Here is a 144,179-nt window from a genome sequence, read left to right on the forward strand (position 1 = left end):
TTACTAAAAGTTTTATTTACATTACTAATCTGACCTTAAATTGTCATTTTATGTATTGCACATTAAAATATTTTTTAGGGGCACCTGGGTGGCTCAGTCAGTTGAGCATCTGACTTCAGCTCAGGTCATGATCTCGTGGTCCATGAGTTCAACCCCCGCTTCAGGCTCTGTGCTGACACTCAGAGCCTGGAGCCTGCTTCAAATTCTGTGTCTCCTTCTATCTCTGCCTCTCCCCCACTCATACTCTGTCTCTCTGTCTCTCTCTCAAACATAAATAAACATCAAAAAAAATTTTTTTTAAATTTATATTGAAATACTTTAAAAAGTTTTAAGTGGAATTATTAAAAACATAGATCGCAACAGTTTACTAAGCCCATTGTAAAAGTAATGTCACTATTTGCTATCTTTCTTAAAAAGTCTATCAAGAGTATGTTAATACTGGGGCAACCTGGTTGGCTCAGTAGGTTAAGTTCTTGATTTTGGCTCGGGTCATGATCTCAGGGTTGTTGAGATTGAGCCCCATGTTGGGCTCACTGACAGCACAGAGCCTGCTTGGGATTCTCTCTCTCCTCACTCTCTGCCTCTCTGCTTGGTCTCTTTCTCTTAAATAAATAAACTTATAAAAAAAAAGAGTAAGTTAATAATAAATAAATGATATGTTTGTGATGCTACTTTCAAAATTAACCACATTTTTTTTGAAATATGTCATGGAAGGCAGTTTTTAGGGAATTTAAGGCTTACTTTTTTTCTAGGTATAGTTATCTTAGCCATTTTTGGAAAGCTAAAAAGTCCCCATAAAAATATGTCTATTGATTATAATTCCTACATCTTAATCTTTCTTATTCACAGGGTCTTTGTGGACTCAAAAGCACTCCATCACAATGTCTGGCAACTTTTAATTTGGTATGTCTCCCAGAGGCATAGAAACAACTAAAGAAATTCCCAAGGAGCCAAGGCAGGGTTATTTGAACTTGTCCACTAAATTTTCCATTCCATAACATATTTATTGAGCCCAATTCATGCTGTAAAATTTTTGATCTAGCCAATCAAAATTAAGTAAAATAGGTTAGACTTCTACCTTTCAGAAAGGCAAGGCAAACATTCTATTTGGTAATAGCCATACTACTCAATAAAATATGTCCCTCTTTGTTCATTTTTATACATTTATGTTTTTATATAGCTTTCAAATCTGAGATTTAAATGGATTTTAAGATACTATAAAGGCAAATAACAATGTTTTAAATTTGTCTCTCTAGGACTTTTGAAAAGCACATAGCATGAACTAACTTCAGATCAAATACTTAATGATAAAAAAAATCTAATTATCTTGATAAAGAAGAAAAATTGTTTCCTTACAAAACAACATGGCTACCATACTATACTTCAATCATGTTCAATTAAATTAATTTGAAAGCTGTAGGTATCTATCTATCTATCATCTATATCTATCTATCTATCTATCTATCTATCTATCTATCTATCTATCATCTATCAATCTATCAATCATCTATGTATCATGTATCTAATTTTGTTTACACAGTTTAGAATTATTTGCTCAAGAAAATGCTAAAGAGAAAAGATAAACTCTACTTTAAAATACATATATTTTGAGAAATTTAAATTTTGCTCAAAATGCATTAAATTAGAAAATGTTTGGGGTGCGTGGGTGCCTTAGTTGGTTAAGCAGCTGACTTCAGCTCAGGTCATGATCTCACGGTTTGTGAGTTCGAGCCCTGTGTCGGGCTCTGTGCTGACATCTCAGAGCCTGGAGCCTGTTTTGGATTCTGTGTCTCCCCCTTTATCTGCCCCTTGCATGCTCATGCTCTTTCTCTCAATAATAAATAAATGTTAAAAAAATTTTTTTTAAAGTTTTCCCAGATAGCTAACAATGATGGAAAAGTAAAGGCAAACAGTGTAAACATTTTTCCTCTAAACTGGCATGATGATGTTACAGAAAAATCTCATTATTTCCAGAAAGTACTCTTAATTTAAAAAAAAATCTCTTTATTTGAAGTCATAGAACATGCTGTAGAGTTTAAATTATTTTAAAATTCAGCAAGATATTTTAAATCTAACATTTGTTTTTAAAAATATGTGTTGCTAAGGAATTCTTGTTTTAAATCCACTTGCACCATAAAATCTTATTTCTGAGATACACAGTAGAGAATGTTTACTACCTAAGCACTAAAAATAAGACTAAAAAAAAAGTGAACACAAATTACCTAGTCTGGGTTCAAATCCTAGAAGAATGGTGTAAACACACACACACACACACACACACACACACACACACACACACACAGGCATGCACAGAACAGGAGGAGGGAGAGAGGGTGGGACAGAGAGGGAGCAGGAGATCTGTTTCTTGCCATATAATAGGCAGCTGTTATGATTTCTAAAATATTTCAAAAATCATACAGTATGAAGAGAACTTAATCCTCCTGGTCCTTCAACTGTTTTTGAGATTTTTAACATTAATGAAAATTAGTACCAAGATATCCTAAGCAGTTCAGTCTTTGTCCAGGATTCTTTCCACACCAAGTGTGAAATATTTAGGAAGTTAAGTCAGTAAACTTGGACCATATCTAGAAGCTGAAAACGAATGCAGCATCCTTGGTTAAGCCAGGTTGCTCATCCTAATGGGAGCTGGCAACACCTCAAAGGGGACTGGCCAGTGTTACCAACAATAACTAGTTGGCTGCAAAAATAACTATAATGGCCAAAGGTCTAGTTAGGCTTTGCTTCTTCCTTCTCTTTCATCTCCTTCTTTTTCCTCTTCTTTCTCTTCCTTCATTTCTTTGTAAGGTACAGATTCACGTGGTAAGAGCAATCCAAAGATTTCACAAGAGAAAAGATCTTGTTGCTGACTCCCATTTCCTCCCAGAGACGACAGCTCTTACCAGTTCCTCTCTACCCTCTACCGCTATCTTGGACCCTCATGGATACCTCTACGTGCATGCACTTCCCACTGTCTTTACTCCCTCATTCTATCATATTCTGCATATTGTTATATACCTGATCTTGTTTTATTAATCATCTATTTTGGGGGAAAAACTCATCTTTCCAATGTTTTACAAGAATTGCATCATACATGTTTACCATGACTGATTTAACTGGTTGTATCATGATGGATGTTTAGGCTGCTTCCAATATCATATTATAACAAATAAAGCTACCTACATGTTGGAGGGAGGATTAAGACATTTTCATATACATGTATAAATACATCAGCAAATGCATTTCAAAATGTGGCATTTCTGTGCCAAATTCACCCACATTCTAACTTTTACAGTAGCTGCCACATTGCCCTCTATAGAGTTCTTACTAATTTATTACTCTTGCCAACAAGGTGTGAAAGTGCTTTACCTCACATTCCTCATAGTATTAAGAAAAATTGTGGTATTTGCTAATCTGACAAGTGAACAATTCTCTCTCATTACACTTTTACTTTCATGTTTTAACAATGAAATTGAATAACTTTCCATATCGTCTCATTTCATTTGTATTTTACTTTCTGCCTAACCTTGTCATATAATTCCAAATCTTGCTAATGGTTTGGCAACATGACACTATAGCTCACCTGAATTTTGTCTTCACGTGGATCATTGGATTTCCCCACCCAAGTTTCCTAGTAGTGTTCCATGAATACAGTAAAACTCATGGACTACATCATTTGGATTGTTTAAAAAACAATGTAAGGCCCATTACCATTCTCTTCAACAATGATTTATACAAGACCAAATAATGCAAATAATTTCTAAACATCATCTCACTTAAATAGTTCCATACAGTTTTACTCTTGGAGGTATTTGAAAAACTTGGTTATATCATGATTTGCTTGCAATTAATGAGTTATTCTAATCTTAACCCTTGGGGAGTGGTGAACTACTATAACGATGTGTAAGGTACCCTATGTGTCACTCTGTATTTTTTCAGTGGTTTGAGCCAGAAAGCTGATCAGCATTTTAATTCCTCCCCATCATCCACTCCAACATCTTGTCCACGTTTCTTGGTTTCAGTGACAACATGGTATATATCAAATCCATTTGAACTGACTTTATCTTCATACTACACCACAGGTCAAGGCAATATTCTCTCTCACCAGGATTATGAATCTATTCCTAACTGGCTTCTCCAGAGCCATTCATAGCCCCCAATTCATCTTCCACTGAATAGCCAGGGTGATTGTTTCATAACTTAGTTCATGCCCAAATGCTTTCTATTGTCCTTTAGCAAAAATTAATATTTAGCATAACCTGTAAGTGTCCTAGCTTTCTAACTGTAAAGTATCCCTTTCTTCCCTCTTGCTCACTTGTGCATTCTTATCACTGGCATTTTTCTTTCTTATGTATATAAAACTCTTCCTCTTGAGACATTTTAACTGATTCTACTTTCAGCCTGGAATACTCAGCATCTCACTGTTTACTTTTGGCCCCAGTATATATGTTATTTCCTCCCAGAGGTAAACCCTGTTCTCTTGTCCCCATCTGGTATTTGGAGTCCTATCTTTTGGAGAATTGGTGTTTGACTTGAAAAAAAAATGCACATGGACTCGAGGGAAATGAAATTTTTTGAACAAAACTTCAAACTTTAAATCTCATTTATTGGAATTACCTTACGTTCTTTTTACCTTTCATATTTTAAATTCCTACGTCTTTAGGTCTATTTGTTTCTTTTGGTACTAATGGAATTTTTGCGATTAGCTTTGAAAAGTACTGCTGATGAAAAGAATCTCAGAGAGATGAGAAGCGGAACACTTTCCTTTTCCTCAACAGCATCCCCCCAACCCCTCGCCACCAAAACAAAAACAAAAACACCTTTCTTTGAAATAAAACTTGTTCCAGCGAACTGGTGAACTGAGAACATTGATAAAATCATCAGTCTTGCTCTTATCTGATACAGAGATTTCTGTGAAATGGAAGGTTCAATTGTTGTTGTCTGTATCGCTGTTAAAAACTTGTTTTGGGGGGAGTTACTCATACAAAGCAGATTTTGCAGACCCTCATATTTCAGAAATGTAGCAACATTTTCTTATTAACTGTACATAAATAATATGTAAGTTGACATTTCAGTTGTGGACACTCACTCTTAAATGTTTCTTCTTTGTGATACGCACTAAGATCAATGAATCCTTAAACACACTGTTCCAGAGTCTTATTTTTATCCATTTTCACAGAATTAGAATTGATATTTACCTCTTTGTGAATTATTCTCACTTGATATCTTACAAAAGCAGAAACTTCAGTACCACTTATATATATTAGCATACTTCTTAGAGTCTTACCACTAAATCTTTTCTCTGTAAATGCTCATAAGTGTGGTCATCCAACAACTGCTACTAACTTTTTCCATATTCTTTTCAAAAGCTTATTTCAGAACATAGAGCATTACTTTGGTGCTAGATTTTACTGAAGTGAATATTTTAATGAAATGGGCATCAGTTGGCAAAAAGTTATTTATATGTGAAATGAAAACATAAGTATTGATTTAGAAAAGCAAACATTAAGAAAAAATATTAAAATTCATATGCAATTTTGAAAACTATTCTTTTACTGTTCAAATTATCAATATGGCATTCTTTATCACTAAACACTGTGTTGATTTTTTCTGTATAAAGTAATAATTTCTATGATAAAAATAATCTCCTTAGAGTCAAAGAGAAAAAAAACCTGTTACCTCTAAATATATTAATTTAAAATGCTGTAATCATAAAGAAAAGCACTATGGAGTTTCCTGTGTTGTTTGAGAATTTTCCCTTTTAGTTCTGAGGGATGATGGTGTCATAAATGGTCCCTTATTAATATTAACATAAATAAGTATGAGCTTTTAAAACAAATTATTTTTCCATACTTAGAGTTTGGATGAACTCTAATCTTCATTGTTTACATAGTATTTTAGTTTGTAGAATCATATTGAAAATTAGTTCAGGTAGTGCAGCAGTTTTCAACACCCCAAGGCACATTTACATGCTAACAAAAACATAAATTAGTTTCAAATAAACCTTTTCATTTGAAATGTTTAACTTTACCTACCTAAAGCTATTAACCTGAACATACGTAGAAAAAAACTAGTTCAGTAGTAGAATTAATGTATAAAAAGTAACACATCACAGGGGTATGAAACAGACACATTATTTTCAATCATATCAGAAGTTAGTTGTGTTTAAAACAATAAATTTCATACTTAAAAAATAAAAAAAATAAAAAATAAAAATATCTGTCTTATCTGAGTCTATATTTCTATGTCTCTACATCATTTATCTACATCTGTGACTATCCAATTTACAAACTTTATTATTTTTAGCTAAATGTTACTTCACCTCTCTGTGTCACTAATGCCTCACTTCTAAAATGGTGACAGTAATAGTCATTCATACTTTTGTGTGACAATTAATTCAGTTAGTGAATCTAAAGCATTTAGAGCAGTATCCTGCATACAGAAAGGACTCAGTAAAGATTTGCTGTTATAATAATTGTTTTTTAGATAGTCAAAGAGTTTTCAAATCAACAGTGAGAACAGAATTTTTCAAATCAACATTATGATTCATTATTTGTCAATACTTCCCTCTTCTTCAAACTGTGCTTTACATGTGGGAAAGAAATAGGATTTTCTTCATCACATTCAGTGACTTTCAATAGTAAAAGAAACAGCCATGGGTTATCACACAGGAAAATTCAGCACAACCTGATGATCTTAGCATGCCTTGTTGCATTTTCTCAAGTGTACCTAATGAAGGAGAATATGATAATGTGAGAGACATTTCACGCCTTGTAAACATCTGAGAGTGGATTTTACAGGGAAGCCTGTATGTTAAATCAAAGATAGTCATTTGAATCAGTAACTACTCAGTGAGCCATTCTATGTTGAAAAATGATTTTGAGGGAAGGCTCTACTACGACTAATATAGAGCACTAATGTGAGAATGAAGTATTTTTTTTGGTACATGTTTTTAAAAAGGTGTTAACAGCATATTATGAGAAGGAATGGCTCTTTATGTAATTGTCAAAGCTGATAGCAATTTGGTGGCCATATTCAGGCTAGATAGGCCACATTATGGAAATAAGTTATGAGCAATGGAATACGAGCTTAGTCTTTTTTTCCTGAAACTTGAAAGTGTTATTGATATGCAATCTGCAGACATAAAATTTACCTATTTAAAATATATAATTCAGTAGATTTTAGAGAGTTGTGCAACTACCGCCATAGTCTGATTTTACAACATTTCATTATCCCAGATTGAAATCCCATAGCCATTATCACTCACTTTGTAAACGCTTCTCTGCACCTATTGAGATTATTGTCATTTCTGTCCCATATTCTATTAGTATGGGACATGTAGACCTTAGCCGATGTTGCATTACTGGGATAATATGTGTGGTCATTATATGTAATCCTTTTTAATGTGTTGATCAGTTTGGTAGTATTTAGTTGAGTTTTTTGTGTTTATACTTAAAAGGGATATTTTTCTGTAGTTTTATTTTCTTGCAATATTTTTATCTGGTTTTGATATTAGGGTGGCTTCATAGAATAAGTTGGAAGTGTTCTCTTTTATATTCTGGTAGAGTTTGTGAAGGATTGGTATTAATTATTTTTTAAATGTTTGGTAGAATTCACCACCAGAGCCATCTGGTCCTATATTTATTTTTGTAGGAAATTCTCAAATTATAAAGTCCATCACCTTGCTGTTCAGACTACTTATTTCTTCTTGACTCAGTTTCAGTAGCTTGCATCTTCCTTGGAATTTGTCCTTTTCATGTAGGTTGTTTATTTTGTTGGTACACGGTTGTTTATTATGTCCTTTTTAGGACCCTTTTTATTTCTGTAAATTCAGTAGTATTGTGTCCTCGTTCACTCCTGAATTTAGTAACTTGATCCTTCTCTCTTATTTTCTTAATCAGATCTACTCCAAATTTTGTCAACTTTGTTGATCTTTTCAAAGAACCAACTTTTGGTTTTATTGATTTTTCTCTATTGTACTTCTCTATTTCATTTATTTCCACTCACATATTTATTAGTTCCTTTCTTCTGTTTGCTTTGTGGCTATCATGCCCTTCTTAAAAACTCTACCTTCTTAAGGTGGAAGCTTATAGACTTGAGATCTTTCTTCTTCTTAGCATAGATCACAACAACCATTACCTTCTTTCTAAGTATTGAATTTGCTGCATTCTGTAACTTTTGGATCATATGTTTTCACTTTTAGGCATCTCAAAATATTTTATAACTTCCCTGTGATTTCTTCTTTGATCCATTAATTAGGAGAACTTATTTAATTTCCACATATTTGTGAATTTACTAAATTTCTTCTGGTTAGATTTTTAAAATAAATTACAGTAAGAAAAAAAATCCTTTGTGTGATTTCAGTTTTTTAGATGTATTGAGGCTTGTTTTATGGTCTGACATATGACCTATTCTGGAGAATGTTTCTTGTACATTTAAAAAAAAATGTATGTTCTGCTGTTCTTAGGTGGAGTCTTCAATAAATATCTGATAGGTCTACTTGGTTTATGCCATTTTTTTAAAGTTTATTTATTTTTGACAGAGAGAGAGAGACAAAGCATGAGTGGGGCAGGGGCAGAGAGAGGGAGACACAGAATCCAAAGCAGGCTCCAGGCTCTGAGCTGTCAGCACAGAGCCCGATGTGGGGCTCGAACTAAGGGACCACGAGAACATGACCTCACCCAAAGTCGGACGCTCAACTGACTGAGCCACTCAGTCGCCCCTAGGTTTATGCTATTTTTAAGACTACTGTTTCCCACTCAAAGTCCTGTCTAGGTGCTCTATCCACTGTTGAAAACGCAGTATTGAAGACTTTGACTATTTTTGTCGAATTATCCACTTCTCCCTTCAATTCTGTTAGTTTTTGATTCATATATTGTGGGGCTCCATTTCTAGGTTTATATATGTTTGTAATTATATCATCCTAATGGATTGACTCTTATTATTCAAAATGTTCTTTTTTGCCTCCAGCAATAATTTTTGTTTTAAAGTTTATTTTGTCTTGTATTAGTATAGCCACTTCCAAGCTCTCCAAGCTCTCCTTGGATACTGTTGCATGGTATTTATTTTTCCATCCGTTTACTTTGAGTCTCTGCCATTGAACTTGAAGTGTGCTTCTTGAAGGCAACTTCCTGTCAGATCATTCTGTCAGTCTCTGCTTTAGTCCTTTACTTTTAATGCAAATCCTGATAACTTAGGACTTACGCTGGACATTTTGCTATTCATTTTCTTTGTGTCTTATGTCTCCTTTGTTTTCTTCTAAACCAATTAATACCTTCTGTTGTGTTAAATAGATATTTTCTAGTATATCATTTTAGTTCCCTTGTTTCTTTAAATGTCTTTGAGTTGTTTTCTTGGTGGCTGCCCTGGGACTTATAATAATCATCTTAACATAATATAATTTGGATTGATATCAACGTAATTTCAATAGCATGAAAACCCCCAGCTACAGTAGAGCTTTGTCAATTTCCTGTCTATACTATTATTGTCATAAAAAACATAGCTTTACACATTACAAGCTCATCAACACAGTTTTATATAATTACTTTATACAACTGTTTCTTAAATGGGATAGAAGAAGAAAGTGTTTTAAACAAAAATACACGTATACTAATTTTTATATGTAGCTACATAGTTTTACTGGTGCTCTTTATCTCTTTCTGTGGACTCAAGTTACTGTCTAGTGTCCTTTTATTTCATTCTCAATGACTCCCTTTGTATTTTTGGTAGGGTAATCTACCAGCAATGAACTTTCTAAGTTTTTGTTTAGCTTGGAACATCTTAATTTCTCCTTTATTTTGAAGGATCATTTGGTAAACACAGAAATCTTAGTTGGCAGTCTTTCCCTCTTTAGCATTTTGAATATGCTTTTCTTCTATGATTTGAAGTGGAAACCAAGTTCATAATTTTGCATCTTTATATACTATTGTCTTAGCATTATTTGTTGAAAAAACAACTCCTTTCCCATTGATATGTCTTGGCTCTTTGTTAATGACCAGTTAACCACAAATATTATGAGTTTTTTCTAGAATCTCAATTCTACTCCACTGATCTATCTTTATGCCAGCATAACACTGTCTTGAGTACTGTAGCTTGTGAGTTGTGAAATCACAAACTGTGAGTTTGCCCATTGTTTTGTTTTGTTTTTCCTGAGATTGTTTGGCTGTGCTTTAAATTTTGCAATTTAGGTTTTAGTTCTAGCAAACTGATGCATATTCATGGTTTAAAAAGTTAATTAAACATAATTATGTGTATATTTCTTGATTTATCACCTTTAGATCATATTTATTAGCATCCTAAAGAAATTGAACATTTAAATTACATGTATCTAAACATGCACACATACACACAAACACACACACACACCCTTTTTGTCTGTCATATAACATATAGCATGTGTATGTATGTGTGTGTATGAAGATATATATTTATATATCCTTATTCATTTTTGGTCAAATCTGTACTCTGTACCTTCTTATGGCCACTTAAAACATATGCAATCAAACCATTTTTGTGCAATACACACAATTTTGTTCTTGTGTAAATTTTGTTCTTGGAGGCAAACATTTTGTTTCTGTGCTTAAATTTTCTGTGCACATAACAGGAATCTACATTAATATCTCTATTTTCCTGGGAGGCGTCCTCTCTTCCCCACACTATAGATACTAATATATTTTCCTTCCACCTCTCCTGTTGGTGAGGTGCATTCTTTAGTAGCTCCTTCAGTCAGAGCACATTCAAGTCTAATATTTGCCATTGTTATCTTTTGAGAAATGTTTTTATTTACCCCTCACATTTGATTTATGGTTGATTTCATATTGAATTGTAGGTTTAAAATCATTCTCTGTTGGAAACATGACGTCTGTGCTCTCTATTCTAGATTCTGGGCATCATATTCTAGACATCAAGTGTTAGCTGTCATTTTGACTCTTGATTTTGCTATATGTTACTTGTTTTTCTCCTTAAAGATTTTCATTCCTAGTCATAGTGATTTATGATTTAATAGTGAGTCATTTGTCATTCATTGTAATGGGTACTCCTTTGCATCTGAGAAACCATGTCTGTGAATATTTTGAAGATCTTCCTTTGATAATTCTTAGATAATTTCTTCCTCCTGGCTCCTCTTTCTTTGGTAATTCCCACTTTAGGATATTGATGATTTAGATGGCTCTTCTAGAGTACCTATGTTTTCAATCCATTTTTTAAAAATTTTTATTTATTTTTGAAGAGAGAGAGACATAGTGTAAGTGGAGGAGGGGCAGAGAGAGAGGGAGACACAGAATTCAAAGCAGGCTCCAGGCTCTGAGCTGTCAGCACAGAGCTGGATGCGGGGCTCGAACTCAGGGACCGCGAGATCATGACCTGAGCCGAAGTCTGACGCTCAACCGACTGAGCCACCCAGGTACCCCTGGTTGATCCTATGTTTTAAAAAATCCTAGAATTCAGGTTAAAAATCCTAGAATTCAGGGTGCCTGGTGGCTCGGTTAGTTAAGTGTCCGACTTTGCCCTAGATCATGATTTTGCAGTTCTGGAGTTTGAGCTCTGCATCCAGCTCTGTGCTGACAGCTCAGAGCCTGGAGCCTGTTTCAGATTCTGTGTCTCCTTCTCTCTCTCTCCGCCCCTCCCCAGTCACACTCTCTCTCTCTCTCTCTCTCTCTCTCTCTCAAAAATAAATAAACATTAAAAACAGTTAAAAAAATTAAACTCCTAGAATTCAACTTTTCCTTGTTCATTCCATTTATTGGGTGCTTACCTCCAACTTTACTTAATTATATTCATTTTTTTCCATATATATATATATGCATATAGATAGATATATAGATGAGTAAGTATTATTTTCATTTTACCAATAAGAAACCAAAACCCAGAGAAGTTATGTTAGTGGTTCAATATTACAAATAGCACAAAGAGTATGTGCTGTTGATACTGAGTGAATCAAAGATGCTCTCATAGTAAAACCTGCATTCACTCTCATAAAGACATTTTATTAGTTTGAAGAAATGATATTTATCATTTAGGCACTTAATGGTAAAGATAACACCAACCAAAAATCATCAACATTTGGGGAAAGAGTAACATTGTGAAAAAAGGCATCAACCTCAATAAAAAATAAGAATCTAAGATAAAAGATGTTAGAAAAAATATATGAAGCTACTAATATAAGTATAATAAGAATCCTTGCTGAGATTTCAGGATATCTATTTTTAAATAGTAGATTCATACTGTTATGAAAGAGAATAAAGATTTCTTAGATAATAAAATCATTATTTATAAAATTAAAACCAAAATTAACAGTGTGGAAGAGGATTCAATGTAGTTGAACTGAATTTAATAAACAATGAAATTGAGCTGAAGCATTCTCCCAGAATGTACATAATAAAAATGACATGAATATTATGAGAGAAAGATTAAAATACATAGAGGAATTGTATTTAACTTGACAAAGGCGATGTATAAGAAACCCACAGACTATCTCACATAATGGTGCAATATTTTACATTTTTTCATTAATGTTAGCAATAGATAAAGATGCTACGGATAGTGTATCACTGAACTACACAAGTGAAACAATGCAAAAAGACAAAAATTAAAAATGAAATAAGGGAGGAGGCAAAACCATATTTGTTAAAATTGTCTGCCTAGAAATTTTAAGATAATTAACTGAAAACTTGTAGGACTTTAGGAAAGCGATCAGATGTTAGATCAACATGCACAAATTCATAATTTCCTCTGGTACAGAAAAACTAATTGGATAATGTGATGAAATAACCCCATTTACCTCAGCAATCAAGATTCTAACAAAATGAAGGGGGGTACTAAACCTCACATAAAGTAAGCTATACAATGCTAGGGAAATTATAAGTGCCATAAAAACTATAAAAATTATAAAAACCTACTAAAGTACATGCGCAAATGCTTGGATAAATAGAGAAATGGAACATTTTCTGGTTGAGAAAAAGCTGTCAAATCTCTACAAATTAAAATATAAATTCAGTGCAAAATCCAATTGCATTCCCAGCAGAATTTTTTATGGAACTTGACAAGTTGATTCTCGCATTTATTCAGAAAAGAAAATGTTCAACAAGAACCAATAATTTTTAAAGCAGTCCAGTGACTGAGTAATGACCCTACACATCATTAGATCATACTCCAGTAATTGAAAGCATTAGTTTAGATGCAGAAATATATAAATAGATTCAGACAATAGATTTTTTTAAAGCTTACTTACTTAGTTTGACAGAGAGACAGAGAGAGGGGAAGAAAGAGAGAATCCCAGGTAGCCTCTGTGCTGTCAATGCAAAGCCCAACAAGCGGGGCTCAGTCCCACGAACTGTGAGATCATCACCTGAGCCAAACTCGAGTCAGTCGCTTAACTGAGCCACCCAGGCACCCCAAACAATAGAATTTTTTAAAGTAGAGAAAGAGATATACCATACACGAGAATTTTGTATTTAAAGGTTTATGAATATTTTGTGAAACCCCTGAAATTCCTATGCATTGGCAATTCAAAAGTCAAAAAGATGAAAGTATTTATTATTTTTTAAAAAAGCATAGAAATAGAATTAAAAGAAAATGGGCTTTAGTCTTTCCATTGACAAAATACTAGTGACCCTGAAGAAGTCATGTAACTTAGTCCACTACTGTTATTGAAAAAAAGAATCTAAAAGTATTTTTTCCAATCTTTAGTACTTTAGAAAGGATCAAATAAAATAATCTATGCATACGTCTTCCACAGTTTACAAAATATATGGATGCAATATTTTTTGACTACAATTTTGTTCTCTCTTGCATATAGACGGAGGAAAACTAGGGGTTAGATATACACAAAATGGTTACTGTTGGTAGAGTATCATTGACATTTGCAAGGTAAAATTCATTCAATCTTTGCAAGTTTCCAAATCCATGAATAGCACTCTGAGATAAATTTTCCTCAGTATGATGCAAGTTACTGATGTATACAAATTGGAGAAAAGAAAGGGAAGAGAGTCATGAGTTAAGCTGTACACTTGTTAAGATAAAGACTTCTTTGGGACATCCATCTTAAATGTTGAATAAGCAACTGGATATACAAGTATGGAGTTCCTAAGAGAGATCCCAGCTGAAGGTATAAACTTTGGGATTTATCAATACCAAAATCATATTAGAAGACGCTTAGGAAGTGAGTGCCAAAAGAGAAGGGAAGATGCTAGAGGAAAGAGATATAACAGTTAGAAATTAAACCAGCAAAGGAGACAGCAAATAACTAGTCAAAGAAGTGGGAGAAAAACAAAAGGTTGTAGATTCTAGAAAGGCAATTAAAAAAAAAAAAAAAGAAAGAAACCAATAGGAAAATCAATCAGCTGCATCAATCGCTGCTCACAGGAAGAGCAAGATGAAGACTGAAAAGTGATCACTGACTTTGCAATGTGAAGGTCAGTGGCAATCATGAGGACAGTTTCAGGGGCCTGGACCCCAAATCAGTTGATTGCACGGTCTTCGAAGAGAACAAGAGAGGAGTTTGAGACAGAGATCGTTGCTTTTTTTTTGCTTGTTTGTTTCTTTTTGAGAGACAGAGAGAGAGAGAGTGCGCACGAGCAGAGGAGGGGTAGAGAAAGAGGGAGACACAGAATCTGACGCAGGTTCCAAGCTCTGAGTTGTCAGCACAGAGCCCAACGTGGGGCTGGAACTCACGGACCGCGAGATCATGACCTGAGCCGAAGTCAGACACTTAACCGACTGAGCCACCTAGGCACCCAGAGATCATTGCTTGAAAGAGGAGAAGAATGAAGGAAAGTAGCCAAGTGAAGATGTGGCATAAATGCAGAGTGTCTTTGGTTTTTATTTTTACAGTGGAAGATTTTTTTTCCCCTTGTACTGTATGTTGATTAGACTGATACAGGAGAGAAGGAAAATATTACATTTCAGGAGAAGAAACAACTGCTGGGCCAACTCTTTTGGGAAGCTGAAAATTAATAAATCTAATAGTGAATTTAAAAAATTAGGTTGGATAGGGTCATACCAAACATTCTAAGTTCCAAATTCTGATATGTAGAGCTATCTGGTTTCTTTCTGGTAGTAACTGAGCTGTGGGGGAGGAAACTATTGGCTTTTTGCAAATTACAAATTACCATTTATCTAAGTGCATTTGCTTTATTTTTTTTTAACAGGATAATTTTTTTACATTTCTTTAAAAAAATTTTTTTTAACATTTACTTATTTTTGAGAGACAGAGAGTGGCAGAGCATGAGCAGGGGAGGGGGAGAGAGAGAGAGAGATACAGATCTGAAGCAGGCTCCAGGCTCTGATCTGTTTGTTAGCACAGAGCCGGACGCGGGGCTTGAACTCACAAACTGCGATACCATGACCTGAGCTGAAGTCGGTCGCTCAACTGACTGAGCTACCCAGGTGCCCCATAAATATATTTGCTTTAAACTAAACTCTTAGCTGGTACACATACTGCTCTGATATCACCACGGTCTATAAAGTTTATCAATAGGCATAATAAGAGTATCAAGCTGTCAGACTGCATTTACTTGTTAAAGTATCTCAGTGGTCAGGCAATAGCTCTCAGTATTTGATTTGGTGACTCAATTAGACATTTCAAGATGACTAATCTAGGAATACAGCCAATTCTAATTTCTTGGCAGAAAAATCTCTGAAATCTCAGAGAATTTGATGAATGCTATAAGACTGATAAATATTCCCAATTAAAATATTTATACCTATAACATTACAGTTCATACTGATTCATTTAACACAGGATATCCATACTAGGAAGTATGTATTTGATTCATGAAATTTACAAAATTGACCACTATTATGTTTCTTGGGATAATGCTTTGTAATGTAAATGCCCAAAATTTCAAAATTCAGTTTGATTATGTTTTCCAATTCTTAAAACATATACCAAAATAACAATAAAGAATTGCTACAGAAACATCACACAAAAAGACAAGAATGTAGATGGAAGAAAAGCATTTATCAATTAACTGTACTTGTATTCTCCCTTCAAGTTGTCCAGTGCTATGTTCATTACTAAAAAAAAAGAAAAGACCTAATAGCTTAAAATAGTAAGTAATTTATAATATGACATGGATTGTGTAGATTAGGGATTGGGGTGATTCTTTTGCTATGGCCTCAACTGAGGCCACTCAATGATACTTAGCTGGTAGATGGGATGGTCTAAAGGGTCCAAGATGGTGTCACTCAAATGTTTCGCATTTTGGTAGGGATGGCTAGAATACTGGGACCTGAGGAATATTTTCAACCAGACTATCTACGTGTGTTGTCTTTAGCCTATTGACATCAGGGAATTTGGACTTCTAACATAGCAACTGATTTCTCTCACAGTGGGCATGTTTTTTGTTTGTTTGTTTGTTTGTTTTTAGTAAAAAAATGAAACCATTTATTAAAAATGCTTACAATAATATCTGACACCCAACAGGTATACAATAAATGTAAACTACATCTCTATAATGTCTTAATTCTTTAATTGCTTTAAATTTGAGTAGAACTGACATACAATGTTACATTAGTTTCAGGTATACAACATAGTGATTTTTAAAGCACCCTCAAAAGGGAACTAACATGACTTCTGCTATATTCTTTTGGTTGAATCTGTCACCGGCCCACTCAGATGCAAAGGCAGGGGACATAGACTCCCCAGCTCTCAACAGGAAGAGTGTCAGTGAGTATGTGGCCTTTTAAAAAACAAACAAACAAACAAACAAACAAACAAAAGAACCATGTCATCCTCAGAGATCATCAAATAAATTAAATTATGAAAAATTAAGTTAAAAATGACCTAAAACTTCCAGGAATTTTCAGAAAAGATGGGATGTTAGCAAATTCAATGAATACAAAATCCAAAATTACCTCCAACCTCTTGGAATAATTCTGATAATAATTTTAGCAAACTAGTGATATTTATTTAACAGGAATACTAGAATGGTATGCAGGACTTACATAAGACTTCTGATAGAGTCTCCAATGATAACTCTGTCAAAAAGACTTTAGATTCTAGTACAATCAGGTAAGCTACTAATAAATTCCTCTTGAATTGCTGTCAACTCAGAAGGAGTCTTAGAGATACAGAATGCTTTTGTGTCATTGGTACAACTTCGGAGGAGACTGTAAAAGTGCTGAAATATATAATCCAAGTTCAAAGTATACTTGATAGGATAGAGCAGAATTTCTCATAATGTTGTCCTGAAAATACGTGCCCAACTGGATGATCTGTTAATATAAGTTTTCATGCTCAATACATTGGGAAATACCACTCTTAGCTTTTAGAGATTAACAGCTAAAGACTCTTTTAAATTTGAAATACAAAAATATTTTCCACTCTATGTTATTCTGACCATGAACTCATACTTTTCCCCTCTTTTTTAAAATTATTCACTCACTAGGGAATGAGCATGCAAAATATAAAGAAGAGAAACAACAGAAGTGATAGAACTAGGTTATGTACATAAATACTAGGTTGTGAAGTCACTGCCCAAATACCTGACATCAGTTGTGATTGATTAAAAGTACAAATCCATTAGGACAGGAGTTGAGACACAATCTACAATGTTTTGGGTAGAAAATTCCTAGAACAGCTTAATTCCGGATTCTTCCTTAGAAAAAGAATATTGAGTAAAAGGCTCAAAGTTAGGGAAGAACAAATTTGCTAATGAAGGTATTTATCCCACATCATTTGAAAACATGTATAAAGATGAAGGACAGCGCCTCAAAGGGAAATGATTCTCTGTAACAGGAATATGCCAATTCTAAGTCATATTGCCTCACGAACAGAGAACAATTAGGGTTGCTGAAAAGAATTATGTTGCAATGATCCCACCAACAGAATATCTGATGCCACACATATGTTTAAGTGTAGATTGGATTAGGTGATTTCTCATTCAAATAAGAAGCACTGGCCATTCATGGTGGTGAATACAGATATGCAATATGACCATTTCCAGGTGGAGGTCAAAGTAGACAACTAAAGCATCTCTTCAGAGATCACTTCTATGGTTTTGGCAAAGATGAAGAAAACCTCAGTCTCCTATCATCATCATCACAGAATCACTTCAGTGATTCTCAGTATTGTGAAGATACTTGAAGGGCTGTTGGTTTCAATGTGACTGAAATCATCAGTGAGCCAACTGTCATGGCTGTTGTGTGTGGTTTAGACAAGATATTGAGGTCAAACAAAACATGATGATCTTTGACCTGGAAAACAGCATCTTTACGTGTTCATCCTTATTCATAAGATTGAAATGTTTAAAATCAAATCTACAACCATGTACACTCTTGAGTGGACAAGCAAATGGTTGATTTCATCACCAAGCTCAAGTGCAAGTTTTAAAGGACATCACTGAAACAAAAATGTTTCTGCCCTCTCCACAGCGTGTGAACATGCTGAAGTACTCAAGTAACACTCAGATCAGTGTTGAGATAGAGTTCTGTGAATAAGTATCTGTGAATAAGTCTAAGTTACTCGTGCACATTTTGAAGAAGTGAGCTGACATGAAGCCTTCCACCCTGGTCCCTGTAAATAAAGTTTTATGTTTGATAAGTCATAGTCAAGGCATTATGTGTATCCCCAAATCTCAGAAACTTCTGCAGGACTTCTTCCCCACAAATGATTAAGCAAGATAGTAAACCCCAATAAAGAACAGCTGCCCAGGAAGCCACAGTGTCAGGAGACAACGCAGAAAATGTTAGTATCTTTGTCTCCAAGCGTCACTCAGTTTTTCCTCGGTATCAAAAGTTATAATAAACGCACAATTGTTCTCATCAAGCATAATGCCCCTTTCCATGGAAAAAGACAGACTTTCACTTTCCATTCTAGCAATCATTTGGATTCAGGAAGATGGGAAGGCAATGATAAAGAAAACAAGCTTACCTGGAAAGTTTGATATCCCAGGCATTTCTATGAACCACATGGCATTTTTCAGAATGAAATCACATTTGATGCTAATGCATGTGGTCCCTCTAAATCTGTGGTGGCTCAGATTACAGGAAATAAAGGAGTATAATGACCCATGACAAAGGCTGTTTGAGCAGGGACAATGGTGAGCAGAGAGTCAAGGAGGTTAAAAAATACAGCCAGTGAAGATGAGAAGTACAGAGATAAGATGCCATCAGAAACCTAAATTGAATCTCACACATTGAATATGAAGGCCACAGGAGAAGATGAGAACCCTCAAGCAAAAATGAGTGAGAAGAATCTGCAAAAGATGTTTGACCAGTGCACTAAATTATCAACTGTCTGGACAAAAATCAGACTTCACGGAAAGATGAATTTGAACATCAGAATGACCTGGTGAAGATCTGCAAGTTCCTCATTATCAAGTAGTTTCAAGTTCAGGGGTTATGTCAGGAAGGAAAACTATCACCTTCTTTAGGAGCAGAATTCCTTCTGGAGGTACCTCTGGACCTACCATTGATGATGACAAATCTTTTCACTAAATCAAAATCTTTTGAAGGACCAAATTTTGGGAAAATTCATTCATGGCAGTTAAATCATATTTAACATAAAAATCATGATTAAAATTTTACTGCTGTTTTTCACTACTTGTCTGTACACACAGAGAAAGTTGTATTTCCTCAGTGTTTGCATAAACATGTAGAAAATTCAATTTATGCTTTAATTAAATAAAATAGATACACATAGATGACTAAATAGTTATATAATTCAATTCATTATATATCTATATATAAAATATTAAATTAATAGGTTTTATATATAAATCTTAGGGTGTGGTAATAGTGTTGGAAAGAGGAAATTAGGGAGAGAAAGGGTAGATTTATCCCTGCTTTTCTTAAAACAGATGTTTCCAGGAATCTTGGAAGGATAAATGCTTTCTAAAGGCACTCTTGAAACATAATTTAATTTTTAAGGACATAAATCATTGAGACTAAGTTATTAAACTTAATCCAAGCTATATATCTGCCTAAAAACTATAATGATGAATGGATATAAAGTTTATTCTTTTAAAGTATTAAGGAATAAAAGTATATACTCTATTTATTTAATATCTGTCTAAAAATGATCAAGATAAATGAATATGAAGCTTACTTTTTTAAAGTATTAAAGAATACAAGAGTACATGCTGTTTATTTAATAATTATTTATGGCCATTAGGTTGTGTGTTTTATATAATAATTCCTCCATCACTTAATTCAGTCTTCATAACAAGCTTAAGAGTTGGCTATAATTGTTTATTTTATAGATGAACACATTGAGACAGAGAGAATCGGGCTTTGGTCAACATTACATAGCTAACAAGTGTTTCTTTTAGAAAAAAAAATTAAGCTGTTTCATTCAGAAGTTCATGTTCATAACTGATTTCTCCATTGACTCCCTTTATATCATCATATATCTGAAAATAGTTGTATATATCCACAGTCCATGGCCAGTTACTAATCACAGTTGTTATGTGATGAGCACTGCATTTACAAAACAGTAATATTTTTTGATTTCCAAGATGTGAAAATTGCTTACAAATCTTTAAATGAACTGTCTACAATACCACTGCTAGCTAGATATAATTGAACTGTCAAACAATCATCCAAAAACACTGAAAAATAAAAAAGCCATACTGTACATTAACATCCTTAGAAAAGTGAATGATGTCAAATTCAAATGCCCACTAATATGCCACAATCCCTTTAATTTTCCAAGAGAGGCGTGAGGGACAGACTGATTGAGATCTTCCCCCCGCCCCCAGTATGTGTCATCAGAGACCCAAGCATCATTACAGATACCATCCTAAATAAAATGTTTGGAAACACTGAAACAGACAGCCACCTAAGGAGCTATCTTTGGTATGACATTTGTGACTGAGCTCCAGATACCCTGTGTTAATTATGAAGCCCTCTCTGCTAGTGATCAGCATTACCATTAATTCTGTCACATATTTACCAGGAAGAGAATGCACTCAAATGGTAACATAATACCTGTAATGAGAATCATCATTTATCTCACATTAAGATTCAGAAGCTAAGTTAAAAATCTGCCAAATGTGACTTTCATGCCTACAACCTTTCTTTCGGTTTTCTTTCCCTTATATATGATTTGATATGAACTTAAAATGGGAAGATATTTGCAATAAACAGTGCATAATGTTCTCAAAAAAGTCAGTGTTATTTCATAGGTTGGGTTTATTTCATAATAAAGTGTGAGGAATGAAACAAACTTCTCAGATAAAATTATGCACTGAAAATATCAGTTTTCTAACAAGATGAAAATACTCTGGATTAAAAGATGATAATGGTTGCTTGGACTGTAGGAAATCAAATGTATATGCAATTTAAATGTAAATAGGCCACATACTTTGGTCCCATCCAGGAATACAGACCTTATGAAAAACATATCACTTAGTTTAAAGAAAACACACCAGATACGACAATGCTTAGAGCATCCAAACATTCAACTGTAGGCTTGTTATAATTTATTAATTTTCAAAGCTCTTTAGTAGAGAGAAATGGGTAGCAATATTAGTATTAAAGCCAAAAATGATTTTCTTTAAAGGTAACAAAATCCATTGCTTCAAGTTGAAAGCTTACTTTTATAGGTATGGTAATTAATTTAAAATTATGACAACTTAATGATAGGCTTTGTAAAGAATAGGAAATCTGAAATGATCATAACAATATTCTAGGGCATTCGACTCGTGGATATTTTGGGGAATGTAACTGTTGTCATGACCTGCTCTGAAGGGTTACTCCCTTCTTCCTCATAGAAATTTGATTACCATAGATATAGATTTAAACATTGTAAAATCATCTGCATTTGAAAAAAAATCTTGGGTTATATATTCTACCAGGTCTTGCTTTTTTCTTTTTTTTTTTTAATATTTTTTTTCAACGTTTATTTATTTTTGGGACAGAGAGAGACAGAGCATGAACAGGGGAGGGGCAGAGAGAGAGGGAGACACAGAATCGGAAACAGGCTCCAGGCTCTGAGCCATCAGCCCAGAGCCCGACGCGGGGCTCGAACTCACGGACCGCGAGATGGTGACCTGGCTGAAGTCGGACGCTTAACCGACTGCACCACCCAGGCGCCCCTAGGTCTTGCTTTTTTCTATATAGCTTCCCCTTTTCATAGTTTTGTTCAGTTTCTTTTATTTCTTTCCAGCTGCTTCTATTTTTGCTAAGTTAAAATGTGTGATGAAAAACTACTGAGGTAATTAAAATAATGACATGTGAAATACTTTTAATGAAAATAATATTCATATTTTTATTATCATTAGTCCCCTAAATAATTCCAAAAAAAAAGAGTGCTTCCTCTGTCATATTATAGAACTATCAATGTGAGGATTATACCTATTTAAAGGTGAATAACAACCTTGCAACCTTGCATGGTGTTTACCAAAGCCTTGTTAGTATTCTGCAGTACATAAATGCTATCAGCCAGACTTCATTTGTGCGAAATGGCACACTATTGATGAGCAATAGTGCTGGTAGAGTGAAATCCTTCTTTTTCTCCTACTAATAATAATTGCTTTCATAAGTTTCAGAGACTGTGTGTCTTTGGCCCCAATCAACTATTCTAAAATTTAAAGAATTGGCTAAAATTACAATGGGGACCAAACTGAGAGTATGATGGTTTTAAGTAGAACTGAAGAAAATATAATAACACCACAATTTAAAGGAATGTACTGATTATTTAGATTCATATTTTAAAATCATAAAAAAATAGGGGCGCCTGGGTGGCGCAGTCGGTTAAGCGTCCGACTTCAGCCAGGTCACGATCTCGCGGTCCGTGAGTTCGAGCCCCACGTCAGGCTCTGGGCTGATGGCTCAGAGCCTGGAGCCTGTTTCCGATTCTGTGTCTCCCTCTCTCTCTGCCCCTCCCCCATTCATGCTCTGCCTCTCTCTGTCCCAAAAATAAATAAACGTTGAAAAAAAAATTTAAAAAAAATCATAAAAAAATAAATACTATGATATGTGCTGTTACTTCATTGTTAATATTGTAATTTTAGTGAAAAACCAAGAGATAATATCGCTAGTTATGACATGTATAATACTTATGATTGTTATAATATTTATATGTTAATGATAATTTATGTTTTATATTTATAATATTTATAAAAGTCCCATTAAAATGAGTGCATTGATACTCTTAAAAATACAACTTCTGACAAAACCGTGAAATCCAGTAACAATACAATAAAATGACACACTGACAGTTGATGATGTTATTTTGATTTGTAATATGAGGCTTAAGAAACAAAAAATCTGAATTAATGAAAATAAATAGTTTTATGTCTACACTGCTAGTGTTTCAGTACTGCCAGTACTTACACATTTTAGAAAGAAGTGCAACATAAAATTTGCAGGTTAGTTTTTAAAATCTGTTATTATTGAGGTAAAAATTTGCATATCTTGTATGCATAGATGTTAAGTGTGCATTTCAATGAGTTTTGATAAATATATAAACTCATATAACCACCATCCCAATCAAGATATAGAGCAATTTCATCACTCCAGAAGGAAATCATCTGCTATGAATTCCAAAAGCTGCAAAAAAGACAACCCTTCTAAGTAACAGCAAAAGAAATGTGAGAAGGTCCTGAGCTACGAATGTGATACTCTTGAGTTTCCAGTTAAAAATAAAAGGCACCATAGGGAAATCAGGGAAGAAAAAAAAGAAAAGTTAAAGGTAACAGAAAATAGTATTTTACATAGTAAAAGAACCAGGACCAATTATGCAGAAATCCAATGGCTTCTCAATTTACTCAGAGTAAAAGCTAAAATTCTCAGCTGTCCTTAACGATCAGATTTGGTTCCCACTACCTCCCTGATCTCACCTCCTACCACTCTACATTTTTTCTCTTTTCTTTGTTAAGTATGTTCTTGGCTCAGGGCCTTTGCACATACTGTTTGCTCAGTGTCAAATGCTCTTTTCCCTGATATTCCTGCTGCTTATTTCTGCAGTCTTCCAGACCTTTACTCAGAAACTTTTTAACACAGTATTTCTTAGTCATCTCTTCTAAAAATCACACGCATCCCATACTCAGACCGCTTCTTTAAATTCTCTTCCTTCTTTTACTTTTTTCCTTTAGTTCTTATCACTGCCAAATCTACTTAACGTTTTATATTTATTTATCTTATTTGTTACCTGACTCCCTTACTGGACCAGAGTCACCATAAAAGAAGTGATTTTCACATGCAGCCCTTAGAAAAGTATCTGGCTCATAGACTGACAGAGAGTCACAGTCACTGACCATTAAATAATTGTTAATGAGTAAATCAACAATAAGAAAAGACTCCTAAACATGATTATCAAAAACTGGGGTTAATTCACTCAGTAGAATGTTTCTATATTCAAATTTTCCTTCCAACAGTCCAATTTTCTTACTTTATGTACATCTTACTTTGAAAGGGATTTTTCAGATAAGTTTTCATCCAAGATGGTGCCATCTAGGTGCTCTTGTTAGAAGTATTTGTTAATTCTAGGCAGTAAAGCTCTCAGACCATGATTACTTTCTTCTGCCTTTAAAACTCTGCCAGAACCATGGGCTATTAGTAAAGATGAGCTCCCCCAAAAAGCTTTTAGGATCCAAATTTATTATTTTTTTTAAATTTTTTTCTTCTTTCAACGTTTTTATTTATTTTTGGGACAGAGAGAGACAGCATGAACGGGGGAGGGGCAGAGAGAGAGGGAGACACAGAATCGGAAACAGGCTCCAGGCTCGGTGCCATCAGCCCAGAGCCCGACGCGGGGCTCGAACTCACGGACCGCGAGATCGTGACCTGGCTGAAGTCAGACGCTTAACCGACTGCGCCACCCAGGCGCCCCTAGGATCCAAATTTAGAACATGCCCCATGATCACCATTAAAAGCCCTAAGAACATTTTCTAAAATAATAATATTATATTTTAAAATATGTTATGTTAATAAAATTATATATTATATATAATTATATATATATAATTATATAAAGTAACATTATATTTTAAAACATTGAAAACCTGAATTTATGGACAACATACTAATGTTTAGCAGGAACCCATAGCAGTAGTCAACCACATTTAGAATGCATTTCTACTCCTCCTCCTTTTTTCCTTCCCCCAAGCCTACACTGGTACCCTTCAGTTACAAAGTATTTTTACAACTCATAAAAATCTGAAGTGTTTGGCCTGGGGTTGAATGCCTTTTTCCAAGAGAAAAAAAAAAAAGTCAAAGAAATAGACTCCCTATCAGTCACTCCCCCTGCTTAAAAAGCTATTGTTCTTTTGCAGACAGCAGAAATTTAAAAGTAAGAAAATAATTTCCTGAACCAAAATATTTACAAAATAATACTCACAAGTATTTTATAGCTCAAAAGCTTCATTTTATAAATAATCATCCAGTTAATTGATTCTTCGCACAATCATTTCTGGAACATCATTTGAGCCACTGACCTCAAATATTTTATTCCTTAGAATTAGGTTACCAACTTCTCAAGGAATATATATATATATTTTAAGAATAAATTGCGACTGATAGTATTGCTTCCTCTGAATCTCTCTCTTTCTCACACACACACTCCCAGACACTCACAAATACAAGAATGGAGCACTAGAATAAAGTCTATAGTTTCTTCTCAGTGTGACCCTCAAAACTTACTCTTGAAACATAAAAATACAGTCTGTGCCCTTCTGTGTTATATTTCCTACGAATTACCTAATGCAAATATATTGCTAAGGATCAGCTGGAATATAAGTACCAATTAGCATGAACTGATTTTCAAATAAAATATAAAAAGCTAATACAATGTGACTTAACGTGGAGAGTTTACTGACTCAGGAAACTGACCCATTCAGGTGTAGTGTGGGCTTCTAAGTAGATTAATCTGGTCTCCAGTAGCTCAGTTTCTCTGACATTTTCCTGTTACAAATCTCCTTTCTATATTGGCATCTTCTTCAGTCTGACCCACATAGTGGTGGCAAAAGACTGCAGCAGTTTCAGGGCTTATCCCCACATGCCAGAGCATTCAGAAGAAGAGAAAGCTTCCTTTTCCTTAACCTTCGAAGAAAAATCCCAAGCATTAGTCTGATTGGACCAGCTGAGTTCATATACCCATTCTGGAACCAACTATTGGGCACAGGGGATTATACAATATCAAGGAATTAGGCCAAGAATGGCACGAGGAGCTGTTATTCCAAAGAAAGGGGTGCAAGGAATACAGAGATGACAAAAATCAATGTCAAATACAAAACTTACATATACTCTTTAATTCTATTAATTGCTCAGCAAACAAATATTTATTGAATTTCTAAGGGACTGATAGGCAAGAATCAGGCAGACACTGAAAGAAATACAAAGAAATATGACAGAGCTCTTATCTCAAGAAAGCTAAAATGTAGTTCGATTTCAATCAGAAACAAAAGCACACAAAAATTAGCGCACAGTTCTAAATGTTTCGGGATTGTCAGAGAACAAAGAGGGTTCAAAGGAAAGGAAGACCATGATGGGCCAGAGCAGGTACTGCATGCTTCTTAAAAGACAGGGGGACAAAATCTTGCCATTTGTAACAACGTGGATGGAACTAGAATGTATTATGCTATGCAAAATAAGTCAGTCAGAGAAAGACAAATATATGATTTCACTCATATGTGGAACTTAAGAAAACAGATAAACATAGGGGAAGGGAAGGGAAAATAAGATAAAAACAGAGAGGGAGGCAAACCATAAGAGACTCTTAAATACAGAGAACAAACAGGGTTGCTTGAGGGGAGGTATGTGGGGGGAAGGGCTAATGAGGTTATGGGCATTAAGGAAGGCACTTGTTGGGATGAGCACTGGGTGTTCTATGTAAGTGATGAGTCACTAAGTTCTACTTCTGAAAACATTATTACACTATATGTTAACTATATTGGGTTTAAATTAAAAATTAATTAATTAAAAAAAAGACACTGGAACAATCCATGGTATCTAAAATGGAAACATGTGGCTGAAAAAAAATAATGAGCCTGTCTTTTGTAGTGCTTTAATAAATTTTTTAAACTGTAGAGGAATCTTTACTGATGGCATTTTTATTCAGCCAGTATATGCATATACGGGCACAGAGAAATGTCTCAAGTAACATTCACTGAATGTCAATACTTAATACTTACGAGGGGAAAGATCTGAAGTAATCTGTTGCTTTTTAAAAATTTTTTAATGTTTATTCAGTCTTTTTGAGAGACAGAGAGAGACAGAGCACGAGCAGTGGAGGGGCAGAGAGAGAGGGAGACACAGAATCCAAAGCAGGCTCCAGGCTCTGAGCTGTCAGCACAGAGCCCGGCGCGGCCTCAAACCCACAAACCATGAGATCATGACCTGAGCTGAAGTCGGCCACTCAACCAACTGAGCCACCCAGGCATCCCTGTTGATTTTTAATGTTTGGATACTGCCTGATTTTTTGTGTAATGGAAAGGTGTCACTTTGAAAACACAATAAAGTGACTTATTACTCTAAAAAATAGGGAAGTGTGGTTTGTGAGGGAAGTGAGAAGATCGTAATTTTAGGCAGGGGAAACACATTCTTGGCAAAGATGTGAATATGGGAATTAGGAAAGGAATAGACAAGAAAAGGAGAAGATAGGACTGACTAGAACAACAGATAGAGGTAGGCAAGCAATAGGGAAAAGGCTGTGTAGATTAAATAGATCCAGACAATTGACCAACAAAGATTTTAGATTGCATAGTAGGTATAAGAGTAATGATGCAAAAAATAAAAATAAAAAAGAGTAGCATCATTATCAAAGTGTCAAGTAAAGAATTTGTTGCTCTTAATAGAAGAGAATTTGAGAATATTCATATTCTGTACTCTTGCTTTTTTAAACATTAGATTGTGTGTATATACACGTATATACATTCCAAAACACTAGAAATGCAGTATATTAAATTCTCCCCAGACAATAGCACTTATTGATCTGGATAGTAAATTTTTAAGCTACATGCTGAGCATGATGATGAAGTATATAAGCCAAGTTATAAATCATTCTTTTTTCACAAAAGCCAAAACATATATATTCTGTCTTTCCTTCTAAGACGCTTATAACAGCAGCTGCTATAATCATGCAGCATAGAGCCTTTCATAACCCTTGTTTTATTTTGGCATGACACATTATAATACGAGTCATATTTCAATCTAGGGGGCGACCTAAACAATAGCACTTTCCAACAGTGACTCAATGCCAATTCCAGAACCTCCGACCTAAGTACTGACATTGGGATCTAAAAATGGGCTTGCAGTGATTTCAACGGAATGTTTTTCAAAGACAAAAACTTACCTAGAATGTTTGAATTATAGCATCAATAATTTTAGCAAAACCTATAAATTATATAGTTCTACACTCTCATTAATATTAGAAAACTGAGGTCAGAAAAGTTGTGACACATCTGAAATGGCACATTTGAAGAACCTATCCGTGAGTTTTAGCTCCAAATCCAGTTCATTTTCCACTGTGCCATTCTGGGCATTACATAATAAATGTTGATTCCAGTGAAGCTCAGTGAAATAAGAATCCACACCCTCTGCTCCAATCTTTACTGCTAGAAATTTCTTCATGACTTATTCATATGTTCTGTATATAATTCCATTGAGCTACAGAGAATATGAATTTTGCCTGGAAGTTAAAAACACTGTTAGCAAGAGCGTTGGAATCAGCATGCAGGACTGAAATAGCTCATTAGGGGACCACACACCACGAGGACTATTGACATTTCTTCCTCACACATCCAGGCTCACGTCTGGAGCCGTTCCAAACTTTACTAGGGACTTTACCAAAAATCCAACTAGCCTTGGCACAAACAACCACACACAGTGACAAAGAGATTCATTAAGGATGAACAAAGTCATGAAAAGACAAAATAACTTTCCACAAACACCTAATTTTGATTCCATTCTATTGTTTGCATTACTTTATAAGAATATTATATACATATGATGGGAACTGGCTTTAACATAGGAAAGGAATCTAGAGCAAAATATTTTCAGAAAACACTCTCTATGGGTACACAGATTAGTGAAAAATACAGAGACGCATGTACACGGTGAGCTAGATCTCTTAGCATATTAGCATTTATTTTCACAACATGCTTGATTTGCATCGTGGTGGACTTGTAATTCTACTTTACCATAAACCCTGGAAGACAAACTAAGAACATACCATTATCTATTAGAGACATGAAGGAGTCTAAGTCTTAAAGTAAGAGGCTAATTCAAGATACTCTAGCAGGAAATAGGGGACGCAAGAGGACAACTCAAATGTTTTGACAAACCAGGACTGTTTCTAATATAATGCTTTCCCTTTCACAATACTGGCTACTTACTTGTGTGACTACAAAGGGAGAGATTAAAATATAAAAGGCAAACTTTATGACAGGAGAAAGTTAAATAATATCTGTAAAATCAATCCATAAGACCACTTTCCAAGTTTGAATTTTCCCTTCTTACATTCATCTGAACTCATTTCACATTTGGTTCTCAATTTTTCAGACAGAAGTATTAAAAAAAATGATTGTATGATCCAAGGTAATCTTTTTATTCATTAATAATTCTAAACGTTCCCTACATAAAGTGTTTTGTCTGCTCCAAGAAAAGTTTTGCCTGGTCAAAAACAGAAAGTGAAGAAATCAATCTAGAAATCTTGTTTATACATAGGCACTTCAACTTAAATATTTTTAACGTGCAATTTACGTAATTGTCATGGTCAAGGCCCACGTTATTTTGTACTGTGTAAACACTAAGACATTTCTGTGATCAGTATGTGTTAAAAGTAAGCTTCAGTCGGGATTTTTGATTCATATTTCCAAGACCATAAAGGTCAGAAATGGACAGTGGTAGTTAGATGCATGTTATAGTCGTCCCTCTATTATCCATGCGGATATGTTCCAGGACCCCCAGGGGATTCCTGAAACCATGGATAGACCAACCGCTATATATACTATGTTTTTTCCTATGTATACATGCCTGTGATAAATTGCAGTTTATAAAATAGGAAGAGTAAGAGATTAGCAATAATAACTAATAACAAAATAGAACCATTATAACAACACCCTGTAACAGAAGTTAAGTAAATTTGGTCTCTCTCAAAATCTCTTCTTGTCCTGTACTCACCCACTTCTTGAGATGTTGCCAGGTGATAAAATGCCCACATGAGGAGACGCAGCGGGTCCGCGCAGTGATACAGCGTTAGGTAACAATTGACCATCTCTGATTCATCAGAAGGAGGATCAGCTGCTTCGGGACCCAGCTGACCTAGGAGAAACTAGGAGAGCAGAACTGCAGATAAGTGGGAGGACTTCTGGAGAATGACAGCTAACTTTTAAATAGTGCAAATAGACTAAGTGGTTTAGGATCCAAAAACATATCTATTATCAGTTTAACAGAATCTCACTCTGAACCTTAAAATCACAAAAAGTGTAAAATTGATTATATATACGTAAATCTAAAATTCTCCCTTTTTTTCCTAATCTTAATTCTAGTTAATGTAACCTTCTCTTTAAAGGTATAAACTGTATAAGTTGTTTGGAAAAACATCAGAAACAAAGCATATATAGGGATTTCAGTTGATATAAATATTATTTGGTGCAATCTTAGGTAACAAAAAAACATACTTGCCAGACATAAGCATAAACTCTGGCTTAATTCCATTTTTATGTTATATGTTTATATATAACATAATAATACATAATATATAGTATATATTAAACACAATAACTTGTTTTACAGTTTTGGTAGTTTCATCCTGACCTGAATATTTGAACCATTTTTGTGAGTTGAACTAATATATAAACTTCATTAACTAGTGACTGTTTCAAATTTATTCAGATCAAAATACAGCTTACATTTCCATTTAAGAAACGTGGAAACCAAACATGAAAAATCTAGAGTACAGTGTCTCATCAAATATTTTGGTTGAAAGCAAATTTATCTTCTAGGAAAATATACATCTTCCATAAATATAAGAAAGATAAGATTGCACACAGTAAATATGGATCTGTTAACTATAACTCTCCTTCTCCTGCAAGGCAGACAAACATTTATAAGGAAAAGATATGTTTGGCTCCACAAGACTGAGAAACCAAAATATCTTATTGAAAAGATTCAATTGAAGAGGAACTGATTGCTTTTGTGATATTCCTTCTGGTGAGAAAGAATAAACATGTTTAAGACTTGTATCTTTCTTCAAAAGCCTCCCAGTTTCCTATGGGACAAACAATGCAGACAGAATCTTAGAGAATGACACTATCTTAAAGGTCAGTTAAAGGTCAGTTAGTCCGACCCCCTCCATAGGAAGGGAAGTTCTTCAACTCACCAATGATCTTTTCTTTTGTTACATTTGACAGTGCTGTGATTTTCTCCCTATGCCTCTCATTCTTCACCCTTACCATCCTCATTTCCCTCAGTTTGGAGATCTTAGTTACTACTTTCCAGATAATCTCTGTCTGATTTCCCAGAAGGGCATGTGAAACTGAACACAATATTCCAAATGTGTGCGCATCAGTGCACAGGACACTGGTGCCACTTTAATGAAAGCACCATTTATTTTTTGGCATGGAATCATAATTGGATTAATTTTTAACTGGTATGCCTTTGGTGTCACAATGGGCTTACCTTTTGTTAGCCTTCTGCACCCTGTACTTGAGTATGTAAACTTAAGTGGAAATGTAAGATTTCCTCTTTATTCTACTTCAAGGTCATCTTGTTTGTATATCAAATAAAAATTTTGTAACCATGGTGTCTTTTCCTCACCAAGATCATACCAGGCAACATCATAAAGGACACACAACTGGAGATTTTGCTCCAGACTGACATTAATTCCATAGTTAACACTCTTAGTGTTAGTAGCCTCCGTAATTGTCTAGCTCACATCTTTGACCACAAGGTTCTTCATTAATTCATTCAACTGATATTTATGGTAAACTTATTCTCTGCCAACAATGGTCATAGGTGTTTTTTTGCAGCAACGTAAAAAGCAGACGAATCCCTCGTGGAGTTTGTATAAGGTTAGCAAATAAATGTCTCATCAGTTATATCATAAATTGTATCTATAGCATCCATCTTGTCTACAGTCTGCTAATGCTACTATAGGAGAATGAAATTAGTTTATTATTTATTCTTCATCATTTCTTAACTTCTATACAATTATCTGTTTAATTATGTTTTCTGCACTTAAGTAAAAAGTAAAAATCAATATAAATTTCATGAGGATAATACTTTTTGATTTCAATCTTTGGGCATCTCTTGCCATCTTCCGCATAGAGCATTGACCATTATTATTCCTCTGTGGCATTTTGAAATAAAAATTAATTAACTGTAGATTGATACCGCTAGGCCCCTCTAAATTCAGACTGCAACTTCCACTAAAAGACCAATTTTGAAAATGTCTTGTTTCCCTTGTCAGTTTACTCGTATTTTTCACAGCTGCTTTTTCAAATGTTCTCTTTTCATCTCAAACCTCATACAGCTTCCTTTCACACTGAGCTCGTATTTCTTTGGGAAAATAGAAGCTGTAAGCTGAAGATTCTTTGCAACCAAGCCTGTAACATTTCCTGCGTGTCTTTCCTCCCAGGGAACCTTGTTCTACTTCTCTTTGTCTTTCCTGTATTTTCAATATTCCTCTATATGTTAATTCTATTCTTAAACCGACTCCTGTCTCTCCAAGTTAATTTTTCTTTTCTGAACCACCTGTTATCCCTACCTTCCTTCCTGTCTTCACACTGATCTGTCTTACGCTGCTGCACCCCCATGCCGTCCGTCTTCTGGCCCTAGTCCATGAAGCTGCTGCAGTATGGCTGTTAATGACCTCCTTGACAGACTTCCAGTAAACAAGTTTCATTCCCTTTTCTATGAATAACTAATTTCTTTGTCTAACAATATGATCTTTTCGAAACATTCTTACTGTATCATACAAGCTACTGTGCATTTTTGGTTTCTTGCAAAACATCTGACCCCTTCTTTCCAGTTGGCATTGCAGGTACCTCCTCCTGGGACCAAACTGTAACTAATGGTGACTTTAGGGTTCACTTCCCTTTACATTCTCCCTGTACCATCTTTAATATCGATAGATTCCTAAGAAAATATTTAAATCATGAGTCTATATGTCTCCCCCGAACTTTCAAGTATTAGAGCTGACTTCTTGGTAGATAGTTCCATTTGGATATCGCATGGAAACCTCAAATTCAATATGTTCAGTACTGAGCTTAGGATCTCAATTGCACCTCTGCTTGCTCCACAATACAATCTTACGTTCTATTTCTATTAAAGATATCACTATTCAATTAGAAATCTCTGAGTCTTTTTTGACTCCTCTGTCATTCCCCATATGCAAACAGGCATTAAGTGGTGTCACTTCTGTCTCATCTTTTTTGAATTTTGAGACTTGGAAGCTCTAGACCATTACACTTTACTTACAATTTTTCGGCGACTTCTTACTTAGCTTCCTTTGCTCCAGTATCTCCGATAGCCATCTTTCTCCTTTTTCTATGGTGATGCTAGGACTTTTTGTAACATGTAGGTATCATTTGATTACTTTCTTGCTTAAACTTTCCATGAATTTTCATTATGATTAGGGTAACACTTAAATTCCTCGACATGACTTATAAAGCAAAAACTGGACGGGGAAATATTCAAATGGTTTCAGACGAGAAGATAGTGAATTTAGGGTGTTCCACATTTGAAAGAAAATCAGCCTCTGATCCCATTATCAAAACATTTTCAGAAAATGGTCTTATATTAGTTAATTATACTATGAAGGGAATTTAAATCCATCAGCTGTTTCTCAAAGGTGATTTTTTTATAGTCATTCTACTGTTACTTGAGGTAAATATTTTCTTTTGTAAGGAGTCCTTCTGATGTCCATGAAATTGCATTATATCCCCCCAAGGAAAGTGGCAAAACTTTGGGTCCCTAAGTGACTAACTTGAACCATTACAGGTCTGTAGTTCCAATACCTAAAAACTCCATCGTCGTAAATATCTTTGTAAATTTGTGGCAAATTATGCAGTAAAACCTATTCCAATATGACATTAAGCTGTTCTAGGTCCTTATCCCACTGGCTGTAAATATTCATAAATTTTACTGCATAAATAATAATGTATTTGAATATAAGGTGTTGCCCCAGACCCTGGAGAATTACTTAATAAATGTTATATACACAGTATTACCTTTCTAAAATAAGAAAATCTCTGAAATCTAAAAGACATTGGTCCCAAGGATATTGGATAAAGAATTCTGAGCTTGTACTAACCTTAATTAAGCAAACCAGAATCTATCAAACTTCAGATTTGCAGGATTTATTTCTACTAGAAGAAACCAGATTGCCTTTTGCTTTATATGAGATTCATTGAAAGAAGTTGTTTAAAAGCAATTTTACTCTTAGAGAATAAGTATTGCACATTTTCAGGATACCTATTTTATACAGTTGCGGTGACTTTAGTGGCTTACAGGATTTAATTCTCTTCCAGTTCGTCTTAGCCCGGCAATTCACACAGTTAATGCCACGTTCACTGCCTTGGTCATCAAATACCGTAGACGTCTACGCAGACGGAGACGTAAACTGTATTAACCGTTTAAGAGCAGCATTGCATAACCCAAGTGATTTCTGAGCAATGATCTCTCATAGTTGCTGGATTACAAAAATCAACTATTTCAGAGCTTAGCAATGTCAGGCTCAGTGAGGTAAATTGATACGTGTGAGGGCTGATACGCTATTCTGGGTGCCCAGCTGGAATAACAAAGCCTCTGAAAAGTTCGCCACCTCTCTACGTGTGTGGTCTTTCAGGCATCAACAGATTTGCCTTCACAGTTGCTGCGTTTCACTCACTACAGACACAATTGTGTATCTTGGCCCAACTTTATCCAACGCACACTGTATTCTGCCCTGGTGCTTACACAGCAATTAGAAATTCTCAGAGCGATACCTTCAATCTCCCTGCCACGCTACCGCCCTCAGTCCTATTTTACTTTGCTTTTTATTCAAGGGCCTCTGAAACAGTCATCAAGATGTCCTAGAGAGATCTGCAGTGCTCCGGTTTCAATAAAATAATCCTTAGTAGACAAAAATCCTCAAGTGGTTTATGAATATTGATAAAAACTCATGTAGACATTCCTGAGTAGCTTTTAAAAAATCCTCTGATAACGGTGTTTTCAGGCTTTCATGCTTTGGGGAGTTTCTTTTAAATTTGAAAAAAAATAAAGAGAATATTTGAAATTAAAGCATACCGAAGGAAGCTGTGTTTTATGTTTATTCTCACAAAAGAGAAGTTTTTATGTTGCATGCATTCCATGACTGTCTCTTAAATGTAAACTAATATTCCCATTAAAGGAAATAAAGGAATTGCATTATAGCCACTGCCTTATTCCTTAAGTTGTAAAAATGAAACTCTTTAAACCCTATAAGAAAACCCACACACACAAAAAATTTGGATCCTCATTTAGTCTGCACTTGAGTTTTATGACATCTACACAGTTCCTTGTCTCCTGAAGTCTTATTAATTATTTGTAACATGTAACAGTGTTTGTTGTTATTATTGAAGCAGTGTTACTGATGTTCCAGGTTTTGTTTTTTCTTTATGTTGTTTTACAAGAGGATTAGAATCCTAAAGGACACCCTACTGCTTAATTAATTGCCATCTTTATATTTCATGAAATCATTTTTATAGCATTAAGAAATGGGCATAAATACGAGAAACTGAAAACTTCACGTAACTGAGAATTTCTAATTAGTAAAATGATCTCTTTTGTTACTACTTGGCTCAGAGCTACTCTTTTTCTTTCACATCCAAAACTTTGCCCTTTTACGGGAACTGAGCTCAAATAAACTTTTAAATAAATTTATATTTGCCTTCTACAAATAAAGTGAATGCAACAGACATTTAGCATACTTGTGGACTATTCAGAGAAAGGTTAAATCAATTGTGTTCAAACTCATTTATTTACACACTTGGAATCAGTTCTTAGTTCACAACGGAATATTTAAAGTAATTTTAAAACAAATGAGTAATTGTGAAAAGAAGCATCACATCATTTTCTCAGCTTGAAACAGATATAAAAATGCAAATTTAATCACATAAGGTAATCCTGTAAATATTGCCAGTTACAGCAGTCAGACAAATTAAGATCAATTCAACATCCATGATAACTATACCTAAGAACCAAATCCACTGATATATAAAAAAAAATATGGGGCATGTATTTTGGTATTGATGAAACCAGATTTTACTTTTCAGTGATACGGATTTGGGGAAACATTAATTAAGGAAAACCTCATCAATGGAACTAAGTGATATGACCAAACCCACATGAATTTTCAGTGTGTGTTCGTAACTTGTGAACATCATACTCGACTTCAGGAGCCTCAGTATGGAAATGGCACAATGGCTTCCAAAAAGGTTCAGAAGATATTTAAATTATGTAATTGTGAATGAAGGAAATTCATATTCATTAAGAAAAGTTCATGTCAATGCTTCTCTCACTGGTTAGTTTAGCCACACAGAGATAAGAAAAACATAGCATCTCTTGAAGATATCTTGCTCACATCTAACATAATTAGTGTAATCACCATAAATCAAAGAAACAGGCCGTGGCCATTAAAAAAAAAATTAAGCCTATATTTTGGTTGCCCTGAATAGCATTTGGAAGAAAACGGTTGAAGTGTAAAGTTCGAAACTAAGTAAATTCTTGTTATGCATAAGAGAGGATAGAAGGAGTAAGTAAGTACATACACAGGAGAGGTACATACGCGGTCTTCAGGACAAATGAAATCGAGATAAAAATAATAACACTGTTGTCAAAAAATCCTTTGTTATGAGGTTCAGAATGTAAGTGTAAAAACTACGTGTTTGGCCCTTTTAAGGCTTTTCGTTTTAAGGATGCTAGTTTTGAGTCATAAGAGAAATGGTATTCACCAAGTGGGTTTGTAAAACAAGAAGAAAAAGAAAGATGGAGTGAAAGTACCATCCGCTAAGCAATAAAAGACAGTTTTTAATGAGACATAGTTTCAAAAGCTAAATTATGGGACCTCTAAAGAGACACAGAGGATGAGTGTGGGGTGTCTTAGTTGGATTTCCCAGGGTTGCTTAACTTCTCTGGGTCACAATTGCCAGATCTGTAAAAAGCTGTGGAGATATTTAATTGTACAGAGATTTCCTGATGAGGTATCTCTAGGTTCCTTTCAATTTGAGGTATGTAACATAACAAGCCTTTCAAATCTAGAATAAAATGACAAGATGGGCAGATAACTGAGTGATTATTTCTGACAAAAAAGGCAATTAAGATTAGAAAGAACAGGAATTCAGGGAGGCAGCATCTTTAATTAAACTAAAGGAGAGTTTATTTCTATCAACCTGTTAAAAGGGCCTGCCTCCAAGATAAAAGTGAGGTTTATGGAAATCCACGCTGCTGAGCAGCCCATCACACGTAACTCATTGAAGTCTGAGTTGCAACCGTAATATTGAACCAAATGTAAAGCAAGGTAAAATATATACGCCATTGCCTCATCTTAGACATAGACAAAAATTTCCCAGCCTCTGTTGTGGTTAGGTTGTGGACACGTGACTGAATTCTGACTAATGGAATATCAATGGAATTGATTGGGCCCCTCACCGGCTTGGCCTGGAGCTTCACAGCACACAGAAAGATCCTACAGCTCTCTTTATCTTTCCTGTGGTTGCTGCAAGGTAGAAGACAGCCATTTGGCTCCCATTAGATTCATACGAGCAAAACTTCGTTTGTATTGCTTTTATTTTAATTAACTAATTAATCAATTTATTTATTTATTAACTTATTTTTGAGAAAGAGAGAGGAGGAGGCAGAGAGAGAGAGAGGGGAGAGACAGAAACCCAAGCAGGCTCTACACTGTCAGGGCAGAGCCCAATGTGGGGCTCGAACTCACGAACCATGAGATCACGACCTGAACCAAAATTAGGAGTTGGACACTTAACCAACTGAGCCCCTGTATTGCTTTTATATGTAAAGGTATATTCGTTATTGTGACTAGTATCGCTTACTCTAAGAACAAACTTTTATGTATTTTGTTTTTACTTTTTTTTTATTTTATTCATTGTTATTTTTTGATCCTTTTTACCAAATTTTTCAACCTCCTAACCCCCACCTCTGGCAACTGTCCATCTGTTCTCTGTCTCTGAGGTTTTGTTTGTTTGTTTGTTTTTAGATGAGACATATAAGTGAGATTACACAGTATTTGTCTTTTTGTCTACTTATCTCACTTAGCATAATGCTCTGGAAGTCCATCCATGTGGTCACAAATGGCAAAATTTCACTCTTTTATATAGTTGAATAATATTCTGTCAAATATATGTATATACATATGTCTCTCTCTATATATATCTTAGCTATTGCATATAGTGCTACAATAAACATATATCTTTTCAAGCTAGTGTTTTAATTTTCTTTGGATAAATACCCAGAAGAAGAATGCTGGGTCATATGGTAGTTCTATTTTTAATTTTTTGAGGAGCCCACATACTGTTTTCTATAGTGGCTATACCAATTTATATTCCCATCAACAAAGCATGAGGATTCATTTTCCTTTATTTCTTCACCAATACTTGTTATTTCTTGTCTTTTTGGTGATAGCCATTATAACAGGCGTGAAGTGATCTTTCATTGTGGTTTGGATTTGCATTCTCCTGATGATTAATGATATTGATATTCTTTTCATGTACCTATTGCCCATCTGTATGTCTTCTTTGGTGGGGAAAAGGTCTATTCACATCCTTTGCCCATTTTTTAATCATATTGTTTTGTTTGTTTGCTATTGAGTTGTAGGAGTTTCTTATATATTTTGGATATTAACCCCTTGTCAGATATATGATTTGCAAATATTTTCTCCCATTCATTATGTTGTCTCTTAATTTTGTTGATGGTTTCCTTTATTGTGCAGACTTTTTTAAAAATGTTTATTTATTTATTTTGAGAGAGAGAAAGAGAGGGAGGGCAGGGAGAGAGGGAGAGAGAGAATGCCAGCAAAGGCTGTCAGCACAGAACCTGATGCTAGACTGGATCTCAAGAACCATGAGATAATGACCTGAGCTGAAATCAAGAGTCAGACATTTAACTGACTGATCCCCCCCTGGTGCCCCAGGGCAGGCTTTTTAGTTTGATGTAGTTTGACTTGTTTACTTTTGCTTTCATTGGTTTTTATTTTGATTTCAGATTAAAAAACAGTTATTGCCAAGACCTAGGTCGAGGAGTATATGGTGTGTGTTTTCTTCTAGGAGTCTTATGGTTTCAGGTCTTATGTTGAAGTCTTTAATCCATTTTGAGTTGATTTTTGTATATGGTGTGAGATAATGCTCCATCCTTTTGCACATGGCTGTCCAGTTTTCCCAATACCATTTATTGTATATTATTAGCTCTTTTGTCATTAATCAATTGGCCATATATGCATGGATTTATTTCTGGACTCTACTCCGTTCTATTGATCTATGTGCCTGTTTTTATACCAATACCATGCTGTTTTAATTACCAAAGTTTTGTAATATAGTTTGAAATCAGAAAGTATAATGTCTCGAGCCTTGTTCTTCTTTCTCAAGATTGCTTTGGCTGTTTGGCATCTTTTGTGGTTCTATACAAAAGTTAGGATTGTTCCGTTTCTGTGAAAAATAACATTGGAATTTTGATAGGAGTTGCATTTGATCTGTAGACTGCTTTGGGCAGTATGGGCATTTTAACAATATTAATTCTAATCCACGAGTACAGAACATCTTGCCATTTATTTGTGTATTCAGTTTCCTTCCTTAACATGTTATAGTTTTTAGTATTTAAGTCTTTTATCTGTATTAATATTCTTTAATAAATATTCTTCTGCTTAAAGTAACAATAATAATAACAGCTGTTCATAGTTAAGTTCACCAATGCAGTCCTGTTTCACTTATTTAAACATTTTATTTAATTCTAATTGATAATTGTAATAATTTAAACAATTTTTTTTAAAGTTTATTCATTTTTGAGAGACAGAGAGAGACAGAGCATGAGTGGGGAAGGGGCAGAGAGAGGGAGACACAGAATCTGAAGCAGGCTCCAGGCTCTGAGCTGTCAGCACAGAGCCTGACGCAGGGCTCGAACCCACAAACTGTGAGATCATGACCTGAGCTGAAGTCGGACGCTCAACCAACTGAGCCACTCAGGTGCCCCAATAATTGTAATAATTATTTTAGCAAAATCATTATGTTATTACTATTCACAGCTAACAGTTATGAAGTATCGTCTATGTGCCAGGCACTATGGTAAATGCTTTAGAGACATCATGTCATTTTAATTCGGAAAACTCTGTGATGTGATGTTATAATCCTGAGGCTCGAAGAGTTTAAGTAATTTATTTAAGTCACCCTAGGTGTGAATTCACCCTATCTGCTCTTTTGTCATTTTACAATTAACATCTTAATTTTCTTCCTGTATGTGAGTTTACATCAGTTCAGTGCCACAATCATCACTCTTTGGGCCAGTTTTATATATTCCACAAAAAATTTATGAGGATCCTCTTCTTTTTTTAAGGAGAGGCTGAAGTTAGCAGCTTAGTGATTTAGTAACAATGTGACTTCCCTATTCGCCTGTTGTGACGTTGGAATTGTAATTTCTCTGCATCTCTGGTCATACTGGTTTCCAGTTTTTTTTGCTTTTTTTTCTGAAGGTGTTTCTGATAATTAATTTCCTCAGAAATAAGGTCAGTGCATTTACTCCAGTTCTTCACTGAGTTTCCTGCTTCTTTTTAAATTCGTATCCCACATAACACATCAAGGTCTTTCTTTCTGCCCCCTCTACTTGTTCTTTTGAGACTTGTTTCTTCTGCTCAAGAACACTTGATCTTCTGCAGTTTCAATGAAAGTGTCTGTAATGTTTGCTGACGAACTTCCCAGGATCTGAGTCACTGACCTGAGTGGTTTGGTCAATTGCTAGTCTTGTGGATGGCCATGAATTGTGCTACCACCAATGTAGAAACTGCATCTTGGAATTAAACAATTTGTGCTAACGATTCTGAACCCATAACTGTCTTTCCCACTCATAAACTAATCTCTCCACTTAGCACATTTTCACAGATTTATTCTCATGTGCCACATCTGTAACTAAACCACATTAATCATCTAAATCTGAAGTTCTCTTTAAAATGCCATACTGGGGGCGCCTGGGTGGCTCAGTCGGTTAAGCGCTGACTTCAGCTCAGGTCATGATCTTGCAGTTCGTGAGTTCGAGCCCCACGTCGGACTCTGTGCTGACAGCTCAGAGCCTGGAGCCTGCTTTGGATTCTGTGTCTCCCTCTCTCTCTGCCCCTCCCCTGCTCGTGCTCTGTCTCTCTGCCAAAAATAAATAAACATTAAAAAAAATAAAATGCCATACTGTATTTTCTAATCTAATCCATTTTGCTAATAAATATTCCTTAGAAAAGATGGCACTTAGAGTTTTAAATATTATTTTTCGTTATTCTAAATTTAAGTGATAGTTAAACCTGTCCATCAAGCTTCTGGCATCTGGTTGTATCAAGTTCTATAGGTATTGATTTAAAAGTATTGATAAAGACATTAAAATCTAGTTAGTTCTTAATTTGAGTCATTAAAGAACAATATATGGCAATTAGTTTATACCAGTTTACATGACCACATGACCAAACCCCCATAGACTAAAATAATAAAGACTGCTTTTGAAATGAAAATGTTATGTGAGAGGAGGTACTTAAAAATCTACTGTGTGAGATGTACATGCTGATGATCAGTGATAACTCCTCTCACATCCAACTGAAACTAAAGCTTGAAAATATACCTTTCAAACTCTATTCCACAGTGTAGCCATTAGAATACAACAATGTGAGTTAGCATACGAGATGTGCAAGATTTGGACTCTATTCTGTCCAGAAGAAAAGTCATGACTTTGTAGTATGTGCAGGTACATGAGTGAGTACAGCAGATGGCAGATATGGAGTCTTTTCCATGACGTGTCCATGACTTTCAAGCATCCTCCAAATAATTACCTATTTTAGTGCTGCAGTTCTGGTAGTTTGAGATTTTCAAAAAGACTTTGTAACTCTTGCCCTATGCATTTCCAACAGTTTTATAAATTTCTATCACCCTGTATTAAATTTTTTTATTCCAAGAATTTAAAATTCCTTTTTTATATACAGAATTCTGGCTGACACATTTATTAGTACCTTAACTTGAGTAAACTGTTGTATCCTTGACTGGTACTGGAACTTTAAGTATGTTTCCAAAGAATGGATCTGTTAAGTTTTGTGTGGGTGCAGACATTTTGAAAAGGCAGGATTAAAGCCTTACAGCACAACAGAATCAACAAAGGAGGCAAAGAGAAGAGAGAGTGTCAAGGAGGAATATATAAGCACTTAAGAGACGTGCGAGAGATAATAAAGACAATGCTTACAAACCAACAGTCTAGGTTTGGTCCTGGTGAAAAAAAATGGCAGGTATATGCCAAGAATTTCTATTAAAGATTACCTACAATACTCAGTGGCAGAGAAGCCAAGTCAGATTTTGGTATTATATACATAGAATAGTTTCCATCCTCGCATAACAAGCTGAATAAAGAGTATGCTATATAACTTGACTTTAAAGAGTGACTTCTTTATTCAATAGATAACAGAATCACATCCACTGAAATTGCGTTTTGGCAAATGCTGAGACATCTTCATTAACCATTACGTATGGTTAAATTCTGCTCTACACCACTCTAAATAATATTCTTAGCTCACTTAAATGCTCTAAAACTCTAAGACTTGTCCTCCTCTAGAATAACTGAATAAAAATTTGGCATTATGTACTATTTGATTACCAAAATCTAATTAAAGAGAAATGAAAAACATTCAATTCATAAATTAAGCAATTATGGGTTTAGACACTCAAGTTCTTACCAGTAAAACCTCCTTGAGCCTCCAGGATATCTAACAATGACCTTGGAAATGTCACCTCTTAGAAGGTAATTATAAAATTTTTTTTAACGTTTATTCATTTTTTGATAGAGAGTGTGAGTGGGGGAGGGGCAGAGAGAGAGGGAGACCCAGAATCTGAAGCAGGCTCCAGGTTCCAAACTGACAGCACAGAGCCCGACACGGGGCTCAAACTCACAGACTGTGAGACCATGACCTGAGCCAAAGTCAGACGCCCAACCGACTGAGCCACCCAGGCGCCCCAGAAGGTAACTATATGTACAAACACACACATGCATATATGTGTATGAAGGAGCAGAGTATGGGAATATTTCTTGGGAAATGGCATGAGGGAAATTTCTGTGTAATAAAATGTTGCATATCTTGACAGGGATATGTTATCTGTTTATTGAAACTCATTGAATTATGCATTTAAAATTGTGAATTTTGCTTTTCGTTACAGGTTCATTTTACCAAAACAAACAAATAAACAAATACACCTCAAAACAAATATGGATTTTAGTAAGTGGGACTGCTTTGTGGTGGTGGTCTTTATTAACAGTTTGGAAACTATTTGTATGCATTGAGGCTTATGCAAGTGAATAAATTCACCGAGAATAAAGGGAAGCAGAGTTATCACTGTCAAGGAAGGCACTTATAAATATAAAGAGGTGCCTCAAATATACAGTGTTTACAAATGAACACAGTGTATATTTAAATATATACATATTTTGAATATATGTATACACATATATACATATATATTCCAATATGTGTATATAAATGATTACTTGAGAGATACAATAATAAACACATAGGTTGTATATGTAAATATATTCCCTAGTCCTCTCCTCTCGGAGGACTTGAACACATGAACCCTTGTAGTATCCAAATCTTTATTTATAAACAATATTCTCCATGGAGAGAAATCTCAGCTTCTTGAAGAAAGGGCTGAGGGATGAGCCTGGGACGTCTTGTGCTTCTACAATGTAAAGAAATGCTCAAAAAATGACAGGGACTTGTCAAACCTACACAGATTACAGACTTCTAATGGCTGAATCTAGGGCAATTAGAACATATAAATAAATAATAACAGTAATGGAAAATAACCAACTAAATGAAATATAAACCCACAGGTCCAACCTGATATAAATAAATGAATAAACAAATAACTCAGCCAATGATAAAGAAGGAAAAAACTCTTTCTTACAGAAAACCAACTAATAAATGTAGAAGAAATGATGGATTTGGGAATTTAGCAATGTATATGAAAATAGCAGGTGAAAACTTGATGAGAAACTGAGCATTTATACGGTATTGCCCCATAACTTGCTTATTCATTGTAAAGTGAAAAATAGACACTCTACTGGGAAAACTGACAGACCACCTGAATAATGACCACAGTTAACGTTAGTAATATTGAGACAAGCTGTCATCATGAGACTTCTGTATGATGCACTCAGGATACAACACTACTTGTCTGGCATTCCTGACCCTCCCACCCAATCTCTATTCCTCAAAGCCTCATAAACTAAAGCTAAGAGTGGAGAAATAATAGATAAATCAAAAATTGAAGGACATCCTACAAACCCCTTGAAATTACTGGCTTTTATTTTTCAAAAATGCCAAAGTTAAGAAAGGAAAAGTATAACTGAGGAGTTTTGTAAAATTAAAGATTAAAAAAAGATATTATAATAAATGTAATGTATTATCCTTGGTTAGATGCACTAGGAAAAAGTCACTACAGGAGACATCGTTGGGACCAATGATAAAATTTGAGTAAGAACTGCAAATGACTCAGAGGAAAATAGTATAAGAGAGAGAAAAGGAAACAGAAAAATAATGTTTAACTGTAGCAAAATATCAACAATTGGATAATCTGAATTAAGGATGGATAGGAATTCTTTGACTAACTTTTCTGTAAGTTTAAAATTATATAAAAATAACAATGTATATAAAAGTATAATTTTAAATACAATTAAAATTAATCAAATGCCTAGAAAGAACATACATAAAATAAATATTTAAAAGTCCAATATCCCTATACAGCATAGAAGAAGCATTTTGATAAACACCTGTGCTGTATGGAAGGGAGATTTAATTACTAATCTCAGAACACGTGCCGGAGAGGCAGGGATCTTTAGGGGACTTCCTCAAGAACAAAAGAGCTGGTAGGCACCATTTCCCTCCCCTGCCCCCAGCCTAGATACACAGCTACCTGCTGGCATTAGTGCAAACACTCTCCACCTAGATGCCCTTGCCACCATATTCTCCTGCAGACCCCACTCTCCAGCCTGCTCTTGGCAGGAGTTCTCCAAAGCAACTTCAGGTCTCCTCCCACAGCAGACTGATGCAAGCTTTGCTAACATGGCATGTTCTGCCCACTAGTTCTCCTGCAGTCAGACCCCATCCAACTCACCTTTGGCGGGAGTACATCCAAAGGAGTCCTACAAGCCTAACAGTGTGCAAGTATCCCCAACACAGGCAGCAGCACTCCAAAGTGCCTCCTGCCCTGGGGAGACGGGAAGATAACCATACAAATGAGTTCCACTCCTGGGGGCAAACAATCTAGTCTGACTGCAGGCCCTGCCCACCAAAGAAAGCCTCTCAGGGCACAACACAGGGAGAGCACCTTGTGGTTTTATGTGACTAGAGCTCTGGCAAATTCTTCCGCTGACCCAAACAGAGCCCAAGGTGGCCCTAGACAGGCCCACTAACAACAGAGACACCAAACTCTGCCCACAACAGGCAAAGAGAGCTATGCAGATGAATGGACTGAAGGCAAATATAGCCCACCCACACAGCAGGGAACACACAAAACACACAGGAGACACTGCTGAAGTGCCAGGTTCTGGTGATCAGGGGACGCTGAACCGCAGGACATTACAGGATCACTTTTTCATGAGGTGCTACGTGTGAGAGCAGGAGACATAGCTGACTTCCACAACAGAGAAACAGACATAGATAAAATGACGAGACAGAAATATGTTTCAAATGAAAGAACAGAACGAAATCACAGCAAGACAGCTAAACAAAACAGAGGCAAGTAATATGCCTGATAGAGAATATGAAGTAATGGTCATAAAGATACTGGATTTGTAAAAAGAGTAAAGACTATCAGCGAAAGCCTCAGTAGATAGAAAACAGAAAAAAAAACAATCAGAGATGGAAAACTCAATAACTAAAGTTAAAAATACTGTAGATGGAATAAACAGTATACTAGAAGAGGAACAGATCATTGACCTGGGGACAGAGTAATTGAAGGCTATCAAAGTGAACAGGAGAAAGAAAAAAAAAGTAACAATAAAGAGATTAGATTAAGGGAACTCAGTGACACTATCAAGCATAATAACATTTGTATTATAGGGGTCCAAGAAGAAGAAGAGAGAAAAAAAAGAGACAGAAAAGTTATTAGAAGACATAACAGCTGAAAACTACCCAAATATGGGGAAGGAAACAGACATTCAGATCCAGAAGGCACACAGAAGCCCCCCAAAAAAGCAACCCAAGGAGGTCCACACCATGGCACATAGTAATTAAAATGGCAAAAGGTATAATAAAGAGAGAATTTTAAAATGATAAGAGGAAAGAAAACAGTAACATCCAAGAGAAACCCCATAAAGCCATCAGCTGATTTTCAGCAAAAACCTTGTAGGCCAAAAGAGAGTGGCATGATATATTCAAAGTGCTGAAAGGAAAAAAAACATTCTGCACCAGAAATACTGTATCCAGCAAAGCTATTATTCAAAATAAAAGGAGAGATAAAGGGTTTCCTATATAGAAAAAAGTTAAAGGAATTGATCACCAATAAAACAGCATTTCAAAAAAATTTAAAGAGGACTCCTTGTGTGGAAAGTTAATACCATAAATGGGAATAGCACAAAAACAGTAAATCAAGCATACCTATCAAAATCCATCAAGGAATTCACAGAATAAAATGTGGGAGGAAAAAGTAAAAATATAGGGCTTTTAGAAAGGGCTCAAACTTAAGTGACCATCAAGTCAATATATAGTGATATATGCATAAGATGACACAAAACCTTAATGGTAACCACAAGTCAAAAAGCAGTAATGGATATGTAAAAAATAAAGAGAAAGGAATCCAAGTATATTACTAAAGAAAGCAAACTGAAACAGAAGAGAGCAAGAGAAAAAAGAAACAGAATAGAGCTACGAAACAAGCATAAAACAAGTAACAAAATGGCAATGCACACATTTTTATAATAACTTTGAATGTAAATGGACTAAATGTTCCAGTCAAAAGACATAGAGTGACAAAATGGATAAAAAAGCAAGACCCATTGGGGCACCTGGATGGCTCAGTCAGTTAAGCGTCCAGCTTCTGCTCAGGTCATCATCTCATGGGTCATGAGTTCAAGCTCCTCATCAGGCTCTTTGCTGTCATCACAAAGCCCACTTTGGATCCTGTCTGTCTCTCTCTCTGCTCCTCCCCTGCTCATGCTGTGTCTCTCAAAGATAAACAAACATTAAAAAAAAAAAAAAGGAAGACCCCTCCATATGCTGCCTACAATAGACTTATTTCAAACCTAAAAACACATGCAGATTGAAAGTGAAGGGATGGAAAAGCATTTATTATGCAAATGGAGTGAAAAGAAAGCCAGGGTAGCAATAATATTTATATCATAAAAAATAAACTTTAAAGCAAAGACTTTAACCAAAGTTAAAGTCTTTAACCAAAGACCAAGAAGTGTTAACTATAACATTACATAATCATAAAGGGAACAATCCAACAAGAAGTTTTAACAACTGTAAATACTGATGCACCCAACATGAAAGCACCCAAATGCATAAAACAATTAACACCCAACATAAAGGAAGTAATTGGTAGTAATACAAAAATAGTAGGAGATTTTAACATCCTTATAAGATGAATGATCATCTAAGTAATGAAAAGATCATCTAATGGTGACATCAATGGATATTATCAATTATATCAATAAGTAGATCATCCAAACAGAAAATCAACAAGAAAACTGGCTCTAGATGACACATTGGACCAGATGGATCTAACAAATATATTCAGAACATTCCATCCTAAAACAGAATGCATATTCTTTTCAAGTGCACATGGAACATTCTCCAGAATAGATTAACATGTTAAGCTACAAAACAAATCTCAACAAATTCAGAAAGATTAAAGTCAAACCATGCTTCTTTTCCAACCACAACAATATGAATTAGAAATGAACCCTAAGAAAAAAATCTAGAATGAATACAAATATAAGTAGGTTAAATAATATGCTACTAAACAATGAATGGGTCAACCAAGAAATCAAAGAGGAAATAAAAAAAATACATGGAGTCAAATAAAATTAAAACACAACAATCCAAAATCTTTGGGATGCAGCAAAAGCTGATTTAAGAGGGAAGTTGAGGGGCGTCTGGGTGGCTCAGTTGGTTAAACATCCGACTTCAGCTCAGGTCCTGATCTCACAGTTCATGGGTTTGAGCCCCGTGTCGGGCTCTGTGCTGACAGCGCAGAGCCTGGAGCCTCCTTTGGATTCTGTATCTCCCTCTCTCTCTGCCCCTCCCCTGCTTGTGCTCTGTCTCTCTCTCTGTCTCTCAAAAATAAATACATGTTAAAAAAAAGTAAAAACAAAATAAAATAAAAATAAAAAAAGAGGGAAGTTGATAGCAATAGAGGCCTAAAGAAGAAGAAAGAAAACTCTCAAACAACCTAATCTTACTTCTAAGAGAGCTAGAAAAGTAAAACAAAACTCAAAACCAGTAGAAGGTAGAAGGAAGGAAATAATAAAGATTGGAGCAGAAACAAAATAGAAATTAAAAAAAAAGAAATAAAACAAACCAAACCAAAACAACAACAAAAACAATAAATAGAACAGGTGAAAGAAGGAGCTTAGTTCTTTGAAAAAATCAACAAAATTAACAAACTTTTATCCAAGTTCATGCGAAAAAAAAAAAAATGAAAGAGAGAGTGGGAGAGAGGACTCAAATAACAAAATCAGAAATGAAAGTGAAGAAATAACTAAATAACAATCAACACAACAGAAATCCAAAGGATTATAAGAGATTATGAAAAATTATATGACAAAAAATTGGGTAAGTTTCTAGAAACATATAACTTCCCAAAATTAAATCAAGGAGACACAGAAAATTTCAAACAAAACTGATTACCAACAATTAAATTGTATCAGTAATCAAAACACTCCCAACAGACAAAATTCCAGGACTAAATGGCTATATAGTTGTATCCCACCAAACATTTAAGGATTAATATTCATTCTTCTAAAATATTCCAAAAAAATAGAAGAGGAAAGAAAGCTTCCAAAGTCATCCTTGAGACCAGCATTGCCCTGATACCAAAAGCAGATAAAGATACATGAAAGAGAGAACTACGGGCAAAATTTCTGAGGAACATAGATCAACATATCCTCAACAAAGTATCAGCAACCAAATGCAAGTGGGATTTATTACTAGGTTGCAAGTGTGATTCAATATTCAAGAATCAATCAATGTGATACATCACATCAAGAAGAGAAAAGATGAAAACAATATGGTCATTTCAACAGATGCAGAAAAAGCATTGGACAAAGTAAAACATCAACTCATGATAAAAACCCTAAACAAGGCAGGTTTGGAGGGAACATACTTCAAAATAATAAAAGCCTTAAATGAAAAACTCACAGCTAACATCATACTCAATGGTGAAAAACTCAGAACTTTTCCCCTAAGATCAGGAACAAGTCAAGGAAATAGGTTCTATTCACATCAATGGGTTAGAAAAAAGCTTAGGGCAGAAAGCCCCCACCATGGGGCAAAAGCCGCCACCACAGGGAGAAAGCCGCCGAGGTTAGCTAGAGAGATATGGTAATGGGATCAAGAGTAACCTGTCATATCATCTGTAGGAAATTACTTTGCATCTGACACCAATATACTATTGTACTTTGATCACAAATTCCACTTGCCCCCCAGAACCTTTGCTTTTTACACACAAGTTAATGATTACTATCTGGTTGTTTTCTCCACATTTATGTAAGACCTTGTTTTCTTCACGTTCACCACGTGGGTAATATCTTGTGAGCTCAATAAGTAACAGAGACAAAACCCCTGTTAGGGGCTCTTATCTCCTTCCAGACACTAGCCTCTCTTATATTCAATTCTGTGTCTGGTCTCTTGCTGCACAAAAGTGAACTCCAGACTCATAGTCTGTGACAGATGGTGACCCCGACATGATAGAAGGAGGTACAGTTAGAAGTCGACGTGATAGAATGCAACACGAAGCACACGTGATTAGAACAAAAGCCGGCGTGACTAAGAAGTTGAGGTGACAGAAGGGGATGTGATCAGAAGCCCACATGGCAAAGAGGGCAACGTGGCTAGAAACCGATGTGGCTGAGAAGACGACTTAATGCAAATACTGCTGAAAGCCACAGAACAACCAGAGCTCTAAAATAGAAAAAGTGCACCAGATTACAATCTCCCCTGATGAGGTAAGAGACAGGCAGAACTATACTAGGATTCGCTGCAGTGGAACTTTTGAGAGAATTATTACGGGAGACTTCCTATCCCTAGAACAGAAACAATACATTGGTATAGCACTTCTTAAATTATTAATGATGATCCAGCAACACTGCCCTTGGTTTTCCGAGCAAGGAACCTTCTCTCTACACATTAGGGAATCAATACGTAAAACACTCAAGTCACGCCATACGCAAGGCACCAATGTTCCCCCTGAGGTCATTCTTACATGGTCTATTGTCTGTACGGCCATTCTCCCCTGAGTGCGGATGATGTTTATGAAGATACAGACACACCCAAAGTAAGCAAAACTTTTTCCAAGCAACCTAAGCCTCCTTACAGAGGAGCGCCCTTCAGCACCCCTACATCCAGAGAATGCTGACTCCCTCCTTTGTCATTGGGAAAAATCTAACCTTTTAAAGGAATGGAAGATTCTCTCTGATGACATCCTTATGCTGATGCTACAACCTATTAAGAATGAATGCCTTTATGGTGTTTATAGATGCCCCAGGGAAAATTCACAAGGCTTCCGGCCTTTGGAAAACTGGAAAAAACTGGGAACAATTGTTAGTATAACAATTATACTAGTTATTATACAATTATAATAGTTATTATACACTAGATCAGTGTATAATACATCCAACATTCAGTACTGCGAGCCATGTTATTATTTATAGAAACCTTTTCCCAATCCTTAAGTATTGTCTCCGAGATGTCAAGGAGCAAAGAACACACACTTCAGATTTCCGCATAGTGTTCCAGGTGAAATTTAAGTGTGGGAAACAAATTGTCTTAGGTGGACCCAAACATAAGTTTGTTGGTTTGAAATAGACTTATTTACCAAAGGTCAAATAAGCTCATGTTATGACTTAGAGTAATGGTTACCTTCATCTCACAGTTTTCATGGGTAATTGTTAAGCTGTCTTTCAAAGGCTTTAGTAACCTAAAAAATTTTGCTTGCATGATAGATTGGGATTGAATTTGTTGGACATCTAGGCCTTTTCTAAATAGGATGGGATGCGAAAGCATTGATCACTAAATAAGGCTTATCTGCTTTTTGACTTCTTATTGCAGAGAAACAAAGGATATTTGGGTCTGATGGTAAATGCGCTTTGTGCTTTATAACTTTCTGAGTTTTTTTTTAAAACAAATTTCCCAAGACTTAAATTGTAAGTGAAGTCTTTTTGACCAATTAGGCTTCTTTGGTATGCTAAATTACTCTGAAAGCACTGCCAAACAAATAATAAGCCTTAGGTTACATTTGAGTAAATGCTATAACTATTCTAGAGATTACATGCAATTCCTAGTTTTAATATTTTTTGGTATAAGGTCATCACTTGATACTTTGATTATTGAAGTGTTATGTCCCATAGAAATAAGTGAATTTCCTTGTCAATTGCATTAGATCTTTCAATCATGTCCATATTTGAGTTTTTTTGTCATAGTTTTGGACTCTTGTTGGAAGATTTCTTCACCGTTATAACTTCCAGTAGACAGATGATCCTTTCTACTCAAAGATACTCCATTTTCCCTAAACTCTGTCTTTCCCTTTAGTAACTGCCCTATATCTAACCCAACTGAGCAATGTTGACCCATTTGTGGGGACATCTCTACACTCCTATTCAGCAGGATGAAGTTACAGAAGAGAAGACCATCCACCCTCAGCAACCTTAAAGATTTTAAGGGTCAAAATTGTTCAGTGGAGAATGATGTGGGAAACAAAGGCAGAAGGAAATGGCAGATAAATTTCTGTATAATCCACAAGGCCAAACAAATGTAGAACGAGCACATAATAAACTTAAAAATACATTTAAAAAAGCAAAAAAGGGGGAATTACCCATGGCTGTCTACATTACAACCTCAACCTCTCCTTCATAGTGCTATAAGCACTCTTAAGTTTTTAAATCTTGACCCTGAGGGACTAACCGCCGCTGAACTACATTCTTCTACATTAGATAAACCCTCTCATCCTATGGTGCTGGTTCAAACTTCTCACCTGGAGTCTAGAATATGCTTGTGTTCTTTCAGATTCCCGACCCCCGTGGATTCCCTCTCAGTTGGTGAAGCTGTATCATAGCATGGTTGAAACCCCTAGAATATCTTCCAATCAACCAGGACTTCCAGAGAGTGACTATGAATGAGTGACCACCACTCCCATTTTTCAAGATGGAAGAAGCCTCTTCACCGACTCTGCAGCCTGAAGCCATTCCACAAACGCAAGTCCTTGCCCCTGATATAACAGGGGGAAGACTTAAACCAGGATGGTGTTCTCTTACAATACAATGGTATTGCATATACCCCTGATGTGCATCTGATGGCCATGATCTCCATCACTTGTATTCATTAACCAGACAAAGGTGATTCATAGGCTTCTTAATCATGGGTATCCTAGCCGCAGTAAGCATTATAGCCTCTGCTCCCATTGCTGGAATTAGTTTTCACCACACATCAAACTGCACATGTACTTAATTTATGGTTAAATTCTCCATTCTAAGCTGCCCTGTGATAGAAAATTTAGATGTGACATTATACTAACAACTACAATACTCCAAAAAACGAAGACATGAATGTCAGACTCATGGCTCCTTTGGAAAGACTTTAACCCTCTCTCTATTGGCTAATGCCCATCTCAAATTCTGGATAACTCTGAGAAGTGGAATACTTTGTGTCTCTTTTTATGCCTTTGCAGAATCACCCTCCAAACCACCCGGCAGCAAAAGAAGGATCAGAAGTTTGTCATGACAGTCCTTGCATGTAAACTTAAGAAGACAAAGAAAAAGAAAAAAGGGGGAACTATGGGGAAATAGGTTCTACTTACATAAATGGGTTAGAAAAAAGCTTAGGGCAGAAAGCCACCATCACAGGGCGAAAGCGCCCGAGGTTTGCTAGAGAGATATTGTAATGGAATCATGAGTAACTTGTTATATCACTTGCAGGAAATTACTTTCCATCTGATGCCAATATACTATTGTACTTTGATCACAAACTCCACTTGCCCCCCAGAACCTTTGCTTTTTACACACAAGTTAATGATTACTATCTGGTTGTTTTCTCCACATTTATGTAAGACCTTGTTTTCTTCATGTTCACCACGTGGGCAATATCTTGTGAGCTCAATAAATAACAGAGACAAAACCCCTGTTCAGGGCTCTTGTCTCCTCCCAGACATTAACCTCTCCCACATTCAATTCTGTGTCTGCTCTCTTACTGCACAAGAGAGAGCTCCAGACTCAGAGTCTGTGACAAAGGGTGTCCACTGTCACCACTTCTATTCAACATATTGCTGGAAACCCTAGTCACAGAAATCAGACAGGAAAAAGAAATAAGAGGTGTTCAAAATGGTAAGCAACAAGTCAAACTTTCACTATTTGCAGATGGCATGATACTTTTATAGAAAACTCACCACCAAAAAACTACTAGAACTGATAAATTATTTCAGAAAGGTTGCAAGATACAAATCAATATAAAAATTTCTATACACTAATGACCCAGTAGCAGAAAGAGAAACTCAGAACCTCATCCCATTTACAATTACACCAAAAAATAACAAAATGCCTAGGAGTAAACTGAGGAGGTGAAAGACCTATAATCTGTAAACTATAAAACATTGATGAAGGAAATTGAAGACAACACAAAGAAAGAGAAAGATATTCCATGGCTGTGGGTTGAGAGAATAAATACTATTAAAATGTCTCTATCACCTAAAACAATCTGCACATTTAATGCAATCCTTATCAAAATACCAAGAACATTTATCACAGAACTAAAAAAAATAATCTTAAAATTTGCATGTAAACACAGAAGATCCTGAATAGCCACAGCAATTTTGAAAAAGAAGAACAAACCAGAAGTATCACAATCCCAGATTTCAAAATAAACTGCAAAGCTGTAGTAATCCAAACAGTATGATCCTGGCACAAAAATAGACACAAGAATCAACAGAACAGAATAGCGAACCCAAAAATAAGGCCACAACTATATGGCCAATTAATCTATGCCAAAGGAGGCAAGAATATCAATGAGGAAAAGACAATCTCTTCAACTAACAGTGTTGGGAAAGCAGGAGATCAATCTGCTAAAGAACAAAATTGGACCACTTTCTCACACTATCCAGAAAAGTAAATTCAAAATGTATTAAAGACCTAAATGTGAGAACCGAAACCACAAAAATCCTAGAAAAGAGCACAGGGAGTAATTTCTGTGACAATGTCTATAGCAACATTTTTCTAAATAGGTCTCCTGAGGCAAGGGAAACAAAAGCAAAATTAAACTGTTGGGACTGCATCAAAATAAAAGGCTTCTGCACAGCAAAAGAAACAACCAACAAAACTAAAAATTAACCTGCTGAGTGGGAGAAGATATTTGCAAATGATATATCTGATAAAGGGTTATATCGAAAATATAAAAAAAAACTTATAGAACTCAAAACCAAAAAAATCCAAGTAACCCAATTTAAAACTGAGTGGGGATATATAAACAGACATTTCTCCAAAGAAAACATACAGATGTCCAAGAGACGCGTGAAAAGATGATCGGCATCACTCATCATTAGGGAAATGCAAATGAAAACCACAATAAACTGTCACCTCACGCCTGTCAAAAAGGATAGAATCGAAAACACAAGAAAGAACAAGTGGTGATGAGAGTATAGCCTTAAAACAAAACAAACAAACAAAAACCCCAGTACACTATTGGTGGGAATGCAAACTGGTACAGCCACTGTGGAAAACACTATGGAGATTCTTCAAGAAATTAAAAATGTAATTACCAAATGATCCAGTAATTCTACTACTGGGCATTTGCCCCAAAATATGACAAAACTAATTTGAAATGATATATGCACCCCTATGTTTACTATAGCATTATTTACATTAGCCAAATTATGGAAGCAACCCAAATAGCTGCCCATTGATAGATGAAAGGATAAAGAAGAAGTGGAAGATATACACAATGGAATATTACTCAGCCATAAAAAAGAATAAAATCTTGCCATCTGCAACAGCATGAATGGATGTGGAGAGTATAATGTTAAGCAAAATAAGCCAGAGAAAGACAATACCATATGATTTCACTGATGTGGTGTTTAAGAAATAAAACAAACATAGAAAGAAAAAAAAAGAGACCAAAGGGTGGGGCCGTGATGGGGCGGGGGGAGCAGACTCTTAAATGTAGAGAACTGATGGTAAACAGAGGGGATGGGGGTTGGGGATAGATAAAATAGGTGAAGGAGATTAGGAGTACACTTATCTTCATGAGCACTGAGTAACGATGTATAGAATTGTTGAATCACTGTATTATACATCTGACACTAATATAATACTGTATGTTACTTATACTACATTTTAAAAAATAATAAAAATACAAAATGAAAGTCTAATATCTTTGCACATTACTGAAACTTTTAAAAATTCCTAAATATATTGGAAAACTCACTAGTATAAAATGTCAAGGCTCTCCTAATTATTCTATGTATAAAATTAAGCTCAAATCAAAATTAAAACTTTATGGAAATGAACAGAATGATGTAAGAATGATATGAAATAATGGGTTGAAAGAGCTATAGCAGCTTTAAGAAGATCAAAATCTGGAGAAATTATACTCCATACTAACTCAAAACCTATAGTATTGAACAGAGTGTTGTGTTCGTGAAAAAAAAGACAGACTAATGGAACAAAAAAATTAAAGAAATAGACCTACACATATATGGTCATCTGATGACAAAAGTAACATTTTAATGCAGAGATGATATATGATCTTTTAAAACAACAGCAACAAATCACTGCGTTTTCCAATGGGAAGAAATGAACCTCAATTCCTACTTCAAACCATACAGATCAATTTTAGAAGGACTTTATATCTAAATGCCAAACTTCTGGCAGATAACATGTAGGAATCCTCTATGAACTCGGAGTAGCAGAATTTTATAAACATTTCACAAAACACATATACATAAAAGGTAATACTGAAAAATTTGAATTTGTTAAAAACAAAACAAAACTTTTTTTTAAGGTTTATTTGAGAAAGAGCGTGCATGCGTGCTCTTGCATGCACAAGCAGGGTAGGGGCAGAGATTGCTGAGAGAGAATCCCAAGCAGGCTCTGCACTGTCAGCACTGAGCCTGTAATGGGGCTCCATATCATAAATCGTGAGATCATGACCCAAGCCAAAATCAAGAATCAGAAGTTTAACCGACTGAGCCACCTACATGCCCCAAAAGAAGAATATTTTTTTTATTGTAGGATATCATTAAGAGCATGAGAATCAAGTGTAGGAAAGATACTTGTAGTCCATATTTTTGACAAAGGACTCCATGATATATAAAGATTCATAAATTGATTTAAAGAAAGTACAATAAAAAATGAAAAAAAAAAAGACTTAAATGGGTGCTTCACAAAAGAACATTCTTTAATGGCCAATAAAGATATGAAAAGCTGCACAATAGTATCAGCATTCAGGAAAATGCAAACTAAATCCAAAATTGAGATATAGGAGTAGCCATAATCAGAATGGGAGAAAAATTAGCCTGATGATACTAAGAAGTATTGGCAAGTATTGAACCAATAGGGAATTCCATGCATTACTGGTAGGAGTATAATGAAAACAAACAAACAAACAAACAAACAAACAAACAAACAAACTGGACACTTTGGAAAACTATCAGTATGTACCCAAACTAAACACACACATAGTCTTTGATCTGAAAGTTTTCTCCTGCACATATATTCTACAGCAATGCATACAATTTTTCACTAAAAGCCATGTACACGAACATTAGCTGAAGAATTATTTATAATAGCTCCAAACAAGAAATATTTTTAAATATAAAATGGAAAAATCAATGCTGATAAATTCCTATCATAAAATGCTACACAGCAATTAAGAAAATTAAATTGCTTCCTTATTCTTTTCTCCATTTTATGAGTTTTCATTAATGACCACAGTGTACTTGGGGTCCTAGATTTTTTCAGTCTGATTTACTCAATCTCTGCTGATCATGATGATGGGTCATGCTTTGCTGCTTAGTAACCATTTGGAATTTGGAGCCTGTGATGAGAAAATTGGTGTTGGGAGTAGAAAAAAAAATAGCATTTGGGGTTAATGCAGAAAAGAGTATATTTTTAAAAATTTAGAATACATTCTGGGTAGGCTGATTATTGCTCATAGTCATTAATTATGAAACTTATGATGTAATAATGTTTAATTAAGATTTACTATCCTATATTTTCATCAATGGCAGTAGTTATCCTGTTAGCATTATCTTACAAGAAACTCATTCATCCGTTTTTTCTATATTCACAAAAATTCATTTAATGCCTACATTTTCAACTTCGGTTTATCCTAAACAGAACAACCAGGATGATTCCATTCAAATGTAACATGAGTCCCATCACTTCTGTGTCCAAAACTCTTCTAAGTTTTTTCATCTTATTCAGAGTAGGAATCGAAGTCATTATATTGTTCTTCATGGCCCTGCCCATTCCGGCCTTGCTGTGTCTCTGTCTCCTACTATTCTGTTCTTAATTAACTCAGCACCAGCCAACTCAGACTTCTTTTTCTTCCCTAAAACACAGACAGCTAATGGTGTCAATTTTTTCCTCTACTTGGTATGTACTTTCTTGTCATCTTTCAGGCCTTTGCACAAATAATACCTTTGCCAAGGGAGAACTTTCCCTGATCCTACTGTTTAAATTTCCAAACTACTCCTGATACTCAATTGCCATATTCTCATCTTTGTTTTTCTCTGTAGTGTATATTATTTCTCCTCGGAATACATATAATTTTGTTTTTTAGTTTACTATTCATTTATTTGGTTGTTACCTACTATTCTCAAAGAGAATGGGGGTTTGTGAAGAAGGACTTTTCTTTTTTATCCCACCTTGTGTTCCCAGTACCTTGAAGAGTGTCTGGAATGTAGTAGATTATGAGAAGCTATTTGTTGAATGAATGAATGGAAATAGAGCCTGTACGGCAGATGCTTAGACCCATAGGAGATAACCATAGTCACGCTGTCTTATAGAAGATGAGGGGATGGGATGACGGAGCAGAGACTAGCTCCAATACCAGCCTTATTTTATTCATCTAAAAGCAAAGGCCAGGGGCACCTGGGTGGCTCAGTCAGTTGGGCATCTGACTTTGGCTCAGGTGATGATCTGTTTGTGAGTTTGAGCCCCACATGGAGCTTTACTCTTAGCATGAGCCTGCTTTGGATCCTCTGTCTCCCTCTCTCTGCCCCTCCCTGTCTCTCTCTCTCCCTCAAAAATAAATAAAAACATTAAAAAATAAAATAAATGAAATAAAATAAAATAAAGTAAAATAAAATAATAAAAGCAAAGGTGGGAGATAGGATTCCAAATGTAGGTTGCATGTCTATCTGTAGGTAAATGTCTATCTGGAATGGAAAGAGGGGGAAGTATTTCTCTGCTGCCATTTCTTAGGAAGGTATCTGGCAAGGTCACTCAGCTGATAGGAAATACATGTAAGGTTTTGGAAATCAGAGCCTTTCTATTTTAGAATCAAGAGGCATGTAATAAGAAATGGGAGAAATTAAAAGCAGGGGGAAAAGGTGAAAACATATAATGATAGCATGAAGGAGAGAAAGTGTTTCAGATTGCAGTGAGGCAAACGTATAACTACACTGCAGAGAAATTTGCCCTGGGCTCCCACAGTAGAAGTTTCAGAAGAAAAGGAAAAATAGAAAACTTTTCTAGAATTGTATTTTGTAGAACTTATTAATTTTGCAGTGAATTTTAGTAGATATGTTATACATTTCTTTAAGAGTCTTGGGGCAACTTATATACTTTGATATCCTGAAATCAGAATGCTGAGGGAAACAAACAAAGAAAAGCAGAGAAAGTACTGTTACCAGGAAATCTGCAGTGAGTAGATGCCTTCAGGTACCGACACTAACTGGTTTTTCTGAACATACAACCCAAGGATAAGCAAGTTGAGTTAAAAGGAGGAGGGTGAGGGAGAGGGGCAACTTATAAATTCATTTCAAGAAACAAGCATTTTATACTGCCAGTTGAATTCAAAGAGGAATTTATTATGAAGAAGGGACTTGCATTTGAGGTATCGGGAAAAAATAAACAATCTTGACATGTTGCGGAACTTCAAAATAAATGGCTCAAATGAACATTTCTTATAGCCACTTTCACTCTTTGTGTGTTGGGTATTATTCTAAATCTTAACTCAGTGAAGGCATTATTTTTTGAGCACCTGAGATAATATGGTCCAAGTATTTTGGTTTGTGATGTCTTAGTACAAGAATAGACCTCTAGGAATCTGAAGAAAAGGTTAATTAAAATGTTTATTTGACAGATTCTCAAATACCACACGTTTAAAATGGCCTTTGGAGGAAGTTCTCATTATGTTGGGAAATTTTAAGATCTGTTCTTGTGGAGTTGCCTGTATCAGTCTGTTTATTTCTAGATGTGGCTAAAATCAGATCAAAATTTATCCTTGGAGGGCAATATAAAACACGGTCAAACAACTGAGGCAAGAATTTGCTTGAAATCATGGACAGCATTGCCATTTAATACAAAATTGACAGATTTAATCTAAATATTTTTTTAATGTTTATTTTTTTGAGAGACAGAGCACAAGCATAGGAGGGGCGGAGGAGAGGAAGACACATAATCTGAAGTAGGCTCAAGGCTCCAGCTGTCAGCACAGAGCCTGACAGAGCAGGATTCAAGTCCACAAACTATGAGATTATAACTTGAGCCAAAGTCGGACACTTAACCGACTAAGCCACTCATGCGCCCCTATTTTTAAATTTAATCAAAATAGAACTACATAGCTTCTGTAGAACATTTTTTTTTAAAGATAGACTTTCCATTAGGTGTTAATTGTGAATAAAATGAAAATAGCTATTTATTGACTATCTACCACATATCAAAATCTTTCTAAATATCCTCTATTCTATCATCAGAGTCATACAACGCAGACAAGACCTTACCCTTTACTCATCACAATTGAGGAAACTGAGGAATACAAAGAAAAATAGTTTAACTAAAGCCATTTAGTTAAAGGAAATGCCAGATATGGAACACAGGTGTGGTTTTAACCCTACAAGGTGGCCTCAACTTGTTGAAAAGAAAAATCTTTGAGTAGAGTTACGTAGTATTATACTATTACTGAGGGATACATTTACAAAATATAATGACTTTATTTTAGTGTAATTGATAATAAATTGTTTTCGACAGTAATTACTTGCGTGTTTCAGAGATTTCTTCATTTGTTCCCATTTAGAAACAATAAAACAATGTTAATAGCCTGGAAAAAGATGTTTTTTCTTGTTTGGCGTATCTGGGTACATGCATTCCATTAATAGCTGTCTTAAGTCGTTTCAAATAGGTGTTTTGAAAGACTGGACTAAAACATGGTCCTTTCAGGTGTAAATATCATTTAACATAAGATCTATTAAAACATTAATCAACTTGGATTTTAGTAGACCAGGTTTGAGGAAGTGTTAATATCACAGGAACTATATCTAGAGTCTAAATTTCCATCCCTACAAAACTGATAATGAATGCTGTGAGAATTCTTTTGCTCTAGTGAAGGGATGACAAGTATTTATCTCTGAAAATTAGATCACATTTAACTATTAAAAGAAACTTCTCCTGGGGACCATTGAGTCAATGAGGGTGAAGAGTCTCTTCACCTCACAAAGGTTAGGTAGGTATACCTTCCACAACTTAGTCAAAAGTAACCCAATTCCCAGTGGGCTACAGACATTCAGTTATAAGAGACCAGAAAGTCTTGAGGATGTAAAATCATTAGATCTTATTAACAACACCCCGAATCCTAAAAGCTTAAAGGAATCTTTTCAGAACTGCGTTTTGAAGTGAATGTTCTCTCTAGTTTACAACAGAATATCAGTTGAAATAGGATTCCTCTTTCTAAAGAAATAGCCTGCCAAAATTAAAATCTTTGATAGGTAACACAGATCCCCCACTGAGATTTATTGTAATCCTAATCATGGTCTCATTCTTTTTTAATGTCTATTTATTTATTTTGAGAGAAAGAGAGAGAGTGCCAGCATGGGGAAGGCAGCAAGAGAGGGGGGAGAGAGAATCTCAAGCAGACTTTGTGCTGTCAACACAGAGCCTGATGTGGGGTTCGATCTCATGAAACGTGAGATCACGACCTGAGCCCAAATCAAGAGTCGGATGTTTAGCTGACTGAGCCACACAAGCGCCCGTCTTGTTTTTAAAACCCAGTATTATTTTATCAAGTCTTCAGTTACCTGCAAGAGAGTTTCACTTGAGGTATTGTCCCTATAACTTTGCCAGAAATTAATGTTCAGGCAATATTCATCATACTGAGACCACAGAATATCAAGACATCTGGGAGTAGTCAAGGCTACTTTGAAGCAGTCTAATACCTGTTGATGGGAAGTAAATTTTTTTTTCTCCAGAAGGGAAAATGAATAGTATAGTATATCCTTTTGTCCTTTGGAGGTTAACACTGAAACTGATAAATTATTTTCTCCATATAGAAAAAATATTTTTCCTATAAACCAATGATTATACTTCAGATATATTGTGTAGAAAATATTTTTTAAGTTTATTTATTTATTTTGCGAGACAGCATGTGAGCAAGGGGAGGGACAGAGAGGGAGACACAGAATCCCAAGCAGGTTCCATTCAGCAGGGACCCCAACGTGGGGCTGGATGTTATGAACTGTGAGATCATGACCTGAGTGGAAGTCAAGAGTCAGACGCTTAACTGCTTATGCAACTGAGCCACTCAGGTGCCCCTAAATTACTTTAAAATTACATTGAGGATCAGAAGAAAATTTGTATTGCTGGTGAGTTTTTTTTTTAACTGAAATATTTCAAAAAGAAAATTGGAGGGAATAGGACACATGCCCCCCCCAAATTTTAACAAACATGAACAATCATGTATTTGGTTCATTTTTTTTTCACTTATATTTAATAAGCAGTTCAGATACAGGTATAGCCTTCTTTTCATTCCTCCCTGATGACATTTCTCTTCTTTCTCACACTTTTAAAATTCTTTCAAATTTTTCCAATAGTGTATTTTCCTAAGTACCTCTCTAGGGGCTTTTAATATTTAAAGCATGATGTTAAATTCAGCTGGGTTTTTAGTTTTGTGGCAGTTACATGAGCCTAGGTGGTCACAGTATTGAAGTGTCATGCACAACGTCTAACATTTTTGCTTTTTCTGGAGCCAATGAGGCCTCTACCAGAGAGTAAGATTTTGACTCACTTTGGGGCACTTCTTAATTTTTAATTTTTTTTCCCCTCATCATATCTTTGAACAGTAGGCAAAATTCCTGTTGCTTTCTAAAGCCACCGTGAAAATTTTTGTCCCTCAATCTTCATGGATTGTAAAGTTAAGGATGAGTCTCTAGGACATCTGAAATGGAAGTATGAGGAATTTTACACAACTGCTCTACAGGAAAACCACCATACGAATCAATATATTTTGTTCAGATGCTCCCCTCATTTATCTCTTATGTAAGTATGCCGGCCCAAATGTGCCAGGGAGATCTCTAATATTCTATGATAAAGGAGATTCAGATAAGGACATTAAAAAAAAAAAAGGAAGGGGCACCTGGGTGGCTTGGTCAGTTAGGTGTCTGACTCTTGATCTCAGCTCAGGTCATGATCTCATGATTTGTGAGTTCAAGCTGCTGTGGGCTCCACACAGCACAGAGCCTGCTTGGGATTCTGTCTCTCCCTCTGTCTCTGTCCATCCCCACCCCCCGCCCCACCTGTCTCTCAAAATAAATAAATAAACTTAATTTTTTTTTAATTTAAAAGAAAGGAAAAATGAATCTCCTAACTTTGCTCCAAGAATGTAGAAAATTAATTTTGTCACCTAATAAACTATTCCTTTTAAAACATACACATTTATGAATGTAAAAAGGGGTATATTTTCTGTTATATATAATTGTCCCTTTACTTTGCCATTCTTTGTCCGTAAGTCATTCTATGGTGGTAAGTTATTTCTCTGGAAGATATTATGTACTTCCCTACACATCTAAATTACTACTGCTCAGACACTAAGCAGAATTGGCTTGATGTTCTTTTAAACAGCAACCTGGTATAAAACCAATTTAATCAAGTTGATTGACTAGGACCACAAATCAGAATGTAAAATATAAACCCTGAGAAATACGTACGCCTTGCAATTGAAAATGCTCTGTCAGCTTTTCCAAATATCATAGCAACTGAATTACCAAAGGAAAATAGATTTTTTTAAAAAATAGAAAGCTGCACATTTGTCATCTAAATTAAATACGCTCGAAAAGATCTCATGCAAGTTTCTAAGTTTATTCTGTGAGTATAAACTCATTTTAGATGGCAGACATCTAGTTGTTTTGATATATCACTATAATCATAAAAGCACAAAAGGTAAAACATAGAATACATGGCGGTAAATTTTGAAAAACACGAATAAAAATATTAGAGAAACAGTAGCCAGAAGCCAGTGTTGACACCTTAACCTCATCGGGGTCATATCGTTAAGATTCGTGTAACAACGCTGCCATATTTATGCTAACATACCGGAAAAACATTTTTGCTTATTCAAATATTCATGATTATAATAGATAAAATTTTAATTGCCTGTTTTCCTTGAAATGTAAATATTTGTGAGATATGAACTGCTCTGTAAAGAAATCTTAGCTTGAGAAATATTAAAAAAATGAATTATTTACACAAGTAATTTTCCCAGTCTTAAAATACAGCCTAAGCATGTTTATAACTGAAAAAATAGGATTTACATCTTTATGTACAGATGATTTTATATGTACACATGTGATTAATATAAACTCAGAATGGATCATATGCTAAGACTATGGTTCAATAAACAAAGACATCTATAGTGATGACAAGAGAGTAATTTTGGAAAACAGTATCTTATATCAAAATTTTATTAATAAGCTTAACCTAAAAAATCTTTCAGTTTTCCCTCAGGCTGTACATTCTTTTTAAACTCCATTAACTGTTAAATTCCTGAAATTGCAAAGGACAAAATGAATTTCATTAAAAGCTATTTATCTCCTTCCAGAGAAATGGTAAAAGTCCAAGGAAATAAGCTAAGAAGATTACAAATAATATCCTTCTAAAAAGACTTTTTTAAAGAACTTCTAAACATGTAGCTCCTTCTGTTCATTCACCTACCAAAAATGTAATTATAGAAAATAAACATCTGACTTCAATTAAAATGAATGATTTCACTTTTGAAGAACAAAAATGTGTGTCTTTCATGGATTTTAACATTGAACCAAACTGAAATAAACAGATGAGTGCAATTTTAACAAAATAAAAATCTCTAAAATAAGTGTATAGTAAATTCTAGCTCATTAAATTCATACAAAAATTAATATATGACAAACTCTATGGGCATATACAAATTGAATGCATTTAACTAGTCTAATTTTTAAAAATCACATAGAGAATAACTCACCCACAGTATTTATTTTACTGAATGCCGCTTTAGGAGGATAGTATTTAATATATATCAAGTACTATTAATAAATCATCACCTGGTGTCTTAATGTCGAGTTGAAAGTTTATTAAAATTTTCAAGGTACTCAAGTACAGGAGAGGAACATTTTATATGATAGAAGTTTTCGAAAGAAATGTCAATATTTTGAAATTAATTGGCTTAAAAAAATTTTTTTAACGTTTATTTATTATTGAGAGACAGAGACAGAGCCTGAGCATGGGAGGGGCAGAGAGAGGAGGAGACCCAGAATCCAAAACGGGCTCCAGGCTCTGAGCTGTTAGCACAGAGCGGAGCTGGGCTGCAACTCACAAACCGCGAGATCCTGACCTGGGCCGAAATCGGATGCTTAACCGACTGAGTCACACAGGCGCCCCAATTGGCTTTTAATTTAAATATTAAAAAAAAATTTCATCCTTATACGTAATGTAACTTTTGAGATTGTAATGAATTCAAATTTCATGTTCAAGAATTCCTACTAACTACTGCTCTTCAAATTACTTGAACAATGTCTGGTACTTAACAGGTATGCAATAAATACTTATTAAATAAAAGAATATATGAATGATTAAAATAGATTCAGGGAATGATGATGCTTGCTTTAGTGAATTTTTGCAATGAGCTGAATATCTTTGATAGAAAAATAATCTTTAAATCCATTTTTATTTATGGCTTTCAAAAGGGGTTTGGGAGAATGATACAGAAATATATGTCCATGTATATGCATGAGAGAGAAATTTTAGACAAAATCCATTTCACAAATTGCTTGCTTTGACACATTTTACTTAGAAAAGAGTATATTTTGTTTTCATTTAGATCACATTATTATTTTACAGGGCGCCTGGGTTGCTAAGCATCTGACTTCGGCTGAGGTCATGATATCATGGTTTGTGAGTTTAAGTCATGCATCAGGCTCTGCAGACCCCACTTAGGATTCTTTCTCTCTTCTCTCTGCCCCTCCCTCCCTCTCTCTCCCTGTCAAAATAAATAAATGAAAAAAATAATAAAATCATTTCAAATGGGCATAGTAAAAATGTCATGTAAGCTGCAATACCTTTAAAAGCCCATTTCATAATAAAGCTTTTTTTTCTTTTAATGTTTATTTATTTTTGAGAGAGACAGAGCATGAGCAGGGGAGGGGTAGAGAGAGAAGGAGACACAGAATCCGAAGCAGGCTCCAGGCTCTGAGCTGTCAACACAGAGCTGGATGCGGGGCTTGAACCTACGAACCACGAAACCATGATCTGAGCCAAAGTCCGATGCTTCACCGAGTGAGCCACCTAGGTGCCCCAAAGCCCATTTCAGAAGAAAAGAATTATATGCATTATATACACAACATTTTATATATAAGTGACTATATATGTAATGACAAAACAAAGATCACAGTGGCTTGCAAGCAAAGGACAAAAATTTATGAAAAACAGTCACAAGATCTGAAAAATTATAGATATTTGAAAAGTCAAAGATATTTGGAAAAATCAAAGATGCCTGGATCCATTTAGTATCAATTCAGTAGTGTTGATAATTCAGTACTGTATAAAAAATGATGGATGATATAATGGACCTGAATAACCATGTTTGTGTAATGAATTTTGACAGGTCAGGGAGCTTTCTTCTTGACTCAATACCACATTCTTGACTGTAACAGATATGAGAATTTTTGAAAAGTGAAGATCTCTTTTTGAAGGAGAAATTACATTGACTTTGGGAAAAGTAATCCCGATTGGAAAAAAAAAATCTCAGGGCACCTGGGTGGCTCAATTGGTTAAGTGTCCGACTCTTAATTTTGGCTCAGGTCTCCATCTCATGGTTGGTGAGTTTGAGCCCTCCATTGGGCTTTGTGCTGATAGCACAGAGCACGCTTGGGTTCCATCTCCCTTTCTCCCTGCCTCTCCCCTGCTTGCTCTCCATTTTTCTCTCAAAAAAATAAAATAAAATAAATAAAAAATAAAACCACTCTCAAGGGCTATGCAATGCAAATAACCCTGATTTTTATACTCTGTCAGACGTACCCAGTTGGTACAAGTGGCGATGTTGCTACTTGTCAACTTGTCTGAGCTGCTACTAGGGTCTGCATATTTATGACTCCCCAAAATTCATACATTGAAATCCTCACCCCCAAAGGTGAGGGGGTTAGGAGGGAGGGCACTAAGAGGCGAGTTCCACCCTCAAGAATGGGATTAGTGCCCTTATAAAAGAGGCTCCTGAGAGATCCCTCCCCTTCTGCCACGTGAGAAACAACAAACAGTTTGCCGGGTGGACGAAGGCTGTCTCTGCTGTCACCCTGATCTTAGATTTCCAGACTCCAGCGCTGAAAGAAGTACATTTCTGTTGTTTTTAAGCCACCCAGTTGTAGTATTTTATTATAGTAGCCTGAAGGGGCTAAGGCAGCTGCTGAAACTCCCTCTGAAACTGGTCTTCCTTTTCTCATTAATGCAAGCAGAAGGGGGTCTCCTCAGCACCGAAAACAACTCTTAATTAAGGTCCTGAAGAATATCATGGCCCTTCTAGTATTTGGTCCAACTTTCTCAAGGACGTGTGGCCAATTTCGCTCCTCTTTTACCTCATTTGTCTCATTGTCACAATCAAAACTGGCCCTCCCTTTAATAACCACCTACCACCTCATAACCAACCCCAAGTATCCTAACTCAATTTTTTTCTCAAAAAGTTGAGTCATCTTTAGCTCCCCCCCACTCCTTTTAATAGCATAGGTATACATCTACCATTTTAAATTTCCTTTTTATAAATTCTCCCAGCACATGAAGGGGTCCTCATGCAAAGAATCATTTGCACCCTATTCTGCCACAGAGCTGAACTGTCTAGAGATTCCAAGGTGAGATTGCTGATTTTTCCTCTAAGACACTTTCTATAATATATGTTGTTTTCTTGTGTGGCAGGAAAGCATTTAAATTCTTTTTCTTACCATTTATAATTCTCCTTTCCTTTTCTCAGGCCTTTTAAGAAGGATGAATTTTGAAGAAAACCGTTTTGCTAAGCGAGATGATGGGTGCAGATAAAAATGGGAGTGGGAAGAAATGGCTGTATTTTTCCACCTTAAGAGAAAAAGAAAGGGGGGCACCTGGGTGGTTCAGTCAGTTAAGCATCCGGCTTTGGCTCAGGTCATGATCTCACAGTTCGTGGGTTCGAGCCCTGTGTCGGCTCTATGCTGACAGCTCAGAGCCTGGGGCCTGCTTCGGATTCTGTGTCTCCCTCTCTCTCTCTATCCTTCCCGTGCTCACAGTGTCTCTCTCTGTCTCTCAAAAGAGGAATAAATGTTAAAAAAAATTAAAATGAAAGAAAGAAAAAAAAAGAATTAGAAAGACATCATGATAAGAATTTGAAATAGAAGAAAGGTATAAGAGGATTAGAATGTGGGTCAAAGAAGAAATAAACCCGTTTACAAGGAAGAGAGGAGAGAAGGATTTGTGGCAGCTCTCAACTTGAGAGGAATTTTTGTAAATATGAGAAAAGGCTAACAGGCATGTTTGGAGTGTTTTGTGGTTTAATGTGTGAAATGCTTCCTTCTTTTTTCTCACCATGAAACTCTTGGAAAAAATTTACATTTCTTAATGAAGTAGGGAAGCTGGATGGACTCCATTTTAGAAAGGCTCTGTCTATCTCTGTTTTTCTGTGAGGTCCCATTTACTCATGTTCTATATTTTAGTCTCTGAATAAGCCAAAGGAGCTATGCTCCCACTTCAAGGGGGAAGCGGAGAAAGTTACTCATGCTCTGAGTTTTGTTCTAGGCCCCACACACCCAATAACACCTAGTGTTGCAGGACATTAGCTTCAAACAAACCTTGGCTGGCACTGGCATCAATATCTCCCTACCTTTGGTGATGTGCGGAATAACACCTACTGTTCACTAGACCCTAACCTGGATTCCTGGAAGAACACATAGGCCCTTTTCTAATATAAACCCCTGACCCCAAGCAATGATGAAATTCACTCTTCTCTCCTTTTCCAGTCTCCCAGACACTCTGTCTGCTCTTGTCTACCCGTCACTTAAGCTATTCAATAACCTCTGTTTTCACTTCCTCTGGCTGGCATTTGATTCTGTCCTGCTTGAAGCCAAGGACCCTCTGCCTGACCCTGTGGAACTCTCTCTTGGGTTCTCAGACTCAGCCCGCCTGTGCCATTATCAGCGCCTTGGGTGTTAGACTTACATTTCTTTGTTTGTGGAACTTCTCTCAAAGTTCCAACGACAGTTCCGGTCAAGACCAAGTACACTGGCACCCCTAAAAATAGGCTACAGGTTTTACAATACATACCTAATACAAATAAAATTCCCTTTCTCCTCTGAGCAGACTCATCAACGACTCAGTGGGTACTGAATTTGTTTCCGTAGAGTAACAAGATCTAGTTTCATCTGCAAATCATGCGATAGCCTGGCTCCTCCTGATTGTATCCTAACACTCAAGTCCAACATCCCCCACCCTCTTTATTACACAATCTAGACCTTCTGATTTCTCTGTATTGAACATCTTCTGTCCAACCTTCCTGAATCTGAAACCACTATATTCATTTTTATCCTTTACATGCCATTCTATGTAGCCATTAGGATGTTCTAGTTTCTGCCGAATTACACATTCATCCATTCATTTTGTGAGCCACCTGCCAGGCATTTGTTAGAGGTGGGTGTTGAAAGATAAACAAAATGGACATGGTTCCTGTCCTACTGGAGTTTACGTTCTAATGACAGCCAATAAAGTGAACCGTATAACCCTAAGTGCTAAACGTATTGCAAAAACAGAGTGATCTCAGAGATCGGGACAGGAGAAATGAAATCTTCTTCATGAGGAGATGACACTTTCTGAAGGCCCTTTTTAATCATTTTTCATTTTCATATTAACGAGCACAATTTTAAAACCGTATATTGTTTATTTACTTGAATGAATTTGGAACAGGGCAAAAATTGCAGAATTGTGGTCAACTACAAATACATGCTTTGCTAGGTTGATTACTTTTTAAAGAAGCACACCGAAAATCACGGGGTGCCTGGGTGGCTCAGGGGGTTAAGCGTCCGACTTTGGCTCAGGTCATGATCTCACGGTTCATGAGTTTGAGCCCTGCATCCAGCTCTGTGCTGACAGCTTGGAGCGTGGAGCCTGCTTCGGATTCTGTGTCTCCCTCTCTCTCTGCCCCACCCCCTGCTTGCACTCTGTCTCTCTTTGTCTCTCAAAAATAAATAAACGTTAAAAATTTTAAAAAAAAAAGCACACCAAAAATCTTGAAGAATTTGCTATTTCCTCTTTTGAATTCTCCAGGAACATTTGGGGTTTTCTTTGCTATACTTTTTGAATGAATTTACATCACATTTTCCTATTAATGTCAGCAGGTTTTAAAGTTCCATTTTTGCTTGGGGAGTGGGGAGAGTCTTATTTTGCTAGAGGCTTATTTGACCATTTTTATTAGCAGCAGCTGTTGTATTATCTGTGATTAGATTTCACCTGCATCAATTCATTTCTCTCACCATCCACAGTTCAATGTAAGTAAATAAACTTAAAACCAGCATAAGAGACAACTAAGGGCAGAGAGGACAAAATAAATTCAGCACCTAAGTAATAACCAGCAGCAGAATAAAATACTATATTTTTATTTCAGTGCATTAAGTGGAAAATACAAATAAATATGCAGCCATATATTTTGGATAAAACTAGCAGGTTATAAAGTCAAGCAAAACAGGCTTCTTACACAGGGTAATTAGCATTGTGCAAAGAGAGAACAAGATATTAAGCCTTGACATTCTAGATTTAGGGTCTCCGCCACTCCATTCTAAGTTGAATTTTCTTGAATTGAGAATAAGTTTTCCTTGGAAACAATGCCACACATGATGGCTTGATGTGTATGTCAACCCAGGGAAGCTAATTTAACCTATAATGTGATTTTGGGGACAATATCATATTAGCTACCATATCATCTGTACAACCATATATACACAATGCTTATGAAAAAGATGCTCCTTTCAGATGAGTTCATTACAAATTAAAATAACAACACGCGAGCAAACAATATACTATGACAGAGTTAAAAGGCAGAAACAAAAAACTGAAACAGAACAACACAAACCAAATCAAATAAAAATTGTCATATCTCTAAGAACATGAAACAGTAACAGTCTGAAATAAATGACAAAAATACTTTCAGAATCACCTTAAGAAAGCTGTCTGCCATTCCCCCTAAAATAAACACACCCACAAGATAGCATTTGGCTCGCACTTTCATATCACCCTTGGCATAATTCTGTCATCAAGTTAATGCTGCTTTACTTGTGTGTCTCTCCCATTGTATTATTACCTAATTGAGAAAAAAGAGACGAAATCTTCCTAATTTCTAACACGTAGTCAATGCTCAAAATATCTTGAGAAACTGAATCTTCCCTATGTTTCAAAAAAGCAGTTTTAAGTATATTTACAATTCATAAGCTTTCTGGTTTTATAATTTTACATTTGATGGTTTGCCAAGTTGATTTCAGGACCCAATTCATTAACATTTGTGTGATTGTTCTATGCCTCTCTTCTCATCCCCTCTCCTCTCCCTCTCTCCCCAGCCCCCCATACTCACTGAGGAGATTAGGTTTCTATCAAACTGGTTCCCTGGCCGGAGAACCTAAGTCAATCTACATTACAAAGAAAGGAGGAAGTGAATGCTAGGAGGTTCAGGAAAGAACAGTGAGAAGGAAAAATATCCTTTTGAGAAATGCTGCTATGGGTTGTGACTTAGAGACTTACTGACCTTTCCTTAGAAGCACAATTTAAGTATTGGAATGGCTTTTAAAACATTTTTTTTTTTGCTGACTGGACTGTGCAGCTTTATGAACTCTGCAAAGTTTCATCTGTATGAGTTGCTGGTTTTATTAAGATTATATTGGGGGAGACGAATGTCTAGGATTTGGGACTTAAACTGCAGCATTCAGCTGCATCACGGATTAAAAGCTTTGCCTTAGATTGAACCAAGAATTTACCTCATCCATGACTATCTGATTTGGGGAATATGCTACAAATAATAAAATTTTAACAGGTAGGGGACAATCAGTGTAGGTCTGAGAATATAGCCACAAAATCAATGCTAAAATCAGAATTTCTATTTCTTTTCTGAGTATAGTTTGGAAGTGACCATGTACTCAAATAAAGATGCTTAAATGAAAATGTATGAATTTATGAAATGAAAGTCACTTTACCTTAAATAATAATAATAATAATAATAATAATAATAATGTATATAGCAACAATAACATCTAACATTTACTGAGTGCTTTCTTTGTACCAAGCACTACTTTGAGAACTTTACATATACATCGATTTATTTAACTTCCTCAATAATCCTTTGAGGCAAAGGAACTAGGTCCCATTTCACAGATAAGTAGACTAAGGCACAGGGAGGTTAAATATTGGGTCCATAATTAAGCATCAATCAAGTAATGGAGCTCAGATTCAAACCTGGGAAGTCTGGTTCGATAACCTTCACTCTTACCCACCATACTATACCATCATATTTTCTAAGAAGCCAGCATCCTTTCTACCCAGCTAGAAAAGGTCAATGACAGACTTGACGGAATTCATGGAATGCTGTTTCCCTGCACCTGCAGTGAAACAAAACAAAACAGATCCTCCAAGAGGTATGAATGCTCTTGTCAGGCTTGGAAATAAGAAAGCTTTGAAGCCACAAGTAGAGGCTTCTTTCATTTGGAAATTAAAGGCATAAAAGTAGCTTTTGTTATGGGTAGGCGTAGTGTCTTTAAGTTGTGTTTGGCACTCGGCAGTGGCTAAGACACTCTGGGGCACAAATCTCCAGGGTACATCAGAGCATATTATCCATGAACATACATCATCCATGACTTCATATTTGTAGAGGACGGCCTCACTGTTGCTGCGTGGATGAACTGCAGTGTGTGCAGAGCCTGAGACTTATGTCAAGTGTTAAACAACATGTTGGCTGAAAAGGATAATGGGCTCCACTTTTAGGTTCCAACTGGCATATCTGTGAGAACGGGCTGTTTGCCAAAGAACGTTAAAACTAAGCCTTGGAGAAGTACATAGAGCTCCACGAGATTCATTCGGTAGAGAATTATGATCAAAAGTCATTAAAACTGGATTCCTCAAATTCTACTGGTAAAACAAATCGGGACACAGTGAAAGTTGGCAAACCCATGCGAAGACTAATTCTCTCGCAAGACTGAAATCTTGACATTACTCTCCAGCAACTGATTCAAGCTTCACAAGTACAAATTAAAAAAGGACAGCCTGAGTTATGTCACTGATTTTCTTTAAAAATGGCAAGTACCATCTTATTGGTCGCAACTTGAGTGATCTACGTAAGGGAATATAGATTTGAAGTATCAATGAGTAAGCCTTTTTCTTTTTAATTGAAACTTGCCATTATGCAATTGAGCTAAAACAAATTTTTAGAATTAGAATGGGCTATGCATGCCTCTGGGGAAATCTAGTCAGCCAGCTTGCCGGAGTTACACACGGAGATATTCACTCTTTAGTCAAGTTTTTGTCTGAGTAATGTTATCTATTTATTTTTGATTAATGTATTTTAGATGATGGGTAGCCTTGTGACTAAATGATGAAAAAAAGCTAAAATATATAGCAGTGCAAGCCAGCACGAGAGAAATAGAAGGGCTAATTTAAAAAGGATTATTATTCACAAACTCAGGAGCAATTTTAAAGGGGCAGTTAATAGGACAACTCGACAATGAACAGCGCTGGCTTCCTCGTTCTCTCAGACGCTTGCACACGCTAAGGAGGTGGTGTATATGCAGAACTGAGGGAGAACCATCTCCCATCTCGTGAGGATGGATTAAAAGCATAGACACATTGAAGAACTAAAAAAAATAATGATATCTTGGCCCAACTTTATGTGATTGAAAAACAAAGCTAAAAGAGAAATGAGTGAGCTAATGAATGAAAATTAGAAATACAGGGGCATCTGGGTGGCTCAGTCAGATAAGTCACCGACTCTTGATCTAGGCTTAGGTCATGGTCTTGTGGGTTGTGAGATCAAGCCTCCCATCAGGCTCTGTGCTGATAGGGCGGACCCTGCTTGGGTTTCTCTCTCTCCTTCTCTCTCTGCCCCTCCCTTGCTCATGTGCGTGCATGTTCTCTCTCTCTCTCTCTCTCTCTCTCTCTCTCTCTCTCTCTCTCTCTCAAAATAAATACACGTTAAAAAAAGATGTTAAAAAAGGTAATTAGAAATACAAACTCTGCTATGCCAGGGACATTCATATCAGTGCTGGATTAATTTATTAAAACTTGCACCCATTGGGAAACGTAGACAAACAAAACATTATCTTTGCATTGTCCTATACTTGCTGCCCTCAGGAGCAACATCTTTACTTACTTAGAGATCAACCCAGCACTTTGTACTGCAGGCCACAAATTGCTTTACAGACTTTCATGTTGATTTTAACTGGATTGCCAGATTTGCTTCACAGCTTGAAGCAAATCATATCCTCTAATATCTGATAAACAGAGACGTTCTTTTTAAACGGCGCGTGTTCCATTTAAGGGAAGTGTAGAATTGCCTCAGAAACTGTCTGGTCCATCTGTAAATTCGGTGGACACTTTCACTTGAACGTGTAACCCTGGCACCAAAATGTTTTGGGAAAATAGTCCTTCAGGAGTGAGCATATTAGCTCAAGCTATTAAACTTTCATGGTGCAGAAAGTGAATACATTTTAAAAGCCAATTTTACATTTGAGGTCTACTGGGTACATATTTTTATTTAAAAAGTTCTACTTTTTCAGGATAAAGGTGAGACTCTCTCTAACTGAATCTAGCAGGCTTTTATCTCTGTAATAGTGAAAAAATAAATTCCATACCGTTTTTTTCTGGTAACTTAGAGAAGAATGCCCATCGACATACACGGGCACCTTCATCTAAAAGAAGGTTTTAGAGAAAATGCTTATGTCTGATTTATAGCTTCCCGAAAAATAAAGTTATTAAGAATAAATGTGTTTGTTCTGCTGAACACCCAGATTTAGCTCTCCAGGTGAAATCACAGTATTTCGGTCATCCAGTGGACCAAAGACAATGTCTACTACAGGATATGTGTCTGTGCTAGAAGGGCAGCCATTGTATTTTACAATTTATTCTTTATATTCAGGGGTGAAACGCTGAAAAATAGTTCTTGCCATAAATTGAAGTTATTATAGTATCAAAAGGAAAAGGTCGGCAACATGTTTTTATTTGAACTAGAATTAAAAATAGTAATATTGAATAGAGCAGTAAATTCATGCATTTATAGTTCACTGTCAGAATAAACACTTATTCAGGTTCCTATGCATATGTAAATAACTCAAATAGTTTGAGTTTGCAAAATTACTCAAACAGTCGATTAAAAGGCCCACTGAAAAATTAGATTTTATTTCCCGAGATCTACAAAGATCCTACTAATGCAAAAGAGTTATATTAAAAGTAGAGTGGATATAACATTTCTTTGCTTGAAAACATGAGTGGTTGGATATTATAAAATTGTGACATTGGGATTCTACATCCTCCGAGGGGATATACATCTACATACATATATTCACATGCATATATTCTCTCCGAGAAGATAGTTTCTTAGCCTTTAGTTCATTAGCCTTACGTCTGTCTGTGCTTCACACTTTCTTATTTAGAAGGTTTTGCCTCTCGAGAGAGCATACCAAATCTCTAAGTGAAGGGACTGCTATAGTTGATATGTAAGCTGATGTGTATCAGCTCCTGTCTCCAAGGAAAAGACTCGTCTGAGAAATAATTTGTAGTAATAAAGAACCTTGACCTCTATTCCCCACCCTTCTCTCCCTTCCCTCCTCCTCCCTGCTCCCTCCTCAGACTTGTCCCACTAATAAAAGAGAATAAAATTAAGACAATCTACCGTGTGCTACCCACAGTGGAAGAATTTCATCATTTTATTTACAATATATCTGAAACTGTTTCAGCATTTCATGGTTAATAAGCAGTAAGGGATGTTTGAAAAGAAAAAAAGAACAAAAAAAACCTAGCCGAATAGGCTTCTTGTCTGACACAAAGCTTTCCTCTTAACTATGTCTATTGTTAATTGCTTTGAATGACAACATATAATTCAATACTCTTGAAGTCGCTTGTTCTCTGTTGTGTTTGCTCTGATTGCCTGAAAGAAAAGCATGTGTTTTAAATTTCTTCCTTTAATTAAATACACTCTGTGAAGGCTAATTTCTTAGGAAGGTGTACTGGTCTATTGGTCTCATATCAAACCTATTTTTGATCTCTTCATCTTTTATGTTTTCTCTCTCCACTAGTCCAGGAAAGGCTGCTTGGCTGCAACCACAGTGACTGCTCACCATTTTCATACACAGTGAGGACACCTCTGTGTCCTATTTTGGCCACTATGGCGTCCTCTTCCTAGAAGGGACAGCCCTTCTCTATGTCTCCTGGAGGATGTAGCCCCTGTCTGGATCTGAATCTTACTTATTTTTGAAGGCTCCACAACCATCTATCCTGGACAATCTGGACTACAACTGTTTGTGGTTGTTTAGCCTGATTATATTATGTCGCAAGTTCCCCCATTTCCCGTGGGGGGTTTAGAGAGCTAAGAAATGGTAAAGGAGCATCACAATCAATTTCTAATGCTGTTTCTATGAAAATAGGAAATCTTCGAAGTTGGAAAACCCCTTTATTATGAAGGTAGGTCGAGAAGCACTGTGATACAAAGCAGCATCACTTTTCCTCTCTTAAAAGAAATTAGTTAATGATAAGCACAAAACGCTGTCTTTTAAAGTGCTATCTTGATGGAAGATGTGCTGGGTTTTTCTGTTCATGGGCTAGGTCAAGATGAATTGCAGTAACCCTAGTATTGATTTCCTTTTGTGATTTACTGAAAGTAGATTTTGCTAAATTAAGCATCACATGACTTTTAGCTAAAATTATGCCTGAGTGTGAGCTACTTTGGAGACTCACTGTGACATAGCTGTTGCTACGTCTCTGCTTCAACCTTCTGTTGGGCTGTTTGCAAAGTAAAATACCATGTAAATAACATACCATAACTTAAAAATCTGGGACTGATTTGTGTCCCCCCCCCCCCAGTTCCTATGTTGAAGTCCTAACCACCCATGTGATGGTCTTTGGAGATAAAGCCTTTGGAAAACAATTAGACATACAAGAAGTCATAAGGGTGGCTTCCTCATGATGGGATTAGTGACCTTATAAGGAGAGATGCTGAGAGCTTTTTTGCTTTCTGTCTCTGCCATGTGAGCACACAGTGGGAAGACTTTCATCTGCAAGCTAGGAAGAGAGCTTTCACCAGGAAATGAATCTGCTGGCGCCTTGACCTTAGACTTCCCAGCCTCTAGAACCTCTCTTGTTTAAAGCCACCCAGTCTGTGGTATTTTGTTACAGCAGCCTGAGCAGAAAGACACTTCCCAACTGGTGGGTTTGGAAGAAGCAACATAATTGCAAATAGCTCCCGAACTAACTTTGAAGCTAAGATCCTTCATGCAGGCTGAGAGCTGGCTGAATAGCACAGAGCATTCTCAAGATCTGTCTTCCAGGTTTGGATAGCCAGTTCTCCACAGGTTGTGGCTTGCCTTCCATTCCTCAAGTTAATTCTACTCACTGATTCTAGGAAAGCCTCTGAGGACCATCTGAAGGTAAAAATAGAACTCTTTCTTCAGTTAACACCTTTCCATCGTAATCAGAGTTCAGGAAGATTTAAAATCTAAGCCTAAGAAGCTTGAGTCAGGTTTCAGGCGATGCCCTAGACTCTAAGATTCCTTCTGGTGCTAAAGTGAGATTTTCTGACAACCTCAGGGGGCAAAGCTCTTCAGGAAGTGTAGGTCTAGGAGAGTTTAGTCTAAATCTGAAACTGCGTCTGGGTTACAACATCCACAAACCACTGTCTTTCACATTAGAACTGTTCCCCTGGAGTGAAGTTGAGGCAAACCATCAGCCATCTATAGGAAAGGTTAGAACTCATGCAAACAACCAGACTTTTCTCCTTTGAATCCTAGCCATGAGGGTGAAGAAATCATCATTGTCAGGGGGCCTGGGTGGCCGAGTCGGTTAAGTGTCTGACTTCAGCACAGGTCATGATCCCATAGTCTGTGGGATCAGGCTGTACTGACAGCTCAGAGCCTCGAGCCTGCTTTGGATTCTGTCTGTCTGTCTGTCTCTGCCCTTCCCCTGCTCACGGATCTTCTCTCTCTCAAAAATAAACAAATAGTTAAAAATTGTTTAAAAAAATAAATCATAGTTCTCTTATACATTTCTAGAAAAAAACAGTGAAGTAAAAAACTTTCCACTTAAAGTTGCAGAAATAAAACAACAGCAAATACATTCCCACTTTGGTTAGAAACCACACAGTTGTCAACAACGTTAACAACATTTAGATCAAATTCCTTCGATAAATTAGCAGTTTTCATATGTCTAGTTTACATGGGCTCAATTATAGGTGTGGTGAAACTGGGGTCAGATTAATGGCAGAGGTCCAGATCTGGTTTTGATTACCAAGATTTGCAGAATATGTTTTTGTGTTTAACTCTTATTGTAACTTTGCCAGTGAGAGTTTGCCTAACCTCTGCCTCATGAACATCAAGTTTCAATTCCCTCACATACTTGTGCGCTTTTAATTTGTATCTTCAACCTCCTTGCCAGAGTCCTGCTGTTCCTTCCACTCCCTAAGGCAACATTATTAACTTCCGTAGGGATGCTTCGGTCTATACCACATTCAGGCAACAACTCTTTTGGATCTTCCCGATTAGAGCAAAGCTCTAGTATTTAACTTCTAACTGTACAAGTAACACTGACTTGGAATTAGTAACAGCCTTCAAAATGAGCTTGTGACCAATATTGTATGTACTATTAATTTCTTCCAATGTATAATTAATTCACAATAGCATTGAGTTCGATGCTCATTATAAGAAATTTGGTCTTTTAGGGCCCGAATTATTACCTTTACAGATGTATCTTTTTCTCTATAAGGGAACTTTATTTTCACCACAAGTACTGTTTTAAGTTAGTGTTATATACATCTGAAACTAGATTAAATAATTTCCTATTGAGTGAATGATCTCTTAAGCCCACAAGCCTAATTGTTTATTATGGCTTTCTATACTTAAATCTGTTCTACAGTAAGATATTTAACAAATACAGGTATTGAAAACTGTCGAGGCATAAGTAAAGAAAATTGCTACTTGTTGACTCTGGAAAATGTAAGACATAAAACTCCACCAGATGAGAGATGTGTAAAATTTTTCACTTTGTTGGGAATTTTCAGGTGTTATAAAAAAGTTTTTGAAAACACAAGGTTAAAATTAAGGCTTGTTTAAAAAGGCAATAAGACAATCACCTCTGTAAGAAATGCAGACCTAAATATTATGTACCCTAGACAATGTCAGTGTAACCAGGCCACTGATGGAAACACGCTTCTGTTTTTATTCAAGTTGTCCCCTGGCAAACCTGGATGGCGTAATCGGTTAAGGGTGTAACATGTGATTTCCCCTCAGGTCATGATCCCCGGGTCTTGAGATGAAGCCCCACATCAGGCTCAGCCCTCAAATGGAGTCTGCTTAAGATATTCCATCTCCCTCTCTCTCTCTGCCCCTCTCCCCTGCTCACGTTCCCTCTCTCTCCCTTTCTCTGTCTCTCTCTTAAAAAAAAATTATATATATTTAGATATATAGGACTCTAGGATTTACAGTCAGCATTGAGTTATAAAATCCCTATCCGAAAGTACAAGGATGGAAAGAATTGCAAAATATGTCTGGTAAAATAGATACTTAAAACTCAAACCACTTAACTCCTCCACCCCACTCATCCATTTCCAATACTTTCCTTGATCCCTCTGCCTGAGGATCCTTTGCCGTTATCTCTCCATTGACATTCTAGGCTGCGCTGAGAAAAGCCTTTTCTTTTTTTTTCTTTTTTTTTGTTTGAAAATATAGAATTTCCAGATATCCAAATATTTTGAGGGTGGGATGGGAGAGAAACAGGAGAGAAAATGACAGAAAGTTAAGGATTCTTTAGTAATTCATAAATAGCGTTTGAGCATCTATTTTTATTTCATTAAGATCCATATATTTAAAATATTTATGAAATACAGAGGATTCCTAAATAAAATCTTAGCTTTTTTTTCACTGTCTCTTAAAGAAACAATTTAACTATCTTCTCATAAAAAAGTAAATGACAGTATTTGTCATGATATTATAGAGATGCTCAAAGGAAGCCAGGATATATCTGCAGACTTATAGAAACAAAGGAAGGATTTATAGGTCAGAGCCACATAAAACAGTCAAGAGGGTTAAAAGAATAGATCTTGAAGGCACTATACTAAATGAAATAAATCAAAGACAAACACTGGATGACCTCACTTATAAAATAAATAAACTCTGAAAAAAGAGAGAGACTTGGGTTATCAGATTTTGGGGGTGGAGAGCATTGGAGGAACGGGGTCAAAAGATCCAAACTTCCAGCTATAAGATAAATCAGTACTAGCGATATAACGTACAACATGATCGCTGTAGCTAACACTGCTGTATGATATATACAAAAGTTGCTAAGAAAGTATATCCTAAGAGTTCTCATCACAAAAAAATGTTTTCCCTTTTTTCTTTCTTTTCTTTTTATACTATCTACATGACAAGATGGATGTTGGCTAAACTGATTGTAGTAATTATTTTACATTATATATAAATCAAGCCATCTTGCTGTATACCTTAAACTTAGATGGTGATATGTATCAATTATTTCCCAATAAAACTGGAAGAAAAAAGTGTTAAAATAAATAAATACATATGTTATATATATATAATAAATATATATTTAATAAAATATAAATATATTACACATATTTAATAAAATATAAATAGTATATATATACATATGTACGTGTGTGTATATATATGTATATATACATGTATATATGTATGTATATATGTGTATATATATGTGTATATATATACACTACTAAGATAATAAAGCCAAAAGCCTTTAGAGATGAAAGATTGTTCTTTGTAGGTCTCAGGGAAATATAATGCATAATTAGCAGAAAGCAATTTATATAACAAACTGTTGAGACATAAATTACTTGATAGCATATTTTACAGATTTCTTTAGTCATCTGTTTGCTTTTTTTAAAAATTCACTTAATTAAAAAAGCAATCCCAGTTTTAAAACGACATCACAATGTCATTTATATGGTGATACACTGATAAATCGCTAATATTTCCTTTTGCTGTTTTCCAAATCTTCTGTTAAAAATCTAAATTTCTTATGAAATATTAAAATTTGATGTCCTTACTATCTTTACAAGGCTATAATGTAATTATAATGTATAATGTATTTTTTGAGATGAGGCTCTTAATATTTTCTTCCTTTGAACTAAGCATTTTTACCTCTAGACTAAAAAAAATGGGATAAATGTTTACATTATTTTCATAACTGAGCATGTCCATAGAATAAAGTGGTTTACTCTTGGACAAATTAATAGTTTTTCAACTATGCCAAATACCATATTATTTATACTCTGCAAACACCTACAGATTCTCTCCAAACACTATGCATTCTCCCTATCCTATAGATAGATGGACATTTTAAAATACAAAAAAAGTTGGGGCGCCTGGGTGGCGCAGTCGGTTAAGCGTCCGACTTCAGCCAGGTCACGATCTCGCGGTCCGGGAGTTCGAGCCCCGCGTCAGGCTCTGGGCTGATGGCTCAGAGCCTGGAGCCTGTTTCCGATTCTGTGTCTCCCTCTCTCTCTGCCCCTCCCCCGTTCATGCTCTGTCTCTCTCTGTCCCAAAAATAAATAAATGTTGATAAAATACAAAAAAAGTCTCTATATTGTTGCAATATTACCACAAACATTGTAGTTTAAAGGAATCCAAAGTCATTATCTTTCTGTTGCAGAGATCAGAATCTAAGTGGATAATCAGGGCTGCAATCCTTCTGGAAGCTCAAAGAGGGTATATTTTCTCACTTGTTCCAGTTTCTACAGGCTTCCACACCCATTGGCTCCTGGCCATGAATCAATGCAATCTCTGCTTCCATCATCATGTCTGCCTCTCTGACTCCCCTGCCTCCTTCCTTCCTTTTAAGTACCCTTGTGATTCCATTGAGCCCACCATGATGAGCCAAGATAATTTCCTACCTCCAAATCCTGACTATAAACCCCTCTGCCAAGTCCTTTTGGTCATGTAAAGTAACATGTTTAAGGGTTCCAGGGGTTAGAACATTGGCATCTTTGGGGAGATTATTATTCTACCTGCCACAACTGCCTAGTCCTCAGTGTCCACTGGAGATCTTCAGAGCAAAGTTAGAATGCTTTTTAAAAAATCTACTTTTTATTGTGTTCCAAAAATCTTTAAAAAGCACCTCAAATATAGAACATTTTTGTGTTGCCTAGATATGAATGCATAATTCTTTTCAACATCTTAATTAATATGGTTCAATTAATCTATATCTGACACCTAAGTAATATATATGGGACATGATGGTACTTACTGTACATCCAGGGGTTGCTTCCTGCAGTAGTATAGAGGTTGTCCAGGTCTTGTTAATGACTAGAATTCACTGGAGCCATGTGATTTTCTCGGGCCCTTGATGATGATCATATGTATGGTTATCAACTCCTTAGGCATCTGTAATAAGTTCTCAGTAGCCACTCGAGTATTGGCTGAATGAATATATTTTCAACTCCTCATCCTCCAAATAATATGTCTTCCTAAAAGGATATTAAAGAAGAGACATCAAATTCAAATTTGGTAAGTGCTCTCATTCCTTTCCAGGTAAAATTTGCTGACATAAAAAAAAAAAACTAGCTACTTAAGATTTACCTACTATGAATCAGTTTCATTTACACACACCTCCACCCACCCCCCCACAACACTACCCCAAAGTAAGAATAAATGGGCATTCTGTAAGCTATCATATCCAAAGGAAAAGAATGGGGAAAAAATTTTCATTTTCCTGTGTGGACTTTCTTTAAATGCAGCCATATGCCCTTATTTTCCTATTTCTGCCTAATTCCTAAAGTTCCTTTGAGAATAGGCTGTACAATCTAAAAAGTGTGTGTATATATATCCTAGGACATAGGAGGAACTTTCAAATTATCTCTTATCCATGAGTTAAAAGAGAGCCCGTATCCTATCCTGGCCGCCAAGAGACAGTCTTCTGGCCTTCATTCTGCATTCAGAACATTCCATCAGTCTCAGTCAGCCTGAACTATCATCACTGTTGGTCTGAACATTCTCCTTTAGTCCTTCTGTGTATATGTGTCTGTGTGTGTGTGCGCGCACGCATGTGCCTATCTCCCTCTTTATTGCTCCCTTAAGGAATTGAGATTATTTTTGAGCTTACTTTTGTCCATGAGATAATGAAGATTTAAGATTAAATGTGATATCCACTGTTTCTCCAGTTGAAAAGTTATCACCATTGTACAAGACTGTGCTAAATTCTTGAAACCCTAGAGAATCCTACTTCAACAATGTAGAAGACTGATGATATAGAATTGTAGTTATACATTATAAAATAATAAAATGAAGATTATTTTTTCAAGCCTGGGAGATTTTATTTAAAATAAAATATGTATTATGGCATGTGATACAGATTTACCATAAATCCTCTTGTGTTTGTTGGAGTTGGTAAAGCATAAAGAGGGGTGATGACAAAAAGGGAAAAGATGGCCGTGTGTGGTTCGGTGTGTGGGTGGTATTTCATCCCGCAGGAATGCTCAGCTTTCAGGTCTCGAATAACATGGGGATGGTTGGGGGCAGGTTGTGTGGAGGTGGGAGGAGGCCTTTAAACCATTGGGTCCTTCTTAGTGTCTTTCTTTCATAATTTGATATGTAATTTGATATGTAATAATACAGTAATAATTCAGAGCATCTGGGTAACACAAATTGTTTATTAAAACATGGTCAGGAATTGATGGGTCTGACATTTCTGTCTCATTTGCTGAACATCAGCATCAATTAAATGGTTGTGTACCTTTCTCTTATACTATAAATGATTCCTTTCCAACATACTTTAAATGGGTAATGAAGTCATGAGAGGGGGCCTATGGAAACAGATCTACATCCTTTAAGTCCTTACTTAGAAAGCATAATTTAAAATTTTTATGATCAACTGTTGTTTAACCTGCTGTGATTTAATGAGACATTTCTCCCAGAACCATCACTGATGCAATCAGGGATATTTTCAGTAGTCCCATAATGGCAAGAGTTTTACTTTCCTTTCAGCTGGGCTCTTTAGCATATTATGAGGCAGCACAAATATGATAGTTTAGGATAAAGATGCAGAATTATGCTTGAATTTCTCAGATTAAATATTTTGAAATTATTATCTTAAAATATTTTCTTTTCAAAAATTTCGAGGTGTTTACTCAGTATGTTAAATATTAACAACTCATACATATCTTATTAATGGAATTTATTACAAAACTATGAATATTTTATTATGTTTGTATCCAACATAAGTTAGTAAGTGCCATAAGGGCAGAGACCATGTCTTAATCATCCATTTCTCAACAAATCAAATGGTGTTTCATGTAAAGTAAGTGTTCGATAAAAGTTTTCTAAATAAATAAAATATCACCACAAAACCAGTTCTATAGAGGAAGAGCATAGCTACATAACTAGAAATTAGTGACTTTTATAAACCACAAAAGGGTAACTTGATTACTATATATAATACTCAACCATTTGCTTTTGTAGACATGTGAATATATAACTAAGTACTATTTATGGTTAAGGCTCTAACTTGTGAAGACAAGGTATGAAGTCAGCAGGATTCCTTAAAATTTTACAGACATTGTTGATGACTATAAACTTTCTTGACTCTAGAACTGACTGTTAAATGGGCAGAGAGAGGGGTGGCTGGGTGGCTCAGTCTGTTAAGTGTCCAACTCTGGCTCATGTCATGGTCTCATGGTTTGTGGGTTTGAGCCCCGTGTCAGGCTCTGTGGTGACAGCTCAGAGCCTGGAGCCTGCTTGGGATTCTGTGTCTCCCACTCTCTCTGCCCCTCCTCCATTCATGCTCTGTCTCTCAAAAATGAACAAACATTAAAAAAAATTAAAAAAATAAAATAAATGGAGAGAGAGAAATATAGAGACATATCTATTTAATATTAAATAGGTAGCTGAGGATATCTTAATATAAATAGTCAAGGAATATGCATAAAACTATAAATCTAGAGTGTTTCTCAACTGGGCCTAATTTGTCCCTCTTCCCCACTTGGGTATATTTGTCAGAACATGGGAGGGATATTGGAATATACTGGGTAGTAGTTAGGGATAATGCTGGACATCCTACAATGCACGATAATTATCTGGTCCAAAATTTCAATGGTCCTGGGGTTGCGAGACCCTGAACTAGAGGCTAGCCATTCTCCTCTGTGAGGAGAAAATAAACAAAGTTCTCCTCTGTGAGTCCTTTCTACAAATAGGGACACTGTGCTCTAGAGGAAAAAGACATATTAGTTTCAATATATTTTTAAATTCTGTGTGAATGTATTCTTCAAACAAGTTATAAACGATCTTGAGATATAACTGGCTATCAAATTATAGGCAAAAGTTAGATTCTGGTGGCTCTATACCTAGTAAACTTGAATATTCATTGTTTTTCTGATTAGGTATGCTTAATATATGTTCTTTTGCATGATTACTATGCATTTAAGTTGAATGTACTAGAATAAAAGGCTTCTTTATTAACTGATTTTGTACATTATCTAATACAACAAAAAACCAATAAAATAGAATATATCCTATTTTCCAAATGCAAGTAAAATTTTCATGATTTCCACTAGGAAGAAAATGAAAAGTTTTGTTAGAATTTTTGGCATGGTCCAGATGTAGAATATTTTATGAAACAAAATGATGGAGTTTCTTTACGTTTATGAGTAAATCTAGAGTTTTAACTTTTGTCAATAAGTTGAAGCCATTATTTAGAGGTCAATGTAGTAAAAATGTCAGTCAAGAAAAAGATGGTTATGCCCGAACTAAAGGTTAGGTTCAAGAGTGCAGACAAAGAAGTTCAAAATTGTAAAAATGAAACAAAACAAAACAAAAGAACCAAACCAAACCAAACCAAACAAACAAAAAACCCCAAGAGCTAGATTAAGCCATAAGAATTGTACAGACATTAAAGGCAGAAAGAAATTGAAGGAGAATCCAGAAGTTGTATTTTAGGTTTGAAAGTTGGCCTAATAAATATAAAAATCTAGATGTGTTTTCTCCAAATATAGAGAAACAAATCCTTTCTATTTTACATGAGACTCCCAGGTCTTTTGGGAAGTACAGGACCAAATCAAACAAGGACATGTTCTATCTTCAGGAAAGAGAAAGTCTGATCCAAGGTTAATATTGGAAAACACATGTGAAGCATGGAGGTCAATTTAGTTCCAGAGGTGTTGAGGTGAGTGACAAAACCTGTTCGTGAACTCAAATGATCAGTTTGTATTCATGTATTCATCCTGAATTGAGAACAGGATTTTCTCTAGGTCATAGGCTGCTCGTGAAAACTGCAGAAAAGTCTCCCTGGCCTGATAGTCTCCCCTCCAGCAATTACTGCTGTAATAAGGGAGAATATTAGTAGTAAAGCAAAGTAATACCTCCCATTTCCAACAAATGGAGAATCTAGGTAATTCTCTCTTTATACAAAGAATGAAGAATATGACATATATATCTCGATCTTTGCCAGAAACAATTGCCCTCTATTGCATTTTTGGGAAAAATATTTGTGTAATTCCCTTTTGAGAAGTGACAATGTAGAATTCTCATAGAGCAAAGGTTCTAAGAATATGTTTTATTTCACTTTTAGTTTCTGGTGTCTGGTTCAATACACATACTGAGTTTTAGCACATTTTTAATGGATTTGGCTTTGCTTAAAGCTATTAATTGGAATTATAAAGACAATTATTCATTCATTCCATAGACCTGTAGAGAGAACTGAATACTATTGTGAAGTAAGAGTAACTTGAGTTGCAAACTCAAACAACCCACAGTGCACTCTAATATCCAATTGGCATTTCATTAAATCTTTTCACAATTACTTAGAATTTGATGGCTGAAACATTTGCTACAAATCATTGCTAATGTAGCATCTTAAATAACTTCAAAAATGAGCTTGTACATTTCTATTAAGTAGTGTTAATGAACAATTTAAGAAGCAAATATGCCAGCATTCTTTGTTGTTGTTTTTTTTCTCACTTCACATTCTTTATGTTGTTATTTTTAAAAAAAAATACTAATTTTATCAACTGGGGGGAATTTGTGATAACAAGGCAATTTTTCAGGGATATTTGGTCACCCCAAAGTCCCACTGGCTATTTCTTGGATAAAATAGCCTTTGCCATGGTAAGGTTTTTATGAAGCAATTTCTACCAAGAACTTCACTCTCCCACTCTAAACCCCCTTCTGCGCATTTTTGGGCACCTGGGGTCTGTTTGTTCAAATGTAGTACAGATTTTATTTCATCCACAATACCCACTCACCTAAAGAAAGTTGCAGAAAGAAATGAAACCAGTCTGTCTTAACTTAAAAAAAAAAAACTACCTTTTTATATAACTGATACCTGGTATGTGTCCCCAAGACTAATTAACCAGTTTTCAATACAAAACAAATGACATTTCATTATTTAGTTTCATCCACTTGTTTTCCAGGTACTTCGGTGTGGGATGAGGAAGAACAGAGCTCACTGATATTTTAAGGTTTTGTTGGCATTTCCTTGTTTGTTTTTAACACAGTGTGGGCAATGCAACAATCCTCCTAGTTACACAAAATAGAAGAACAAAGTACTCTGTAGGAAGGGCGTGAACAGCATCCTTCCTGGGCTTTAGTAACAGTGTTTCTAACTACTTATGTGTGTTGGTGGGTAGAGGGAAGCCAGCTGACATAAGGTATCCAGAAAACTTCTAGCAGAGCCCCAGCATTGTTTGCCTGGAGCATAAGTATGCTCACTCTGACTCTTACTACAAATTGTCCAAGGTAGTCCCTGTGCTGTCACTGGGGAAGATAAAGGCAAAGAAGACCTTCAAATAGATCTGCAAAAAGACAAGACCAATGGGCCCACTCTGGGATGAACCGTTGGGCTAGTGTGAAAGGGTACTGTCTGCAGGGGTAGGGATGAAAAGGGGTACAAAGAAGGGGTAAGTGTCTCAGATCAAGGCATTTGTCCATGCTACTTCCATGTTGTTGTTCGACCCTCAGGCACAAAATTGCGCCCAGAAAAATTTCAGCAGATCAAAAGACCAAGAACTTTGATTCTCTTTCCCATTTGGTGTGGTGTTTTCTTGTTTAGATGAACCTTACTATCTTTCTTTCAGTTGTTTGCTTCATGCTGCTATTGCACATGAAGTTTACAGCAGGAACACCACTTTAGGATGCCCTTTGTGGAATGCAAACATCTCTAAACTTCCACCTTTGGCTCAGCCAAAGAAGGACTGGGCCTCAAAGTTAGCTTAGCCTATGTATTCCTAGAATGTCTCATGAAAAGAGTGACATGCATGTCTGTTCCTCATCTGAGCCACAAAATCTACTTTGTATTGCAGAAAGTAATACTGCAAAATACTGCTACTTTGTGAGCAGAAAAGAATTCTGCTAACTTTTTAAAAACTATTTAAAATGCTTATTTTTTATTTACTTTTGAGAGAACGAGCAAGAGTGAGAGAGCTACAGCAAGGGGCAGAGAGAGAGAGAGGAAGAGAGAGGGAGAGAGAATCTGAAGCAGGCTCTGTCAGTTCAGAGCCCAATGGGAGGTTCCAACCCATCAATCTGTGAGATCATGACCTGAGGCCAAGTTGGACACTTAACCGATGGAACCGCCCAGAAGCCCCTGTGAATTCCACTAACTTCTCATCCTCACCCCTGAATCACAATTGCTCATATAAAGGGGCTGGTCACCTTTTATTTACCCTACAGTTAAGACATGTTTTGGTCTCCCTCTAAACACATCCTTCTTTTCCTTTTTGTTTTCATTTTTTTCTTTTCCTCTTCTCCTTTCCCCTCCTCTTTCTGTTCTTTTCTTCCTTCATTTCTTTTTCTCTTTCTTTCTTTCTTTCTTTCTTTCTTTCTTTCTTTCTTTCAGAGCAATGATTCTCTGATATTTCATTTTAAAAGACTTTATTCAATGTTTATAGATCTAAAACTGCATTCAAATGTCTTCCTTTGAAAATAATCAGTTCTATAGTTAAATTTGATTTCATTATTTTGGGGGAAAAACCTTTAGATTTAAACAATAGGGTTTATTTTGTGGAACTATTTTCACTGTATTCTTTGACTATCATGTCTACTCTGTAGAGAATAGCTTACATATTTTGAGTTAAGTAAAAGCACTCTGGGAGATTTCTATTTAAAGAGTATTTGGGGGGAAATATTTGAATCTTGTTCTAATGAATACAGTAATGATTTAATTTTAAATGGATTGGATGTGTAGAAGTTAGAATCTGGCATAGTCTTCAACTCCAGGAGGAGGAAAGTAACCTCACAATTATAACTTTGGGTGTAGTACAAGGAAGCTTGAAATTGTGGTCTGTATTCTGAAAAATAAAAATAAGTAGCTTACCCAAATTAACCAAGACCAAGTAGTACCTTATTATCATATATTTTCAGACAAGTTTTTTTTGTATATTTTTATAATTTGTTTCAGTCATACTTTTTCCCCCAAGAGTTTCAGTTTATTTGCAACCATCAGTGGTAAGTGATAAAGCAAAGTCTAGAGTATACAAATGTTTCAGTTTTACATCAAGGATTGAAGATTAGTTGACTTTTTTTTTTTAAAGAAAATACAACAGAAGAAGGGTGTACACATGTAAAAACCTAAAACAAACACTTAGCCATTTAACTTTATAACTGATAAATGGAAAAAATACACATTTTTTTGCTATTTTCTTATATTAGGGGAGCTTCTCTCATGTGTGTGTGTGTGTGTGTGTGTGTGTGTGTGTGTGTGTGTAATTTATTGTCAAGGTAGCTAACATACAGTGTGCTCTTGGCTTCAGGAGTAGATTACCGTGATTCATTACTTACATACAATACCCAGTGCTCATCCCAACAAATGCCCTCCTCAGTGTGCATCACTCATTTCTCCTCTCTCCCAACCCTGCCTCCATCAACCCTGTTTGTTCTCTGTCTTTAGGAGTTTCTTATGCTTTGCCTCCCTCTCTGTTTGCAACTTATTTTTCCTTCCCTTCCCCCATGGTCTTCTGTTAAGTTTTTCAACTTCAACATGTGAGTGAAAACATATAACTGTCCTTTTCTCACTGGCTTATTTCACTTAGCATAATAGCCTCCAGTTCCATCCACATTGTTGCAAATGGCAAGATTTTATTCTTTTTCATTGCTGAGTAGTATTCCATTGTGTGTGTGTGTGTGTGTGTGTATGTGTGTGTGTGTGTGTGTGTGTGTGTGTGTGTGTGTGTGTGTATCACATCTTTTTCATCCATGCATCAGTTGATGGACATTTAGGCTCTTTCCATAATTTGGTTCTTGTTGAAAGGGCTGCTATAAACATTGGAGTATAAGTGCCCCTATGCATCAGCACTCCAGTATCCCTTGGGTAAATTCCTAGCAGTGCTATTGCTGGGTCATAGGGTAGATCTATTTTTAATTTTTTGAGGAACCTCCACGCTGTTTTCCAGAGCAGCTGCACCAGTTTGCATTCCCACCAACAGTGCAAGAGGGTTCCCGTGTCTCCACATCCTCTCCAGCATCTATAGTCTCCTGACTTGTTCATTTTAGCCACTCTGACAGGCGTGAGGTGGTATCTCAGTGTGGTTTTGATTTGTATTGGGGAGCTACTCCTAATACGGTATGCTGTCACATCCAGATTGGCCCATCCACTCTGGTATCATTTAACATTGATGAGGAGTGCCATGTCTTTTAAGGTTTTTTTGTTCCTGATCTTGTATCACTGGGCTTCTCAGCTGAAATATCAGTGTTCGACCACAACTCCATCTTTAGCCTTCAGTTGGCCTCAACAACCACTCAACTGCTGAAGATTCCTAAATCTATGCCTGTAGCCTAGAATATGTCTCTGAACTCCAGACCCCCCACGCCCCAACCCATACCCAACTGTTTCCAGGCCAACTTCATTTGCACACTTCCAGGTTTCTCAGATTCATTATTTCAAGTCCTTTTGCAACTCCACCACCACAACTTCAATCCACACATCCCATCTATATTAACAACTTCCAAAAAGGTCTCTCTCCACACTATCATTACTTCAACCATTCATCTAAACAATTGCCGAGCTGCACTAAGCCATTTTCCTGCATCTGGTGTGGCCCCCTGCCTCCCCCTGCACCCTGCCTGCTGCTGACAGACTGCCTTTTCTAAAACACAATCTGTATTGGTCAATTTCTTGCTTTATAAGCCTCCTGCTTTCCACAGGCAGCCTCAATTTGTTCCTACCTTTCTGGGGCTATCTCCTTCCACTCTCTGCATACATATGTTTTCTCCACTAGAATGGAATTTCCTGCAACTCTCCAATTTTGGCAGGATTTTACACTTCTGTGTTCACAGATGCTGCCTCTGGCATTCACTTGTAATCGTTCTCCAATCATGTCAACCAGTTAATTCCTATCTTCCTTCAAATCAGCTTTTGTGTCAATGCACTCAAAGACTTCTCTGTTTTACAGCATATGTTTGCCTATGCGTTTGCCTCACCTTACATTGTATCCTGTGCACAACCTTATCACAGCGCTGATCTCTCTCTGCCTCCACAATGACACTGTTACCTTTCAGTGTGAGGTTATGTCCTATAATACTAACTAACATGCATAACTTCATTGAATCCTCACAGCAAGCTTATAAAGAAGCTATTTTTATATACCCTTTTACAGATGAATACATTGAGGGAAATAAAATTAAAAACAGAAAACTCACAAAGGCCACAAGGTAAAATTTAAACACAAGAAGTGAGACTCCCAAACTCACACTCTTAACTGCTACATTATTTCGTGTTTATTCCTAATACACAATTATAATACACATTCTATAAATGTCGGTTAAGGAATGAATGAATTCTCAGTAGCGTGCTTTGTCTTAAATGGACTTTTTAACAAAGATGTCATACAAGAACTACAAGGCGTAGAACTCAGGTCATATGAGTATTCTTTAATTAAGTCCATTAAGGGTCTGCTGCTATATCCTGCCTTTGTTTTGTTGCTTATATAAAAAACACTCACTATTCTTGGATATTCAAGTTGCTCAGGTCACCTAGAGAACACTATTCTCCCCTGATACTCTCTTTCATGACTGTGGTCTCTGGGTAGAAGATGCACAAAACCCATTACACACCTTTTTCTCTCTTTTGAAGAGATTATTGGGACCATGATGCTCTTATAATATCCTGCTCCCGCAGAAAATGAGTATTTTTCCAGGAAAGTCACTTCTTATTTTTGTGTCTTAACTTTTTCACTTGGGAAATGAAGAAAGATTTAAGAGAAAAATATTTGCCTAACACTTCAGAAGAGTTTTGGGGATAGTAGATAATGAAATAATGATTTCTAAAACACTAGCAGATTTACAGACAAAAGTTGCTGTGAGATGCAAAGATGATAAGAATTTTAGGGAAACAGTCCATTTAATAGCCATTCACCAGAGAGGTTTAATTCTAAGAAGTGCTTAAAGAAGTACTTTGAGTTAGCTGTTAAAGTCCAAGTGATTATTTTAGGACTTTAAAAAATGCCAACTTGGGTAGAAAACAAATAAGCAAGTCATAAACGTGTCAACTTTGCTAAAAATCAGATTCTGTTTCCTAAATTTAAAATGTAGTAAGACTGGTTACTCTGTATGGAAATAAACAAAAAAATTTCAAAGAAAGTAGAAATAAGCATGTTTCATAACAACAGAAAGTGTAGTTAGAGAAAGAATCATAAAAAAAAGATCATGAAACATTTCCCAGATTTATTTCAATATAACTTTTAGGTATAAAATAATGTAGGATATGCCATTTCTGTATTTATATTAGAAAAGAGAATATGACAATTATAAAGGTGGATAAAAAGTATTATCCATTGTTTTTGTCATGTTGGTAAAAAAAAAACAAAAACAGAAACATATTGTCCTAAATTTCTCTTTGGCACAGAGTTGGATTATTTTCCTCAGACTACCATATTTTCAGAGAATTCTTTAGGAACTTCGTTATCTAACTTGAATGAAAACATATTAACAACTGTAAGCTTTTCCTTCAAAAAAGATACCTTTTTATTAAATTACTTTCAATTATGACCTATTATCTAAGTGAATAATTCTTATTCTTATTTTCTTTCCAACGTATTTTGGTTACCTATATCCATACTCAAGAAAAATAAAGAACTTTTAAGGTATAACATTTCATTTTAAAGTAGATTAAGACTCACAATAAGGATAAAAAGTAGTACACAGCTCCTGTATACTTTTTACCCAACTCTTCTAAGTTCCAACACCTTTTAACCAAACAACATTGTCAAAACCAGGACATTAACACAGGTGCAATAATATTAACTTAGGTATAAGCAAAGGTAAACTTTTAAGTTATAGAGAGATATATACATAGATAGATGATAGACAGATAGATGAATGACAGATTATAGAAAACTACAAAGACAGATGATATACAGAATGCTAGATAGATAGATAGATAGATAGATAGATAGATAGATAGATATTCATTTCTTGAAATAAAGATACAAGAGTGGATAATAAATGACTTCAGTTTACATGAAAATGAGGCAAACATAACCTTTATTTTGCCATATCAACCTCTTAACCCCTCTTATTCATTCTCCACATCTCTAGATGCATTGTTATCACAATTATTCATTCTGTTTCTGGCCATAACCCCACATGCCCTTCTGCTCTTTTCTGAATGTCCACATCCTCCTCTGTGATGACTCAAGCCAGCGTTATTTCAATAACTGGCTCAGGGCCCTGTGACTCAAGACAAAATCCTTGCTCTCTTGATACACAAACCAGTCATTTGGTTTTGTATTTTATAGCACTCATGCATGGAAAGTACATTTTTTCTTATTATTGGAAATGTCCTATATTATTATTTTCATATTTGTCTGACTTCGTGCAATAGATTATAAACTGCAAAAGTTTTTCTTCCATCACTTTTGAATTCTCCTAAGTGCACAATCAATTGTGCATTTGATGAAGCCTAAACAGGCTTGTGGAATAGAGCCTACCTTTGGCACTAAATGCAAACAGAGCAATTATAAAAGGACATGTCTGCTTAAAGACATTTCAGGAAACACATATGTAACTCGAAATTTCAGGAACAATCCACACTTATTCAAAAAATATTTCTCTTTGGCATATATTTGAAGGTAAAGGAGAAGAGCTATAAAGTCAAGAATCTTAACTGAAGTGACTTGGAAAGATTGAATGTAAGGATTTTCCAAGTCCTGCCCCAATTCCTGCCCACAAAATTGAACATTAAATGCTTATTATCTTGGGCTACAAAATATGCAAAAAAGGTGAACATTTGTTTTAGCATGAGATAGAAGTTCAGTCCTTACATTAACAACAGACTATTTAAAAATAGTTTTATGACTGTTAGGACATTATAGCATATGATGTGTGCATTTATGTTATTATCAGAAAATAATTAACATAGCACATGAACTCAGAAATCCTTGAAGAATTTCATATTCACTATTTTGAAATCAAACAGAGGCAATAACACTGAAAGACTTACTAAAAGATAGCATCTGTGCATTAAACTGAGAAAAAAAAAATCACAGGGGCACCTGGGTAGCTCAGTGGCCTAAGCATCTGACTCGATTTCGGCTCAGGTCATGATCTCACGGTTCATAAGATTGAGCCCTGTGTCAAGCTCTGCACAGACAGTACAGGGCCTGATCGGGATTCAATCTCTCTTTTTTCTCTGCTCCTCCCTCTACCTCTCTCCCATTCTGTCTCAAAATAAGTAAGTAAACTAAAAAGGAAAAAGTCACAAAAATCAAGCTAAGGTATATAATATTGAGAGCTAGACACTGAGGGAGTTGGTTTTAGACTAAGGCCATACATGTACAAGGCTGCTAAATAGAATGGAACTGAATATACCCACGATTTTTATATCTATATTATACAGTGATAAACATATTTATGCTTACTTTAATAGGGATGCATTCCTTTTAATTGTACATACCCACAAATCCACATAAAGAACCAGAAGTCCACTAATCCTGTTTTTAACTGAGGGCTTCCAGTGCATCCCCAGATCTTTTTCAGAGTAAAGCTGTCAACTAAGCCTTTGATTTTCCAGAGACATTAGCTTTATCCTATAAATTACATTTGCCTAAATTCGACGGGTCTTGTTTACCTTCAAAATCTTATGTCTTTATTGTGAAGGAGCCCCCAGTGTGTGTGGCCATTTCTTCTTCGATGCCCACATTTTTCAATTTGTTTCTCAACTGGCTTGCATAATAAAAACTCTATTTTTTTTCAGAACATGTAAATATATCTATTACCATCAAAATAAATATTTAATCAATTTTATTATAATTAGATTATCGACTAATCACTTGACTCTGAATGTTACATTTTAAAAGGGACATAAGCATAGATGATAAGCAAAGATGATAAGCAAAGGGCCAGAAAGTTTATGTGAAAGCTTATGTTGTCAAAGACCAAACAATTCTGATATTATAAGTCATATTCTAATTTTTAATTTAATTTTCAAATTTTTAATTATAATATACTTTAAACATGTACTAGTATAGGAAATAATATAAAAAATAGCTATATACCAATCACTGGGTTGTTTCACAGATGAAAAGATTTTGTCATATTTGTTTCAATCTCCGTCTTTAAGAAAAAAAGAGAAAAAAGAAAGAATGCTGATTTTCCAGGTCGATACGCTATTCACAAAACCCTGTTGTCTGTCTCTTAGCTTGAAATTATTGCTGAGTTTTATTTTTGTGAAAGGTTAATAGTTTACTTAGCAAAGGACTTTCATCTATTAGCACATTTGATCCTCCCTATACGCGTGAGAAATGGTTAGGGTGCATACTACTCTCTGTATTTTACAAAAGAATGAAGCATAGAAATGTTAAATGAGTTTCCCAAGATGTCAAAGTGATTCAAAGACAACTGGACCAACTTCTGACTGCCAGGCTGCATGTGTCTCTATGTACCATGCTGTATATGTTACAAAGTCATAACTCAATATCAGAATATATGAGTACAATATAAAGAGGAATGCATTTCAAAGCACAGTTAGAACTCTAAATTTTTAAAGAACCCAAACCTATCAATATTTGACCATCACCAGAGTTGTCAACTCATCAAGAAAATCTTAATAATCCTTTCAGACTCCCAGGAGTTACTGGTTGTTTCTATACCTTTAAATAACACTTTATCCCCTTCTAAAATGCTTTTGGAGAGTCTCTTTGTCTAACTGTCCCAACAACCCTATAAGGCAAGTGTTTTGTTAGTAATCTTTTTGCCAAGGAGAACGTAGAATTGCTGAGAATTCACATGTTAATAGTGCCTTAGGCAAGCAGTCCCCAGTCTGGGCCGCATCACCTGGAGAACTTTAAAATCCTTAAGGTCACACCGTGTACCAAAAAACTCAATGTCTGGGAGTGGGTTCCAGGCATGGCTACGTTTTAAAGAGCCCAGGGGATTGCAGGGTGCTATGAAGTTTGGGAGCCACGAATTGAAGCAGTGGCTGCATGACAGCTTTTTGTGCTCCTGGTCTAGTGTTGCTTCTTCTACGGTATGAAACTGAACCCACACCTGAGCTTGCCGTCTTTCCTGCGGGCATCATTTACCCACAGTTTAAGGAAATTCACTTGGCCCTTCATTTTGATTTTTCGTTCCATTTATGATTAGAAACAGATCTTTCTATGACATGCAGTCACCACAACATCTTTGACCCCCTGTCAAGCTGCAGCTGAAGCAGTAAGTTAACTATCTAAAGCACTGACCTTTAATAACCTCGATTCTATTTTTAGCTCATCTTGTCAACGGCCTATGAGTCTATCCTTGTGACAACAGTGAACAGAACACTTCTCTCTCTCTTTAATCTGAATGTTAAGTCCATGAAGGAACTTGGAACACCTTCTGTACTTTAAGATGGAAACAGAAAAGCCATGAATCAATATAATAAATCTCACACTACCTCCAACCTCAGATGCCAACAGCCTTGGATGAGTTCAACAGGCTGAGGTGCTTTCAGCTATTTTGATGTAACACGGAGGATAATGATGTATCTCCCAGGACCTGCCTCTTGATGACCTATCAGCAGTTCTCCAAGAAGCCTCAGCCCACATGTCTCCCTGTCATCCTTGTATCCTGAAGAGTATTTGGGAACTACAAAACCCAGACATCATGTGCAAAAGGTATCTATTATTTTCACCACCGTACAAGCATTCACAACATTAGAAATTTTCCAGCTGGCTCTCAGAAATGTGGATACACCATGCTCCCCTAATATGGAACAAGAAAGATTGGCTAAGAAAGTCTGTGCTCTAGTCTTTCACTCCCTTGGAGAATATGGGTTGAGAAATGAGAAGGTAAGAAGCTTCATCAGAGTTGTCTATGATTACTCAGGGTCTTTACTAGTAAACACAGAAATTGTGAATCTATATTATGCACGACTCTATCTCCAAGAAACTTCCTAGATTTGTAGTGGCCTGATAAGAAACACCACACAGTGTACCAATATAAGTAAAGGAATTATTTCACTAGCAACAATACTAGTGTTAATTGATCCCACTTTGCCATTTGGTATCTTTTGACTATCATATATCAGCAGGCTTAACTTTCTCTTTTAGTAAAAGAAAAATCATCCTTAGAACCACCACATACTTCACTGAACTTTTATTTCTACATGAGAGAAGTCAATCTTCAGATATAACTAGCATTGAATTAATTTACTACTTAGATTAACAATAAAGTTATTGAAAAGTACTTTAAATAATTTAAGAATGGAGACTAAGGATCCCCTTAATTTTAACACTGTAAATCTTCTGAATTTTACTCAACATAACATTTTCATGACTCAAATACCCTTTTCAGGAGGAGAAAATTTTAAATGGCATTAATAAAAAATTTTATTACCTATTGAAACTGCTTGTGATGTCCTCCTTTAGAAAAGCCCACTTCTTAAAGACTAGTATATAGGCAAATAATTGCACATGAATAATAATTAAAATAAATTTAAAATAAGATCAAGGTTTTCTTACTGAGATATATGTCATATGATTTACAGCATATATTTATAAATTCATTTGAGGTGTTAAAGAATTTATTTAAAAATATATATATATTTTAATTAAATTTTATGTAAATATATCTATATATATAAATTCTATATATGTAATTCTATATATTCTCTCTATATAAATTCTATAATATATATATCATATATAAACATTATTTATATATATATTCTACATATATATTTACCTTGTGCATTGTAGCTATGATTTACCTGAAATTTATTTTTGTAGGTTATATGAGGTAGATAGTCACCAAGTTTTCTTTTTATCATATGACTAGACAACTGCCCTAGCAAGGTTTATTGAAAACAAAAATTCTTTCCCCACTTTAAAACAGTGACAACCTCTGTTGTGTATCTGTTATATCTGTGTGGGTCTGTTTCTGGACTCTCTTCTGCCTCACTGATCTATTTTCCTATTGCTGGGCCAGTATGTTTTTTTAATTACTTTAACTAAATAGTATAAAATCTAGTAGAACAAGTGTTACCACCTAACTTTTCAAGAGTGCCTTGGCTATGAGACATTTTCATTTCATATTATTTAAATCAGCGTGTCAAGTTTCCCCCTGTCCTACCCATATACACATACAACTGTTGGGATTTGGATGGAGTCTCACTAAATCTATGAATCGGTTTTTGGAGAATTGACATCTTAAAGCTATTGAGTCTTCCAGTCCATGAATGCAGTATATCACTGGGTTTTAATATTTCTCAATAATCTTTTATAGTTTTCTATGTAAAGTCCTTGCACATGTTTTCCCAGATTTATCCCTAGGTATTTTTTATACTACTGAAATGACTTAATATTTATATATTTTATAAGTTTCCAACTTCTTGGTGCTTATATACAGAAATAGAATTAACTTTGAATACTTAGCACACATCCACCAATGTTTCTAAATTCATTTATCAATTCAAATATTTATCTTTCAGCTCATTTGGATATTTACATACACAATCATGTTTTCTATAAATAATGAATTATTTTTTTCCTTTTCCACATCTTTAAACTTTTTTTTCTTCTCTTATTGCACTGGCTGGGATTCCTAATACAATGGTAATATAGGGGATACTTGTCTCATTTCCACTTGCAGGAGCTGACCTTTTAAGTAAGATGTTTCTATAGGATTTTTTCATAGATACCTTTTATCATAATGAAATATTTTTTCTGCTATTCCTAATTCTTTATTCCAATTTGTATCCTTACAATAAATCCTTATAATTTAAGAGAACTTGCGTATGTATTCTGAATCCAAAAGAGCCTAATTAAAACGATTATAATTTTGTCACTATCTTTTAAATATTTATTTTTCTAATTTTTTATGTTTTATTCAGTAAGGTAGAACATCCAGAATGATATTGAATAATAGCAGTGATGGTAAGTATCCTAATCTTGTTCCCGACATTAATGAAAATGCCTCTTGTATTTCATGTGGACTCTATTTGCTAATATATGTTTTATTTATAACTTTTACATCTATATTCAGGATTTTTATATGTACATTTGTAAGTGATTTTGGTCTGAATAAATCACCAATCTCACCTGAATGATATTTAATAGCCAAATTCTTTTCTGTGGGTCTACTTTGTGATCTGGTCTTCAAATATCCCATATTAAATAATCCTCACAATGCTTAAAGAGCTTTTTTTTTCTTTTATTGTTTCCATAAATAAAATAGTACTGAATAAATGATGAGACACATTGTCTGATCATAAAACTTTATGTTAGAAAGTTGCTGTACTAATCTGAGATAAAGATTGCCATTTTGATTAGCTATTTTATAAACAAATGAATACATTGGATTAAGATAGAGCATATATCTCCCTGCCCCAAATTCCATGATGTAACATAAAAAAATGAATATGGTGAATCCAGGGCCATGTGCGTAAATAAGAAATAGTATTACTGAAGCATAAGAATTTGATAGGATCCTTGAAAGTTTAGAAAATACACAGGGCTCTAATCTATGGAAAAATAAATGTCTAAAATGAGTGCTGCAGTCATTTTTAAAGATAGGAATGATGTGTGGAAGCTTAAGGTCTAGAATCAATAGATAAAAAAAAATGACACATGCCTTGGAAAAATCTGTCACGATTAAATGGAGGCTAAATTAAGAGAAGGTAGAATATCTGACAAAAACATGACAAATTTTGCAAGTGGACATCTCCAGGAACATTTGTGCTAAGCAGCAAATAAGTGACCCTTTTATCTCCAGGTTATAACCAATATGCAGGAACTGGGACAGAGATTCAGGACAATTCACCAGGTAATTGCTGAAAAGGTCCTGGAAAGAGCAGGGACCTCTCACATATAGGAATCAAGTCTCAACTTGCAGTCACCAACTCAGACCTAAGTAAACCTAAGATGGTGAATAGGGATCCTCAACTATAAATATGAGCAGACAGCCACAAATTCCCAACGCTGGAAGAAAATCAACATCATAAGAAGAAACAAATATCTATACAACTAATAGCCAATGAAATTAATACAGCCAACAAAGATGAGAAAAAAACATAAATAAGGTTTGTATATCTCCATAGCTACAAAGCAGGATATGTCTGCTCAAAATATAGAATCTGCCAAGACAAGTTTTGGAAACTGAAGTTTTCACTTTTAAAGTTCAACAGTTTTTTAAAGTTCACTTTTAAAGTACAGTCGGTTAAGCGTCCAACTTTAGCTCAGATCACAATCTCATGGTTCCTGGGTTAGAGCCCCATGTCAGGCTCTGTGCTGACAACTCAGGGCTTGGAGCCTGCTTTGGATCTGTGTCTCCTTCTCTCTGTCCTTCCCCAGCTCATGATCTCTCTCTCTCTCTCTCTCTCTCTCTCTCTCTCTCTCTCTCTATCTCTCCCTCTCAAAAATAAACAAACATTAAAAAATATACAGTTCAATAGATAGAGTGAATACCAGAATGTACAATCTTGAAGAGAAAATTGGTCCGGTAAAATGATTAAACTTAGGGATTTTCTCAGAGTATCAGGCAAAAGGTGAAGGAAAGGGGGTATATATATAGGTGATAAGTTAAGGGATTTGGAAGCTATATCCAGAAATCCAAAAATCTCTAATTAAAGTTTGGGAAGAGAAAATAGGAAGGATGAGGGAAGGGGCTGCCTGAAAAAAATAATGGACAGAAATAATAATCCAAGTCCTTTGCTTCTCCCTTTTAGTCTAGTCTAAGAACTATCTTCAGCATAGTCTGAAGAGATCAAATATTTATTTTCATGATGTCTTAAAAGAGTCTTATGAAATATAATAACGAACACAATAGTAGAACTAATATTTAATTAAATTTCAGCATTTTTATTTGCCTCCAGTTAACGCTTTCCTAGCCCCGTGGAGCCTGGATATGAAAGAGTATGCTCTACTTGGCCAACATAGCTATTTCCATAATTTTTCTCCAATATAATTACACACTTCCAATTCCAGATACATCAAATCATGGTGGAAGGAATGAAATGGCTGAAATTCTACCGACCAAACAACCAATGTGCTGAATACTCATGTACTGAATAAATTAAGTTTACAAGAGATAAGGAGTAAAGACCCTCCTATCTTTACCAATTGTTTTCTCTCTCCATCATATAATCCCAAATCTTCATAACATTAACAAATTTTTCCTTCCCCCCATGGTAGACTAGCCTTTATTATTCTTCAACCTGTTTTAAATGTATGTAAATAATAAGCAGCTGATTTGTTTTCTCTATAGCAATAATCAATAATTTGTGGTGCTTTTTCTCATTACAGAAATTATATCTCATATTTCATAAACTCTATGGCAAATACTCCATATGGCAGAGGAGACCCATTCCTGCAATTGTGTTTGTTAAGACTGAAAATGCCATTTCAAGTAGGTGCACTAACGTTTACAGCAGAATCAAGATTTATTAAAACTACTCCACAGAGCAACATTGTACAGAATTTATGAACTGTAAAACTGCTATAAAGGTCACTTGAGATGCAAAAGTTTAATTTGGAGTATCATGTTATGGTACAGAACTGCTACACTCAGTGCTTGTTAAAATAAATGGTTTAAGGATATTTGTCTCAGTCTGCGGAGTTTATGAACTCCAACAAAAATAATTTCCTATTATCTAATATTTTACATAGGTTTGGTTTCTTTCAGGTTTGTTCACAAATCCACAACTTATCTCATGTGTAAAATAGCAAAGAAAATTGATACAGATTTGATCTCACTTTCAAAATTCACTGTTGTTTCATAGAGCGTACCGCATATCATTACTGGCCCGACTTCCAACATTTACTATTTCAAATTGTCATTCATTCCTCTTTTGATACCAAGACCTTTAGGAATAGACAACTTCTTAGGAAATATAGCAAAAGCGAACAACACATTGAGTATTTGTAACAGGAACATTTGGGAGAGCATAGTTAAACCAGATTATAAATTATAAAAATGTCTTAATTTATAATATTATGCATGTATATATATATATATATACATATATGTATATATATATGTATATATGAATATACGTATATATATATACATGTGAAAAACAATCAAAGCAAGTAAAATGTAAAGAAAAGTACCAGTTTTAGAGAGTTATCACTTTTGGTATGATAAATATTGTGCAATAAAAAATAACAAAATGGAAAGATAAGCAACAATGGGCATTTTCAAAATCTTTTCTGTAGCAGATTCTATTAATGGTAAAAATAGTATAAAATTATTTCCTATAATTTAATTATATCAAAACCAGTATTTATTGGGGTGCCTGGTGGCTCAGTCGGTGAAGCATGCGGCTCTTAGTTTTGGCTCAAGTCATGATCTCACAGTATCTGAGTTTGAGCCATGCATTGGGCTCTGCCCTGACAGCACAGGGCCTGCTTGGATTTGCTCTCTCTCACTCTCTCTTTGCCCCTACCCCACTCTTGCTCTCTCTGTCAAAAATAAACTTAAAAAATATTTTTAAAAACCCCAATATTTATTATCAAAGGTCCAAAATGTAGAATCACCATATTATTTAATATATGTGAGATTTCTAATTAGCAGAGTAACAAAGTATAACTTTGCCATAGTATTTACATTGTTAATCTTAGACTATAAAATACTATACTCATCTCTTGAACAATTAAAAAAATTTTAAATAGTCTCATTAAATTTTAAACACAAAGAAGTATCAAGGAATCATGGGATTCCATTGTCCACTGTGCGATTAAAATAGTAAACATGATACGTCTCCAAAATTGCCAGAACTGAAAATTTTTTCCCATGATGAGAAAAGTATAGCTAAAATGTTGTGCATATCTATAATTTACTAAGAATTTTACTAAGCAATTATTTCAAATTATTATTTTTTTCTTTTCATAATCCTTTATCATAGATGTTATTATTACCATCATTTTCAGGATGGGAAAACTGAAGCTTGGAGGGTTTAAGTCATGTTCCCAAAGTCATGCAGACATACAGTGAAGCTAACACTTGAACCAGTGTTTCCTGTCTAATTTTTTTCTAACAGAGCATTGCACCTTATTGTACTGTATTTAGCTACAGTCTATTAGAGCAGGGCATAAGGTAACATCCAGACAAAAGAATTAAAGATTATTGTGGAAAGTGTAACTCTTTTTAATCTAAAGGACTGTTTGTTCTCAAATATCCAGGGTATATCTCTACCTGAAATTGTAGGTAATGTATTAAAAAAAAGTGGCAGAATTCAGTTTATTAATCCAGGTCTGATATCATCTGCACACTTTTCTCCCTCTCACATAGTCCAGTGATCACACTCCTCGTGCAGTTGTAAATCTCACTATCTTTCTTTGGCTTCCTATACCAGATTCATGCTTTTCCATCAGATCCAACCCATCAACACCCAACCCAATGGATTGAGAAATCTGAAATAAAGTGGTTTTTTTTCTTGGACAATAGTTCCATGACTCAGACCGCAAACCCATCAGGATCTTACTTTGCCTTTAGAATCTTGTCAATGAGTACCACAGTACATAATAATGGGAATCTGTCTGCCCACACCCGTGACACAAGTTAGCACTCTCTTTGAGGTCTGATCCTACCCAATGCTTTTACTGATCTCTGGAAGGTATTCTTTATTCCCTCGTGAATCACAGAATGTTATAAAATTGATTTCTCTTTTTTAATGTTTATTTATTTTTGAGAGAGTGTATGCATACAAGTGGGGGAGGAACACAGAGAGAGACAGAGAATCCGAAGTAGGCTCTGCTCTGACAGCAGAGAGCTCAATGGTGGGCTCGAACTCACCAACTGTGAGATCATGACCTGAGCTGAAGTCAGATGCTTAACTAACTGAGCCACCCCGGTGGCCCTATACAATTTCTTTCTAAACTTAGGGCATTATTCATAGACATTAGCAAGTGAGAGCACATTTTTGTATCATCATTGTGTGTTCATTCTCACTAACATCTGGTCTACTATAAGGTTGTGTAATGGCAGGAATACCTATAGATAGAGTAGTTATATAAGGTAGATTAATATTATCTGAGACAGATTATCTCACTAATTTAAATGAGAGCTTTGAAGAACTCTAGATAGAAGACAGAACTGTTAGCAATTAATAATTCATTCTGATTCAAGAAAACAAGTTTAACTCAATATTCGTAAATCAGAGTGGAGTTTAGAGGCTGGACATAAAAAACAGAATGACATAGCGAGACTAACCCAATCATGACTAGGGGAGCTCTTCCCTAGCCACTACTAAGTAACATTTCGCCATCACCCTAGAGAGAAGGTATCTAGAATATGCCAGTTGGACTGCTCATATATGTAATTAGTAATGTGCATATCACTTTACTTATGACATACTATAAGTATGGCCATACTTATTCTCTAAGTATGTATTTATTTTCAGCTAGCTCTTGAGTTATATTTTTTAAAGTTTATATTAAAAAAAACCCTTAAAATGTAATACAGTGAGGTACCAAATCTATGGAAACTAATCAATGATTTTGATATACAGCTGGAGATGTCCAGATAAGCAGCAATGCTTTCTATAGATTGGTGGATTTGTAAGAAATCCCAACTTGAGAGTAACACTGTGTTCAGCAATAAACCATGTTTATTTTCATCAAATCCAGAGACAAATGAACCCAAGAACATGCATGGTTTAGCAGCTCTCTAATGCTGGGGAAGGTCCCCATGATAGACAATGACCACTGGAATAGTCTTAGGCAAACTATAATCTAGTTCTATAACCTATCTTTCTGTCTCTATTGATCAGATATAAATAGGTCATTATACAAATACATATCTCACTGGAATTTCATGATTTCTTTTGTTTTTAACACACAGCAAGAGTAACTAATTACATTTGTTGTATAGCCTTGATTCAGCTATTATTGTGACTGAACAAACAGGAAGAAAGCATACGGGATCAAGAGAGAGTAAAAATCCAAGGGAAGATTTTGTTTTTACAGAGGATTCATTTAAAAATTTTTTTAATGTTTATTTATTTTTGAGAGAGAGAGAGATACAGAGACAGAGAGAGAGAGAGAGAGAGAGTGGGGAAGGGACAGAGAGAGAGGGAGACACAGAATACAAAGCAGGCCCCAGGCTTCGAGCTGTCAACCCAGAGTCTGACACAGGGCTTGAATTCAGGAACCACGATATCGTAACCTGAGCCAAAGTTGGACACTTAACCGACTGAGCCACCCAGGTGCCCCACAGAGGATTCATTTTAGATGAAAGTCTTTTTCTTTTTTTAACTTTTTAAAATATTTATTTGTTTTTGAGAGAGAAAGACAGAGCACAAGCGTGGTAAGGGCAGAGAGAGAGGGAGACAAAGAATCTGAAACAGGCTCCAGGCTCTGAGCTGTCAGCACAGAGCCCAAAGAGGGGCTTGAATTCAAGAGCTGTGAGATCATGACCTGAGCCAAAGTCAGAGGCTTGACTGACTGAGGCACCTAGGTGCACCTTAGATGAAAGTCTTAATTTGTCACCTAATTGCAGAAATAGTTCAGTAGATTTGAGGGACATGGTACTAAGAGTTTATATGTTTCAAGAACTATAGAAAAACAAAAAAATTGTACTTGTTGATTTGAAACTGCAGAAAGACTTGTTAACAACTTTGAAAACTTCACATTTAGTACTGTAATATTCCTGCAAACAACCCTTCTTCCTGCCTTGAGGACAACATACCATACTGGATTTCTAATACATTTTTTCAAGTGGTAAGTGTGTGTGTGTGTGTGTGTGTGTGTGTGTGTGTGTGTGTGCGTGTACACACATGTGCATTTACGTATTTTAATATAAAGTTAGCCTATATGGTCAACAATTTCAGATAAGCCATGTGGCTATGAGATGCTTTTGTATCAAAAAAATAAATCCTTAGGAAAACAGAGTATATAATTTTGAACTTAGAATGTCTGTATCTTTTCATATTTTCAAAGTTCTCAACGTGGCTTATTAGTCATTTTGGAATTTGGCTTCAGCCTCATTTTCTAACCATACCTCCTAGAACTCATTATCCTCCTCCCTTAGTACTTTCTAGGCAACCAGGTCAGTTTTTAGTTCCTTGAAACATGCCAAACTCTTTCCTGGCTTGGCAATAGTCCATGTAATATTTTTCTCCACCCTGAGCATTTTTCACATATTCTTCTCTTGCAACTCTTGGTAATCCTTTGGGTTTCCAATACAGTGAAATTTTCTCTGATAAGCTTTGTTGGACCATCTTTTTTAAACTAAATCTTTACTTTCATTTCCTTCATAGCATATTTCATAAATCATGTTGTATATTCTCACCTGTTTAAAATGTATTGCCCTCATTAAAATGTAGATTTTCAAAAGGCAAAGCCATTGCTTATTTTGTTCACATAACTAGAAAATTGTAGAAACTAAAATAATTTTTGTAATAAGGTGAAGGGAATCCCACTCAATCATTCTAGGTTTCCCATGAAAAATCCAGATAAAAATCATTTAATCATGTACCTAAATAGATGTTTTCAGTGTGAACTTTTTTAAAATTAGAAAATTGTAAGAAATCTAAAAATAATGTATTTTCTGGGAGATATAAAACTGTATTCTTTGTATTTATATGGTATTTATCCAGTGAATAAAATTATATAGGTTAATTATTCTAGGTTATATCAGTCACACCTAGGGTAGTTCAAGTACACATTTTGTATTGATAATTTTTCATAATCTATATCTATCTATCTATCCATCTATATATGTATATAGATAGGATAGCATACTAGAAATTTTAAGTAGGTATCAGTTATCTGAAAAATTCTAGCACTGACATAGTATCATTTAAAATATATGACTTAGGTACAATCTCACAGAAATATGGGGAGAAGATGGTGGCGTAGAAGGACGCTGGGCTCACCGCGTCCTGCCAATCACTTAGATTCCACCTACAACTGCCTAAATAACCCAGAAAACCACCAGAAGACTAGCAGAACGGAGTCTCCAGAGCCAAGCGCAGACGAGAGGCCCATAGAAGAGGGGCCCCTCCTGAAGCAGATCACCAAAGGAGAAGCGAGCTAAGCCTGCCCCTCCCACCCCCATGCACCTTGCCGATCCACCCCAGCTAATACGCCAGATCCCCAGCACCACAAGCCTGGCAGTGGGCAAGTAGCCCAGATGGGCACCGCAACCCCACAGTGAATCCTGCCCCTAGGAGAGGGGAAGAGAGGGTACACACCAGTCTGACTGTGGCCCTGCGGTGGGCAGGGGGCAGACATCAGGTCTGACTGCGGCCCCGCCCACCAACTCCAGTTATTTAAGACAGCACAGAGGAAGTGCCCTGCAGGTCCGCACCACTCCAGGGACTATCCAAAATCACCAAACGGAAGAATTCCCCTCAAAAGAATCTCCAGGAAATAACAACAGCTAACGAACTGATCAAAAAGGATTTAAACAATATAACAGAAAGTGAATTTAGAATAATAGTCATAAAATTAATCGCTGGGCTTGAAAACAGTATAGAGGACAGCACAGAATCTATTGCTACAGAGATCAAGGGACTAAGGAATAGTCAGGAGGAGCTAAAAAATGCTATAAACGAGCTGCAAAATAAAATGGAAACGACCACAGCTCGGATTGAAGAGGCAGAGGAGAGAATAGGTGAACTAGAAGATAAAATTATGGAAAAAGAGGAAGCTGAGAAAAAGAGATAAAAAAAATTCAGGAGTATGAGGGGAAAATTAGAGAACTAAGTTATGCACTAAAGAGAAGTAATACATGCATAATTGGTATTCCAGAGGAGGAAGAGAGAGGGAAAGGTACTGTAGGGGTACTTGAAGAAATAATAGCTGAGAACTTCCCTGAACTGGGGAAGGAAAAAGGCATTGAAATCCAAGATGCACAGAACTCTCTTCAGATGTAACTTGAATCGATCTTTTGCACAACCTATCATAGTGAAACTGGCAAAATACAAGCATAAAGAGAAAATTCTGAAAGCAGCGAGGGATAAATGTGCCCTAACATATAAAGGGAGACCTATAAGACTCGTGACCGATCTCTCTTCTGAAACTTGGCAGGCCAGAAGGGAATGGCAGAAGATCTTCAATGTGATGAACAGAAAAAAATATGCAGCCAAGAATCCTTTATCCAGCAAGTCTGTCATTTAGAATAGAAGGAGAGATAAAGGTCTTCCCAAACAAACAAAAGCTGAAGGAATTCATCACCACTAAACCAGCCCTACAAGAGATCCTAAGGGGGATCCTGTGAGACAAAGTACCAGAGACATCCCTACAAGCATAAAACATACAGACATCACAATGACTCTAAACCCATATCTTTCTATAAAAACACTGAATGTAAATGGATTAAGTGCGCCAACCAAAAGACATAGGGTATCAGAATGGATAAAAAAACAAGACCCATCTATTTGCTGTCTACAAGAGACTCATTTTAGACCTGAAGACACTTTCAGATTGAGAGTGAGGGGATGGAGAACTATTTATCATGCTACTGGAAGCCAAAAGAAAGCTGGAGTAGCCATACTTATATCAGACAAACTAGACTTTAAATTAAAGGCTGTAACAAGAGATGAAGAAGGGCATTATATAATAATTACAGGGTCTATCCATCAGGAAGAGCTAACAATTATAAATGTCTATGCACCGAATATGAGAGCCCCCAACACATAAAACAATTACTCATAAACATAAGCAGCCTTATTGATAAGAAAGTGGTAATTGCAGGGGACTTTAACATTCCACTTACAGAAATGGATAGATCATCTAGACACACGGTCAATAAAGAAACAAGGGCCCTGAATGAGACATTGGATCAGATGGACTTGACAGATATATTTAGAAGTCTGCATCCCAAAGCAACAGAATATACTTTCTTCTCGAGTGCACATGGAACATTCTCCAAGATAGATCACATACTGGGTCACAAACCAGCTCTTCATAAGTATGCAAGAATTGAAATCATACAATGAATACTTTCAGACCACAATGCTATGAAGCTTGAAATCAACCACAGGAAAAAGTCTGGAAAACCTCTAAAAGCATGGAGGTTAAGTAACACCATACTAAAGAATGAGTGAGTCAACCAGACAATTACAGAAGAAATTATGAAATGTATGGAAACAAATGAAAATGAAAATACAACAATCCAAACGCTTTGGGATGCAGCGAAGGCAGTCCTGAGAGGAAAATACATTGCAATCCAGGCCTATCTCAAGAAACAAGAAAAATCCCAAATACAAAATCTAACAGCACACCTAAAGGAAATAGAAGCAGAACAGCAAAGGCAGCCTAAACCCAGCAGAAGAAGAGAAATAATAAAGTTTAGAGCAGAAATAAACAATATAGAATCTAAAAAAAACTGTAGAACAGATCAATGAAACCAAGAGTTGGTTTTTTGAAAAAATAAACAAAATTGATAAACCTCTAGCCAGGCTTCTCAAAAAGAAAAGGGAGATGACCCAAATAGATAAAATCATGAATGAATATGGAATTATTACAACCAATCCCTCAGAGATACAATTATCAGGGAATAGTATGAAAAACTATATGCCAACAAACTGGACAACCTGGAAGAAATGGACAAATTCCTAAACATCTACATGCTTCCAAAACTCAATCAGGAGGAAATAGAAAACTTGAACAGACCCATAACCAGCGAAGAAATTGAATCAGTTATCAAAAATCTCCCAACAGATAAGAGTCCAGGACCAGAAGGCTTCCCAGGGGAGTTCTACCAGACGTTTAAAGCAGAGATAATACCTATCCTTCTCAAGCTATTCCAAGAAATAGAAAGGGAAGGAAAACTTCCAGACTCATTCTATGAAGCCAGCAGTACTTTGATTCCTAAACCAGACAGAGACCCAGTAACAAAAGAGAACTACAGGCCAATATCCCTGATGAATATGGATGCAGAAATTCTCAATAAGATACTAGCAAATCGAATTCAACAGCATATAAAAAGAATTATACACCATGATCAAGTGGGATTCATTCCTGGGATGCAGGGCTGGTTCAACATTAGCAAATCAATCAATGTGATACATCACATTAATAAAAGAAAAGAGAAGAACCATATGATCCTGTCAATCGATGCAGAAAAGGCCTTTGACAAAATTCAGCACCGTTTCTTAATAAAAACCCTTCAGGAAGTCGGGATAGAAGGAACATACTTAAAGATCATAAAAGCCATTTATGAAAAGCCACAGCTAACATCATCCTTAATGGGGAAAAACTGAGAGCTTTTTCCCTGAGATCAGGAACATGAGAGCGATGTCCACTCTCACCGCTGTTGTTTAACATAGTGTTGGAAGTTCTAGCATCAGCAATCAGACAACAAAAGGAAATCAAAGGCATCCAAAGGCGAAGATGAAGTCAAGCTTTCACTTTTTGCAGATGACATGATACTATACATGGAAAATCCGATAGACTCCACCAAAAGTCTGCTAGAACTGATACAGGAATTCAGCAAAGTTGCAGGATACAAAATCAATGTACAGAAATCAGTTGCATTCTTATACACTAAGAATGAAGCAACAGAAAAACAAATAAAGAAACTGATCCCATTCACAATTGCACCAAGAAGCATAAAGTACCTAGGGATAAATCTAACCAAAGATGTAAAAGATCTGTATGCTGAAAACCATAGAAAGCTTATGAAGGAAACTGAAGAAGATACAAAGAAATGGAAAGACATTCCCTGCTCATGGATTGGAAGAATAAATATTGTCAAAATGTCAATACTACCGAAAGCTATCTACACATTCAATGCAATCCCAATCAAAATTGTACCAGCATTCTTCTCAAAGCTAGAACAAGCAATCCTAAAATTCGTATGGAACCACAAAAGGCCCCGAATAGCCAAAGGAATTTTGAAGAAGAAGACCAAAGCAGGAGGCATCACAATCCCAGACTTTTGCCTCTACTACAAAGCTGTCATCATCAAGACAGCATGGTATTGGCACAAAAACAGACACATAGACCAATGGAATAGAATAGAAACCCCAGAACTAGACTCACAAACATGGCCAACTCATCTTTGACAAAGCAGGAAAGAACATCCAATGGAAAAAAGACAGTTTCTTTAACAAGTGGTGCTGGGAGAACTGGACTGCAACATGCAGAAGGTTGAAACTAGACCACTTTCTCACACCACTCACAAAAATAAACTCAAAATGGATAAAGGACCTGAATGTGAGACAAGAAACCACCAAAACCCTAGAGGAGAAAGCAGGAAAAGACCTCTCCGACCTCAGCCGTAGCAATCTCTTACTCGACACATCCCTAAAGGCAAGGGAATTAAAAGCAAAAATGAATTACTGGGACCTTATGAAGATAAAAAGCTTCTGCACAGCAAAGGAAACAACCAACAAAACTAAAAGGCAACCAACGGAATGGGAAAATATATTTGCAAATGACCTATCGGACAAAGGGCTAGTATCCAAAATCTATAAAGAGCTCACCAAACTCCACACCCGAAAAACAAATAACCCAGTGAAGAAATGGGCAGAAAACATGAATAGACACTTCTCTAAAGAAGACATCCGGATGGCCAACAGGCACATGAAAAGATGTTCAACGTCGCTCCTTATCAGGGAAATACAAATCAAAACCACACTCAGATATCACCTCACGCCAGTCAGAGTGGCCAAAATGAACAAATCAGGAGACTATAGATGCTGGAGAGGATGTGGAGAAACGGGAACCCTCTTGCACTATTGGTGGGAATGCAAACTGTTGCAGCCGCTCTGGAAAGCAGTGTGGAGGTTCCTCAGAAAATTACAAATAGACCTACCCTATGACCCAGCAATAGCACTGCTAGGAATTTACCCAAGGGATACAGGAGTACTGAGGCATAGGGGCACTTGTACCCCAACGTTTATAGCAGCACTCTCAACAATAGCCAAATTATTCAAAGAGCCTAAATGTCCATCAACGGATGAATGGATAAAGAAATTGTGGTTTATATACACAATGGAGTACTAAGTGGCAATGAGAAAGAACGAAATATGGCCCTTTGTTGCAACGTGGATGGAACTGGAGAGTGTGATGCTAAGTGAAATAATCCATACAGAGAAAGACAGATACCATATGTTTTCACTCTTATGTGAATCCTGAGAAACTTAACTAAAACCCATGGAGGAGGGGAAGGAAAAAAAAAAAAAGAGGTTAGAGTGGGAGAGAGCCAAAGCATAAGAGACTGTTAAAAACTGAGAACAAACTGAGGGTTGATGGGGGGTGGGAGGGCGGGGAGGGTGAGTGATGGGTATTGAGGAAGGCACCTTTTGGGATGAGCACTGGGTGTTGTATGGAAACCAATATGACAATAAATTTCATATATTGAAAAAAAAATAAAATATTTATGACTTTAATTTTAAGCACCTAACAAAGCTACAAATGAAAAATTGAAAAGTGAAATAGAAAAAGTCTAATATACAGAAAAATTTTATCACAATTCTCAATAAATATTGAATATTGAAGTTCAGGAATATTGAAATTCACTGACTATAGAAAATTTGATAAACATTACCAACAATCTTCATTTAATATGTATAAAATATTGCATAGCATCGCTAAAGAGTACATACCCTTTGCAAATCTGTATTTTGAAGGAGAATTTATTTCAGGCATTGGATCATATATTGAATTCAATGATAATTATAATTTTATGCTATTTGGAATTAAGTAATAATGACAGTACCACATATATAAACTCACAGATACTGCTAATACATATTATAAAGGACAATTTCAAATCTTCAAACTGATGTTAGATTCCTATAATAGCATATGTCAAATATGCTCTCCCAAAGCAGTCTATATTTTTAGTAATCTCTAAAAACACAAAAGTAGTTCCCAGGAATTACAGAAGTAGCCTGTAACACTGTAGCAATAACAATGTGATTTAATGACTGTTATTATATCCCATCCACCAAGTGTAAAGGAGACCACTTTACTTAATAGTCCATCCTTCCTTCTCCCGCCCTGACATTTTTTTTTTGAATAACAGAACTGGAAAGTATAGAGACTATATTTTTACCCTCACTTACCATGTGTGGTGACCATGTACACAAGCTCAGGCCAATGAATTGTGCAAGTATTGGGTGCTAGCTGGTGGAAAATCTCTTAAGAAGCAGCTTATGTGTGCTGTTTACATATCTGAGCATGTGATTTTAACTGCTGGAGCTACTAACTTGACCCATGACCATGAAAATTATGTATTAGGGATGGCGGAGCAGTGAGATGGAAGGGATCTATATCCCTAGAAACCTTTTAAAGCCACCAAGGCCTGACCGCTTCTACCTGTACTTCGTGTATGAGAGAAATAAGTTTTGATCACAATTATGCCACTGATATTGATTTTCTGTTAACATAGTTAAACCACATGGGTATATTATGCTCTACATTTTACATGACACTCTATTTAATCTGTGTACAGTCTCATTAGGGAGAAACTATTATGCTTGTAAGTTTGAAAACAGAGATTTCAGGTTTGTCTATGTTCTCAGTAAAGAAAAGAGCTGAGTTTTGAACTTAGGCTTGTCTGGCTCCAACAGTGCATTTTTACTCACTGATTTCTTTCTTTCTCTTTCTTTCTTTCTTTCTTTCTTTCTTTCTTTCTTTCTTTCTTTCTTTCTTTCTCTTTTCATTTTCCAACATTTTCATTTTTTATTTTGTTTTAATATATATTTAACATATATATATTTAATATATATTACTTTATTTTTTTAATTTAAATCCAAGTTAGTTAACCTATAGTGTAATATTGGTTTCAGGAGTAGAATTTAGTGATTCAACTCTTACATATAACACCCAGTGCTCATCCCAATAAGTGCCCTCCTTAATGTCCATCACTCTTTTAGCCCATTCCCCATCCAATACCCTGCCAGCAACCCAAAAACCCTCAGTTTGTTCTCTGTATTTAAGAATCTCTTATGGTTTGCCTCCCTGTTTTTAATCTTAATTTTGCTCCCCTTCCCCTATGTTCATCTGTTTTGTTTCTTAAATTACACATGTGTCACTCACCGATTTCTGCTATTTCATATTATAATGCCTTCTGAGGACACTATCAGTGCCTAAAACATTGATTCACTCTTTGTATATTACCTAACACATAATGGACATTTAATAGATATTTATTATTCAAGTCATCTAACACCACAGGTTGATAGGACATAGATAAAGTAGGAGGAGTAACTGTAAGGAAAGGAATGAATGAATATAGTGTCAGAGGCACTGAGCCCTGGTGCAGTTAAAATTCACATAGAACTTTTACTCCCCCAAAACTTAACTGCTAATAGCCTACTGTTGACTGGAAGTCTTACCAATAACACAAACAATTAACACATTTTATTGCATGATATGTGTAATGTATATGTGTAATATATTTTTACAATAAAGTAGACTAGAGAAAATAAAATCCTATTAAGAAAGATCACAGAGAAAATACATTTACAGTACCACACTGTGTCTTTTGAAAAAAAAAAAAAAAGAAACTGCATGCATATAAAGTAGACCTGCACAGTTCAAATCCATGTTGTTCAAGGGCCTACTGTATTTTTAAAAAGGCAGATATGGCTGCTTCTCATGATCAAAATGGTCCCTAAACTTTTGAAGTGAATTCATATCTGTGCAAAATTGTCTCAAAATTATAAGGATAATTTTTGGATAAAAAGTAGTATCAAGAAATGAGAACACAAAGTGAAAAATATCCTGAAAAATAAATTAAAACTGCTAGTTTCTTGTTGTACCCTTACCATACTTGTCTTTTTAGGAAAATTTTAATTCTTGGCTTATTTTCATCTTCTGAAATACCAAATAAGATCTTTTTTCTCAGTGCTCTATTGTAAACTAAAAGTTTAAAAAGGAGCTTCCAGATAAACATGATTTTATAGCCTTTGTCTCTAGTAAAAGGAGGAAAAATTAGGGGAAAAAAGGTCATTAGCTCATACTATGTGAATGTGAGAAGAGATCATAGTGAAAAAGTTAATCTCAGTAAAGTTTGAGAGCATGGAAAACAGAACAGAACATGGTTCCCTCCTAAGAAGAGGAGAGAAAGTTACTGTTTTTTCTTGGAAGAAAGATACTGACAATGTCTGGTCCCTTACACTCTGCGAAACCCCTGCATGCTAAGGCTTGTAGGTACTGGGAAGAGTAAAGTTTAGTAAACAGACACACAGCAAGGAAAGGAGAGAGAAGATGAAGAAAATGCAAAAATGAAAAAAAGACAAGGAAAAGGGACAGAGAACAAGAAAATGTTTTAAAATAAAAATATGACCTTTTTGATGTTGAAAAATCAATATCCTACAGGTTCAATATCTAACAGAGGGAAAAAAGAGAAGAAAAGTTATGTAGAAATTAGGAAAGAATTTAATTAAATTTCTCATTAACTGAGTTTTCAGATTTAAAGGGTCAAAAGAAAAGATGACAAAAGAAAAACATTGTCACATGAGCAAATCATGAAATTTCAAAGCACTTAAAATAAAATTAAGATCTTGGAAGTTTGCAAAGGGGTAGGTAGGTGGGCAGCTCATATAAACGAATGGGAAAAGTAATGGCATCAGAATTCTGGCCAGCATAATTTGACTTTAGAAAATGGTGGAGTCAAGATGTAATTCCCTAGGATAAAGTATTTTTTTAATCTTTTTTTAACATTTATTTATTTTTGAGAAGAGATAGACAGAGCATGAGTGGGGGAAGAGAGAGGAAGAGGAAGACACAGAATATGAAACAGGCTTCAGGCTCTGAGCTGTCAGCACAGAGCGCAACGTGGGGCTTGAACTCATGGATCGTGAGATCATGACCTGAGCCGAAATTGGATGTTTAACCAACTGAGCCACCAAGGCACACCTAGGGTAAAGTATTTTTAATCTAGAATCTGATACCTACCCATACTGCTAATTAAATCTGAAGACAGAGTAGAAATACTCTCAAATACCCTAGGGCTGAGATACACATAACTTTTATGATACTACAGGCTATGCTTCAGAACAAATAAAACTAGAAGAAAGAGAAAATGCAACAGAGAAACCTGCCTGCACATGACAATAGTAGATAGCCTGGACTGTAGCATGTGGGTCTCCAAGAAATAGATGGGTAAGTTTGTGGTATGAAAAAAATACACATTCAGAGTAGTCTTAAGTGAGAGTAGCTCTAAAATGAATAGTGTTAAGTACATAGAAAATGAAGCCAATGGAGTGAGTACTGAAAGATATGAATTTATTGACATTATGATGCTTGTAGAGTTGGAGTTTCTGGTGGTGTTCTCTGGTCCTTTCTAATCTTTGTTGCTTTTGGTATTTATTTATTTTTTTTCACCTTTTCTCCCCTCAGAGAGTCCCCCTTAAAATTTCTTGCAGGGCTGGTTTAATGGTCACAAACTCCTTTAATTTTTGTTTGTCTGGGAAACTTTTTATCTCTCCTTCTATTTTGAATGATAGCCTTGCTGGATAAAGAATCCTTGGCTGCGTATGTTTCTGATTCAACACACTGAACATATCCTGCCACTCCTTTCTGGCCTGCCAAGTTTCTGTGGATAGGTCTGCTGCAAACCTGATCTGTCTTCCCTTGTAGGTTAAGGACTTTTTTCCCTTGCTGCTTTCATGATTCTCTCCTTGCCTGAGTATTTTGTGAATTTGACTATGGTATGCTTTGTTGATGGTCAGTTTTTGTTGAGTCTAATGGGAGTCCTCTGTGCTTCCTGGATTTTGATGTCTGTGTCTTTCCCCAGGTTAGGAAAGTTTTCCACTATGATTTGCTCACATAACCCTTCTATCCCTATTTCTCTCTCTTCCTCCTCTGGGACCCCTATGATTCTGATGTTGTTCCTTTTTAATGAGTCACTGATTTCTCTAATTCTTAAATCATGCTCTTTTGACTTAATCTACCTCTTTTTTTCTGCTTCATTATTCTCTATAAGTTTGTCCTCTATATCGCTGATTCTCTGTTCTGCCTCCTCCATCTTTGCTGCCGCTGCGTCCATCCATGATTGCATCTCAGTTATAGCATTTTTAATTTCATTCTGGCTATTTTTTACTTCTTTTATTTCTGCAGAAAGGGATTCTAATCTATTTTCGACTGCAGCTAGTATTCTTATTATCGTGACTCTAAATTCTAGTTCAGACATGTTGCTTGTATCTGTTGGTTAAATCCCAGGCTGTCGTTTCTTCATGCTCTCTTTTGGGGTTAATTCCTTCATTTTGTCATTTTGAAGGGAGAAAAGGAACTAATGAGGTAGAAAAATTGAAATTAAAAAATTAAAATTAAAAATATATTAAAATTAAGAATTAAAAATTAAATATTAAACACACACACACACACAAATCGAATAGATTATGCCAGATCCTAGGTGTGTTTTGGTCTGAGTGTTGAAAGTGGCTTGACAGATTAGAGAAATGAAATGCTCCAATCAAAAGACATAGGGTAACAGAATGAATAAGAAAACAAGATCCATAAATATCCTGTTTACAAGAGACCCACTTTAGACCTAAAAACATCTACAGATTGAAAATAAGGGGATGGAAAACCATTTATCATGCTAATGGTCAACAAAAGAAAGCCATAGTAGCCATACTTATATCACACAATCTAGACTTTAAAATAAAGACTGTATCAAGAGATGCAGAAGGGCATTATATCATAATCAAGGGGTCTATATACCAAGAAGACCTAACAATTGTAAACATTTATGCGCCACATGTGGCAGCACCCAAATATATAAATCAATTAATCACAAACATAAAGAAACTCATTGATAGTAACACCAAAATAGTAGGAGACTTCAACACCCCACTCACAGCAATGAACAGATCATCTAATCAAACAATAAACAAGGAAACAATGGCTTTGAAGGACACATTGGACCAGATGGACTTAACAGATATATTCAGAACATTTCATCCTAAAGCAGCAGAATATACATTCTTCTCCAGTGCACATGGAACGTTCTTCAGAATAGACCATATACTGGGACACAAATCAGCCCTAAGTAAGTACAAAATTATTGAGATCATACCTAGCATATTTTTAGACCACAATGCTATGAAACTTGAAATCAACCACAAGAAAATTTTTGGAAAGGTAACAAATACTTGGAGACTGAAGAACATCCTACTAAAGAATGAATGGGCTAACCAAGCAGTTAAAGTGGCAATTAAAAACTATATGGAAGTCAATGAAAATGATAGCAACACAACCCAAAACCTCTGGGACGCAGCAAAGGCAGTCATAAGAGGAAAGTATATAGCAATCCAGGTCTTCCTAAAGAGGGAAGAAAGATCTCAGATACACAACCTAACCTATGCCCTAAGGAGCTGGAAAAAGAGCAGCAAATAAAACCCAAAATCAGCAGAAGAAATAATAAAGATTAGAGCAGAAATTAATGCTATCGAAAACAAACAAACAAACAAACAAAAAAAACAGTAGAACAGATCAATAAAACCAGAAGCTGGTTCTTTGAAAGAATTAACAAAATTGATAAACCACTAGCCAGTTTGATCAAGAAGAAAAAGGAAAGGACCCAAATAAGTAAAATCAAGAATGAAAAAGGAGAGATCACAACCAACACAACAGAAATAAAAACAATAATAAGAGAATATTATGAGCAATTATATGCCAATAAAATGGCCAATCTGGAAGAAATGGACAAATTCCTAGAAACATATATACTACCAAAACTGAAACAGGAAGAAATAGAAAATATGAACAGACCCATAACCAGTAAGGAAATCAAATTAGTAATCAAAAATATGCCAGAAAATGAGTCCAGGGCCAGATGGCTTTCCAGGGAATTCTACCAAACAGTGAAGGAAGAGTTAATACGTATTCTCTTGAAACTGTTCCAAAAAATAGAAATGGAAGGAAAACTTCCAAACCCTTTCCATGAAGCCAGCATTACCTCGATTCGAACACCAGAGACCCCACTGAAAAGGAGAACTATAGACCAATTTCCCTGACGAACATGATGCAAAAATCCTAAAAAAGATATTAGCCAACTGGATCCAACAATACATTAAAAAAATTATTCACTGTTGCATCCACACGACTCCTGAAACAGAATGCTATGGGCACCAGTGACAGTCACAACAAAGTTTATTACAATGAGAGGCAAGGCCGACCGATAAGGACCAACACTCTTGATAAGAGTGCGGCCCCGAACAGCTGGGGTACAGAGTTTTTAAAGCCAATCACATCGTTTTATCGTTATCTGGGAACAGAACAGAGAAACAGTTCCCAGATGAGTTAGAAACAGTTGTCAGATGAGTCAGAAACAGTTATCGAATGAGGTGATTATTTTAGACTTTCTGATGCTAAGTTGCAACCAGTGGATACCCCTGACCTTGTCTCTGATGCTCTTTTTTGAGGTTTTGTTTCCTTCATTGGTAAAGCCTGATTCACAAGAGTATGAAGTATGATTTACAAGAGTAAAAGCAAGGTTGTTATCTTGTGACCTTCAGTGTCAGAACAAAGTTGTTATCTTTCAAGCTAAGCATTAGCCCTACACTACAATTTAACCCTTACATTCACCACGACCAAGTGGGATTTATACCTGGGAAGCAGGGTTTGTTCAATATCCACAAAACAATTAACGTAATTCATCACATCAAAAAAAGAAAGGACAAGAACCCTATGATCGTCTCATAGATGCAGAGAAAGCATTTGACAAATACAACATCCTTTCTTGATAAAAACCCTCAAAAACGGGAACCCTCTTGCACTGTTGGTGGGAATGCAAACTGGTGCAGCCACTCTGGAAAACAGTGTGGAGGTTCCTCAAAAAATTAAAAATAGACCTACCCTATGACCCAGCAGTAGCACTGCTAGGAATTTACCCAAGGGATACAGGAGTACTGATGCATAGGGGCACTTGTACCCCAATGTTTATAGCAGCACTCTCAACAATAGCCAAATTGTGTGTGGAAAGAGCCTAAATGTCCATCAACTGATGAATGGATAAAGAAATTGTGGTTTATATACACAATGGAGTACTATGTGGCTATGAGAAAGAATGAAATATGGCCCTTTGTAGCAACGTGGGTGGAACTGGAGAGTGTGATGCTAAGTGAAATAAACCATACAGAGAAAGACAGACACCATATGTTTTTAGTCTTATGTGGATCCTGAGACTTTAACAGAAACCCATGGGGGAGGGGAAGGAAAAAAAAAAGAGGTTAGAGTTGGAGAGAGCCAAAGCATAAGAGACTCTTAAAAACTGAGAACTGAGGGTTGATGGGGGGTGGGAGGGAGGGTAGGGTAGGTGATGGGTATTGAAGAGGGCATCTTTTGGGATGAGCATTGGCTGTTGTATGGAAACCAATTTGAAAATAAATTTCATATATTAAAAAATAAATAAATAAAAAATAAAAAGGTCAATATACAAAAAAAAAAAAAAACCCTCAAGAACGCAGGGATAGAAGAATCATACCTGGAGATCATAAAAGCCATATATGAACGACCCAATGCTAATATCATCTTCAATGGGGAAAAACTGAGAGATTTCCCCCTAAGGTCAGGAACAAGACAGGGATGTCCACTATTGTCACTGTTATTCAACCTAGTATTGGAAGTCTTAGCCTCTACAATCAGACAACACAAAGAAATAAAAGGCATCCAAATCGGCCAGGAGGAGGTCAAACTCTCACTCTCCGCAGATGACATGATACTGTATATGTATATGGGAAAACCAAAGATTCCACCAAAAAACTGCTAGAACTGATTCATGAATTCAGCAAAGTTGCACGATATAAAATCAATGTCCAGAAATCGGTTGCATTCCTATACACCAACAATGAAGGAATGGAAAGAGAGATCACGGAATCGATCCCATTTACGGTTGCACAAAAAACCATAAAATACCTACGAATAAATCTAACCAAAGAGGTGAAAAATCTATACACTGAAAACTATAGAAAGCTTATGAAAGAAATTGAAGAAGACACAAAGAAATGGAAAAAGATTCCATGCTCCTGGATAGGAAGAACAAATATTGTTAAAATGTCGATACTACCCAAAGCAATCTACATATTCAATGCAATCCCTATCAAAGTAACACCAGCATTCTTCACAGAGCTAGAAAAAATAATCCTAAAATTTTTATGGAACCAGAAAAGACCCCAAATAGCCAAAGCAACCTTGAAAAAGAAAACCAAAGCAGTAGGCATCACACTCCCAGACTTCAAGCTATACTACAAAGCTGTAATCATCAGGACAGTATGGTACTGGCACAAGAACAGACCCTCAGATCAATGGAACAGAATAGAGAACCCAGAAATGGACCCCCAAACGTATGGCCAACTAATCTTTGACAAAGCAGGAAAGAATATCCAATGGCCTAAAGACAGTCTCTTCAGCAAGTAGTGTTGGGAAAACTGGACAGGGACATGCAGAAGAATGAACCTGGACCATTTTCTTACACCATACACAAAAATAAACTCAAAATGGATGAAAGACCTCAATGTAAGAAAGGAAGCCATCAAAATCCTTGAGGATAAAGCAGGCAAAAACCTCTTTGATCTTGCCCACAGCAACTTCTACTCAACACGTCTCTGGAGGCAAGGGAAACAACAACAAAAATTAACTACTGGGACCTCATCAAAATAAAAAGCTTCTGCACAGTGAAGGAAACAATCAGCAACTAAACTAAAAAGCAAGCAACAGAATGGGAGAAGTTATTTGCAAATGACATATTACACAAAGGGTTAGTATCCAAAATCTATTAAGAACTTATCCTCTGTCCCAAAAATAAATAAACGTTGGAAAAAAAAATTAAAAAAAAAAAGGGGCGCCTGGGTGGCGCAGTCGGTTAAGCGTCCAACTTCAGCCAGGTCACGATCTCGCGGTCCGTGAGTTCGAGCCCCGCATCAGGCTCTGGGCTGATGGCTCGGAGCCTGGAGCCTGTTTCCGATTCTGTGTCTCCCTCTCTCTCTGCCCCTCCCCCATTCATGCTCTGTCTCTCTCTGTCCCAAAAATAAATAAACGTTGGAAAAAAAAATAAAAAAAAAAAAGAACTTATCAAACTCAACACCCAAAAAACAAATCATCCAGTGAAGAAATGGGCAAAAGACATGAATAGACACTTCTCCAAAGAAGACATCCAGATGGCCAACCAACACATGAAAAAAATGCTCCACATCACTCATCATCAGGGAAATACAAATCAAAACCACAACGATATATCACCTTACACCTGTCAGAATGGCTAACATTGACAACTGAGGCAACCACAGATGTTGGCAAGGATGCAGAGAAACAGGATCTCTTTTGCATTGTTGGTGAGAAGGCAAGCTGGTGCAGCCACTCTGGAAAACAGTATGGAGGTTCCTCAAAAAACTAAAAATAGACTACCCTACGACCCAGCAATTGCACTACTAGGCATTTATCTTAGGGATATAGGTGTGCTGTTTCGAAGGGACATACGCACCCCCATGTTTATAGGAGCACTATCAACAATAGCCAAAGTATGTCAAGAGCCCAAATGTCCATCGAGGGATGAATGGATAAAGAAGAAGTGGTATACACACACACACACACACACACACACACACACAATGGAGTATTACTCAGCAATCAAAAGGAATGAAATCTTGCCATTTGCAACTACGTGGATGGAACTGGAAGGTATTATGCTAAGTGAAATTAGTCAGAGAAAGACAAAAATCATATGACTTCACTCATATGAGGACTTTAAGAGAAAACAGATGAAAATAAGGGAAGGGAAACAAAAATAATATAAAAACAGGGAGGGGGACAAAACAGAAGAGACTCATAAATATGGAGAACAAACTGAGGGTTACAGGAGGGGTTGTGGGGGGTGGATGGGCTAAATGGGTAAGGGGCATTATGGAATCTACTCCTGAAATCATTGCTTCACTATATGCTAACTAACTTAGATGTAAATTTTAAAAAATAAAAAATAAATTTAAAAAATTGAAGCCAATGGAAAAACTATTATAAACCTAATGACATCTAAGAAAAACATAAAATGGTGGTCTGTAAAAAATCAGTATCTATAGGCCATATTAACAATGACTCTTGATTTAACCAAAATAATATGATTTAACAGTATTGAGGCATGGGAAGAAGTGTTAAAAAAAGACAACTTCTCAAAAGAAGTTAATATTGATGTTTAAATTTATAATTGGTGTTATATGCATGTAAGTTAGAAATATGGAGTTACCATAACTTCAATATTCAAAACTATTTTAATTACTTTTTTAAGAATTTATGTCATACTGTGTGCACCTCAGAATGGTAAATGGTTTTGCAAAAAGAAATCTATTCGGACTCATTTTTCCATTTATAGGAGAGGAACACATTTTCTTTTTCCTCTTGAATCACCACTCCATGATACAGCTGACTTTCACAGAAAATCATTCCCTAAAATTTTTCATCTGGTCAATTCTTTGTTAATAATGATGGAACATATGGTCCTAAGCCAGATGCACTACTAGTTCACGCTTTGCCAAAATACTTCCCTCCATCATGTAGGTTCCAGTTATCAAGGACATAAAAGTGAGCTCCTTCTATGTATTACAGTTGAACAGTTGCATTCTACTGACTCATCTCTATCCTCAGTCAGACAAGACACTTTTCGGATGACAACAAGAAGATAACAGATACCCACTGAGAGGACTAATAGATCTTTTTCCTGCATGTTTGTCTAATGAAAGTGACTGTCATAGAATTTTACTTAATTATGATAATTCAGATATGATGTGTAAGAGAGTTAAAAGTAAAGCATTAAGTAAAACAGTAATTTAGCAATATTTAAAAATGTATTTTGATAAGAATAAATTATACATTTAAGTATGCTTAACCAGAAGGCAAATTTTTCTAAAATGATGATTTGGCATATTTCACTAACATTTTTTTTTTAATTTGAAAGATCAGAATTTGAAGATGTGGGATTTAAAACTAATACTGCTTTGAGTATTTTTTTCATGCTGATATAATTTTCAGTTTCTGTTATAAGTAGCACTAAGAAGAATTAATAGATGTTGTATTCTTTCCTATAGTATTTAATTTCACTTAAAAGTGATGCAATCAAAGAAGTAAGGTGCTTTTCTCACTGCCTCTCGTTCTTTTTTGTTGCCAAATTTTAAAGAAAAATTTGTATTTATATCTTACCTTGACTTTATTTTTATTTAAACAAGTATGATATATTCCTTTCATCCTAAAGAGCATGAAAAACTCTTTGGGGAATATTTTCCTACATGTGGTAATAATGTCTCTACTTTATAAAAGTTATGGCCATGCAGCTTCATGGCTGTATTGAAATGGACAGGTGCATTGCTTGGTCGAGGGATGGGACAGATCAATAAAGACAAAAATTTGCCAATGAATTTATTTTTCATTTAAATTGTTTTGTAACAGTGCAATGGTTTTACCTTGTTTTAATGCATTTATTTAGATTTTTCCCCTTGAAAGTGATGGCCTATACTGTCAAAGAAATTAAGTTGTTAAAATCAGGCATATTTGAGAAATAGTCATCTAGCTTAACTTATTAATGACCACCAGTGATTGATATATGGGAGGAAAAAGTTTTCCTAGATCCTCCTGAAGTTTGTGGCTGTGTCTGAACATGAAACTGACACAGACAGATTGCACAGGAGAAAAGCATATCAATTTCATTGGAATTTTACACCTAAAGTGCAGCCTCCACAAGAGAATGATGGCTATAAGGGGCCAGAGGAAGAAGGCGCTATCTCTTTCAGACAAAGAAACAGGGCATTTGTGAAGAGTTGATGAGACAAAAAGGTTTGGCCTAAGGATGGTAAATGGTGAAGAAGTAATGAGGAAAGGGGAACAGTTGGTTTCACGAGGTTTGTGTGTACATATTTTTCAGCCCCCAATTCCTCATCACTGGTGATAAAAATGTTTTCTTTCCACCTGGTACAGAGAGGGTACCTTTCACATGCAAGATTTATCTCTTACTTTCAGGGAAGAATAGCAAGAGGTTGGAAGGTCAGAGTGACCTTGCTTCTGCCATTTTCTCAAATTCCTTAAGATTTTGAATATGCCAAGGAGTTATATTGGGGTACTGTGTCCTGAAGCCCAATACAGCAAATGTGAAAATGCGTATTTCAATACGCATCATATCCATAGAATGTAGAACGATCTGTTTTAGCTGTTTTATAGGCTTTATTAGGATTCTGGCTAGTATTAAACATGAGTTGTAAGAGGAAAGGGTAGAAAGAGACCTTACAAAACTAAAGTCTGGAGCTGTGGTGTCCAATTTGAGAGCTTTTAGCTACAGGTTGCTACTGAAAACACGAATATGGGAAGTCTGAATTGAGATGGGCTGTAGGTACAAAATACACACCAGATTGCAGACTTAATATGGAAAAAAAAAGAAAGTAAATACCCCATCGATATTTTGTAAAAGAAATTGATTACATGTCAAGCTGATATTTTGGACACTTTGCATTAGATAAAAATATGTGATTAAAATTTGTTTCACCTCTTGATTTTTCTTTTTTAATGTGGCTATTAGAAAATTTTACATTGCATATATGGCTTGTATTATATTTCCAGTGGCCAACTCTGATGTATTGAGAAGTTATCAGACTCTGGATGTGTCTAGAATGTACGGGCAACAGATGGATTGCATATGGAGTTTGAAAGTATGAAGTCAACAATAACTATAAAAGTTTTTTTTGGTCAGAGTGACTTGGAGGATGGAATTGACATTTTAAAATCAAGATTGGAAGAGTAGAAGGAACAAGTGTGGACAGCAAGGTTATGTTAAGCTTTGGATGTGTGAGGGGCAAAATACCACGAATGGGAAATCTGAAAAGATAAGACTATATTTCATGCTAATCTCTAGTTCTTTTAGAAGTTGCCAATTAGAGAAGAGCAACTTGAATGTCCTTAATCTTCACTGGTTTGGGTACAAATAGGAGCATGTTAACACAAAATTTGTCTTGACCCCTCGTTTTAAGTCAGAGAAACTTCACATCACCCAATGTCCTCCCCAGTTATGTTTGGCTGTGCATGCTTCTCTGTAAAGATGGTATGTTATTCCATCAAGTAAAAATGCTACTCTGCTGATCTGAGCCAAAGATGGCACTTCATGGGGTGTCTGGGTGGCTCAGTCAGTTAAGCATCTGACTTCGGCTCAGGTCACGATCTCATATTTCATGAGTTCAAGCCCCACCTCGGGCTCTGTGCTGACAGTTCAGAGTCTGGAGCCTGCTTCAGATTCCATGTCTGCCTCCTTCTCTCTGTTCCTCCCACACTCACACTCTGTCCCTCTCTCTCTCAAAAATAAATAAAGATTTAAAAAGAAAATAAAAGATGGCACTTCGTGCCTAGGCTGTCATGGTCTATGAAACAGTGAGACAACAGTGGGGCATTGTGTCATAATTCCAAAACAGCTCTTATAAAACAAAACAAAAAAAAATTGTTCTGTAAGACACAGTCAAAATCTCTTCACTGGTACTCAGAATTAGTATATTAGGACAAGTCTAATAACATTAGTAACAGGTCTATCACCATCCTGATGCATACTGTATTCATGCTCCCAAAAGTCTCTAAACAGAATTATACCTGTTCTCCAATTCCCGCCCCCATGTATATCAACACAAGGGAAGTACACATGATATAGGTGACCAGCCACCAGTGCAGCAAACAGCTAGATTCTAAATGCTAATATAAAGCTCAACTAAAACACTTTGTTATAATTGGTTGAAGGAATTTTCTCCTACTCCCTTATCCTCATCAGTAGGAAGATTTGTCTTCAATGGAGGTCTTCTCTCTGTGGTTCTGTATTCCTTTTGCACAGAACCTGAACTTTGCAGCAGATAGAGCTGAGTTTGAATGGGCTGAGAATTTGGAAAGCTATTTCAAATGTCTCAGATAACAAACCCAAGAAACTAGTATATAGACTCCATAAAGATAAATAGATAACTCTCCATTTGGGTTTTTAATGTGTTAAGTTCTACTTCTGTTAACAAAAGTAAAAAAAAAAATACTTGTGACTATCACAAATGGTTTAGAATGCTTTGGCACCAAATATATGAGCTACATTTCAATGCATGTGTGGTAGACTTTAAGTATAGCAAAATGTGTTATAATTGAAGCTCTGATCTTGCTTCGTTGTCAACTCTGATTTAACAGTAAAGGAGCCTGCCAACTTCCAGTTAGCCTGGAAATTAACTTACCTGGAAGCAATTTTTCAGTGAGAAAAATTAGAATGCAAATAGCAGGCTAAATATTTGGTACACCAGAAGCAATATTGTTTGAAATACTTACTCTTCAGTTTTCATGATATTGTAACTTATTTAAAATGTAATTTAAGAAAAATTGGCAAAAATATTTTAATTTTTTCAGTTCACTAAATTTATATTAATATCATAACAAAACCCATGGATTTCTGAGGCAATTATTTGTTCATTAAAATACTTCAATAGGTGTTTATAGTTGTTTAGTTTTCTTACTAAACTTTCTAAATCATAAATTTACAATAAAAAGTTTTTAGGGGTGCCTGGGTGGCTCAGTTGGTTTAGCATCCAACATAGGCTCAGGTCATGATCCTGCAGCTTGTGAGTTCGATCCCCATGTTGGGCTCTGGCTGACAGCTCAGAGCCTGGAGCCTTCTTGGGATTCTGTGTCTCCCTCTCTCTGCCCCTCCTCAGCTCACACTCTGTCTCTCTCTCAAAAATAAATAAACATTAAAATTAAAAAAAAAGTTTTTAGAATCACCTGTCTTTATTTTTATGTAGTTTAAGTTTCTTTTTTTTTTTCAACGGTTTATTTATTTTTGGGACAGAGAGAGACAGAGCATGAACGGGGGAGGGGCAGAGAGAGAGGGAGACACAGAATCTGAAACAGGCTCCAGGCTCTGAGCCATCAGCCCAGAGCCTGACGCGGGGCTCGAACTCACGGACCGCGAGATCGTGACCTGGCTGAAGTCCGACGCTTAACCGACTGCGCCACCCAGGCGCCCCTAGTTTAAGTTTCTTATATTTAACAAAATCAATATTAGTTAAAATAATTCAGTTGGTTTTGTAAAAATCAATTCCTAAATGTGTGATAGAGAGAAATCATTTAAGTAGCATCATGCTAAATGTATACAAGAAAGTTAACAATTTCAGTTTTTTCAATGAAGTCTATGTTAGTACGTGATTTTATTAATAGAGACTTTTTGTCACAATCTAAACTTTTGATAAAAATATATTACCTGTTTACATATGATGTTAAGATTTGGCAGTTTGCTTTTTTAAAAAATCTTTGAAATTTAAATCTGAGTTAGTTAACTTGTAGTGTAATAATGATTTCAGGAATAGAAGTTAGTGATTCATCACTTATATATGACAGTCAGTACTCATCCCAACAAGTGTCCTCCTTAATGCCCATCACCCATTTAGCCCATCCCCCCACCCACTACCCTTCCAGCAACCCTCAGTTTGTTCTCTGTATTTAAGAATCTCTTATGGTTTGTCTCTGTTTTTTTTTCACTTTTACTTCCCCTATATTCATCTGTTTTGTATCTTAAATTCCACATATGAGTGAAATCATATGATATTTGTCTTTCTCTGACTGACATTGCACTTAGTATAATATTCTCTAATTCCACCCACATTGTTGCAAATGGGAAGATTTCATTATTTTTTTATCGCCGAGTAATATTCCATTGCATATATATACCACATCTTTATCCATTCATCAGTCAAGGGACATTTGAGTTATTCCATACTTTGGCTATTGTCGATACAGCCGTTACAACCACTGAGGTGCATGTGCCCCTTAGAGACAGCATTTCTGTATCCTTTGGATAAATAGCTAGTAGTAAAATTGCTGGGTCATAGGGTAGTTCTATTTGTAATATTTTGAGGAAGCTCCATAGTGTTTTCCAAAGTGGCTGCACCAGTTTGCATTCCCACCAGCAGTGCAAAAGGGTTCCTCTTTCTCTGAATCCTTGCCAACATCTGTTGTTGCCTGAGTTGTTAATTTTAGCCATTCTGACAGGTGTGAGGTGGTATCTGATGGTGGTTTTGGTTTATATTTCCCTGATGATGAGAGATGTTGAGCATTTTTTTCATGTGCTGTTAGCCATCTGGATGCCTCTTTGGAAAAGTGTCTATTCATTTATTTTGCCCATTTCTTCACTGGATTTTTTTTTGGGGGGGGAGGGGTTGAGTTTGATAAGTTCTCTATAGATTTTGGATACTAACCCTTTATCTGAGATGTCATTTGCAAATATCTTCTCCTTTTCTATCAGTTGCCTTTAGTTTTTCTGATTCTTTCACTGTGTGGGAGTTTTTATCTTGATGAGGTCCCAATAGTTCATTTTTGCTTTTGTTTTCCTTGCCTCTGGTGACATGTCAAGTAAGAAGTTGCTGCAGCCATGGTCAAAGAGGTTATTGCTTGCTTTCTCCTCTAGGATTTTGATGGCTTCCTATCTTACATTTGGGTCTTTCATCCATTTTGAGTTTATTTTAGTGCATGGTTTAAGAAAGTGGTCCAGCTTCTTTCTTCATGTTGCTGTCTGTTTTCCCAATACCATTTGCTAAAAAGATTGTCTTTTTTCCATTGGATATTCTTTTTTTTTTTTTTAATTTTTTTTTCAACGTTTATTTATTTTTGGGACAGAGAGAGACAGAGCATGAACGGGGGAGGGGCAGAGAGAGAGGGAGACACAGAATCGGAAACAGGCTCCAGGCTCTGAGCCATCAGCCCAGAGCCCGACGCGGAGCTCGAACTCACGGACCGCGAGATCGTGACCTGGCTGAAGTCGGACGCTTAACCGACTGCGCCACCCAGGCGCCCCTCCATTGGATATTCTTACTTGCTTTGTCAAAGATTAGTTGGCCATACATTTTTGGTCTATTTCTGGGTTCTCTATTCTGTTCCACTGGTATGTTTTTGTGTGAATACCACAGTGTCTTGATGATTACAGCTTTGTAATACATCTTGAAGTATGGAATTGTGATGCCTCCAGCTTTGGTTTTCTTTTTCGACATTACGTTGGCTATTCAGGGTCTTTTCTGGTTCCGTACAAATTTTAGGATTCTTTGTTAGAGCTCAGTGAAGAATGCTGGTGTTATTTTGATAGGAATTGCATTGAATATGCAGATTGCTTTGGGTAGTATCAACATTTTAACAATATTTATTCTCCCAATGCTTGTGTGTCTTCCATTTTTTTATCTTCTTCAATTTCTTTCATGAGCTTTCTATAGTTTTCAGTGTATAGATTTTTCACCTCTTTAGTCAGGTTTATTCCTAGGTATTTTATGGTTTTTGGTGCAATCATAAATAGGATCTATTCCTTGATTTCTCTTTCTGCTGCTTCATTATTGGTGTATGGAAATGCAACTGATTTCTGTGCATTGATTTTATATCCTGCAACTGCTGAATTCATGTACCAGTTCTAGAAGCTTTTTGGTTCTGTCTTTTGGGTTTTCCACATAGAGTATCCTGTCGTCTGTGAAGAGTAAAAGTTTGACTTGCTCCTTGCTGATTTGGATGTGCTTTATTTCTTTATGTTATCTGATACCTGAGGCGAGGACTTCCAACACTATGTTGAGTAACAGTGGTGAGAGTGGATATTCTTGGGGTGTTCCTGACCTTAGGGGGAAAGTTCTCAGTTTTTCCCCATTGAGGATGATATCAGTGGTGGGCCTTTCATATATATTTTTTATGAACTTGAGATATGATCCTTCTATCCCTACTTTCTTGAGGATTTTTATCAAGAAAGGATGCTGTAGTTTTTCAAATGCTTTCTCTACATCTATTGAGAGGATCATTCTTATCCTTACTTTTTTTAATGTGATGCATCACATTTATTGATTTTTGGATACTGAACTAGCCCTGCATCCCAGGAATACATCCCACTTGATCATGGTGAATGATTCTTTAGATGTATTATTGGATTTGCTTTGCTAGTATCTTGTTGAGAATTTTTGCATCCATGCTCATCAGGGATATTGGTCTGTAGTCCTCCTTTTTAGTGCTGCCTTTCTCTAGTTTTGGAATCAAGGTAATGCTGGCCTCATAGAATGAGTTTGGAAGTCTTCCTTCTGTTCTAATTTTTTTGTAACAGCTTCAAAAGAAGAGGTGTTAACACTTCTTTAAATATTTGGTAGAACTGAGGCATCTTGGTGGCTTACTCGGTTAAACATCTGACTTTGGCTCAGGTCATGATCTCACGATCCATGGGTTTGAGCCCTGTGTCAGTCTCTGTGCTGACAGCTCAGAGATTGAAGCTTGCTTTGGATTCTGTGTCTCCCTCTCTCTCTCTGTTCCTCCCCCCACCCCCCACACACACTTACTCTCTCTCTCTCTCTCTCTCAAAAATAAAGATTAAAAAAAATAAAAATTAAAAAAATAAAAATAAATAAATAAACGTTTGGTAGAATTTCCCTGGAAAGCCATCTGGCCCTTGACTTTTGCTTGTTGAGAGATTTTTTATACCTGATTCAATTTCTTTACTGTATGGGTCTGTCAAATTTTCTATTTCTCCCTGTTTCTGTTTTGGTAGTTTATATGTTTCTAGGAATTTTTTCTTCCAGATTGCCCAATTTTTGGCATATAATTGCTTATATATTCTCTTATTATTGTTTGTATTTCTGGAGTGTTGGTTGTGATGTCTACTCTTTTATTTGTCATTTTTTATTCGGGATCTTTTATTTTTCTTTTTGATCAATTTGGCTAGGACTTACCAATTTTGTGAATGCTTTCAAAGAACCAGCTTCTGGTTTTATTGATCTGTTCTGTTTTTTTTTTATTTTGATATCAATGATTTCTGCTCTAATCTTTATTATTTCCCATCTTCTGCTGGGTTGATCTTTATTTGCTGCTCTTTTCCCAGCTCTTTTATGTGTAAGGTTAGGTTGTATATTTGAGAACTTTTGTCCTTCTTTAGGAAGGTCTGGATTGATATATACTTCCCTCTTGTCTTCTTTGCCTCCTAGAGGTTTTGGAGTGTCAAGTTTTCATTTTCATTGGCTTCCATGTACTTTCTATTTTTCTCTTTCATTTCTTGGTTAACTCATTCATTCTTTAGTATGATGTTCTTTAATCTCCAAGTACTCATGGTCTTTCCAAATTTTTTCTTGTGGTTGACTTGAGTTTCATAGCATTGTGTTCTGAAAATATGCAAGATATAATCTTGATCCTTTTGTATTTGTTGAGGGCTGATTTGTGACCCAGTATGTGATGTATTCTGGAGAATGTTCCATGTGCACTCAAGAAACATGTATATTCTGCTGCTTTAGGATAAAATGTTCTGAATATATCTGTTAAGCCCATCTGGTCCAGGGTATCATTCAAAGCCATTGTGTCCTTGTTGATTTTCTGCTTACATGATTTGTCCATACCTTTAAATGGGGTGAAGTCCCTTACTATTATGGTATTATTATCAATGTATTTCTCTGTATTTGTGATTGATTGATTTATATATTTGGGTGGTTTCACATTGGGGGAATAAATATTTATAATTGTTAGATCTTGGTGGATAGACTCTTAATTATGATACAATGCCTGTCTTCATCTCTTGTTACAGTCTTTATTTTAAAATCTAGTTTGTCTGATATAAATATAGCTACTCTGTCTTTCTTTTGACAACTATTAGCATGCTAGATGATTCTCTGTTCCCTTACTTTCAATCTGAAGGTGTCTTTAGGTCTAAGATAGGTCTCTTATAAGCAGCCTATAGATGGGTCTTGTTTTGTTATCCATTCTGATACTCTATGTCTTTTAATTGGAGTGTTTAGTCCATGGACATTTGGAGTAAGTACTGAAAGATATGACTTTAGTGCAACTGTGTTGCCTGAAGAGTTGGTATTTCTAGTGATATTCTCTGGTCCTTTCTAGTCTTTGTTGCTTTCAGTCTTTTTTGTTTTGTTTCATCTTTTCTCCCTTCAGAGAGTCCCCCTTAAAATTTTTTGCAGGGTTGGTTTATTGGTCGCAAACTCCTTTAATTTTTGTTTGTCTGGAAACTCTTTATCTCTCCTATTTTGAATGACACCTTTCTTGATAAAGAATTCTTGGCCACATATTTTTTTCTGATTCAGCATGTTGAATATACCCTGCCACTCCTTTTTGGCCAGCCAAGTTTCTGTGGATAGGTCTGCTGTGAACCTGAGTTGTCTTCTCTTACTGGTTAAGGACTCTTTTTCCCTTTTTCTTTCATAATTTTTTCTTTGCCTGGATATCTAGTGAATTTGACTGTGATATGCCTTGTTCATTGTCTGTTTTTGTTGAATCTAATGGGAGTTCTCTGTGCTTCTTGGATTTTGTTGTCTATGTCTTTCCCCAGATTAGGAAAACTTTCCACTATAATTTATTCACATAAACCTTCTGTCCCTTTTTCTCTCTTCATCTTCTGAGACTCCTATGATTCAGATGTTATTCCTTTTAATTTAATTAATTTATTTATCCAAATGTTTATTTTTGAGAGCGAGCAAGACAGAGAGACAGAGAGAACACAAGTGGGGGAAAGGTAGAGAGAGATGGAGACACAGAATCTGAAGCAGGCTCCAGGCTCTGAGCTGTCAGCACAGAGCCTGATTCAGGGCTAGAAGCCATGAACTGTGAGATCATGACCTGATCTGAAGTCGGATGGTCAACTGACTGAGCCACCCAGGTGCCCCATCAGATGTTATTCCTTTTTAATAAATCACTGAGTTCTCTAAATCTTGTATCATGATCCTTGCTTTTGTTTCCCCCTTTTTTTTCGGCTTCTTTATTCTCCATAATTTTATCTTGTATATTGCTGATTCACCAATCTGCTTTGTCCATCCTTGTCATCATGACATTCATTGGAGAGTGCATCTCGGTTATAGCATTTTTAATTTTGGCCTGACTAGATTTTATTACTTTCATTTTCACAGAAAGGGTTTATCTAGTGTCTTCTATGCTTTTTTCAACTCCAGCTCGTATTCTTATTATTGTGGTTCTAAATTCTAGTTCAGACATCTTACTTATATCTGTGTTGATTAGGTCCCTAGCTGTCATTTCTTTCTGTTCCTTCTTTTGAGGTGAATTCCTTTATTTTGTCATTTTGGAGGAATAAAATAATAATAAAATTAAAAATTAAAATTAAAAAAATTAAAGACAAAACAAAAAACCATATAAAGAAAACTTTATCCTAGGTGTGTTTTAGTCTGCTTGTTGAAAGAAGCTTTATAGAATAGAGAAAAAAAAGGGATAGGAAAGAAAAAAGGTAAGAAAAGATTTTAAATAAAAAAACACATTTATATAATAAAATAGAGTAAAATAAAATTAGGAAAATGAAATAGAATAAAAAATTTTTTGAAAGTAAAATAAAAATAAGTGTCTCTTTCTGTATCCAAGAAAGAGAAAGAAAAGAAAGAAAAAAAGAAAGCAATTTAAGCAAAAAACAGAGGCAAGACAAATAAACGAAGCAGCAAGCAGAAGGAAACCCAAATGAAGTACATCCAGTTTCCCCTATGAAGCCCTCTATTTTCCATACACAAAGCAGGTGGAGTGCCATGTGCTGGTCATCTGGAGACATGCTTGGAGGGCACAGTTGGGTGCTGCTTGATGTAATAGCTCTGTTCTCCAGGATCTGGCGCTGCTTAGCTTACTGGAGTGGATCAGTGTATATGGCTGTGCATGGGAGAGGTAGAAATGGCTTCACCCAGCTCCCTAGTCTCTGGTGCAAGAAGTTCACATTCTCAGCAACCTGCAATCAAGCATCCGCTGTCTGTCTCAGGTCTTTGTTCATTCCCGCCTCTACCCTGTCCATGTCCAAGCTGTTTGTCTGCCAGGCAGCACTGCCCTCCAGAGTTTCACTTCAGTTTTGAACAAAACCTCACACTTAAGAGATGCACATGGCTTAGACTCACACAGCCTCTATGGGCGAGGGTACCAATGAGGGTCTCAGTGAGCAGTGGCCAGGTGCTGACTTGCCCCAGAAAATGTTCATGTAATCACACAGTTGCAGAGGTTCAGAGAATATGGCAAATCACAACACACAGCCAGTGCCAGGTTTTGCCACACTCTGGAACGTTTGCCCCAATACCAGCAAACATGGCTGGTCTCTGGGGTCCACTGGGACCTTTGCCTGTGGGGAAACCATACGGCCTCTACCAAATAAACTCAAAGCAGGGTTACCACTTATCCCCATATGGCACAAGGACCCCCTCAGACTGCTTTGCCTGCTCCTGGGGATTCACCCAACTTCCTCACCAGACCACTGTCAGGCACTGAGCGCCAAAACATCAGACACTGCATCCACTGTTTATAGAATCCTGGGGGTATTGAAACCCTCTCCTTTCTCCCTGTCAATGGTTTTGGGGAGTAGATTTTTTGTTCAGTTCCTTGTGAATGTTTTCACTCTTTCTCTTTCTCTCTAGCCACTTTTGGTGGCTGATGCACTGCACTCTCCCCCTTTCCTTTGCTCTCCCTGTCCTCTCTTCAAGAAAATGGCTCCCTACTCTCCATGGCTTTTCTCCTCCAGTTTACCTCTCCACGCCATATACCTGCCTAGTTCTATGGTTCAAGTTATGCAGATTATTGTGTTAATTCCCTGATCAATTTCCAAGGTGTTCAAAATGGTTTGGTGCTGATCTAGTTGCATTTCAAGGGCAAGACAAGCTCAGGGTTTCCATGCTGCTCCACCATCTTGACTCCTCCAATGTTACTTTAGCAGTTATCATTCTTAAAAAAATTCTATTTCTCTGACTCATGGGGAGGATAGTAGAATAGGAGGATCCTTGTCCCACAGATACACCTAGATGACACCCACATTAGTGTAAATAATCCACAAAATGACCCAAAGACTGGCAGAACAGACCCTCCACAGCTAGCCATGCAGAAGAGGCCATATTAAAAAAAAAAGTAGGAAGGATAGAGATATGGTTGAGAAATAAACTGAACCATGATAGTGTCCATAGGATGGAGGGAACACCACAAGTATTGATAAGAGAAAGGAACAGAGCCCATAGCAGGCAACCCAAGCATCATGGACCCACACTGGGAAGACAAATCCTCATAACATTTGAGTTTGAAGACCAAGGGGCTTAACTTTGTGAGTTCTTGCCATCAGTGGGGTCTAATACTTGGAACTTTAAAAATGTGCACTCAACTCTGCTGTGGGAGAGAGGAGGAAAATATAAAACTGAGTCCTCATCTGTAAAAAGGACAGCATAACAAACAACCCCGCTCAGATATAGCATACATTCAGCAATTTGTGAATTGCTGGGGTATATAGGAACGAGATTTACTTACTAATCTTAAAACAGTTCTGGAGGGGAAGGGATCTTTAGGAGGCTTTCCCAAGAACAAAAGAGCTGTAGGACACCATTTACCTTGCCCTACAGCCTAGACAAAATGAGAACCGTGGGAACCAGCCCAGCACAAACACTGTCCACCTGGTTTGCTAATGGAGTACATAACCCTCATGCTCTCCTGTGAATGATATCCTCCAACCCTACCTCTGCAATTCTCCAAAGTAGCTACAGGTCTCCTCCCATAGCAGACCAGTCCAAATCTTGTTAATACCTTACAACCCACTCTGAGGGCTCCTAGAGACCCATCTCAGCCAACCTACCCTTGGCAAGAGTCCAGTCAATGTGGCACCACAAGCAACACAATGTGCAAGCAGCCTTGATAGGAGTCAGAACCACTCCAAAGTGACTACTGGAGAGAGGAGAAGATAACTACACACACCAGTTTAATGTAGACCCAGCACTTGGCTAGATGCAGATATCTGGTCTAACTGTAGACAACACGCACCAACAAAAATCTCCCAGGGGAAAACACAGGGAGAGTGCCCTGTAGTTTGATGGGACCCCAGCTCTGGAAAATCCTGGTATAAGTGACCCAACTCAAGCCCAACATGGCCCCAGACTGTTCCAATAACAGCACAGCCACCAACTCTGCCAACAGTTAGAGAGACATTGCATGTAGCTGGACTGAAGGCAAATATGGCTCAGCCACAACACACACAACACACAATAGGAAGCAACACAATAGGATGCACACAACACACATAGGAAGCACCTCTGAAGTGCCAGGTTCTGGTGAACGGGGGACACTGAACTGAGGAACCCTACAGGAGCTCTTCTTCAAAACACCACCACTTTCAAAAGCAGGAGACATGGCTAACTTTCCTAACACATACAAACATATGTAGTTAGACAAAGTAAGGAGACAAAGAACTATGTCCCAAATTAAAAAAAGAAAGAAAGAAAGAAAGAGGGCAAAATCAGAGCAAGAAAGTTAAATGACAAAGACACAAGTAATATGCCTAATAGAGAATTTAAAGAAATGGTCATAAAGATACTCACTGGATTTCAGAAAGAGTTGAGAACCTCAGTGAGACTCTCAATAAAGAGATATAAAACATAAAAGATAATCAGAGATAAAGAACAGATCCAAGAAGGAGAAAAGAGAGCAAGAGGGCACAAAGAAAATTCATTCAAAGAAATGACAGCTGAAAGTTTCGCAAACTGGGAAAGGGAACAGAAACCTAGATCCAGGAAGCACAGGTAACACCCAATAACATCAACCCAAAGAGGTCCACACCAAGACACATAGTAATGAAAATGGCAAAAAGTACTGATAAAGAGAGAACTTTAAAAGCAGCAAGAGAAAAGAAAATAGGTGCATAACAAGGGAAACCCCATCATGCTATCAGCTGATTTTTAAGCAGAAACTTTGCAGGCCAGAAGGCAGTTGTATGATATAGTCAAAATGCTGAAAGGAAAAAAAAAAACCAGTGGCCAAGAATATTCTATCCAGAAGGCTATCATTCCAAATAGATAAAGAGTTTCCTAACAAACAAAAATAAAGGAATTTATCACCACTAAACCAATGTTACAAAAATATTAAAGGGAATTCTTTAAAGAAAAACCATAGCCAGGAATAAGAAAAGGAAACGAAAGACCATAACTAGCAATAATTAGAAAGGAAAGACCATAACTAGGAATAAGAAACACAGGAAGTACAAAAGTAGTAAAATCAAATATGTATGTGTGTATATATACGTGTGTGTATATATATATGTATATGTATATATATGTGTGTATATATGTATATGTATATATACATGTATATAAATATATATGTGTATATATATTTGTATATATATGTGTGTGTGTGTATATATATATATATACACACATATATATGTATATATATGTGTATATATATATAAATATATATGTAAATATATATATTTATATATATATATAAATCAGTCAATTGATTCACAAATATGGTGAATTATGACACCATATGCCTCAAACTTGGAGGAAAGGAGAGTAAAAACTTAGGGCTTTTAGAATGGGTGCAAATTTACACAACTGTCAACGGAGACTCTACAAGCATAAGATGTTATATATAAACCTAATGGTAACCACAAATCAGTATCTGGTAATAGATATGCAAAAAACAAAGATAAAAAAAACAAACATATCACTAAAGAAAATCAGAAAATGGTGAGAGAAGCGAGCAAGAGAAGAAAGGAACAGAGGAGAACTAAAAAAACCAATTACAAAAACAACAATAAAAAAGTAACAAAATGGCAGTACGTACATACCTATCAATAATTATTTTGAATGTAAATGAATTAAACTCTCCAAACAAAAGAGACAGGGTGACATAATGGATAAAAAAGCAAAACCCATCTATATGCTGCCTACAAGAGACTAATTTCAGATTTAAAAACACATATGGATTGAAAGTGAAGGAACAGGGAGCTCGGGGGCTGCTCAATTGGTTAAGCATCTGACTCTGGATTTCGGCTCAGGTCATGATCTCCTGGTTTGTGAGATCAAGCCCTGTGCTGTCAGCACAGAGCCTGCTTGGGATTCTCTCTCTCCCCCTCTCTCTGCCCCTCCTCTCCTTGTGCTCTTTCTCTCTCTCAAAATAATAAATAAACATTAAAAAAATAAAAGAAAGTGAAAGGATGGAAAAGTCTTTACTATGCAAATGGAAGTGAAAGAAAGCGAGGGTAGCAATACTTACATCAGACAAAATAGTCTTTAAAACAAAGACTGTGACAAGAGACAAAGAAGGATATTCTGTAATCATAAAGGGAACAATCCGGGGCACCTGGGTGGCTCAGTCAGTTAAACGTCCGACTTCGGCTCAGGTCATGATCTCATGGTCTGTGAGTTCGAGCCCTGCATCAGGCTCTGCGCTGATGGCTCAGAGCCTGGAGCCTGCTTCGGATTCTGTGTCTCCCTCTCTCTCTGACCCTCCCCCGTTCATTCTCTGTCTCTCTCTGTCTCAAAAATAAACATTAAAAAAAATTTAAAAAAAAAAAGGGAACAATCCAACAAGAAGTTATAACAATTATAAATATTAATGGACCCAACATGAGAGTACTCAAATACATGAAGCAGCAATTAACAAATATACAAGAATTAACTGACAGTAATACAATAATAGTAGGGGAATTTAATACCTCATTTATAACAATGGATAGATTATCCAAACAGAAAATCAACAACAAAACAGTGGCTTTGAATGACATATTGGACCAGATGGATCTAACAGATGTATTATTTCATCCTAAAAAAGCAGAACACAATATTCAGAGATGCACACAGGAGGGTGACTGACTGGGCGGCTCAGTCAGTTAAGCATCTGACTTTGGTTCAGGTCATGATCTCACAGTTCATGAGTTTGAACCCCTCATCAGCCTCTCTGCTATCAGCACAGAGCCCCCTTCTCTCTCTGACCCTCTCTCTCTGTCTCTCAAAAATAAATAAACCTTAAAAAATATCTGCATGGAACATTCTCCAGAATAGACCACATGTTAGGTCACAAAACAAGTCTCAACAAACTCAAAGCATTCCAAGTCCTATCATTTATCTGTTCCAAACACAATGCTATAAAGCTAAAAACGAGCAAGAGAAAATCTGCAAGTAACAAATACCTGAAAGTTAAATAACCCACTACTAACAATGAATAAGTAAATCTACAAATCAAAGAGAAAATAAAAAAAAATACATGGAGACAAATGAAAATGAAAACACAATGGTCCAGAATATTTGGAATGCAAAAAAAGCTGTTCCAAGAGAGAAGTGAATAGCAGTATAAGTCTAGCTCAAGAATCAAGAAAAATCTCAAATAAAGAACCTAACATTAACCTAAAGGAGGTAGAAAAAGGATAAACAAAACCCCAAACCAGTAGAATTAAGGAGATAATAAAGACTAACACAGAAAAAAAAAAAAGTGAAATAAAAAACTGAAAAGAAAAAAAACCCAATAGAACAGATAAATAAAACCAGGAGCTGGTTCTTTGAAAAGATCAACAAACTTGAGAAACCTTTTGAGAGACCAATTTTAAAAAAAGGCCAGGGGGTGTGTGGAGAAAGGACTTAAACTCAGAAATCAAAGAGGATAAATAACAACCAATACCACAGAAATTCAAAGGATTATAAAAGAATATTATGAAAAATTATATGCCATCAAATTGTACAACCTAAAAAACAATGGAAAAAGTCTTAAAGACATATGACCTCCAAAACCATGTCAGAAACAAATAGAAAATGTGAACAAATTACCAGTAGTGAAATTGAATCAGTAATCAAAAAATCCCAACAAACAGAAGTCCAGGACTAGATGCTTCACAGGTGAATTCAACCAACCATTTAAAGAATAGTTAATACCTATTCTTCTCAAATTAGTCCAAAAAATATAAAGGAAGTAAAGCTTCCAAATTCATTCAATGAGGCCAGTGTTATCCCGATACACAAACCAGATGAAGACATCACAAGAAAAGAGGACTACAGGCCAATATCTCTGATGAACACAATGCAAAAATTCTCAATAAAATATTAGCAAACCAAATACAGCAGTACATTAAAAAAATCATTCACCATGATCAAGCAGGATTTATTACTAGATTGCAAAAGTGGTTCACAAATATTCACAAATCAATCAACAAGATACATAAGATTAACAAGAGAAGGTGTAAAAGCCATTTGATCATTTCACTAGATACAGAAAACATTTGACAAGATACAATATCCATTCATGATAAAAATCCTCAACAAAGAAGGTTTAGAGGAAACATTCCTCAACATAAAAAAGCCATATATGAACAACCTATGGCTAACATCATACTCAATGGTGAAAATCTGAGAGCTTTTCCCCCAAGATCAGGAACAAGAAAGGAATGTCCACTCTCACTGCTTTTATTCAACAAGCTACTGGAAGACCTAGTCACAGCAATCAGACAACAAAAAGAAATGAAGCCATCCAAATCAATAAGCAAGAAGTAAAAGTTTCACCATTTGCAGATGACATGAAATCCTAAAGACTCTGCCAAAACACTAATTCAGTAAGGTTGCAAGGTTACAAATCAATATTCAGATATCTGTTCCATATCTATACACTAATAACCAAGTAGCAGAAAGAGAAATGTAGAACACAATCCCATTTACAACTGCACCAAAAGAATAAAATATCTAAAATAATCTTAATTGATGAAGTAAAAGACCTATACTCTGGAAACTATAAAACAGTGATAAAAGAAATTGAAGATGACCAAACAAATGGAAAGATATTCCATGCTCCTGGACTAGAGGAACAAATACTGTTAAACTGCCCATACTGTGTAGAAAAATGTACAGATTTAATACAATCCCTATCAAAATATCAACAGAATTTTTCACAGAACTATAACACATCATCCTAAAATTGATATGGAACCACAAAAGACTCCGAATAACCACAGCCATTTTGAAAAAGAAGAACAAAACTGGAGATAGCACAGTACCAGATTTCAAGATATACTACAAAGCTGTAGTAATCAAAACAGTACTGTACTGGCAGAAAAATAGACACATAGAACAATGGAAGAAAACTGAAAGCCCAGAAATAAACCCACAATTATATGGTTAATTAACCTATGACAAAATAAGTAGAATATGTAATGGGAAAAAGACAGTGTCTTCAACAAAAGGTGTTGAGAAAACTGGACAGCAACATGTAAAAGAATGAAACTGAACTACGTTCTCACATTATACACAAAAGTAAACTCAAAATGGATTAAATACCTAAATATGAGATCTGAAATCATAAACATCCTAGAGAGCACAGGATGTTCTTTGACATTGGCCACAGGAATGTATTTTTAGATATGTTTCCTGAAGAAAGGGAATCAAAAACAAAAATAAATGATTGGTATTACATCAAAATAAAAACTTCTGCAGGACAAAGGAAATAATCAGCAAAAGAAATAGAGAATCTACTGAATAGAAGATATTTGCAAATGATGTATTTGATAAAGGTTTAGTATCCAAAATATATAAAGAACGTATACAACTCAACACCAAAAAAACCCTCCAAATAATCCTATTAAAAATTGGCAGAAGACATAAACTGGTATTTCTCCAAAGACATACAGACATACATAAAGACTGACAGACACATGAAAGGATGCTCAATATCACTTATCATCAGGGAAATGAAAATCAAAACCATAATGAGATGTCCTTTCACATCTGTCAAAATGGCTTAAAGCAAAAGCACAAGAAACAACAAGTGCTGGCGAGGATATGGAAAAAAAGGAACCTTCATGCATCTGTCAGTGAGGATGCAAACTGGTTCAGCCACTGTGGAAAAGAAGATTCTTCAAAAAATAAAAATAGAATCACAATATGAGCCAGTAATTCCACTACTGGGTATTTACCCAAAGAATACAAAAACACTAATTTGAAAAGACATACACACCCTGTGTTTACTGCAGCATGATTTACAAAAGCCAAATTATGGAAGCAGCCCAAGTGTCCACTGATGGATGAATGGATAAAGAGGGATGATATATATATGCAATGGAATATTAATCAGTCATAAAAAAGAATGATATCTTGCCATTAGTGACAACATGGATGGATTGAAAGAGTATAATGCTAAGTGAAATAAGTCAGTCAGAGAAAGACAAATACCATAGGATTTCACTGATACTTGGAATTTAAAACAAAACAAAACAGAACAAATGAACAACAAAGAGACAAAAACAAAAAAACAAAACCCAGACCCTGAACTATAGATAACAAACTGGTTTTTACTAGAGGGAAGGTGGGTGAGGGGGATGGGTGAAATAGGTGAAGGGGATTAAAAGTAAATTTATCATGATGAACATTGAGTAATGCATATAATTGTTGAATCACAATATTATATACCTGAAGTATAAGACTATATGTTAATTATATTGAAGTTAAAAATAAAAAAAATAATGGCTTTATAATAATAATTTATAAAATTGTGGACTCTTTTTAATTTCAAGGATGTCTGTATAGTACCTCAATGATTCCTAAGCCCATTTTAGATATATTTAAAGAATATTGCCTGTTATTGACCGATCCCTATTTTAACTTTTATACACACACACACACACACACACACACACACACACACACTTCTAATTGGAAACTGTAATCATGGAAATCTCAAACAGGATAACAAGAAATCTCTATTTTACTGTGTTATAGCCCAAATTCATTATCTTTATTTTCTATGATTCCATATTCAATTACAGTACTAGAAGCTAACATATTAAAGACTTAGCAGCTATGCAATCAGAATTCAAAAGTTCACACCTTTTAATGATATCTCTTGGATTTCAGTTGTAATCAAACTAATGAAGGAAAAGGGAAAATATTATGTTGACATTTTTTAAGGAAATGCAATAGCCTACAACTCAACTGAAAAGCCAAAGAACAAGCAAAGCACCCTCCATGCAAAGTAAGTGCTACACAGTGCAGAACCATATGCATGCACCTCACTAATAGAAAACATTCCTGCAACCACATTATTTTTTCATTACATGCAATTCTGTAATTACTTGGGTCTCAAA

At 35.9% G+C, this 144,179-nt stretch overlaps 1 long non-coding RNA gene across 1 annotated transcript; it reads right to left on the bottom strand.

Annotated features, from left to right (window-relative positions):
* Positions 1-24,777: 24,777 nt before the first annotated feature.
* Positions 24,778-82,494, bottom strand: LOC123384781. Its single transcript, XR_006596324.1, has 3 exons — positions 82,279-82,494; positions 30,061-30,211; positions 24,778-25,980 (listed from the first exon to the last, which is right to left on the bottom strand). It is a non-coding gene; the product is annotated as an uncharacterized LOC123384781 (long non-coding RNA).
* Positions 82,495-144,179: the final 61,685 nt, after the last annotated feature.

Source organism: Felis catus, chromosome B1 (assembly GCF_018350175.1).
Source record: "Felis catus isolate Fca126 chromosome B1, F.catus_Fca126_mat1.0, whole genome shotgun sequence".
Taxonomy (NCBI): Eukaryota; Metazoa; Chordata; class Mammalia; order Carnivora; family Felidae; genus Felis; species Felis catus.